The 144,179-nt window shown below is 40.5% G+C and overlaps 6 protein-coding genes and 3 long non-coding RNA genes across 12 annotated transcripts; 4 read left to right on the top strand and 5 right to left on the bottom strand.

The window, feature by feature from the left end:
• Nucleotides 1-34,773: 34,773 nt before the first annotated feature.
• Nucleotides 34,774-63,938, bottom strand: LOC109635768 (uncharacterized). Its single transcript, XR_011238659.1, has 3 exons — nucleotides 63,815-63,938; nucleotides 35,842-35,918; nucleotides 34,774-34,912 (listed from the first exon to the last, which is right to left on the bottom strand). It is a non-coding gene; the product is annotated as an uncharacterized lncRNA (long non-coding RNA).
• Nucleotides 41,169-50,641, bottom strand: drd1b (dopamine receptor D1b). Its single transcript, XM_069510033.1, has one exon. The coding sequence runs from the start codon at nucleotides 48,818-48,820 to the stop codon at nucleotides 47,429-47,431; it is 1,392 nt and encodes a 463-aa protein (XP_069366134.1). The 5' UTR covers nucleotides 48,821-50,641; the 3' UTR covers nucleotides 41,169-47,428.
• On the top strand, nucleotides 63,937-81,167 carry rad50 (RAD50 homolog, double strand break repair protein). Of its 2 annotated transcripts, none has more exons than XM_069510469.1 (28): nucleotides 63,937-64,060; nucleotides 65,206-65,339; nucleotides 65,546-65,629; nucleotides 65,892-66,043; nucleotides 66,159-66,344; nucleotides 66,478-66,682; nucleotides 67,069-67,197; nucleotides 67,798-67,963; nucleotides 68,094-68,152; nucleotides 68,353-68,487; nucleotides 68,760-68,966; nucleotides 69,280-69,462; nucleotides 69,728-69,885; nucleotides 69,980-70,155; nucleotides 70,677-70,914; nucleotides 71,939-72,128; nucleotides 72,375-72,501; nucleotides 72,874-73,067; nucleotides 73,276-73,386; nucleotides 73,675-73,767; nucleotides 73,954-74,067; nucleotides 74,185-74,312; nucleotides 74,559-74,660; nucleotides 75,359-75,481; nucleotides 79,043-79,128; nucleotides 79,218-79,360; nucleotides 79,472-79,605; nucleotides 80,294-81,167. In XM_069510469.1, exons 2-28 carry the CDS (start codon nucleotides 65,211-65,213, stop codon nucleotides 80,478-80,480), a joined length of 3,939 nt encoding a protein of 1,312 aa, XP_069366570.1. In that variant the 5' UTR covers nucleotides 63,937-64,060; nucleotides 65,206-65,210; the 3' UTR covers nucleotides 80,481-81,167. The 2 variants fall into 2 exon arrangements, with proteins under 2 accessions (XP_069366570.1, XP_069366571.1); XM_069510470.1 differs by having other exon boundaries at nucleotides 63,996-64,060; nucleotides 65,185-65,339.
• A 2,691-nt stretch (nucleotides 81,168-83,858) lies between these two features.
• LOC138404916 (uncharacterized) lies at nucleotides 83,859-84,521 on the top strand. The gene is made up of 3 exons (XR_011238656.1): nucleotides 83,859-83,995; nucleotides 84,136-84,215; nucleotides 84,381-84,521. It is a non-coding gene; the product is annotated as an uncharacterized lncRNA (long non-coding RNA).
• A 7,814-nt stretch (nucleotides 84,522-92,335) lies between these two features.
• Nucleotides 92,336-93,850, bottom strand: pou4f3 (POU class 4 homeobox 3). The gene is made up of 2 exons (XM_020097130.2): nucleotides 93,715-93,850; nucleotides 92,336-93,384 (listed from the first exon to the last, which is right to left on the bottom strand). Exons 1-2 carry the CDS (start codon nucleotides 93,832-93,834, stop codon nucleotides 92,473-92,475), a joined length of 1,032 nt encoding a protein of 343 aa, XP_019952689.1. The 5' UTR covers nucleotides 93,835-93,850; the 3' UTR covers nucleotides 92,336-92,472.
• A 3,238-nt stretch (nucleotides 93,851-97,088) lies between these two features.
• rbm27 (RNA binding motif protein 27) lies at nucleotides 97,089-113,676 on the bottom strand. 2 transcript variants are annotated; one of them, XM_020097183.2, is made up of 21 exons: nucleotides 113,438-113,676; nucleotides 112,153-112,271; nucleotides 110,722-110,849; nucleotides 110,447-110,523; nucleotides 109,479-109,678; nucleotides 108,697-109,011; nucleotides 107,905-108,153; nucleotides 106,900-107,082; nucleotides 106,231-106,377; nucleotides 105,954-106,107; nucleotides 105,049-105,202; nucleotides 104,561-104,794; nucleotides 104,310-104,441; nucleotides 103,978-104,103; nucleotides 103,713-103,787; nucleotides 103,367-103,543; nucleotides 103,032-103,136; nucleotides 101,150-101,377; nucleotides 100,940-101,023; nucleotides 100,701-100,820; nucleotides 97,089-99,710 (listed from the first exon to the last, which is right to left on the bottom strand). In XM_020097183.2, the coding sequence occupies exons 1-21, from the start codon at nucleotides 113,494-113,496 to the stop codon at nucleotides 99,615-99,617; spliced, it is 3,162 nt and encodes a 1,053-aa protein (XP_019952742.1). In that variant the 5' UTR covers nucleotides 113,497-113,676; the 3' UTR covers nucleotides 97,089-99,614. The 2 variants fall into 2 exon arrangements, with proteins under 2 accessions (XP_019952742.1, XP_019952743.1); XM_020097184.2 differs by lacking the exon at nucleotides 106,900-107,082.
• Nucleotides 113,677-113,746: 70 nt separating this feature from the next.
• lars1b (leucyl-tRNA synthetase 1b) lies at nucleotides 113,747-134,088 on the top strand. The gene is made up of 32 exons (XM_020097182.2): nucleotides 113,747-113,997; nucleotides 114,371-114,492; nucleotides 115,062-115,149; nucleotides 115,284-115,364; nucleotides 115,579-115,716; nucleotides 116,028-116,189; nucleotides 116,518-116,630; nucleotides 117,003-117,066; nucleotides 117,221-117,309; nucleotides 117,466-117,691; nucleotides 117,798-117,885; nucleotides 118,466-118,542; nucleotides 118,761-118,814; nucleotides 118,914-119,054; nucleotides 119,682-119,759; nucleotides 119,922-120,007; nucleotides 120,262-120,327; nucleotides 120,522-120,604; nucleotides 122,020-122,158; nucleotides 122,650-122,862; nucleotides 123,572-123,629; nucleotides 124,015-124,078; nucleotides 125,315-125,498; nucleotides 125,951-126,041; nucleotides 126,313-126,453; nucleotides 127,592-127,732; nucleotides 129,478-129,588; nucleotides 129,793-129,903; nucleotides 131,352-131,456; nucleotides 132,269-132,364; nucleotides 132,691-132,823; nucleotides 133,165-134,088. The coding sequence occupies exons 1-32, from the start codon at nucleotides 113,992-113,994 to the stop codon at nucleotides 133,368-133,370; spliced, it is 3,555 nt and encodes a 1,184-aa protein (XP_019952741.1). The 5' UTR covers nucleotides 113,747-113,991; the 3' UTR covers nucleotides 133,371-134,088.
• Nucleotides 134,089-135,511: 1,423 nt separating this feature from the next.
• On the bottom strand, nucleotides 135,512-140,550 carry LOC138404917 (uncharacterized). 2 transcript variants are annotated; one of them, XR_011238658.1, is made up of 3 exons: nucleotides 140,233-140,550; nucleotides 136,549-136,732; nucleotides 135,512-136,064 (listed from the first exon to the last, which is right to left on the bottom strand). It is a non-coding gene; the product is annotated as an uncharacterized lncRNA (long non-coding RNA). The 2 variants fall into 2 exon arrangements; XR_011238657.1 differs by lacking the exon at nucleotides 140,233-140,550 and having other exon boundaries at nucleotides 136,549-136,832.
• Nucleotides 135,887-138,967, top strand: plac8l1 (PLAC8 like 1). The gene is made up of 4 exons (XM_020097127.2): nucleotides 135,887-136,098; nucleotides 136,520-136,752; nucleotides 137,898-138,034; nucleotides 138,382-138,967. Exons 1-4 carry the CDS (start codon nucleotides 136,052-136,054, stop codon nucleotides 138,511-138,513), a joined length of 549 nt encoding a protein of 182 aa, XP_019952686.1. The 5' UTR covers nucleotides 135,887-136,051; the 3' UTR covers nucleotides 138,514-138,967.
• Nucleotides 140,551-144,179: the final 3,629 nt, after the last annotated feature.

Here is a 144,179-nt window from a genome sequence, read left to right as displayed (position 1 = left end):
GTGTGTGTGTGTGTGTGTGTGTGTGTGTGTGTGTGTGTTTGTGCACCTATAAATGTAGATATGCGTGTAAGAGTTTGAGAGATTCTATGACTTATGTGTGTATTTCTATTTCTGCATGGAAGAGGTGTTCATATCAGTTTGTGTGCAAACCTAATGTGTGTGTGTGTCACCATGTGTGTTACAGTGAGATAGAGTGAAAACATTGAAGAGAATAGCGTATGTGCCTACATTTTTTTTTTTACATGACTGTCTCTTGTTTTCTTGCCCCCTCTGCACGCACTGGTGTACCAGGGCCGACTGTGTGACCAGCGACAGTGAGCTTTAACATGTGCTGACAGCTAATCAATAGCAGATAGTGTTTTTTAGCTTTTAGGGAGAACTATTTATAACTGGGCAGCACCATCACTCTCCAAACCAAATCAGATATTTCCATGGGACGGACTGAGTGATGCACAGTCATGCTTCACAACAGTGTGTGTTTGTGTGCATGTGTGGACTGCATGTGTGTGTCTACAACTGGGCAGCACTGCATTAACCAGGTGTACATTATCGCTAACAAGACATGAAAACATTTAATTTCTGATAAAGTAATGGATCGCAAACAATCTTTCAGGTAAACAGCTAAGGCAAACTTTAGGGTCACTAAAATGGCAAATGCAGGCACTGTTGCTAAGCTGTCTTAGCCAAAACATCAATGCTAACTCTAATGAAATCTAATGAAATGTTTTTTTTTTATTTCATTTTTATTTTATTAACCAGAAAGGTCCCATTGAAATACAATATGTTCTGCCAGGGACACACACACAAAAACATGCTAATACACAGCAAAGAGATTCAAAACAAAGGACACAAATACAAACATATAGTAATTGGTGGCTAGAATTCATCATGAAGAATAAAAAGCACATTGCTTTCAAGCACATGTTGAAAGCAATGTCTTTGTTCTGTTATTTCGACATTTATGCAGTTGGGCATTGTTCAAGCACACTCACGGCTGTCAGGAGAGGAAAGTAAATTGCTCTTGTCCAGCTAAAATATAGAGATAATAAAAGAGGGCTGGTAAAAAAAACAACTGGTGAATTTATCGTCCCACACAGGCTTTGTTTCCTCACTTCAGGGATGCTGAACTTTAACTGGGCTGTGATGGAATTGGACTGGAAAAACACAGCAGGGCTACGGGTCAGTTTTGATTGGTGTAAAGGTGAATACTATACTTGAGAGTAATAATACAACTTTATTTTTATTGCACTTTTCAAACAGAAATCTAGGTAAAAGCCAAATTACAAGAATGGGTCTGAAAAGAGATTTGGAAGAGGACAAGCTTGTCTGATCCCCAGTGGAAAATTGCCCTGGAAACCAAAATGTATTTCTTATATTTATTTAAATCTGAATTATATCTACATTGTTCATGCTTGATTGGTTCATCTAGGATTTGCACGCATCATTAAAAAGTCGCTGCAGTGCAAATGTTGAATTGTTGCAGTGTTTGAATGTGTAGACCTGCGTGCGTGCATTTTTGTGTGTGTGTGTTTGTGTGTGTTTGTGTGTGTGTGTGTTTGTATGTGTGTGTGTGTGGACATGTCAAGAAAGCAGTTGTCAGGAGCAGTATAATGATGCTATTTTGATGCAGTGAGACAATCTGTTGATGCATTTGGTGAAAGGAAGTGAGAGAGAGAGAACTTGGTGGCTCATCATGAACATCTCTCTCTCTCTCTATTCTCTTTTCTCTCCCTCTCTGTCACACACACACAAACACTCATACACACACACACACACACACACACACACACACACACACACACACACACACACACACACACACACACACACTCTCATACCCTGGCTCGCTCTGTCACCCTCCTCCCCTCCTCACGGCTCCAGCCTTCCCTTCCTCTCGTCCTCTCAGCTCTGCTTTACTCCCTTTAAGTCCTTTCCACTCTGTTGATTTCCCACGCACAGTCCGTCCCCTCGCTCCGTCTCCGTGTCCACCAACCAGTGTTGTGGCAGCTGTCATGTCACCTCGTTTCACCAAACAAGCGTCTCTCCATTATTACCAGGTGGACTAAGTCATAAATCTTAAATTTGTTGACACCGCTGCTAATGGGGAGTGACGTTCGTTTGTGGCGGGAAGCCTGCAAATCGGCCAGCCAGACAATACAGCCATCCAATGAAGCAATCAACTTGTCGATCATTAGGCCACCTAGTGTTCTTGATACAAGACAAAAGATGAAAATCCATCTTAGTCTGTCTTAAGTAGGCCAGGCACGTTAAAAATAAGACATTTGCCAATTTTAAACTCCCATTGAACCTGCAAGAGCTTTGGTCAGTGAGTCAGTGAGTCATGCAGCCAATTAGCCACTAAGCAGCTAATCCCATTCACAAATCATGCAGGGAAAATAGTGCATCAGACAACACAGTGTGCCAGCCATGTGTGTATTCAGTCCTGAAGTAGCACAGAGATTTTTCTTTATCAGTCAATACAAGCTGCTACTGTAGTCAGACAGAAAAATCATTACACTCACAGTGAGATTACTTTTTCCTCCATGCTTCTATTGAAGTCTACATATCTCCTTTCATGCTAAAATATTTTATTTTTCATTGTACTTGAATTTGTATTAGTATTAGCACACCTTATAGCAGAAATATTATTTCCACAGTAGAGGACGACCCGCCACAAACATAAAGTAAAATAATACAAAACAATGATGATGTAGAACCATTAATGAACACAAATACACTTTATGTTAGGCTCCGTTTGACATGAAGCCAGAAGTCTTCCCATGTCTCAATTGCATTTCCCCCATTGTGATTTCTGCCCCATGTGATGTAATCTTGAACATTTCATTCACAATTTTTTTTTTGGGGACATCTAGGATTCTTCCAGATTTGCAATGAGTCTTCCAGTCATTATTGAGACCACGAGTTAAAACAATAACTTTGCTATTTGTTGTATTAGGAATAATTTATTATCAATATATTCATATTATCATTATTATGAGGAAGCATGATGTTTGAGGTGTATGACAGCAACATAATGTAATAAGTGATTTCTATATTTTCAGCTTGTTTTTAACCAGAAATCGATTGAAAGCGAAACATCATTAAAATACAAATTCTTTACACATTCAGCCAGTCCACCAGTCACTACTCAGACATTCAGCCATTAAGCAGCAGCCAGTCAGCCAGCAAACCAGGCAGACATCATCCGGCCATCATCCCTGTCGCCTGCCCATTAAACTGGGTCAGTATTAACAAGACCATGCTGCTGCTGTGGGAGCCCGAGCCCCTGAAGCTGACTCCCTGTGACAGGACCTACGTTACATAAGGAAGAAGAGGAGACGGAGGAGCCAGCGAGGCATCTCTGATGGATTTGTTTGTTTTCAGAATGTCTAGGGTTTAAGATGCCGCTGCAGTTTAGGCCGTGCACCAGTATGTAAAAGAGGGCGTGAGGACGGACCCTGTGTATAAATTCAGCTGCAGAAACCACGTTGTTCTTTGTGGCACATCTAGACCAGTTTCGGCCCTTATCACCAAAAACTCTTGAAGCTTCTTGTCTTTCCAAGTTGACACATCTTCTATGTGTATTGCACCTCTTTTTCATTCTGCGATATTTGTATATTTCCCTGTCACGGGTTAGAAACACCATCATTACGGCCACTTACTCACTTTGAAATTTCTGTATTCTCATATGAGCTGGACATTTTACTCCAGGGTTCACAGGAGTTCTGGAAAATGCATAAAGCCATGAAAATAAGTGAAGTGAAATATTTTCACTCAGTGTTGCACATTGAAGCCTTCACCCTCTTAGATTTCTGCTAGAATCTTTAGGTTTCTTGGTGTTGACACCCAGACTGGCCTCAGGAAGCATTGGATGCATTACCATGAAACAGATATCCAATGTGCCCCAGAGGGTGAACCCAACTTTCTTTGTCCAACACCTAAAACAACACAAACAACTGCAGCTGAGGGTCCACGCTGAACACAGTTGTGATTACCCTTTACACTGTACAACATGATCTTAAAATAGATCCTTTTAGAGACCAAGTGCCACCAGTGCATCAATGTGGGGCCAAACTGCCACCTCAGTATTTACTGCCGTGCTAGAGGGATTTTCTCATGTAAAATTCATGGCAAGCTGACAAAATGTGTGAGTTTTGAAATCTCCTGAGTGTGTGATACTCAACATCTTTGTTAAAAATTTAAATTCTATAAGAAATCCTTCAGAGAATGGCTGTGCATGAGAAAATCATCCATGATGCACGTTGTCAGTTTTGTTTTGAAACTGTCTATTTAGCTGTTTTTATTTTCTCCAGATATAAAAGATCTGAAAAGTCTTTGAGGTATTTTGAATTGATCTAAAAATAATGTTCTTTCACCTCAGTCATCACTGTAACTGCATCTGGTTGTACCTTCACACAGCTCTGAACTTGCAGCCTAACCAGCTCATGAAAAGCGTCCCCATCACCACTGTCTGTCGGCAGCACATGTAAAAGCCTCTGCATTATAAAAGCACACGATCACATCAGTATTCCCAGATGACACTCAGTAGAGCTCACACCTCCACCAAGCTCCAACAGTGCATTTAAAATTCAATTAAAACACCAAATTGCCCACACATAGATTTTAATTACCTGGGCATGCCTGATTTGTTCAACAAGATCCATTATTTATTCTCTGAAAGAATAGAAAAAAATGGCTTGTGTCATGTGGAAATATGTTCTGTAGTTTTTGCTTAATCCTGCTGACAATCACACAAACAAACCAATGGATAGGGCTGAAAACATAACCTCCTTGGTGCAGGTAATATTGTCACTATTCTGTACATCTTGACAGTATCTTGAAAGGGTAATATCAGTAGTTATGCTTCACAGAGTTGAGGTTGTCACAGAATGGGTTGTGTTGCTGCTGCTGTTGTTTAGACAACAATGACAGCTTCTCCACAACAGGTTGTGAGATAAATAAGTTCTGACAATGAAAAGTGAGAAAAACAGACACAAACGAGGAAAAAACTGAAAAGCTGTTATCTAAAAACAATGGGGAAGAGTCTCCAGAAAGGGGGGAAGGAGGTTGTTTTTCTCTGGTCTATTATTTAAAATCAGACTGCGAAGAGGCAGAGACCTGTGAGGAGAAAATCAAACTCGCCCTAAATATAGCTCCTCTGATCTGTGATGATGATGCCTGTGCCACTGTGGCAGAGCCTAAGGCCTCTCTGCCTCCCTGAACTCTCTCACTGGTCCTGCAACCTCCTCCCTCCGCTTCATAAACTCCCCAAAACACACACACAAACACACACACACACACACACACACACACACACACACACACACACACACACACACACACACACACACACACACACACACACACACACACACACACACAGACTCAGGAGATGCTTTCAGACATGCACTGACCTCCACAGATACTCCATATTTTCTACGGAAGAGGTTCAATTGTAAACGCAGATGATTTTCTTCTGACTCTCTCCTTCAAACCTATAGTATAACATCCATAGAAAGTCAGGAGACTTTGATGTTTGAACACAGCAGGGGATCCTGCGCTGGATTCCGCGTGAGCGAGTGGGGGGTTCTAACACGTTACTGATGCAAAATGAAGAAAACAAATATCTCCAGGTGAAAAAGTGGTGACACACACAGAAGACACTGATGAAGATGTCAAGAGAGTTTGTGGTGATAACAGCGGATGCCGGTGTCGCTTCCCACCTCCGTCTGCACCACCTCGTTTCTGTGCAGAGAACCCCCCGCTGGGTTGTGCATGTGATGTGCATCCTTGACCAACTCTCCGGACTTTGCCTGCAGGTCAGGTCTGAAAACAGTTAGACATTTGTGAAAATATGTGCCCTCATATATTCAAACTCAAGCTCACACATACAGCTGCACAGTGTCCTGAGTTAAGCTACATATTGAGGCTTCACTGCCTGTAAAGAGGTGTTTACGTATACGTGTTTACCAAAACAAGTTTCAATGAGTGTCACTGAGAATCCAATGGGATGTTTAAGAAGCATTTAATTTGACAATTGACGATCTATTAGTAGCCGAGTATGAATTCCTGGAGATGAATCATTTCGTTTTCATGGGGGTCCTTTACACAGACGACACAATACATTTGACAAATGACAGGAATACACTTATACATATTTAAAAAAGCTCTGCCATGCCTAGCTGCATCAACAGCCTCTAATGATTACATATGTGTGATGTATAGATAGATAGATAGATAGATATATAGACTTTTCCCATCCAATAACATGGGGGATGCAGGATAAGTGACATATGCTACAGCCAGCTGCAATGGTGCAGGAGTATTAATGAGATCCATCTTTATAAAATGTCTATGGCACACACACACACACACACACATTTATGAATGTCACAATTGCTACGTTTGTATGTAGTTCATTGTTCTGTACACAGCTGCCTGTGACTAAAAATAAAGAGACCCAGACTAGAATTTGACGTGACGTGCTGGTGAACTCATGTTTTATCAGAGGAATTGTTCAGCTGGGGTTAGTTTCTGCATCAGAGGGAACAGTAGTACTGGCAGTTATGTACTCATAGTTTATTCTATAAAATGTATCAGGGGAAATCACTTTGCATCTCTTACAGATGAATGTTGGCAGCACACTCCCCGGCAAGGACGAATATGTACAAATATGGACCAGAGACAGCTCACCAAATAACCAGCAGGTAACTTCACACATAAATTCCTAAATTGTGTAAAGAACCCCATGCTGCAGGTTTAAGTCTGGGCAAAAATATCTCTGCTCAGAATTTCATTGCACATGCTTGGCTATGCCCTGCAAGACAAATACCACAGGGTTCATATTAGTTTGGAGCATCTGCGTTATTGTACCATAAAACGAATCATAGTAATAGCTTATTCTCTCTTCTCTCTCTTAATCGCTTGTTCTCCTGCGTCTATAAATATTTGCCAGTTTAAATGAATTTCTCTCCTCTATCTGTGTCTTGCATTGGTTGTGGCATCCTACATTCAGCATTTTGGAACTGCGATCTGCAGCATGTATTGAAACATAAGAGTCACGGTTACTTAAAATAAAATCATTTTTAATTTGATCCTGTTGTCATAGAATAAATAACTAATTAAAACCAACCTTAGCAGAAGACTGAACACTAACAAACATCAGTGTGATAAGAACTATACCAAAATGACAGATACCACCTTTGAGAATATTGATTTGACAGCACTCCACCTCCATCCTTAGAGATACTGTACAAGCCAGTACGTCCATTGTTCTGTCTCACTACAACACACAGAAACAATTTTAAACATGGAAAGAGTTTTTCATCCAACAACTAAAGCTCCTGCTGAGATTATAACCTGCTTCTGTTTTTCGCCGATGTGATGAAGAGGAGAAATGCTGCACAGTCCCACAGGATCTAGTTGCAGGGATAAAAGTTATGATTGCCAGTTATGTGCACAGTTATGTGATACATTCCTTTAAAACATCTGTAAACATTGGAGATCATCATTAAGTTTTCCACCACAGAGAGAGAGGGACCATGGGTATGCAAGCTTCTCTCTGCTCTGATCAGATGAGCAAGTTTTCCATTTGACTCCTTATATTGACTTTATGTATAAAATTAAACTTCCTGTGAGTACACAATGTTCTCGTTAAGATGTGGAATCACTACAAGTTATTATTATCCTGTAAAATAAACTAATAAAAAAGCAATTAATCAGTGAAGTCTAATTCTAAATATGAAATTCACATCTCTCTGGTGTGGTGTTGTCACTGCTGCTGTTGCTTAGACAACAAAGACAATTTCTCCCACAGGTTGTGTAAATAAGTGGTGACACTTTGAATTAAGATCATGGATGATATAAAAAGTAGAAGGGTGAGTATCCAGAAAGGGGGATTTGTTTTTCTCTGGTCTGTATATTAAAATCAGACTGTGAAGAGGCAGAGACCTGTGAGGAGAAAATCAAACTCATCCTAAATATAGCTCCTCTGATCTGTGATGATGTCATCATCAGCTTTTTGTTTCTATTAAATCAAATGTAAAGTTGATCGATGTCTCTAAAAAGAAGCCAGGGGTCTCCCAACAAAATCTAAGGAGAATTTTTAGGAGATTAAAATAGTCTAAAATCTGTCAGTTGGACGTCAGTGGTGTAAAGCCAGTGGGCTGTTTCCCTCAGATGGTTCTGATAGGTGTCAGCAGATGACTTCCAGGGTGAGAGATAACCGCCGTGGAACCAAACAAGCTCCTGCTCATGTGTGACATGTGAGGCCGAGTGGAAACAAACACATCAAGTGCAAACCTCTGACACAACAATGACTCACTTGGACTTATCCTTTCTACTCCACCATCTTAAAAAGCAAAGTCTGCCACATGACGAGGGACTTAAATCCACTCCTATTGAAGCAGGATTTAAAAGTCTTTATTCAGATAAAACTATCACAGCTGTGTAGAAAAGGTTCCAGAGATTACTGGCAAAGCTTTGAGAGAAGGTGACACACCGTGAAATTGTTCTTAACCTCGAGGAGGCCCCTTCTGTAAACACTTTTGTGGGTAACACAAAAACGTCTGTGCACCCCTCTCCACAATCACCCTTTCACTTGGCTCTTAAATCCTGGAGTGTGCATTGTGTTCCCAGCAGCTCCCTCCCGTCCCGGCGAATAATTGTCAAGACAAATCTTTGTCAGAATAGAAAAATCTAGATGCAAAGCAACGCCGCTCTCTGCTGTTATGGATAGCAGGGAGACTGTGACGGCCAATCACTTTAGGTTAGGGGGGGGGCAATCAGCCAATCAGATTATAACCTGAGTGATCCTGTTAGGGTGTGTGCATCTGTTTGCGTGCATGTAACCCTGTGTGCACTGCACGTTGACCTTGGAGTCTCCTTATGCTGGCACTCAGGATGTGACTCTCCAATAGTGCCAAGCATTGATTAGTGCTAGCGCGCAGTGCAGAGCAGAAAAGGGACAGGGACAGAGATATTGGCTGCACAGTTAACAATTATTTCCCCATCTCTCCCTCTCTCTCTCTCTCTCTCCCTCTCTCCCTCTCTCCCTCTCTCTCCCTGGCCATGTGCTTTGTTGCACTTTCCATTACTGGCAGGCATAGCAAATACAATATCGGTTTGTTAGTCAGTCGTACACTGTCAGGCTGTTTCAACGACTCTGTCAAAGCCACACTTGGGCCAGTGAATTTGAACAGAAGTTGTTCGTAAGCTTTTTTTTTTTTTTTTTGTAGTTTGTCACCCTTCTCCAATGATGGTGCCTCATTGAGTAAAGATGAGGATTAACAGTATCCTGTGTGTTCAGATATGGACATGAAGCCTTCACAGTTCACTCACTCTAATTAGTCCATGGGATGTGACCTAAATGACACTTTGTGGCCATGTGAGGTTGGAGGGATAAATAGGAAACAACCGACCAAACAAAAGGTGTCTTTTTACATTATTTATAGTTTCCTCTTCAATCTGCAACCATTAGATTTATATTACAACTCCTGCTGGCAGTCATTCCAAGGTCCCCTACAATGTTTACAGACGCATCCTCTCTCATTTTAGGACAGCGAGCGTGGTGGTAATGGAAAGCGACACTATCTAGCCAGCACTCTTCTTCGCTGGAGGGCGTTTCAGAGCTGTGGCCTTATAGCGGTGGCCACCCAGATGAGAGTAATGCAACTGCAATGTCTGATTATTTCCACATGTACACATTAAGCAGCATGATAACCAGCACACTCAAGTCTTCTTTTTGATTGCCTCGAGCAGGAGCACAGGGTCCAGTGGCTGTAGGCAGTGTTAGCGCTTAAGGGGGGTGCGGGCTTGTTGTCGTGTTAACACTGCGAGTGTCACAGGGTCTGGAAGGACTCTGAGGTCACAGCTCTGAGGTCACTGAGGTCTGCAGGGATTTCCACACATCAATCTGAGAGCAGGAAGACCCAGTGTTAGAGATATGTATGTAATTCAATGAAGATCTGCAGATACTCCACTCACACCTCCCCACATGTGCTTTATGTGTTGATCTGACTCACATTTTACATTTCCTACCAAAAGAATCCAAACTTCTTTTGTCAGATCCGACGATACAAACATTTGCAAAATTTCTTTACATTAATGTCTGGAAAAAGGTGCAAACACAGTTAACTGTAACACCTGCATCACTGTAATGTCGGCACTTAAACCAGTTGTCACCAAACTTCTTTTTGAAAAATCAGCACGACATATTGATCTCCGTGACACTACAAAGGGAATGCGCAGCTTAGCAGGACATCCCAGACATTGCTCTACAGCTAAACTATCCGTCTCCTCCTAGGGGATCCCTATTTGTTCCTGGGGCAGATGGGATATGTAATCCCTCCAGCGAGGTCTGGTTCTCCTCCCATTTGGCCGTACCCTGTAATCCTCCAATGGTGCCCAAGAGGCGTCCTGATACGATACACAAACTACCTTAACTGGCCTTTGCTCAGTCAGAGCTCACTGTGGATGAACACCTCATCCTCGAAAACTCATTTCAGTGTCTTGTAATCACAATCTTGTTCTTACAGTTGTTACCCAGAGCTCATGAGCATTTGTGAGGGTTGGAGAGCAGAGACCCACTTGTCTGGTACAACGCCTGCATTAATGCTGATGCCGCACTACATGTTTGTGATGTTTAGTTTTTCACCTTGTTCCCTGACCTCAACATTTGAGTTAAAACTTTATTAAAGTGTCTCCCTAAATCTCCTCAAATCAGTTTTAATGGAAATGAATTGAAAAATATTTTGGCAGACGCAGCCACTGCCTGAACAGCTGCCTCATTATCCTGATGCAGCAGCTCTGGCAAAGGAATGAGGGGAAATAAAGGTGCATGGAACTTTTATCGTGGCACCACTGGCCTGTGAAAGCACGTAATTCTTGTGACTTGTAACTTGAACTTCAGAAATGGAGGATGGATGATTGACACTGTGCTTCTTTTCCCTGAGGCCAGTAAAACATTGTGCCGTGTTATCTGGCATCGGAAAGAGCCTAAAGACTCATGGGTGATTCATTCAAAGCGGAATAATGCAGGTCTGTGCATTCTGACCACATGCTGCTGTGTTTTTGTCTGAGCTCCTGCTTATTCAGAGAACATGTACTAAACCCTCACTCCAATTAATTTGTCACACCTGGTTATTTCAGGGTCACAGTGGAGGCTGGAGCCGTCCAATACCCTCAACACAGCCCTGACTCATATTGTGTTTCTACACAACTCAAATTAATTTTGTTGGTAGAGTAAGTGCCTGCTGGATTGTGGTTAGAGACTTTTTTTTGATTTGTAAATGAAAAGGAGTCGCAGGAGGAGATGGTCGGGGCGAATGGCAATCGTTCAGTCCGTCCTCTGCACTTCCATCACTGTCTACCACCAAACAGGACAGGAACAGACTACAACGGACTGTCAGGCCTTCAGAGAAAATCACTGAAGCCAACCTGCCCTCCATCCAGGACTTATACACGTCCAGAGTCAGGAAACGAGCGGAAAACAAACTTTTATTTCCATTGACTTTCCTTTTATTTTAGTAAGGGAACAGAACATAGGAAGCCTGGTTGCAAGAAGGGTTGACCCTTGTAGACACAAACCAAAAACTGATGATCATACATTTGGGAAGTTTAACTGCTTTGAATCATTGGAGGAAAACGACCAATTCTCCATCTCACCCTGATTTTCATGACATCCACACACAGGCTATATTCTAAGATAACTAAACACTGATCAGCCACAAGTACTGTGACAAAGAGAGCTCAATGCAATACAACTTACAAGTCCATGTTATAGAAAAAACAAAAGCAAACTAATAAAATCTTCATTGATTCGACAACTCATATCACAAAAACTCTGCATACACATACTATAAATACTGTATACACAGTGTACTCTTAGTGTGGTTGAACCAAAAATCAATCAGGCAAGGGTCAGAAAGAAAACTGATTCCCTCAGTGAAGGCAGAAGAAAAGCTTCACTAGATAGATCATTCAAAAGATGGGGTGAGGGAGCGTCAGCACAGCGAGGACAGAGGCACAGGAAAAACTTCATGTTGAATTATTACAATTTTTCACAGTAGGAGACGTTTTCACCGTGAGATATGTTGTTAGGATGGGATTCTCAGCAGAGGCAGGATGGAGAGACAGATTGTCGGCTACTGCATCCTGGAAGGCCCTCGAGATAAAAGACAGAATCTCTCACACACACACACACACACACACACACACACACAATTTAAGTTGTGTGGCATTTTACCCCATCTATCTTGCCCAGTCTTCATGCTCAACTTAACTGCTACCCTGGGGTCAACTCCACCAAATGACACACAATTTTTTTTTTTTAAATACTTCTAAATATAGATTTCCTACTAAAATGTTCAACTTGATTGTTGCTACTATCTATTCTGGTAGCTGCTTAATATTTTTTCTGCCTGTGGTAGCATTAAAATAATAATAAATAAATCTCTTATCTGCATCTAGATATTTAATCTCTCCATGCTCTTGGTTTACCCACAGCCCTCAAGTAAGTTAAGGCTTGGAGAAAACCTGCCTTACAATGACCTACAGAGAGAGGTATGGATATACAGTAGTTTGATATGTTAATTCCTGCGAATTTATGTGATGAATGATGAAACTTTCTGTGTCCTATGCTACACCAACTTCACTTTTCACTCGGCTAAGCGCCTCAGAACCTGTTAACTTTATCCCCCTGAATTTAATAAAAAGGCCCTCAGGGACAAGAAGAATGAGGCAAACGACACAGGCACCGGAGAACCTATGACAGATGATAAAGAGACCAATCTGATTGGGAAAGACTCCTTGCAGGCTTTTATCATGTATGAAAGATGATCACAAGTCACTCTGCGCCGGCGAGCACCATCGCTCTGATTCGCTAAGCGCGTTTCTCCTTCTAAGATCTTAGAGGACAAACCTGTGGAGGCAACAGAAATGAGGGAGTGTGGTGAGAGAATCAAGAGGTGATTAGCAGATAAGTGGAAAAAGGTCAAAATGAATAAAAATGAATGTAGAAAACAAGCACGCACAATGAGAGGAAAAGTAGATGGCAACTAGAAGGGCACTCAGAGACATGATGAAGAAAGTGATAATTAATTCCAGCAGCCGCACATTTATACAGATCCTCTGTATTATGGGTTCTTCTATGGGTCACTTTAGTTTATATTTCAAGGCTGTAAAGAAATACAGAACATATGTAAATCCATATGACAAATTCATTTTCTAAACGTAGATATAGACCTCTAAAATCTGGCTGAAGCAAAAGGTAGGCTGGCTGCCATTTTTATCAGATACAAGGACTTTATTTTGTACTTCACATTGGCTGTGACAAGCTCTGAAGTATAGCTCTGCAACTGTGTTCATAATGTGGCACAGTATGTGGCTGTGGATATTGTTTTGTGGAAATCTGTTGAGTGGTTATCACATAATCAGACAAATGCACTAAGAAACAGACGAGCTAGTTGGTTTGTCTCGCTATGTTAATGAAGATAATGTCATCTACCCATTTATCTAGATCTGCTCCGAAAGTTAATGGATTCTACATTGAGTCATGCGCCACCCATCCGCAAAACAACCTCCTTGGTAAAGGTAGGAAATGGACTTAAGTTCCCACCGTCCTGAACTGTGAGACGTACAATGTAATTTCATCCAAACAGTCTGTAGTAGCAGAGCGCCTACTAATCAGTGTGCAAAGCAATGAAACACACAGTCGCACTGACACATTCACAGTTTTACATTTTAACAACACTCCCTCTCCATATAGCTATAAATAAATAAACCTTATGATCCTGCACTATAATCATGTGACCAGTTTTAGATGATGTTGTCATGGAAATCGACATTAATATTCTTCAGACAGTCCACGCTCTAAAACATACCGTCCATCCATCCATACTTCTTTTTCCTTGCATGCCGGGTGAATCTTTGAGTTTGAATTCAATGACTCTGTAATAAACGTTCACCCCCAAAAATACAACTGCAAGTTATGTCTGCTCCCCCCCACTTATATTATGATTTATAATTCTGCTCACTACCTTACATCCCTATTCTATAGTTTGAAGATAAATCTATATGAGTATGTGTATACATCATTGGCTTGAGGAGCTTGTAAAACGTATGCGAAGTGCGGCACGTCTAACGCCTCCATGTTGAATGGTAATCCTGTCAGAAAGGAAAAAAGTCCATTAAGAGCATAACCAAGAGGAGAATAGAAAAAAGTAGAGAACAGAATATCATAGTGGTTCTCTGTGCAATTGTGACCATGGTTTCTTGAACATAACGTCCCTCTCTCTCTCCTCCTTTCAGATCTCATATGTTGTTGAGGTGACCCTGCTTCATTTGCAGTCATGGATTTTATCCGCAGACCCTGGCTGGTGTGTAACACGACAGAGCCTATACAGTGATAGATTATCTGTCGCCTCTGCTGGTTGTGATCTCACTCTCCTGCACACACTTTTTTCTGGAGTCTGACAGCGTCTAGGGGAGAGATAGTCCTGGAAACTCGTACGTGCATCTTCCTTCATACTTTACACTAATTGGTCATGTGTTCAGGTACCGCATGGGGTGACTGCTTGAAGAAAAAGGAAGCCAGCGGTCTCATTATCTAGATAAAGTGTGTCTCAGCTGCACCCAAACGAACCCTTGTAATCAAATTTATCTTGCACAGGTTTGTTTGCAGCAGGGGTGCATGGGAACATCTGGATGTGTATTTGGCAGACCAGAATAATCCAGCCTACGAGGCAATTCATAAATACACAACAGCAACTCAGAAATATGAAACAATGACTGCAGCGATTTTATTCTGGGACTGATAATAGTCTACCCTTGTCTTTAAGGTCAGTCCCTGCCGATTAAATTGTCGTCAGGTCAAGGTCACGATGAAGGAAACACACAAAGCTGTGATGTGTCATTGCTGACAATCATTGTGGTGACTGTGAAGAAAATAAAAGTGGATGTGCAATGTCAAACTTTTTAATAAAAATGGACAAACAGTTGTTGGATGAAATAAAAGAGAAGTCAGTGTGTGAAGTTTGTAGGTATGTGTTGCAGTAATGGAAAATCTCTCTCTCTCTCTCTCTGTCTATATATATATATATATATATATATTAAGTGTCATTATAGATGGAAACATGCTGCTGAAATAAATGTTAAAAACAAACGCGCTAGGTGAAAGCTCTGGTTGTGTGTGTGCACTCATTTCTTACAGGGACAAACTTACACAGGCAAGTTTTGTGGTGAGCAAACAGCTTTGAAGCTCAAACCTCATTCAGAAAGTGAAGTTGTGATGGAAACTCTTTGGGGCTGCGGAGCTGGAGGAACCAGATAAACTGAAATTGTTCCAAAGTTTCCTTTTTTCTGGTTGAAGATACAGTAAAAACACAATTTCTACAGTTTTCCTCAAGCTGAACATGTACTTGTTAGAGTTTGGCCTTTTTTGTTGTTAATTTTGGAATTGCCTGAACCACAGTCAGTCCCCAGCTTGTGTTTTTCCTGTGCTTACAGGTTCCCTCCTCTCTCGCCAACTCCTCACCTACATCTCATCCAGCAATCAACTCCCAAACAATACACTGCCAGATCATCGTGGTAAAAGCTTTGTTAAAATCTTTCGCTTGTGATTTTGGAAACTGTCTTTGCTCTCTTCTCACTACCTCCTTCTACATTTACACTCAGCCAGCCCTCCGTCCCTGAACCCTTGACTCTTTGCTTGCATTTGGACACTGGACTCATTGGATTCCCTCCTCAACACTAAACTCTGTTCGAGTCAGCATTGTCAGCACATTTTTTGTTTTGTACGCCTTTGAACACTGTCATGTCATAAATCTGCTTGTGAACTGTGAATTGTGGCCGCTCCTCTGACTCTATCTGAGTCCAATGCCGTACTAAATCACGCCTCGCATGTTACCTGCAAGGTGACAATTTGTTTGAGCAAGTTTCTTTGGGTAAAAGTGGCCTCATCATCATCACTACCATTGTAGCATTTCCAGCTATTGCATTAGAGAGGTTGATGTGATATATGTGTTCAATAATTTTGTTTCGCGTGTCCGTGAAGGATGTTATAAAAACATAATTGGCTCCACACCCCTGGTTTATAATTTAGGATGTTGCTTTGCTATCAGTCTGTAGCCTACTTAAGCTCAGACAAACGTAAAGTCACAATGAAATGAAAAATGACTTGCTAGTGATGATTTTTGACCCTTTGTTTCTGCTGACTGAGGAAAATGTCGTTATGTTCACTTCCTGTTAAAGCCAATACCTTTTCTGATTTTACTGTGTTGTACCAATAGAGATAAGGATATTAATCTAACACATACATGTTTAGTGACATGTTACTGCTTGAAAGTCTTTTACAGTTTGACTATATATTTTTTTCCACAGTGTCAATTTTTACCTCAAAAGAGCTCAAGGATGAAGCTTATGTTAAGTAGACCTCCTACGTATTATGACTCACTTTCTATGATTATATGAGAAAACATTAATCTGACAGACTCACAAGTCACTGACTACATTTGTATAGACAGCAATATTCAAGCTACTGACCTTATACTGAATAAGACATTACAAAAGTTGCTGATAAGATATTCCGTTCATCTTCACGTTTACATGTTACAGAGCATATAGTCTGATCATGAGTCATGTCAACATTATATCTTACTTCTTTTTTACTCTTGAACCCACCAAAGCAATTATATATATCTAATGCGACTAAAATCAAATGCTCAATGTCTTACTTTGCTAATTACTCATTCTGAGTATGGCCCCATTCAGGTTAAGATAATCACAAAATGCTATAAAAAGACAGTGTTTTACTGAGACTTGTCTAAATCTGGTATAAATTGAAATATTGTTATCAATGTCAACGTGTCTACTGACTTGGTGGAAGCTACATTAAGTGCTCACAGAGTCTGTGCTCACTGAACAGTATTGGTTTTTGCTTTATCATGAGTCATGTTTTCAAAATAATTAAACAGATTAAACTATTTAAAAATAAATAGATTTTTTAAATTTTTAATAGTGGCTATTGCAGGACCTCTTTCTAAATTAATTCTAATTAGCCTTTATATATTATTTGTGTTTTCTACATATAGACCATCAGTCCAAATGGGCCACTGTTGATCTGACAGCTGTTCAGTGACTGCATTTGAAGCATTTGACAGTATATCTCACACACACACACACACACACACACACACACACACACACAAACCAATCATAAATCAGACTGACAGCCTATAAGTCTTTTTACACCGTGCCGTAGCCCACAGACATATAACATCACTGACATGAATGATTATGTGCACCATATAGTGAGGCTGCAACAGATTCAATATGTACACCCACATACATGCAACATGCTTCACTGGATTTAAACGCCTGCAAACAAACACAGACACACATAAAATGGTTATCGACCTTTGAAGACCATTTATTAGCATTACTTAAATTAATGCTTAATTAAGCTCGAATCAGTGATGAAAGTAGGCGTGGCATTCTGGTACTAACTACTCCTACTAAAAGCATCCACAGTAAAACTTAGGGTGCAGCAGTTCGATCCCCAGTTACAGTAAGATATCCAAGGTGCACTGCGATTTAAGATGATACAGGTATACAAAACATGTCACATTTACAAATAGAATGGCATTCTTCTGCCAAGGCCCAACAGTCCCCTTACGAAACCATATTTAAATCAACCAAAATTGCCAGACTCATAAATATAAGTTCCCAAAATCCATGAATAATTCTCTTATTGTAAAAGAGGGTGAAAAAACAATTGGTGGATCCGCACCAAAATGTAAAGGGTTCTTTTGTCTCCCCTTCCACATCCATCCACCAAGTTATGTGATGATCTGTCCTGAAGATTTTGAATAGTCTTGTTTCTAACAGACAAGCAAACAAACAAACGCAGACAAAAACTGCCCTTTGGCAGATTTAAAAATAAAAATAGAGTTTTTAATACACAGGAGAAAACATTTGATAACATTGACACTAGAGGTAACGTCTGAGCTTTGTTGGTCAACAACATATAAATGCCTAGTTACCAGTAACTAAAGTCTAATTACAGTGAGATATTCCATGTCCACCTTTATTCACCTGCAAACAAGACCAGATTGGGAAAAAGGTGTCCTTACTTGCTTTTGCCTATGTGGCAAGTTTAATTATATTCCCAGCACCTGCATGTATTGCTCTCCAAGCTCTCTTTATCTTCTTGACTGTGTCTGTCCCGTGTGTGTGTGTGTATGTGTTTGCCTGTTTCTGTGTGTGTGTGTGTGTGTGTCTGTATGTGTATAGCAGAGCAAATGCAGTCCATTCATCATTCCTGTTTCCTCTTCAGCTAATGAATCTAACCCTGGCTACACCTCAGGGACAAGAGAATGGGTCAGAGGTTGCACCTCCATGATACATAAAGCCTCAGCAGTCCACCGTCTCACAGTGGATTGCTACTAACTGATCTAAGGCATAAAGTTCCTCTAGCTGTGCTCGGCAGTGCCATATTTTGACCGTGTTTTTTAAGTTTTAGCAAATTGACAGATTTTAACCATGTTTGTCTTCTCACTAACATGACACTGACATTTTGATACTGCATGTCTTCATATGAACAGTAAGTTTTTTGGTCCAGCGATACAACTGTGCCTAGACTTTATTTTGCACTCCTTCCTCAAACCCATCGTCTTTCCTCTCTTCAACTTCCCCCCTTTCTCCATTATACCTCTCACTCATCTTGCAAGCACAAAATTGCTATACCGAGACCTGCAAGACCAAAAATCACTTAAAGTCTTGCTCATCCACCCCCTGCTGTTGGCCTGATTCAGTCTCTCAGTGCACTTTAGTAAAAAAATATGGGTAAAATTGTTGGGGCATTAAACTCAACTCATTCAAATATATACACACATACCTCTCCTCAGCTGGTTTAATTTTGAAATGCAAATCATCACATGAAGATTCTTCATATCCCACTTATATCCTATAAGACGCAGGGATAAAGCAACTATATAAAACCATGCAAGCCTCTATGAGAGATACCTCCTAGATGTAACCTGTAGAAGGCTATTTTGGTAGATGACCTTGTGATAAAGCCATCTAGGTTGCATGTATCACATTCCGCCGCAACACACAGGCACTTGTTAACCTGCCATTTGAGAACTACATGTTGAGGGTTTCCTGTTTCCAGAGGTCGGTCCTAGATCATTCGGGGCCACCGCAGGTCTCGCCAGCACATAATTGCTTTTCTGTGACAACAATCACAGGCCATGGAATACAGTTTTCCAACGGAATAGCCTCATGGGAGATGCTGATCAATGAGGAGGAATTTTCATTTTATCTTGGTCTTTTAAGAAGAAATAATTAACGAAATCTCACCATTGAGAGCATCAGCCAAAACTTCTAGATGTGCAGACGTGCCACTGCAGCGATTGCAGTTATGATCTCTCTTTTTTTTTTATTTCCACAAAACTCCTCGAGCTGGATAATAAATATTAAGTCTTATATATTGAGAATGTGGAAAACATTGGTTGTGTTAATCATAACAAGAAAGTCCAACAGACCATTTTGTCCCTATTCTTAACTTGACCTACTTCTATCTTCTGAGCACCATCTCCCAACAAGGACCTCACCATTATAATGAGAGAGGTTATACAGTAGGTAATTGAAGGTGACACATGACAAATTGAGCACATGTACTTTTGCTTGAAATAGGTTCGAATGGAATAGTAATGTGCTTGTGGGATTCAGTCCGCTGGGACTCGCTGGACCTCGTGTTTCCCCCAACATCTGTTCTTTATGATAAACACCAGTAACATGCTGGGTCGCTCGCCATATAGCCAACCAGTCTCCTGCATATAAATTAGGCCTGGGTAACCGGGCAACAGCCTGGTGTGGATGATGATGATAATGCAGAAGATGAGCAAGTGAAGGGAAAAATGTCACTGTTGTGATTCTGACAGGAAATATGGAGAGTTACTGTTTACAACACATTATTAGCGAGTGGTTTCATGAGAAAGTAGCTTGCATGGATGACTGCATTTTATAGTTATCGTGTACTGAGTTAATTACCTGCAAAGATCAACAGTATTAATGTTTGTGTAGCTTCTAAAACACAGAGGAGATGAGGATATCTGTCCATGGTGGTTAGTCACCATTCACTTCATTATGTATCGTCAGGTTATTTTGAAGAGAACCCTCATCTTTGATCTCTGCAGGCTTACAGGTCTAGTAACTACATAAACAAATGTTCACATTGGAATTGAAAAGAAATGAAATACCTGCCTGTTGGTATGAAGGGAATCTTCATCACCTTGAAGTTACCTTGGCCATTTATCATTTTAAAAGTGGTCAGTAGTATGTGTGTGTACATTTTCGGGGAAGAGCTAATACATGAAACCGTAATCTTAACTGGAGCAGAGGCAGCCATTACCTATATGATAGAGCAGATTGGGCATTGGGGACTGCATGAGAGGGTCCCACAGTTAGTAAAGTGTTGATGGGGGAGGGTATAAACTGGAATGTATCAAACAGGCCACACACGAAACATTTTGGTAATGATCATCTAGCGTGATGACTTTAATCAGATGAAGCACAGGAAAGTGAGGAAAGTCATTTTGATTTGTCTTTGATGCACCAAAGAGATAAAGGGCAGGAGCAGCTGTCCAAGCCACAGGAATGATAAGGATTCCAATACTTCCTTTAAAAGAATGATAGTATAATCCCTACATTTAAAAATGGCACCGCTCTGTTGCCCTCAATACCTCTGGGTTGAAATTCTACCAGACCAGAAAGCGATGAAATGATGATTATAAACTTTCCTTTAAAAGATGACTGTACAGAGAAACTCATGTTTTCCAATGGTAAGACCTTCAATTTTGCAAAAATGCAAAAAATCTCTGGCCTGTAATTTGACATTGTCTTCCCATTAGCTGATTTGGAATGTTACCGTAGATTCACTGCCTTCAGGATCTATTCAAAACCCCTTATCAAATGAAACCAGCACTCTTATTTGCAACCAAACACACTTGGCTGCCAAATACAATTTCCCTGGAAATGCCTCTCATCTTGGCACATGTTGTGGTCCCTATTTTCCTTTGCAGATTTGTGAAGCTCAGTCAAACTGGATGGGTAATTTTTGTTATTTGAACAATTCTGACAATTTTCAATCCAAACAATTTTCACTGAAGTCTGAGCAGGTCAGATCAGCCGGTCAAGGACATAACAAGGACTTTTATACAATAAAAAAATACCTGCATACTGCTGTTACCACCCGGCTCCTCAGAGGAAACTTAAAGGTACAGTGTGTAGAATTTTGTGATATCTAGTGTTGTAATTGCATGTTGCAGCTGAACACCCCTCACCTCACCCTCTCCTTCCAAACATGAAAAAGAACCTGTGGTAGCCTTTAATTGTCATAAAAACTCAAAAGGTGTTTAGTTTGTCCAGTCTGGACTAATGTAAAAAACATGGCGGCCTCCGTAGAGAGGGTCCCCTTGAAATCTTACACACTGGACCTTTAAATTGAACAGGGCTATTGTTAATATTATTGATCACGCCTGGTTTTCCTGCTGTCCTTCTATATCTATCTCCCGCTTGGTTCAAGGTTGGACCGTGGTGGCAGCAGGCTAATCAGGGTGTTCTAGACGTTCCTCTCCCCATGCTTTCCGGCTCTTCCAGGGGGATCCCAAGGCATTCCAAGGCCAGATGGGATATGTAGTACCTCCAGCCACTTCTGGGTCTACCCCTGGGTCTTGTCTCATTTAGGCGTGCCTGGAAAACCACTGATGGAAGGCATCTAGGAGGCAAATAATTTAGATATCAGAAACACCTTGCTCCTTTTGACACAAAGTAACAACTCACTTCCAATGTTCAGTCTCTTCATGCCATCTCTAACGCCCGGGCCACACTGGCTGCTCTTCTAGAGAATTGAGGTCCTGCTTGTTTTCTATCAGGCATGGTTCACAGCAGAATAGATGGAGAAAGTGACCTTTCACCACAGTTTCCTATACCCATTTCAAAGAAATACCACTGTTGTGTTTATTTTGACGTCCTTTAATTTGTTATAAATAGGATCTTATTGTTATTACAGGGCTGGAAGATGAACGGCCTTATACAGTAGAGTCTTGGCATTTAGTTGTGTGTATAGCCATTCTTTTATTCAAGGACATACAGTCATCGTACCAGATACCTCACATTGCAGCTCCGCAGCACACAGACAACCACGACATGCAGCAGATCAGCAGCATGGCTACGAACCCAGCGACCCTCGAGATAAATCTCATTTCTGTCGCTTGTATCTGCAATCTCGGTTAGGTAACGGTCAATACCCAAAGCTCATGACCTCAGGGTCAGAATGTAGATTGAATGGTAAACAGCTATAGTAAAGCTTTGCCTCCCAGCACACTCCACTAGAACATCTGTAATACTGCTGATGTGGCACCAATTTATGTCCTCCTGTCCATTTATACATTTTCACTCATGGACAAGCCCTTACTTAAGATACTTAAAGTCCTCCACCTTCCTTCTTCACTTCCTCCTGTTCCTTCCTTCTCCTGCTTTTCCTGCTATGGCCAGTCAAAATATGCTGGTTGAAAAATGGTGTAATGTATGATTAATTATAATAAAGTTCACTCAGTCCACTATTTTGGTCTAAAGTCCTGAGTGTAGAAAAGGGATTGCCATGAAATATGAAGCAGACATTAATGGTCTTTGAGAACTTTGGTGACCACCTGACCTTTAGCATAGTTGCAGACTAGTCGTGTTTGTTTCTTTGATTAAGTGAGCATGCATTTTCTGGTGTGATAATAGTTAATGAACTTATTTATAAGTGTAGTAATACAATTATTTAATAAATAACCTGAATAATCACTATCTTCACAAAAGTAAGGTGTCAGGGTTATATATTCACAAGTTATATTTGTGTATCAAGTGTATATATACAATACAATATAGGCTGTATTAGAAAAAGGCTTTTTATTTCAGGGATAAAAAAAAAAGGAATAAAACCTGGTTCTGTAAAATGGGGAGAAAAATCCTTTCACTGGAACAGAAGTACTGTACACTTCACTGTACCTCAGTCCAGGGGAAAGTAAGCAAGACTCAGTAGGGAGAGAAAGTCAGTGAGATAGACTTGGGGTCTGGGAGAGAAAGACTCGAGAAAGACAGGGATAGAGTTGGCCTGAGAACATCTAAACTGAGCTTTAATTTCCCATGGGGGCCCTGCTGTGATCTTGTGGTTCCCAGCACACAGTTCTGGGCTGAGGAGAACTCAGTCTGACCAGATGAAACCAAATGGAAATCCCATAGTAACAGACAGGCCAATTAAAGCTCGACCAATACACACAGTCCCAGATGGCCTTCGACAGGTCAGACTGTGTGTGAGGAGGGAGGGGAAACACGTTAGAGGATGTAGAATACCCATGTGAGGATGTGAGATTTCTGTGCGTAATGGAACTTTTACTTAGTATCTTGAATAGTTCATATCTTGCATTCTCCTCTTCAGCCTCACGTCGTTTTCAGTAACACCCTTTGTTAAAGGTGTGTAATATTTAGGTGAAATGGATCTATTGGTAGAAACTGAATATAAAATAATCCTAGTGATGTTTTCACGAATGTGTTTCATCATTGAACGAATTGTTGTTTCCTTTACCCCAGAATGAGCCCTTTACATTTGAAAACTAAATATCTACATGGGAGAGGGCCCTCTCTATGGATGCCGCCTTGTTTTTTAGAGTAGCCCTGACTGGACAAATTAAACCTTTTGAGTTTTTATGACAACTAAAGGCTACCACAGGTTCTCTTTCATGTTTGGACAGGGAGGGGGAGGTGAGGGGTATTCAGCTGTAACATGTAACATCACCCCTAGATGTCACTAAATTCTACACACTGTAGCTTTAGGAGTCAGAAGCGATATTTTTTCAGTAAACCCTCAAGCTAATAGTAATTCAGCTTGTGAAATACTGTAAGGAAAGTATACAGATCAGTATATACGCTTGTCTTAATTAACATAGACTGCACTCTGCATGCATTACCAATTTATCTCTCTTCATAAAATATAACTGGTAGTCCACAAGGAGACAGTCTCAGAGTCCAGACCAACAATTAGTTTTTCTGCAGTGCCTCAATAAACCTGATGGATTGCCCTGAGAGGAAAAACACAGAACATATAAATTGCACCCCAAAATAGGACTATAGTGCACACGGTGATCCAACTTCATTCTTTATGCGTGGTCTGCAGGATTAATGAGAATGTTGTGAACAGATGCTGTTGTCTTGTTTAAAAGAAGAATAACATCAGAATTAACTGCTTACTTACAAGGAATAATTACATTTTTAAAAAGCAGGGCTCACCATATGTGTGTCAGAGCAGCATTTCCTTTCCACAGAGGAGAGCAGTTTAATTTCTGTGCCTTTAGACAGTGTCAAAAAGCTAATTGAATTCAATACTATGTGAAATATGAGAGTGATTGAAAACTTGGCAAAAGTGTGGAGCTTTCAACAAAATGATTCTGATGATGATTAGGTTCTCAGAGAGGTCACACTACTCTATTTTTAGTTGTGCTATTTAGTCATCTTGATCCGCCATGTCTGATTTTTTCACCTTCATCTCAACAGACGTCTCAAGAATATCACAAACCACTGCAGTTGAACATTATGTAGTTCAATATCTATTTGTTGTAACATATACAGCATTATCAAATTATTTCTGTAACCTCAACCAAAGCCTTTTTGTTGCCAGAACCTAAGCACAGACTGAACTCTGGATGTATCTCTGCTGAGACAGTTGTAGGTGTTGTTTATTCACCACCTCCCAACCACTGATCCAGGATCAGCTTTTTAAAGTCTAAAAAGGAGCCCTGCAACATGGCAAGCTATTTAAGTCAAGCCTTGTTCCATGACATGTTTGCCGTTACATTCTTAATTATAACTCCTAACACAATTCCATGTTCCCCATGGCAGGATTAAAAGTATTATAAAAACAATTGAATTAATCATGGTAGATTTATCAACAAATCCATGCAAATTAAAATTGTGAACAAGGTAAATATTTGACCTGCTTATCAGCATGCACGCATTGTCATTGAGGGTATGTTGGCATACTGACATGAGCTTTTAGTGCATCCCTCTGATCAGGGTCACTTTACAGTCAAGAAGCTTTTGTGCAGTGAGGAGACTAAAGATAAGATAACGCAGCTGGGTGTCGATTGCAAAGCATCTGCAAATGAAGATATGATCATATAACCTTGACCTCTCCATTCACTTGACAATTGGTTAGTTGAACATGAGAGCAATTCCCATTACTTAATTTTAGATTAGCACCTCTCATCTAGTTAAAGACAAGGTCTGCCCTCACACTAAGCAATGTTGAGGCATCTTGGAGGCAATATCATCAGCAGATCCACTGGGAAACCGATGAGTTACAGCATGTTTGTGATCCAAGACATCCTTGGCCTCATTCCACAAACTGTAGCATCTCTACTAAACACATTTGATTCATGTTCAATATCTGTATACAGGGAATATGACACATGGCTTACAGGGTCCACAGAGACGATGCCAAGCTAACAGCTAATGTGAATTCAGCATTTCTCATCTTGTGCCAAAACAGCTGTTGATGATCAATATTAATCACAAGTTTTTGAACATAATCAGTTGCTGTGTGCATGATGATATTTATTAACATGATCAATTATATATCTCCCGACTCTGGCCAAGTTTGTGCTGATGCTGGCTTGTTTCCAAGCCACAGGGGAAATATGAACATTAAGCCTCTGAAGTAACATTAGTGGCAGCATGAATTAAAATGAAAATCAGTGAGTGAAGCCAAGAAGAATTTTAAGACTGTTGACATGCAAATGAATGCAGACTGCAAGTTAATCTTTTGTTGTATTCTTGAGAGAAAACTTCACATCAAAAACATATGAAATTGGAAAATGATCAAAGTCTAGATTTATGTCAAAAGACAAAAAAGAACGTAAGCAAAGTCTAATGTCTCTGTGTATGTCACACTCTGGTGTAAGACTTGCCAGAAGCTGTCTGACCCTGCCACATGGAAACCTCTGAAGCATTTTGAAGGCTGTTTTGTGTCTTTATCGCATTTCAAAATGGTTTTCAACTCTCCATCAATTGTTCTTTTATAGCTTCTCTACATTTAACAAGGTCAACCTTAATATCTGACTTAACTCTCACTATGACTATAACCCAGACTTTGTCACTGTCACTGCACTTCTGTTATTTTCTCAATGTAGCCACACACCAATAGAAGCCATTGGATTATGATGTACTGTATATACTGGTGCTGCTGAAACTGACCTAGTCTTCTATTAATAACTTTGTATTCGAGGCATATTTATACCTAAAAAGACGTTCAATGACAAACAGATCTGTATTGAGTATATTTCAAATTCTTTGTCTAAATCAGATGACTGAGCAGCACTGCACATAATTGGAAGACACACATATTTTACCAGTTTTTCTTTCTTAAACGTCCAAGACTTTGATATATCTTAATTGATATCTGCAATTAATTGAGTAGTTTTTTGTATCCACAAATGTATACATATACTTCGAAAAACAAAAATCATCTTATTGTACATTACTTTTCAATTTAATACAATATATTTCAGGAATATATATTACAGATAGATATAAATATTATCAGTAACATTTCAAATTTTGAATTTACTAATTAGTATTGTATGTATTGAAGATGCTGCATGGTAAGATCTGGTTCACCCAGTCCAACTTAAGTTGTTAATTTGTGTCACTGAGTGTTGACTCTTTTGTGAAAGCTTGACTGGATTTAACACTCTGGCCAAGTAGGTTAAGTAAGCATGGAATTTGATAACACACAAATTAACACATGAAAAATACATGCATTGAAATACATTTGCATTAAAGTAAATGATCTATAAAAAATGTATGTTTTATAAATTCATATTTTCAATTGGTCCGCAGAAGGGATTCTCTGTGAGTGTGTTTTCTGCAGTTGTGTGTATTTTCAAGTCTATTACTACAGGTATATTTTAATATTTCAAAACACTACCATTAGAGGAAGATTAATTGGAAACAGAGGGTGGTGAAAGGTTGTAATAGTTTGTGTGCATCTGTGTTTGTGTGTGAAATGAGAAACAGAAAATGAAGGACAGCATGGAAGGTGGAGAAGTGAGAAGTGAAACGCCTGAGGCTTCATACAGCGCGCACAGATGCTAGTTGACATTAGAAATAAACTTCTGAGCCACCACTGTCTTCCTTGTAGAACAGCACTCACTTTGCTCACTGATTTGCATTCCTGTACACGAGAGGGAAAAACTAAGGAATTAACTGACCTGAATAAAGAATTCATCATTTTTTCCATGGTAATTTGAGTTAGAAAAGGGCGAGGTGTTGTACCAGACATCTATTAGACTCACATTGAACTGAATAATTCTTGTGTTGCAGAGTGGGAAGGCAAATTTACAGAGCTCTTCTGTATAAAGGCTGCTGCACACTAGAGAATTTTCAACTCTTGACCTATTTTGAAGAAGTGGGAGATCACAGACATAATGACCGATTTAACAGATTTTTAAAACTTCAGAACACAATGGACGATTTGGCCAGAAAATAAGACCACACACATGTCAGTTGTAGGAAACGATTTCACTGTGGCAATACTAGTCTGTTATGGTGGTTGGCAAATAACTTTTAGGCTTATTAGCGCCATCTCCTGAACTGGAGTGTGGAACACTCGTGATTTAAGCACGATTTAAGAAGAAAAAACAAACATGGAGGATCACGACATTGTGTGTTCTGATTTAAAGTGAAAAACAAATAACAACCATACAATCTAAAAGATATTTCCCAATTTGGGCACTCTCTATGGAGGCCGCTGGAAAATAGTTTCATAATAAGGAAACTTGACTCTGACAAGTCACACAATCAAGATAATTAACACAAACTGGGACAACGATAAATATGGAAGGAGTATCTTTTTAATGTTTAGCACTGCAAAACAAAAAAGATGGTTTGACGGTGCCAAGCAAAGAAAAAAATGAATTTCACACTGTATTACTAAGAAAAGCATTTCTCAGAGCCTACACATGAAGCCCTTATCATCTTAGTCATCTCATAAGATGTTTATATGGCTCGCTTTGAACTCTCCAACCTTGGGATACCAAGACCACCCCCCTGCCGGCCTCAGGGATCTCCCACGTCAGTGTCAATAAGACTATTTGAGCTCTTTTGAAAAACACTGGAATGAGATGTAATTCAGTTGAATAACTGCTGGATAATCTCCTTGCAGCTCATGCGCTGTGGGAATTGAATCTAGCGCAGTGTGAGCACCGCTGGCCTAACTGTGCCTCCCATGTCTTTTCCTCCCCCAGACCCGTCAGTCTCATCCATCAGGCTTAATCACCTCCACTTAAACAAGGCTCTTCTTTCTTCCAATGGCTTGTTGCTCTTTAAAGGAGTAAAGAAAATTACATTGATGTGAGATACTTAGTGACCCCCCCCCCCTCCTACTTATTGTAAGGTCAATCCATTACCCACAGACTGGGATTAGTTAGTGCAGAAAATCCATACAGTGTTTGAAGGTGGATTTGTGGTTTCCTCAGGCGTGAAACTATGAGATAAATACCTTGTCTGATGGGATATTGTGACATTCCTTCATAATTGAGGAGTACAGTAAAGTAAACGTTATAACACTTATACAAAGTAAGGCAGGACAGCCCACTATTAGAATTGTCTCATGCACAGGTTACAGGATTAGTAGCAAACATGACAATAAATCGTCATCATCTCTATTACCTGTTGTGTTAATATAAAATGTTCCTTTCCCAGTATCAGCCAGATTGACATCAAACCAATTATAATTCTTACAATCCAGGATTATATAAAGTTATGGTCATGGGTCATTAGAGGTCATAAAGTTCCCACAGTTAAGAAACCTCAACCCAAATACTAAGGATTGTAATATTCCCCTTTTGCCAGTTTACTTATTTATATATATTCATCAACCAATTAAGGATGAGAATAGGGACAGAGAAAAGTATGGGAAGTTTCAGACAAAACTGACATACAGACCATGAAATGAAATGAAACCTTATTTTCTCCAAACTTGTTTATTTGCTATATTTACATATAAACAGAGATAAGGCACTTCATGACCTAATCATCAAAATCATTTAGTAACAGAACCAACCTTTAAATGACAAACTAATTATGATGGAATGCTGGAAGCCTAGTGCAAACTATTTGTATGGTAATAAGGAAGAGAATTATGGCAGTGACTGTTTCTATTGGAAGAAATTCCTGCAAGCTTTTCCAGTAGCATAATATGATGGATAGATGTACCCTGGTGACAAACTGTCAGTATGCAGCCACTTGAAGTGCTGTAGGTGTAACAAAGATGGTGGAGGCAGTGATTTGTGGCAGAGCTACACCACACAGTATCGTGTATGATTCATTTAAGCAACAAAATCTTATCATGGAAGCTAAAACCTGATCTAAGGGATTGTTATAGATTGAGTTTTCAAGGGGTGAGATGGATGTGATAGAAAAAGCGCTGCAGGACTACCCTGGAGAAGTCCTGGCATTATGTCAGGTTTCAGAAAAAAAGGTTTGAAACCACTGGGCCCACTCCATCCACTTCAACCTGTTGTGCCACTGTACCTCATGTCACATTTGTCAAACTGACATGTTTACATCAATCTCCCGAACTTGGCCCCAGTTTATATTCTGGGCGTCTCTTTCATAGCTTGTATCAGTCTGTATGGGAAAATTACATTTTAGGTCTCTTTTACCCTCTTAACTAGAATTACCACACTGTGCTTGTATGCATCTGCCAACCAGTGCAGTTTTAGTCTACTTTTATTTCGAGAGGGACATATGACTTTTGACCTTTGACCAGTCAAATCTAATCAACTCATCTTTGAATCCAAATGCTAACTGGACAAAGTTAGAAGAATTTACCCAAAGGTAAACTTGAGATATAATTTACAAGATGCCCAGAACATGTTTTGAGAGACCACCATGATGTTGGCCTTTGACTTTTTTTCCACTCAACTCTTATCGATTAATCTGTGAACATTTGTGCCAAATTTTTGAAGGAATTCCTTCGAAATGTTAGATAAAACATTCAAAAGCAAAAAAAAAGGGTATTGTGAGGTCACTTTGACCTTTGACAACCTAAATTGTAAAACAAATTCCTTAATCTTTGTGTCTAAGCGAACATTTAAACCAAATTTCAAGAGAGTTCCTTAAGTTATTCCTGAGACCTTGTGTTCTCAACACCAAATGTGTGTATTATAAGGCCACAGTGACCTTGATCTTTGACCACCTAAATCGAATCACTTCATCTTTGAGTCAAACTGAACCCTTGTACCAAATTTGAAGAAACTCCCTCAAGACATTCTTGAGAAAGTCTTCTAATCACTTGTAACCATGGGCAACAGTATATCTTTAGAAATGAACACAGTCAATGTAATTAATTCATGATGGAGGAGTTGCAAAGCTTTTAAAGGAGTAAATCTGCTTTGTTTTTGGGGCAGTGTAATTGTCTGGAGTCTAGAGGCTGTGGAGATAAGACATTTATACAAGGAGGAAATTCTTGTTCGACCTGACCTGATTGGCCAAACTAGTATATGCAGATTCAAGTGAAATGCTCTGCAGAGGTTAGTGGGCCATTAAATTACCCAGTCTGCACCCGTAGAACAAAATTCACGAAAGAACATCTTTAATTTCTTTCCTTCAAAATGGATGTGACTGTCATTTCGCTGTGACCTGGAACAACCTCAGGGAAAAGCAGGAATTGTTTTCCACAGAGGTTTTTCAAACCCATTTCTACATACCTCCATCCACCATGTCTCTTTTTCACTTAGAGCCTTTTGTACTGCTCTATTCATAGCTTGTTATTAGGATTAGAGAGCTATACATTTGAAATCAAAGGAATATGAGGCACAAGAGAGGATTAAGCTTGATAAAGATCTGCTGCAGAAAAGAACACTGAGCAGTTTGCAAAGTATGAAAAACACATTATCATAGAACGAGGTATGTATGACATTCGTCTCCATCTTTGCCTCTGAAATGTGATTATTAAAGCAATACCCGGCTGCAATGGGTTTTTATGGAAAGGCAAATGCAATAACCTCTTTGACAACACCATACACCTTTGCAAGGCTTATGTTGTTTGATCACTGAACCTAGAAATAACTTGGCATATTGAAAATCTCCTTCACTGCAGCACATGAGGTAATGTTTGTTTGTCATTCACTCTATTCACTGCGAAATGACACATTGTGTAGATGTGTTTTCACAGTCTTTGTCCAGACATCTACAACCGTCAGTGTGCAATAAGCACCAATAAGTGCGTCTTCTTTTGAAGTAATGTTCCACAGAGTGAACCTATGACTCGAGCACCAGGGTGAGCCGAGTAAAGCAAACGCAGGAGAGATCTCGGCACCAATTGCAATGCTGGGAGTCTGTGCATGCATGTGATTGAAGGAGAGACAGTCGACATCGTAGCACGCAAAGTAAGCAGGTCAGTAAATAAAAAGGCCCTAAATTGACATTGGATTAATTTGTCATTAATTCCACTGTCGTTCTCTCGTCTGTCATTTGTTTCCTCTTCCTCTCTTGTATCCTTTCGACCATGTTTCTCTTCCTTTAATCGGCTTAATTGTCAGCCCACCTATTATTCTATTAGTCATTACAATCTCCTCCCTTTAATTCTGTCACTTTATTCCCTTTCTGCTAGTGCACATCTCCTCTCTCTTCTTTCCAGCCTCTGCAGTGGTCAGCTGCTGAGTGACTCATGTTTCCCCGATGTCTGTGGCCACTCTTCAACCTCATCCGCGGTAAATCAGTCTCCCATAAACACATGGATGCGATGATACAGGAAGGAGCAGGACAGATGACCGATAGACAAACAGGGCATTAGTCATTCTCATAAGCCCTTGTGGGCTTTCTTGCCCTTTTAAAGAGTTGTGTCTTGTTCTGATTAAAATTCCAAACCAGCTCTGTATTTATTTATTTATTTGCCTCTATAGGAAATAGGTATTGAGGTGGATATGAGGTTTGGAGTGAGTCCTGGCTGGATTATTGGCCAGCACATCTTTGTCACGTGTCACTTTTTCCCTGACAAGTTTCCTGTTTTTTTTATTTACACTGATTAGTGTTTCATCTTGCTGATACATTCATTTTAATTCAATATTATTTATCTATTATTACATATGTACACTATTTATCCCTATTATTAAAGACACCACTTATGTGTCTAAGCATTGATAAAGATACAGACAGTCTACTGCTGCTTTATAACGATTGACATTCTTTGAGTGTATTGTTTTCCATTAAATCGTCTTTCTGCTCTGTCAATACAGTATCTGTACAACTGGCATGTGAGCTAGAGTGGAAATCCCATGACAGTATTAATGTATGAGCTCACATGATTGACCAAGGCTTCAAATCATCAGATGCTTGGGCAACTCCCTTGTATCTTGGGATTCAAAGGTCCACTGCACAGTCGAAGCAACTGTGAGTGGGTTATATAGCTAGAAGGGAAAACCATAACATCCATCCATTATCTATGCTGTGTATCCTTTGAGGGTCGCAGAGGGGCCGGAGTCAATCCAAGCCGACATTGGACAAGAGGCTGGGTGCACGTTGGACAGGTCGCCAGTCACAGAGCCGACATACGGAGATAATCATTCACACTCATAGTCACACCCACAGCTTTCCCCAAAGTGCTTTCTATTTGCTGTGTGAATGATACTAAAGAGATAAATCAAACACAACTAACTCATTTTTTTTGTACCTGACTTCACCAAAACTAAAAAGGGCAATCAGAGCCAAGTAGTCTCATAAAGATGATTCAGCCCACTCATCCATCAATCCATTCATTTTAAAGCTTACCCATCAAGGATTGCAGAGGGGGTGAGCTGAAGCCAACCCCAGCTGGGCGAGAGGACAGGTTGCCATTGTACTGCATGTCTTCAGACTGTGGGAGGAAGCTGGAGTACCTGGAGAAATCCCACGCGGACACAGGGATAACATAGAAATGCTAAACAGAATGACCCCAGCCAAGGGATTCGAGCTGGGAACCTTTAAGGCAACAGTGCTAACCATTGCTCCATCATGCTGCGCAACACATTCAGTCAAGTGAATATTTATATTTATCATATTGCAATGGGACAGATATTACAGGTTATGACAGGTTATTACCACATCATTAAATTGGACTTGGTACTGATTCTTGTTCAATAAGATAATGACAGCTTATAACCACCAAAAGAGGGAATTGGGAAATGAAGTACCTGCTATGCAAATGCAGGGCAAATGTCTCACATAGTGCAAGCACAGCTTTGGGAAATCACATTAGCGACATAAAGCTTGTGATGCTTGCAAAGGTAGGTCATCCACTGCTGAGAATATATGTCTCTGAGATAATAAATCATCAGGCAAAGAGACAGTGCTCTGACAGCAATGTGCAGACCGCTCTTGTCTGTGCATCCAAGTACAAAGTACAGTCTTCAAATTAAGTGTGGCCACAGTTTGTTCAGAAAAAATGAAGGTGAGATTCTTTAAGGCTTTTGTGACATTTAGTTAGACATGGAAAGTTTCCCGTCTCTGGAGACCAGGCATAAAAATAGTGCAAATGGTTTACACAAGCCAATGAGAATTTTGCAATGGGAAAATAAACATAATCTAAATATAAGTCTGTGAATAAAACAGTTTCTTAGAATGAAAAATACAACAGAAGGTATTAATGAAGAGATGATCTGATTTTGGCAATGTCTAACATAACAGGTTATGGTCTGTGATTATTAAACATTTCATTTCTTTGAATTACTCTCAGGAAACTGTAAAATTACTGCAGCTCAGGTACACAGTCATTTCCTCTGATAAGAAATTTGGCTGCAGTAAATCAACATCATCTCTGCCACATGCTTTGATCTGAGCAACCGGACCTGCAGCTCTCACTGTGGCAAAAGGAACTTCAAGTTCATTCTCACACACACACACACACGTCCATGCATGAAAAAGGGCAAAGGACTACTCTCTCTTATAAATTTTACACTCTAGTGTTCTGCACGAGATTTAGTCAGTTTGTCAGCCTTGTATTTAAATGTGATAAATCACCTATGGATTTTTAACAGATGTCTAAAGAGTCACAACTGATGGGAAATGGGATCTTAACCGTAATCATAACATAAACAAATTTAAAAAACACATTGAATGCATGAGCATTGATTTATTTTCTCTCAGCTGAGCCCTCTGACTTGAGGGTTTTGGTGACTTAATACGAGCTCAGCGAGATTTACTTCCAGACAGAAAACTGTCCTGTCACAGCAATTAAGTTAAGAGTCTTAGCCTTGATTTTTAAAAGATGGGAACCTTTGCATTTCCAGTGACCAGTTTATGAAACCAATTAAACTGTAGAACACTTTGTTCACATCTTTCAGCACAGCAATGATATTGGGCATTATACTAAGCTGTATTACTTTGTTATTGGAAAATATTTTCTTTTGCTCAGTTTTCTTTCAGGGCTTTTTCACACTTGAAAGTCCAAAACCAAGGTCTTAACCAAGGTTCATGTCTTTGTCACAATTAAATCCTGATAGTTTTGCCATTGCATTGTAGTTAAAGTAGCAAACTAAAGTGACCTACATTTAATGTTTTAATTACTTTTTTAAAGCAGTTAATTTGTTTCTTTAAAGCAGTTACAATGTGCTCAATTTATCACTGGCTGTCACTCATGCACAGTATTTCTCAGGACAGCAGTTTTCATAAATTTAATACACACCTTATACATATGCCTTACCAATTATTCTGGATTACATTTCTTAATTGATGAATTAGAAAGATGATAAGTCATGACTCGCCAACGCAATTACCCCAGCAGCAGGTCTGGCCATCTGGGAGAGTAGGAGTTTTCCCTGTTGGCCGGTTGACCCTGTGTGGCAACAGTTACACAAGCAACATCAATTTGATAAGACTATAAACAAGTTTTCATTCATCTTGATTGAGATTTAGATTACTGGTCCAGATTAGACCAGCCTTTTGGCTTCTTGTGTGGCACGAGGTTACATTAATAAATTCATCTGAGTCGAATCATGATTTTTACTGTTATGCATTTCTGCCTTTTCTTCTTCTCACTATGTTGGCCGGATGCTATGCTGCCTTTGCAAAGGGTGCCAGCTGTAAATACCAGAAGTGGGATTTTAAGTTCATTTTCAGAACCAAAAGCAATTTTCTTGGTTTCACCAATAAAAAACTAGACTTAGAATATGTTTAAAAATTCAAGGCAGACAGATGAGCTGAGGATGCTCGGTGACCTTGCCTGAAGGCATCAACAGCAACAAGCTGAGTGGAACACGAGGAAAAGCTTAATCCATTTCCCTGTGTGATGTTCACATCGGTCAAGGAATTAAAAGTGTTGTAAATTCCTCTGCTGACATTTTCCAGCTTCACATTGTTTCCCATACCTCAACAAGAAACTAAACAAACATTTCTTTAACATGACACAACCATTGCTTTACTTGTCCTCTTTAATGGTTTAATGAGCCAAGAATCCAGGCCTCTGTGGTACATTTTGACCTGGAGGCAAAAATGTACTGAATATATTAATATGCACCATGCTAACTATGATTTCAAAAGAGGGCGATGCCAGATACTCAGGTCAGTGTGCAGATGCATTAAAAAGATTAATGTTACATCTAAAATGTTTGATATTAAGTAAGAGGAAAAATCCTGTTGAAAGAAATGAATTTTTGATAATGCGAACGACGTGGGTTCAGTAGATTCTGTCGTTTGGTTTTATTTAGTTCTCTGATGCTATAAGAGTGGTGTAAGACATCAAGATTAACAGCTGAGGTTACTCACATTTCAGCAGGTCTATGGTCAGGACCTCAATACGATGACTTGACGTCCTGATCACTAGTCTACAGATGCCAGCGCCCCTGTAAAAGAAGCTTTAGCTTAATTTTTCTGCAATAGAAAGAGCTGTGAACACCTTTATATGTCTTAGTTCTCTCCCCTCCCAAACGACCCATGGGAGTGTCTCTGGAAGTGTCCAACGGTGAAAGGCCCTGGACCTTCATCGCCATGATATAAGAATATGGAATGGTGATAGTTTGATTAGTTTGATCTAACAAAACATACCAGCTTTCCATTATCACCTTAGCTGAACAGTACATGTTTGCATATGTAACAGTGGATTACAGTGGGTGGTAGAGCAGTTCCTTCACAGTCTTAAAACGGGTAGCACTGCCTTTGGGATTCCAAATCAATAGAGTATTTTGAATCAATAATATTGGTTTCTTATAGGCGGTAACATCAAGTCTCCAAAGATTTTGAATTGATTTATGTTCAAAACAGCCTTCCATGTGCCTCTGCCCTGACAATTTTAGATTCTAGACATGTAGAGCTGGTAGAATCCATATGGATTTTTTGATGGTCCACCGAACCACCGATGCGGAGCCTCACCATGACTAGTCCCTGTATTCCCAAAGTCTGGTATACCATTGATTTAGCAAGAAACTATCCTCATTTTGAATTCACCAGAAGATGCTTCACCAGCTTTTAATGTGAGATCATGATATCCAGACAGAAAGCCCTGCAACAGGTCCAGAGCCCTCTGACAGAACATTGAGTTGGGTTGGTGGTGAAAGCTCAGGAATCATCTCTTCACTGGAAATGCTGCAGCCAAGTTAGTTGATTTGCCAAGAGTCAAAAAGATGATAATGACAGTGGCAGTAGAAACGGGCTTGGAACACAACATGTACTCATTGGCACATTTCTTGTTTACTTATCCTGGAGATTTAGCAAAATTAGCATATTTTTGTCCACCTGATGAATTTAACTTCAATATTCATTTCCTCTTTTTACCATGACCATTTACATAATTCTGTTTACCTCTATACAGGTCTCCAACAACTCCTTAGGGAAATATCTGAAAACAGCTGCCTGTTGAAGCCAAACACAATAGACTACACTAGAGCTGCTTTAAGATATGCACTGAAGTCCTAATCAGGGACTGCAGAGACTGGGTCAGTATTTACTGTATATGTCTTGTCCTGACTCCTGCATGCTTTACTGTAGTGTGCCTCCCCCCGTCTGAATGTTCTGGACATTTTCCTGTTGTTGTGAACACATGTGACCCAGACAATCTCCTTAAAGGCAAACTCCGGTAAATGTCCCAGCACAATTGTGTAAACATTTTCCACAGTTCATGTCTGAAAATGGCTTACAAGAGCCAAACTCAAATTCTGTCTGAGAAAAGTGAAATATGAGTTGAAACTCACATCAAATACTCGATAGGGTCGAGTGGGTAGATTTCTACAAGCAACCGCTTTTTACAGACAAGGACCCATGTGTTTTACTCTTTGTATAACAAGGAGCTAAACCAAGCCTGGATATGTCAATACTCTGAGTTTCCATCAGGTTCAGGCGAAGTTGTGTAACTTCAGTACACAAATATCTCTTGCTGTTCGCTGTTCTTTTTTCAAAGTCAACTAAATTTTCCCTTATTCTTTGAGTTGCTGAAGGTTGATGTGTTGACTCACTGTCTCTTTTTATTCTTCAAATGCACAGCTGGAGCCACCAGTTTGTGCTGACGGCAGAGAGATACATAATTGAAACTGATATCAGCAGAATGACTGTGCAGAGACAGAACCATTGAAAAAAGCAATCATGTCTGTGAATTATGTTTATTCAATGTGTAGCCTACTCTCTGCTTTCCAGAGTCTACTTTTAAATAAAATTAAGATTTTAGGTGATTTAATTAGTTACCTAATTTATTATTTCAAATGTCTTTTTAATTTGTTTGTGAAATTACCTTGATTTCTTTTTGCAAGCTGCGGCTTTTATACCTGTAACACACTGGGTTTATCAGTGATGTGTAAATGTTTTGCAAGTGAAATGTTACACTAAAAACTATGAATGCAACTTTGTGCAACGAAGCTTTTGTGAAATGGGAGGGGAAAAAATGCACCCTCACTCTGACACACATTGCAACGTCTGAGGTCAAATATTGTTTTTCAGTGACGATGCAAAACAATACTCGGCTAGAGCAAAGCTAAGTATGGACTAAGGGAAAGCGGCGAGCTGATGTGACTTGAGAGACCATGCATTAGCATTACGACAGGACGATGATGAGAAATGGAAGAGGAACCTGGGGTTTTCCATGCAAACCAGGCTCAGAGCGCAGATACAGCCGAGACATAGCAGACGAGAGGCACAGCAGAGTGTGCTCATGAATAAAACATAGTATCATAACAAGAGAGTAAAACTTTACTCCTTGAAACCTGAGTTTACAGATGGAGAATGCTTCCCTCCGCCCTGAGACTCCCAGGACCTGGAACATTTTAGTTTTGTCCTTGTCACTCGAAACAGATTTCTAAGTTGTACGACTATGATAATAAAGTAAAAGCTTCTGGGCAGTTGCCATTAAATAAGGTTTTTTAAAATTTCTCCTTTGGGCAAATGCAGACTGATTTACCTGCTTTAAGTTCTTCATGTTGTAGGACTCCATCAGTAATCATCATGTGCTGGAGCTCATCCAAAATGCAGCAGGAGGGCCACTCAACCAGAAATTACCTTTAATTATGACAACATGTATTATTCAGTCAACCTTAATAACATTAATGGCCTTTTAATTAGAAAGGGTTATTTTTATTAACTTTCTCTACAAGACATAGACTTCCTAATGGTTGACTATTTTACTGCCAGAGTGAAACAGCCTTCTTGCCGTAATGAAAATGCCTGAGTTGATTCATTCCGTGATGAGATGAAGCACTTCACACCAGAGGGAGCGTGAGTCACTCCACTGCTTGGGGGAAGGAGAAGAAGAAGAAAAGATAGGAGGAGACTTGGAGGAGAAGGATCAAGAGTAAAGGGAAGGAAGTCAAGGGTGTGCTTGGAAGGAGAGAGGAGAAAGAGGAGACCAGAGAGGAGGAGATGAGAGGACGGGTTTTGTTTTGGCTCAGAGGGAAGTCATAAAATGTAATTTCGTCTATAAATGCGATGGCACAGACACTTTTTGTTTTTAAAGTTGGTGTCTGTAAAAGTTGGAACGAGTCTACAGACATTTTTCTGCGGGCTCTTTGCAGACAGACCTGAGAACTTGTTTGGTTAACTAGACAGTTTGCTATGTTGGCAAAACAAGTTTAGTGAGAGATTTTGCCAGTTTTACAAATACTGCGAATCAGACGCCACCGAAAAGACAAAACAACTCAACTATGCCAAACAGTTTGTCATGTCAGAATCACATTAAACCTTATGATCAAGAGGTTATGTTATGTCTGTTTGTTTGTTTGCTGGTTAGTTGGTTTGTTGTCAGTCAGATAACGTAAAAACTACTGAGAACATTTCCATGAAATTTAAGATCCAGATCTAGTGGATTTTAATTTGGTTTGATAGGGGAAGTTTGGGCCTCGGTGGATTTATGTGCTCGGTTAAGTGTCATTCCAGTTTAATGTGTTATCAACTAAAACTTGAATTATGTCAACGTATAAAAGTCTCAAATCATATTATATTAAAAATAAAAAGCAGCAACAACTTATAACTTAAGTTCTACATACAATCAAACTTAAATAATCACTTACATCATTTATTAAGTAATAGTTAATTATTCACTTGATGGTAGTGATAATGAATTTATGTAATGCAAACATGCTATCAGATATTCAAATCTTTCTTATCTGCTGGGATTTGTGTAGGAAATCCCTCAAAACAATAAAGGTTTTAATACAAATTCAACAGCGACTGTGCAGGGCTCCAGTTTTCAGAGACGAGGCTGCCTGCCGCTCCTGTTAACTTAGGACTGAGCAAATGAGCTGAATGAGAGCTGGTGTGGTTACATAAGCACATTACAGCCCATGCATGCATGCAAGCACACACACACACACACACTCCACACACACACACACACACACACACACACACACACACACACACACACACACACACACACACACACACACACACACACACACACACACACACACAAACAGGAACAACTTGGTGTTGCATTTTGCTGCCTGCAGTCTATCATTAACCTTGAATGTATTTCCACTGTGACCCCCCCACACTCTCTCTCTCACTTTCAGGCTGGATCAGGAGAGGTTAACTATCAATACGCAGGGCTGATGTGGAATGTGCCAGTGTGTCACAAGTGCTAGTCTTTGTTGTTTTCACAGATCGTATCACTGCGTTCTTTCCCATAATTTAGATGCATGAAGCTGCAGTTCTCCGTCGCGTAGCTTCATGCTGGGCACTCACGGGATTGTCAGCCATGTCACCATATGCTGCACCAATTAAAATGATTACAAACCTACATTTAGATCTCAGGCTTTGCTGAATTTATTTCTTTTTTGACATCTCCACTAGAGCTTATGCCAAATAAAACCCATTAAACCTGATGGAAAATATGCTTGCCATCCACTTTATTAAAAATAGTGTCTTGTCTTAGACAGTTTGTTGCTAATCGGTTAATGTGAAGGTTTGTGTTAAAGCCTTGACACAGTATAATAACTCTTTTCTTTAAATATCTGTCTTCAATTAAGGTTGACTATTTGAAACCTTTCCAGAGTTTGCATGTTTTTTCCAAGGCTCCCACCCACAGTCATGCAGACTCGGGTTAGACTCTACATTGACCTGAGGTGTAAATGGGAGCCTGAATGGTTATGTATCTCTGTGCGTTGGCCCTGTGATACACCACCTAACCTGCCTCTCTCCCAATGTCAGCAGAGATTGACTCCAGCAGTAAACCCTCTATATGAACCTCCGAGGATAAGTGGTGTAGATAATGGATGGATGTTTTCAAACCTTGTCAGGGTCATCCTTTCATACTGTATTTAAACATGTCTTCACCACTGTGATTAACAGGGCCGTGATAAAAGTTCCACCTCACCAAGACATGTAAAGTATAAAATACACCCACCATTGAATCTAGTTCACCAGAGTTCACGAAACATGTGGAAGGTGTGACACAGCTTGAGAGGCTGTGTAAATCACACTCTCAGTTTTGGCTGCCATTTTTTTCGTGTAAACAAATCAGATGCCTTCTGTACTTCCAGCTGTCATTACCATCGGAATTTACTTTGCATAGCGACAAAGAGAAAGTGCTCCGAACTGGCGTGTGAGTGTAATTCATACATCGGTGTGGGAAACAAAATGATCAATGCGTAAAAAACACTCCACAAATAATGTAGATCTACATCTCGTATTTATTTAATGTTGTAAAAGAGACAGACAGCAGGAGGAGGAGATTATTTTTTCCCATTTCAACAAACTAACAGCACTAATTGAGTTGTTTGAAATGATTCGGCGTGTGTGCGTGTGTGAGAGAGAGGCAGCGGAAATCAAACAGATGTTAGTTAAAGCTGCATTGGCAGTCACAGAGTGACAGAGTCATCCAGGGCTCAATGTTTTACCTCAGTATGATTTATCCTGACTTTTCCTTTTCCTGTTGGTGATACTAATCTTGAAATAACCCCCCATTTTCTATAAATTATATCTCACTTAGTTCTAAACCTGCCTGTTTGAAATGGGCTGTTTGCTCGACCTGTGGTGATGCTGGCTGCAGCTTTCTTTCTGAAACTGTTAACGTGACCTGCAGTAATTGAGCCGCAGCAAGTAAAGACCCGCAGCGGGGCTCGGTCCACAGAAACACTGTTGCTGCTCAAAGTTCGGTGAGGCTGGACTCAGTATGCAGAACCAGAATCAGTTGTTGACACTGCTGTCATGAAAGTGCCTGTGAGCACGATGTTGTCGTGATTTACAAAGTCAATAACATTAAGGAGTCCCAGCCATCGCTGCTACACAGCGCCAGTTGCCTGTTTATTAAAGTTTATTTATCTTGTGTCCAAATCGCACTAAATTTGACATCACACTTTCTTGGGCCCTTAATAATACTAGTGCCAAGTGTGAAGCTGATAGGGTTAGATGATGTCCTTAAATTATGCCAGACAGAGATTTCTGGAATTTCAAAGCAGACGTTCTTTCGTTAAGTTTCATGATGCCTATATGAGCATGATTAAATTTTCTAATCCTGTTTAATGATTGCCCAAAGATATCCTAATATTATTGTTTTTCATCATTTCAGACTTCACAAAACACATGAAATAGGTCTATTCTGAGACATGTATTGGTTTCTGCCTGGGAAAATGAAAAAAGTAATAATCAGTTAAAATAATATTTATCTCTGAGCCATCTCTTTAACCAAATCACACACATTTAGGCTTTCTAAGGTGATCATATTTTGACGAACTAATGTAGTAATTACTATAACATACAGTTTTACTTCCATTTACTTAGCCTCCCATGAAAGTGTTTGCACCCGCTGCAGGGGAGACCTGCCTCCTCCCACTTTAAAAAGCTCTGATATAGAGCAAATGTGCATATGTGTGAAATGGGATTAAGCTAATTTGATCATATCTGCTCTGGGTTGATTCTTTCTGTGCTTGGTTCAACAGGGATATGTAAAGCAGCACTTTGAAGTATAACCTATAATGAACACATGGTTTTGCTGGAAGGTGTCTTTTTGAGGTGTCCTACTGAATTAGATTTTTTTTTTTGTTTTACCTTCAGGTTAAAACCTGATGAAAGAAGCTCCGACCAAGTGAGCGGAATAAAGATTATTGATCATTATTGCAGTTTCTAACAAAATAAAATGGCAGGGAACTTGTAAAGCTGTGGGCTAAATCCAATTCAGACACATAACATACATTACACATTACAAGTCTGAAGTTGTTCAGGCTGATGACATGTCTTCAGCCCTTAAACATCTTAGTCCTCAAAGAAAATACAACAAAAGGTACTTTTTCCTTTTATCGTCTTTAAAATGTTACTGTGTATATTTCAGTGTGAATTTGTGCCCGTGTTTAAGCTAACAAACGAGGCAGGGGAGGGAGTGGGGGAAGAGGACATGTCAGCTGTCAAGTGCCTGTCAGGTTATGTAAATGCAGGGCGAAGGCAGGAACACAGCGAGGACACCATGCTCAGGGAGCTGGAAAAATTTTTTGCGTCACCGTGCATGATCAATCACCCATTGATCCCCTGCAGTGACATGATCTTCCAATACCCACTCAGTGTCAGAGGTACAGCGCCAGTCGCATCCAGACCCCCCCACCCCTCAAATAAACAAGCAGGGATGGAAAAAAAAATACATACATTTATTTTACAAGAAAGGGCACATTATTTTTTTTTGTACAAACTGTAAACTAAATACTGTAATAATTCTGAGGGTTATAAGCTTTGACATCACTTTCATGAATGAAACACCCAAAAACATGTAAATAAATAAATATATACTGTATATACTGCAAATAGACAGTGAATGTTGCATCTCACTGTAAATTATAATCCCACACCGGAGAAAACATACAGCATGTAAATTTGCTACACAGATTAAGGATTCTCGAAGATAAAAAGCACTTGTGTTCATCACGACTACATTTTGAACATCATTGTACAATACTCCCTGCTCTTCCATCCCTAAATACTGCCATACCTATTTTCTCTTTTTTTCTTTTTTTACATTAAACTTTGAATTGATGTCGAGGTAGGGACTCCGTCGTTATCCTAGACAGTTGAAGTGAGCTGAAACATCATCATTAAAATACTTCCACATTCCCAGGGCCTGACAGTGTTGCTTGGGCCTTCCGTCTTATCCCGTGCCCACCCCACCGCCCAAGGAAGAGGAGCAGGAGGGACTCTGCACTGTCAGATGTACTTAAATTGTCATTATTCATGCAACTACACTGACTGGGAGACCATGTGCTGTCATTAGAACTCCCCCAAAGCAACTTGTAGGGCAGCCTAGGAGAGACGCTCCAGATCAAACAAAGCATTTTGCTTGTGGGACGGTTTCCTGCATCGCCCTGCTCTGAAATCACAGCAGTGGCAGCTGGAAAGATGAGTCACTGAGTTGACAAGGTGAAAGCTCAGAGGGGGGGCAGACGCTTTTACATGGAGCCAAAATACTGCAGAGATCATTTCAACTCTCAGCTGGAGGTACACTTCTATAAAAAACATCTGGTAAACCTGTAAATGCCAATGATGTCAGGACAGATGACAGATTAATCTCTATTATCATTAAAAAAAGTATACCCCTACACTGCCCGCAGACTTCAGCTTATAAAACACTGGTTAACTCACAGTATAAGCTACAGTACAGCCACATTCAGCCAAAAAGAAAGATTTTGGCAACAGCAATAATATAAGAACAATAATGAAAAAACAGCCAGGTGGGGCTTTGATTCGGTGCTTTGAATCGGAACTACAGCAGAGGAGCGGTAGGCTCTGTCTGTTTAATAATAAATTCAATCTGTGTTAACATTGGGAACGCTCATCAAGTCGACAGAGGCAGCCAAGAGAAAGAGAAAGGAATAGGAGGATAGAGTGCGGAGGCGGAGGGAGAAGGGGAGGACCAAAATCTTCCTCAAGGCAGTTCTCTCCCATGTCCGATCCTGACAGATTATGTGCAGTCCACAATTTATTGCATGTTTGAGATGGCTTGTGTTTTGGAATAATTACAGAGGAGCTGGTGAAGAGTGAAAATGGAGCTGTTGAGCTGATATGGTCGAGAATTTCTAAAAGGCATAGGGCAGCACGTGTGATGGGGTATAATGTGGAAGTGGTAATAGAATTTGAGCACTTTGTAAATTAACTTAATTCATAATAAAAAAAAACATATACAACTTATTCCAGTTCATAAATATTGGCTTTTGAAGTGATAGAGCAGCAAATGGCAGAAGCTGAGGACATGGAGGCAGAGAGGACAATGAGTTGCTTTTGTGTCATTGGCCGAGCCATGTATTGAGCTAAAAGCTTTCCCCCGCTTTGTTGCCATCTAGATAGCATTGGATTTTCCACAGCAGGAAAATCAAATGCTTCGTTCAAGACCAATTGCTTTCTATCGGATCAGTTCTTCCCTTCCCTGACGAGCAATAGTTTCACGCCTTCATGGACAAACACAGCACAGGGTGGAGGCCTGACAAACAATGGCGGCAAAAATGCAGAGACTTAAACCAGAGCACCAATGGTGTCAAGCTCTGACATTTACGTTCAACGTGCATTGACTTTGCATTTACTTAAGCTCTGAAAAATATGCACTTTAATTTCATTCAAGATATATATTAAAAAAATCGTCATCTTGTTTATCTTTGAATATATAAATACTGGTTCAAATTATTTATTAAGAGATAGAAAAGTCTTGAAATTGTTTATTACAATGGCCACAAACACATAAAACTTTACTAACAACTGAAAAGAAGAAACAACTGAATTGTCTTAAAATTGAATAAATAACCGTTAAAATGCACCATTGCAAACTTTGATTCATTTTTTTCTACAGTTGTTCTCAGTCTGTTATAACCAGTAACTTATGGTGGCTAATGTTAGCTAATGTTAGGAAATTGAATATCAAATATTTCCGCCAGTTTAATTTGTGCTGCTTGGCAATTTGATTTGTAACAATAATAATAATTAGACAATTATTATGTAATTTTCAGTTGTGCCCATAGAGACCATTGTTCAGCAAATGCTAAGTTGTCTCACTCAAATTTAACTTTGAATATTTGAAATATCAATGTCATCAGTGCCCAGAGTGGAAGTAAGTAAAAGCAATGTAAATTTAGTTTTGAAAACTATATAATTAAAATGTATCAGGCAGCAGTAGTTTTACAGCAAATCTGTGGCAGGCACATTCATTCAAAATAAGAACTACCTTACTCAAAACTGCCTTTTCTTAACAATTTTATTCTAACATCAACACTTTCTGTACATTCTAATCATATTTTAGTGCTGCGTCCTTATTTTTAAAATGCAACTGTGCAAAGACAAATCTCTGGGAAAGGAGAATCAATAAAAACATGTCCAGTATCTTCAAGGTAATCCTCATCATGATGAGGTTTTATCCTGGACTCCCTGCAAACAGAACCACTGTCACACTGCATGCTCTACATCCCCACTACAGCACAGCATGGATTCCAGCATGAGCAATTTACAAAATCAGATATCTGCAAGTTAGCAAAAGGTCACTAAGTGTCACTTGGATTCCAGCTGAGCAAACTCTGCTGCTGCTGCTCTGCCTCCTCGGTCCAAGTGCAGAAGTTTAGATGTGTACAGATTTACATTCTTTTTTAATTACGTACTGACGGCCTTTGCCAAAAATAGAATCATTAGTGCCGCTTTAAGTGGGCAGAGAAGGGACTTAAAATGGAGGGCTGCCAGGGGAGCGAGAGAGGAGGGAGCAGGCCCGAAAGAGAGAAAGCAAACATTAAGAAAACGTGGCACAGGTGTACAGGCCTGTGCTGACTGAGGAAATGGTGAGGAGGAGGAAGAGGAGAGAAGAGTTTGAGAATGGTGAACAAAAAAGGGTAGCACGAGGGAGATGGGACTTTGCTGACTGAGCAATGGAGCGAGAGGGCTCAAGAGATAGTTTGCCAAAGAGAAGCAGATGTGGGAGACAAAGCTAATGAAGTGAGGGAGCGAGGAAGAGAAATGGACCAAACTTCAGTTGAGCCTGTCATCTCGGTCCCAGGTGGAGATGACCGAGGACTGCTCAGAATATAGACTACAGGGGAAGGAGAGTTGACCTTATAGGAGCACCTTTTTCTATGCCACATTCTTTGTTTCTGTCCCTCACACACATCTGTCAGACCCTGGACCTTTCAAGCTTTATAAAGATTTGGATCTGGAAAAACTTAAGGGAAAGCGGGGGGTGTAAAAATTAAATATCTTGGCTTAAGGTATGGAACTCCATCAAGTGCATCCCACCTGTTTTAGTTTGGATCAGAACATTGTTACTTTGGTGTATGAAGTCATTTTAGAAAAATAAATAACAACTGCAATACAGGTGATTCGGTTTTGCAACAAAATCATCCATAGAAATGTACTGAAGAGAAATAACTGCAAAAAACAACTAATTATACCGAACCAAAACCAATTCACCAACATTGTTCTCGCTTCCATGAAACACATATAAAGCACCTATACCTACAAGACATTTTTTCTAATGGTTACTACATCTTGCTCCACTGTATATACTGTGTTGAAGTTTTTCCAGGACAGTGTCAGTACTGTACAGTATACATGTGCAGATGTACACATCTTTCTCTGAATACTGTTCAAAAATGTATACATGTGCACATAGCTAGTGTTCTGCATTAATATTCACATTATCAACATTTATCATCAAATGTGGCAATTTCATCAATAAATGCTGAGAGTATTTTGCAGATAGTTATATCCAGGATAAAGTGCCTTTACTTTAAAACATTCTGTAGGTTTTTCCATGTGGATTTATGTAGACAGTCTTGACGTCCTGTCCCCCTTACTGTTTCAGTCATATTCTTAGAGATGTCTGTCTCTTTTGTTTCTTTTTGCTGTCCTTCTGTGTAAGCTTTTTTCGTCCCCTTGTGTGTACATACATGCCTCGGTGTACTCCAATCTATCTTTGCTTTTCTCAACATGACAGAGCTTTATGCTGTCCGTTCTGCGTTATGGGATTGATCTTTTCCAGCGTGACCTCAGTGTCGCTGTCTAAATTCCCAGAGACGGCTGGGGACAGTTTCTCCAGGGCGTTGTTGACCATCCCTACCTCGATCTCTCCTCCACATCCGTCCTTCTTCTGTAACTCCTCCTCCTGACACAGGATGCTGTGTGGAATCACGTAGCTGGCTGAATGGTTGCCCTCCTTTGGGATGTGACTCTTGGGCTGATACTGGCAGTTTGGGTTTGAGGTAGGGGCACCCATGTTGTTGTTAATACTGACGATCTCAATGGCGTTGCTCCCTGGGCAGAGCCGGTGGCAACCCAGGAGGATGGAGAAGGCCTTGCGGAAGTCAGCGTTGAAGGCATAAATGATGGGGTTGAGCGAGGAGTTAGCCCAGCCAAACCACACAAACACGTCAAAGGTGGTGGAGCTGATACAGGGGAAGTCCGTGGCACCATCTGGCAAGTTTGGCTCACAGAATGGAACCATGCAGTTAAGGATGAAGAAGGGCAACCAGCAGCACACAAACACCCCCATGATGACTGAGAGTGTCTTTAAGACTTTGGTTTCTCGTTTGAACGACATTTTGAAAGAGCTCTCACTTTCTATGTTCGAACTATTCCCCATGCTGCTGTGACGGTTTTTGGCACTCTCTGCTGCCCGCTCCAGGGCAGATATTCTCCGTATCTGTTTCTGGGCAATGCGGTAGATCCGGGTATAGGTGACGATCATAATAGCCACAGGGATGTAGAAGCTGATAAGGGAGGAGGAGATGGCGTAGGTCCTGTTAAGGCTGGAGTCACAGTTGTCAGGTGGAAGATCACCAGGGTAAGTTCCATTAAGCTCTGCGTAACTAGTGGTCTGAGCTTTGTGCCAGTTAAGCTGGACAGGAATGAAGGAGATGAGAACAGACAGGGTCCATGCCACACTGATCATCAGACACGCTACTTTAGGGGTCATCTTGCGTTCATAGCGGAATGGGCTCGAGATGGCCCAGTAACGGTCGACACTAATCACACACAGGTTCAATATAGAGGCAGTGGAGCACATGATGTCAAATGCCACCCAGACATTGCAGAAGGCGCCAAATGGCCAAAACCCCACGATCTCTGTCGCCGCCTTCCATGGCATCACCAAGATAGCCACCAGAAGGTCAGAAATGGCAAGAGAGATGACGAAAAAGTTGGTAACCTTCGATCTGAGGTGTCGAAACTTGGTGACAGCAGCGCACACAAGCGTGTTGCCTAGCAGCGTTGTGAAGATGAGGAGGGAGAGGAAACATCCTGTCAGCACACGTTTGGACGAGTCTCTCTCTGGAAGCAGCTGCTTGCCGTCTCGAACCGTTGAGAAATTCTGATCCATTGTTTATGTTACACTGCTAATAAAGTGAGAGAGGGGGTGGGTGAGGGGGGTGTCAACAGTCACCCCATCACATCCCCAGCCCGCAGCAGCTGCGCCTCTCTGGGGTAGAGTTTTAGACGGACAGCGTAGCTGGCGGAGAGGTCAACTGTCTCGGCACCAGCTCTCCCACAGACTGGGTCATCCATAGGCTCCTTGTCACCACCACCATCCTTGCAGAAGAGCTGCTATAAATATTTCTGAAATATATTTTCTGAAATTTGCCCCACAAAAATTCCTGGTTGATAGAATCCTGCAGCAGCTGTACAGGCAGCAGACATTCTACTGTGGAAATAAGGAAGAATATTCCAGCAGTTGTCTCCAATTACTTTTGTTGCCAAAAAAGCAGCTTTGTAGTGAAAAAAGCAGCAGTAAAAATGATATTTAATGAAAAGTCATTGTTTGCTCCTCTCACTGTTTGCCCCAGCTGTCAAGCCCTCAGCCAAAGTTTCACAGCATATTGTTGCCGAGCTGTTGAGTAAACAGAAGCTTGGCCAATCATTAGACTTATATACCACCTCATCAATAACTTGTATTGATGGTTTTCGCGCTGCGTTTATCTGATTTGTTTAATGATCCTCGAGGCGTGTCTGTGTGATTATACTGGTGCCTGCATCGACACTGGTCCACCCCCGGCTGCTATAGGTGCTGTGTTCTATTTTATTTTAATTTCTGAGCTTCCTGTCAGTACATGGCACCATCTCCTGCAGAACATTTCCACCTGAGTGTTAAAAAGAAATGAGGCTGAAAACAGCATTGAAAAGTCTCAACAGTTCATTTTGAAAGCAGAGGCATGCTTGTTAAATGTCTTAGAAGCACATCAAAATCTCAGGTCCTTTTTTTTTTAAATGCTTTTCCATGTCGCTGTAATCCAGGTGCGAGTCCATGCGTGTGCACACAGCAAAAAAAAGACTGGTCAGCTTTTAAAACACATTCAAGAGTTGTTATGGCCACCCACCTAAATGATCTATGGCTGTGAAATCCCCGTGTCTTACTACAGAAGCGTAGTTTATGTTCTTAATTTTGCGCCAGCCTGCGGTCCGCTCCGTGGATGAGGACAGCTCAGGACCAGCGGCAAAGTCTTGTGCTGGTTGAAGTGAATCCAAAATCAACTCTGCTAATTAAGCGGGTAAACGTAAATATCCAGTCCTCCAAAGATCCACATCCCCTCGGCTTGCATCCAACTTGTATCTTGGTAAGGAGTGAAAGGGAAGGAGCTCACCCTCCTTGCGCTCCCCTCCATGGACAGTCAGCCATGTCACCCCTGCTCTCAGGGGTCCCCAGGTGATTTATCGCTCCTTATGCGTTTCTTTTTGGGCTCATCCTTTACGCAGTTACCCTGCGATGTGTCTGCGGTCCGACTTGCCGGCGGAGAGTGATGGGAATGACCCTGGTCTTTCCAAGACCGTTTTCCTGCGCGCCCCTCTCTCTCTGCTCAGCAGCTTCCCGCTGCTGTGCGCCACGGTCTCTGCTACAACTGCTCCATCTATCCAGGGGGAGTTGTGAGGACCAAAGCCACCCAAATGTATGCTCCTATGAGCCCCCCTTTGTCGCTTAGGTGTTTGGCCACACGATTTATGATGGCATGTACTCCTGCAATCAAAATGTATAACTGTGTTGCATTGATTTAAATTATAATTTTGGGAGAAACTGCAAAACTGTCCCTCACAGTTTATGTGATGTCAATTTCTAAAACCTGACATCCTGAGATTTTTCTTATACATTTCTAGGTTACCAAAACGATAAACTGTCTAACCCAACCTCCTTCTGAACCTCACTGTTATATTATTTTACAACAACAGCTATAATGGTATTCCCTTTATTTGCACAAGCTTTGTTTTATACTTCACCTACAATGAGAAAAGCTAAAACAATTGTAAAGTCACAAAAAGAAAAGAGGAGCTAAAAATTAAGGTGCCGTCCTGAGGTGAACCTGCAGCGAGCAGCCATGCACACGGAGGTACAATGAGGCCATCTACTGGGTGCATTGTGGGAGAGTGTGTGAGAGTGATGGGATCTGAGAGAGGAGGACACACCGCACACACAGCCTCGCGTGTCCTGCTCTGCTGCGCTCTCTCATGCGCGCCTCTGAGCCTCGCCGATGCGGCGCGTCATCAGCCTCTCGTCCTTTTACGCATGACGCGCGCGGTTCAGAGGAACGATGACCGATACCGGCACAATTCCATATCACTGCCACCTTTCACTATAGTTTCAAAATCCAGGCTAGATTCCGAATATGATTCAATTTTGGCCTGTTGTGTGGAGACGTGGAGAACACGTGTAATATACGGTTGTAGCAGAAACCCAGGCTATAATTATATTATGTCAATAATTTAACAAGTGGAGAGGAGAGTCACTCTCTCTCTCTTTTTCTCTTTTCATTGAGGCAGGCAGCGGCGCCGCTGCAGACACGCAGGCGGCGTGGACACGCGCACAGACGCGTGCGAGCCGCAGCAGTTGTTGCATAAACGTCACTTCGATAAACATTACAAAACAACTCGGAAATAGATTAGAGTCCCAAGAGCCAGGCTGCACCAGGAAGAGCCCTGAATAAAGGGAGACACTGTGTGTGTGTGTGTGTGTGTGTGTGTGTGTGTGTGTGTGTGTGTGCGTGTGTGTGTGTGTGTTACATCTTAAAGAACTTCCCAATGTTAATACTGACCTTGTCAGGACCACGAGGACCATAGATCGGTGTTAATGAAGCTAAAAATAATTTGCGAGGTTCTGGTTAAGGTTAGAGGTGAAGTCCTACAAGGGATGTGCAAACGTGTGTGGGGGGGGGGGGGAGAGAGAGAGAGAGAGAGAGAGAGAGAGAGAGAGAGAGAGAGAGAGAGAGATGTGGATTACAGAGGCTAATACTATCATGCTGGCTGCCTGGCCAGTTTGCATTTGAACTATTTAGCAAGATTAAATCCTCAATGGGCCCTGTGTGTGTGTGTGTGTGTGTGTCACTCTTGTTAGGTGTGTCTGACTTATATGTGCGCATCCATGACTCTGCATGCTTGTGTGTGTCTTTGTGGAAAAAAAGAAAAGAAAAAGGAAGCATGTGTGTTTGCATACTGTGTGTTTGCATACTGTGTGTGTGCGCGTGCGTGCGTGTGTGAGTAATACATGTAGACAAGCCAAGTGTAAGAGGCCTGGCAGACACAACGCCCACATTTCCCTGTAGCACAGAGCCAGGGTGTGCGTGCAGCCCACAAAGTTCAAACCAAGACCACGTCACACACAGACACACACATAGACTCACTCACTCACACATGCACACACAACCAGCCATGCAGGGTAATTTATGTATGCTCCAAAAAGCAAATAGAATAGAATAGAATAAAACTGATTTGGTGACCAGAAATCTCTTTTTGGGATGAATTTCTTTTCCTGTACTTATAGCCCCACCAAATCTAAAAAAAACACACACAAGAGTTCTGGGTTTTTTCAATCAAATTTAAAACTGGCATCAATCTTTGTAATGAGGCGAGTGTAAATTGATTCTATTTGATGATGAACTGGTGCCACAAAACTTTGCATAACTTCTCATCATGCCGAGTGAACGGCATTTCACTCCTGGCCACCGGTTATTCCAACAGGCAATGACATGAAGGAGATAACCAAAACTCTCACTGTGCCTGTGGGGAACATGCCGATCTCTGAGTGTGTGTATGTGTGTGTGTGTGTGTGTGTGTGTGTGTGTGTGTGTGTGTGTGTGTGTGTGTGTGTGTGCGGGGGGGGGGGGGGGGGGGGTCCTTTAATTTTCTAGGATTAATCCTGAATCCAGTTCAATTTCAAAGATTTAATGCTGCACAGGCGGCCAAAATCTGCAGGGGACAGCTCAGAGATTAATTTTTGGCACTCAACACAAAGTTGATAATGCAATTGAATATTGAGGAAAAAGATTCAAAAAGCAATGATCTACACACATTTACATTTGTATTAGTGTTATCATAAATGGAACTGCCAGAAGGGGAGTGTGTAGGCAAAATAACAAGATTTTTTTTCTTTTGTGATGAACGCTTTATTGGCATTTTGACACATTTGAAGCACGTGACAAGTATTTAATGGTCGGACAGCTATCAATATTAAAGTCTGTGCTTGTACATGGAAAGTAAAGAAGTGCTGAGAACAAATGGATGAAAGAGACAAATAAAAAAATAAGGAGACACAAAACAATGCAGAGCGACAGCGTACGTCGACACTCGGCAATATCAAACACAGCAACAATTCAAGCCACTACCCATAAAAGCATCGGAAATGTATCCAGGACCTGAACCCTTGAGCCTCTACCAGGTCAACATGCTAATCTGGCCCTCTGATGGAGAGATAACTCTCCCATATAAAATAACAATATATTTTAGTGCATGTACAAAATGTTCAATTGAATCTCTAATTTAGTGCAGTACATTTACAGAAGTTAATGTTGCTGAAGAACTCTGCCGAAGTGATAGCCTGTATTTATTACGTCTCATTGAAGCCTTGTTGTTTTTCTCCAATAATAATTGGAGCTCTTATCTGAATACAACAATGAATACTCAGCATGCGTAGAAATTATTTGTCGTTCTGTCCACTCCATTAAATCTTTCACATAAAGTTTCATCTGTAAGTGGTATTATGAATGATACAGTATACAGCGACCATAATCGACAACCTTCTGTATCAATGATATAGTTATTTATAAAAGTAAGTGTTTGAATGAGGTGGAATCCCATCGATGGTCAAAAGGATGACTGGCATATGCAAACAAAGTCAAGAGAGCAAAACAATCAATAACACAGTCAGAGGCTCTTTGGCCGACAGCATCTATCAACAGCATATTAAAGAGAAGCCAATAGTGTAAAGTGCAGTCTTTAGAGTAGATGTTTACTTTCAGGAGAGATTGCTTTTGAAAGGCTTATTGGTTTTTCTCTGTAACAAAAGAAATCTCATTTAAACTGTGATAATAAAACATGAGTGGAAATCAATGAGACGCGTATCAAGGTGATCGCCATGATGACAACGTTTTCCAAGACAGCATGAGGTTATTCTCTGTGAAATGAAAAGCCAAGAACTGTCAGATGTTACTGACTCGTTTTATATGTGTTACAGGGCGGGGAGAAGACTCTGTGTGTTTGTGGAGGGACGTCCAAGGAAGAATAAGAGACTACTCTGCCACAAAGATGTCCCACTAAGACAAAAAATAAAGAGACCAGTTTAAGGACTGCGTCTATATATCTATTTCACTCTTTTCGCTCTCTCTCTTTCACACACACTATCTGTCTCTCATCCTTCTTCCAAATCCTCTTTGTCAGTGTGACATCCATCAGGTCGCAGGTTGTTGTCGAGGCTCTAACCACCAGACACCCAGCATGAAGGAAATGTGCTGCACTAATCCCACTACCGAGATTCACCAGCAGACAAATTCCCACCCACCCACACTCACACACACACACACACACAGCTACCCTTGACATTCAACAATACTGCTGAGATTCGCTCGCTGACACACACAGCAACTTTAATGACATTCAACAATAACAACATAAGCCTCCACACTGTTAATCTTAGGCAGCGCAATCAAAACCTGTGCTCTATGTGCATGTGTGTGTGTGTCATTACATGCATTTGTGGCTCATTGCAGTGTACGGCAGCTTTTTTGTGCGACAGAAGATTATTGCTGTTTCCAGAAGGACCTCTGGCTGATCTCATTGAGCCATTTGTGACTTGTGTTTAATCCCTGCACTGCACATATTCCAGAGATTTCTTTTCCACTATGTGCTCACACACTGGCAAGTACTAGTGGTTCTTATGTTCCTTTCTTGTTCTCGTTCTCCCTCATCTCTTCCTTTATAGCTGAGGATAAAAGATTCAGAGCGGTCACATTTGGACCATCTGCTGGCAGCAGTTTCATTTGATAAAGTAGGTTTATAATGATGTGAAAGCATCAGTCACGCACAACCCACACCCAACGTCACTCCATATCTATCTATTTATCTATCTAAATGAATAAACAAGATTACTTGCCAGAATATATTCATTTGACGCCAAAATAAAATTGCTCTATTATCCAACCAAATTTCAAAGGAATTTTAAAGTAACAGGTCAGTATAAAATGACCTGTAAAAGAATGTGTCATTTCAAAAGAATGGCAAATTTATTCATCTGTTCCTCCTCACAGCCTCCTCAGTATAAACACGCATCAAAGACAGAAAATCTCATCTCACTTAACTCCAGGTAGTGGTGTGTGTGTGTGTGTGTGTGTGTGTGTGTGTGTGTGTGTGTGTTTGTGTGTGTGTGTGAGATTCGTTATAGCAGCAGTAATGAAGGTGACAAGCCTACAGTGGCATGAAACAAGGGACACACAGTAAATGATGATGAGCGCAGCATCTTAACGCCCTCATCTGCTGAAACCTTTCCCTGAAACAAGGATCTCACCGATTTGCCTCCGGGTTGTGCGATCTAAAATTTATGAAATCTGTGCTTCTCAGCCAGGGTCGCTGGGGAGACTCAGCAACGGGGTATAATTTGCAACGAGCAATGAACGCAGAGACGGCAATCATCTTGTGACGTGGCACACATTGAGAATAACTTTCTCAAAAATGAAATTGACATGACTCTGGAGCTGGAACTGTACAGGAGAGAGAGAGTGAGAAAGAGAGTGAGAGTGAGAAAGAGAGTGAGAGTGAGAAAGAGAGAGAGGTACTGAGCTGGTCCTGTAGGTGAATGAAAGCTTCAGAATGAGAGTGTTGCAGGAGCAGAGCACACATCGGTTTGCTGTAAGTGCACAATCACACACACAGGCAGACACACATGGAGATAGAAACACCACAGTGACATTGATACCAACAGATATGTTTGACTAGAAAGAGAGAAGATATAAGATTAATTACTTCAAAAGAAGAACAGATTTCCAGAAGATGACAGGACCAGAGCTTTGCCTTCCAACTCAGTGTTCATTAACATGAGGATTAAAGTTTATTACATCCACCAAGTAGGTTATGTTTTCATTGTAGCCTTTCTGTCTGTCTGCAGGATTACACGAAAACTGCTGAACCAATTTTATTGAAATCTGGTGGATGGGACATGGATCAAGTAAGAAACCATTGACCTTTGGGACAGATTCGGACAAAAGAGCAGATCAATACCAATATTGAGAGAATGGAGGTTTTGTGACATTTGCAGAAATTGCAGGGATAGAACATGACATTGAAGGGGTAAAAAAATCAGGGAACTGATACCTATGAGTGTGTGTGCAATTTGGTGCAGCTTGATTGAACTGTTGGGCTTTGGTGGGTGAATCTTCTGAGTGCCATTTTGATGTTTTTCTTGCCGTCATACCTTCTCTCTTTTTATCTGCATACATCAGCTGCATTACTAAAAAACTACAGGAACGATTTCCATCTATTTTTGTGAAGGTGTGTGGCATGACCCAAGGAAGAACCCATTAACTTCTAGTGTGGTTCCAGATTAAGGGGCAGATCCCAGAATTATTTCCTTTCACTTTCTTTAACATGGCAAGATGCACTCTCCGAACACGCTACTAGTTGATTAATTCAGAAAGCACCAAATCAGTTTTAATTTGATTTTATATTTATCAATACATTTCTGTATATTGTATTATATTATATTAAGCCTGTCATTGTTATGCATTCATCCATTAAAGTCTCAATGATTATCCAGTCAGAACTGACTCCAGGGAGGGGAGTGAACCTGCTCGGGCTGTTTCATTCACTGCTGTGAGAGACAGACTCTCATCATTGCTATTGTCAATCTGATGGCGGCCGTCACAGTGTGTCCTGGAGTCCTGTCTGTAATAAAGCTTTAGCGGAACTGTCAGCAGCGGTGAGGAACTGTCAACTTTTGCTCTGTGCTCTCAGTACAATCGATACGGAAAGGAAACGAATATGTTGGCAAGAATCATTGGGAAAGATGTCAACTAAAGGGAGAGTATGTGACGTTGTGGACAAAGAGTGACATGATGTCAACCATGTTACATGTTAGCTGTCTGACATCATGGTTTCACATATCACCGTCATGACTTGCAGAGATGCTTTTTTTCCTTCTTTCGAACTCAATTCCTGGTAAAGGGAAACATTACTCTTATTATTTTAACACAGCAGTGAAAAGTGTGTGTGTACCTACACAATAAGTGAGTAAATACAATGTCTTTAACACACAAGGGGGTTAAGTCATGTGTTGAGCCTCATATGAATTATTAACATCAGCAAAGTGCACACCAATCTATTGGATTCTGCACCTATAACACGCAAACATAAACATGTCATAATGGTAACGTGTACTGATAAAGAATCAATGAGTAACAAATAAACATGTGATTTTATGTACAAAAATATATGAAAATACTCCAAACAGACGAGTGACTTAGCTCAGCAAGAAAAAGAGCCTGCAGGCGTCACGGCTCATGTTCATGATCAGTACTCGTTTTCCTGCTCGCTGATTTTACACATGCTCAATATGTTCAGATTTCTCTTCATGCACACACGCACACAGTTACTAGATTCATGGCATCTCCACAAATACACAAGTTGCCAGTATCGTAAAGTGTCATGTCTTATCATTTGTCACACGTATGATTTAGGAAAACCATAGATTCATAGCCCAGATGAAAATTAGGTTAGTCCATATGGTGAAGAGAGAGAGAGAAAAAAAACATCTGTCAGTATTGTCACAATGCATTGAAGTAACTGTAGGCGGGCTGCTGGAGATAGGGCTATCCTTCAAATACAAATACTCATTTAAGTTACGCAAATGAAAAAAAAAAAAAATCTATAACCCATCATATGATGTAAAATGCATTAATATTTCAGAGCACATTCAGATTTCTCCCTCTTTCTCCCCTTCTCTCTCCTTTTTCCTGTTGCTCATCGCTGTGCCATTGATGCTGTGTATCTCTGACACCACTACGCCTCTGCAGTGGAAGGCTAATTTATCTCCCGTAACCAGGTTCAGCACATGTACTCCCCCACACCACCATCACCCACGACCCACGCACAGCTCTGCAGTGGTCTCTCCCTGGGTATTTACTGCTATAGAGCGACAACGACCTTTATGTTTGGGGCACTTTGCCACATGTAAATATTCTGGCAAAAAAAAAATTGGGGCTGAATCATAATTCAGTCATTGTCCCTGTAATAGGCTTTTTTTAAACTCAGGTTACATTGATAATGGCAAATGGACGACATTTATACAGTCTATGCAGGTTTTCTAGACTTAACAACCACTTAGAGTTCAAGTCACATTCACCCATTCACCCCTCGCTTATTTATATCATCGCTTATATATTAGACATCATCATCATACAGACTATAAATCCCTTCTCTGTCATAAATCAAAAGTCTAAGTCAGATTGTAAACTCAGCTTCCTTTTGGATTTCATTTCACATCCCATAACCCCATTGGCTTTGCTCCATTGGCTCCATGTTCGGATAAAAATTGATTTTGAGATCTTATTGATCACCTTTAACGCTCGCCATATAAGTCAGCCTGCCTGCTATTGCCATCAGGATGCTTTGGAACGACCTGACGTAGGAGATAAGGCTTGCAGATTCAGTTATTTCTTCTAAATCACTTTTTTTTACTGACTTGCCTTTGTGTGATCATCTTCTTATCTTTTCATGTTTTATTGCTTTTATTTTCTTTATTTGTAATTACTGCTTTTATGGATTGCTGTTGTCTTTTATTGTTCCTATTCTTTTTAGTTGTAATTACAGCTTCTATGTGATGCTGTCTTGTTTTGATAATGTCAAAGCACTCAGTAAACCCTGTTTTTAAAAGTGCTGTATGAGAAAAGTTATTATTATTCACACATTGACGCACCCAGGCAATGTGGGATTCAGTGTCTTTCCAAAAATTGGCTCACCAAATAAATATATGTTATTAAGTTCCCATTACACAGTTTATGTATATTTCACATTACACAGATATTAATGTTATGTAGAACATGTGCATGGTTTAAGCAGAGAATGAAATAAAGACAGGCAGGCCAAATGGACATACAGAGACACACAAATGGAAAGGAGACCTCAATGAGCTCATTACTGCCATTCACAACCACAACCTGTGTAATCATTAATTCCCTGCACCTTTTTACCCGTCGCACTTGTTTGAAATTGCCAGTGTCCGTCGAGCTCTGTCTCTCCGCCTTCTCATAATTACCTCGTTCTAAATCAATAGCATCCATTTGTTTTCCTGATTAGAAAGTCACCTGAGTGGAAACACTTCCAAGGGCACAAAGACAATCGAGCTGGGTTTTCTTACTGATAAGCCATTGTTTAGTAAGAAGTGCTTAATTGCGACAATGCTCCAACAAGCCTTACTCATTGTTGAATTATGGATTTCACGTTATTGGTTGCAAAGGACGTCCTTGAAGTTCACAAGATGAAATAATAGGACTTGGGTGTGTTAAATGCGTAGGCTTTGTCATGTGTGATATAATTTGGCATCTTTACAGTTACGTGCTTTCAAAAATATGCTACAAGCAATGTGTTTGTTCTCTGTACCTATTTATTTTCTCCAAACAGCTTTTAATAGATCCTTTATATTTCTTTCTGCACGTCTTCACCTAAACTATTGAGATGTTATTGAATAATAATGTATTATTTAAAGAATACTTAACTAAAATGATCCCTCTCACATAAACTAAAGAAACAAAGGAGTAAAATTCATCTTTTAACACATCAAATTATGATAATTAGCCAGCACATTGCACTGTTTTTATTGGCAAAGCTGTAAGGAGAGTCCAGATGCATCCATCTTAATTTTACATAATACTTAATGCTGTCAGTAGTCATGTCCTTAGCTGCCTTTTTGACCCAAATTGAGTGAATAAATGTGCAGCTATGCGTGAAGACAAAGAGCAGGGTCTTAAATAAAAAAAAACAAAATAAAGTGGCTAAATTAAAATCTGCAGTGTTGGTCAAAGGAATATTTCTGCCCATATTGGCTTAAGAGGTTAAGGTGAAGTAAAAGAAAGTGTAAAAAATAAACCTCTTAGAAACAGAGAAAATACAATTTTTATCATGTGTTTCATGACTTATATAAGGTGATATTAATTAAAAAGTGATTTGATCATCAATACTAAGATTGTATTAGTGTCAAGAACAAAAATAGAACCATTTGTTCCTATTTTCATTTCATATCCCCCTGAACTGAAATCTATCAAGAGCTTTTTGGAAGAGTCAGCCTCCACAGCTCAAGCTCAAACTCCTTTTGACAAATCCTGACTGTGTGGGAGGCGCTATGATAGATATGCACAAGCAGCAGGACTTTCAAATCAAACAGAAAGGGAAACATCTTTTAAGACATCCCAGTGCTTATACCTTCAAGCTTTGAGGACATCATAAATGTGAAGTCAGACTGAAAAAAAGTCCCTCTGACTGACCAAAATCACAAAGCCACATGAAAGCACTAGAATGAACTGCAGATATATCACTGGAAGATGATTCATACACTGATGCTTACTTGTTAGAAACATTGCACCACAGCGATTTAGTTAAAATGTTGTGGTCCTCCTTTTTTTTTTTTCTTGTTTATGGTAGGAGTTAAAAGGATTTGAGCTTTTTGTCCCACATTGAGAAACCAAGGAAATGGATGGGAAAAGAAAGAGGAGATAAAGGAGGGGTGAGGCGGAGGACAAGTCACTATTCATTGGATGCAAGGGAGATGAGGGGGAAATGCTGCTTTTCAGAAGTCAATCTGTCTCTATTTTCAGCTCTAAACCATCTTAAGGCTCCCGGACGAAATGGACCCTCCTCAGAGAACTCAGTGGGGTATGAACTGAGTCCAGCAATTTTGTTGATGAAAAAGAAAACTTTGTCCTGAAAAGCATTTGTTTCATACCCTGCCCCCCCCCCCCCCCCCCCCCCAAAAAAAGAAGGAAAGAAAAAACTAAAGAAAAGATAATCGCTTTGAAGGATTACTGTTGGTTTTGCCATAAAATGTTTAATTTCAATCCATCACACAGCAGTCGGACCTGGCGGAGAGCACTCTGACACACCATCAAATCAATGAGCTTTTTCGTCTTCTTTCATATCAACTCTCCCCCTCGCTCTCCCTCAAGATGCAAGAGCAGGTGGCACTGGGGCCGATTTGCCATCCAAACAGTCCCTTCAGGATTTAATAAAATATTGGCACTGCAATTTTTGTGAGAGGAGTTTTCTTTGAAATGTCTGAAAAAACTGGCAGTTCAGAGAAAGGTAAGTCTGTCAGCTTGGCTTATGTGTCTGCGACTGATGGCTGCCATTGACTGCCAGTCCAGAGAATCTCAATTATTTATTTATAAAGAACAAATTTATTTTCTTACTGCTGTAAGTTTACGTCACTATTGTTTCCAACTCCTCTCTATATATTTAAAAAAAAAATCTTACTAGCTCTGCTGACATATTTTGAGGATAAACAGCTGCTTCCATGTTCGCCCCATGTGATTATCACACACGGCCAAGTAAAACAATTCCATTAGCTGTTTAGACAGTGACGGTGACCATGGGCATGTGGGATTAGGTCTTCACACTTAAACACATAAACATAACAACACACGTGTACACATACAGCACTAGTGGTCCAACACAAGGCACAAGGTCATGGCATTTTCATGTCAGGACAGGATGAAAATAGAAAGAGGGCCATGAGCTGGACAGACCGAGGCACAATGAGTCAGTGGGCTGATAACACAGACAGACTGACTCAGTGGGCTGGAAGCAGAAGGCGGTTTGTGGGAATGTGCGTGCATGTGTGTGTGCATGTTCTTTCAAGGGGGAGAAAATAGAGAGAGGAAGTCAGTGAGATGGTGTTCTCAGGTTTTCAGGGGCTTAGCTGCAGGTGGTGAACACCAGCCCTGCAGGTCCCTGTGGATGTCCGCAAACTATTGTTCATCCTCAAACACAAACTCGAATTAACTCGTAACCCTTTATACCAATTTGATGTATTCTCTCCTGCCCATTCTTACACAGCCACAGCTCCTCTGCTATTTTGCATGTATTTGGTTCTTACTCATCCCATCTGTTTCCATTCATAGATTGGATATAAAGTTGGACAACTCATCTCTACCTTTTCCCACTATCCAGAAATGAAGCTGAAATATCCCAATCTCGCAGATTTGGAGCCAGAATCTGCACACCAATCGTGAGTCAGTATCAGCTGTCAATCAAAGTTTCACCCTGTTTTTATCACATCAAATAACAAATTGAAACCAAACTTACTAGAAAAAATATCAGTGTGATAAGAACTAGCTGAAAAGACAGAAACAAACTTTGAGAAAGTATATTTGACGTGTACTTTGACTTTTTAGTTTGGCTCATATCCCATCTAATACCATGGAGGATGACCTATGACCTACACTGCAGCCAGCCACCAGGTAGCAATCAAGATGCTTTGGCTTCAGTCTTTCATAGCTGTCATTTCATATTTATATACAGACTATGTTTCCATTCATTTAAGTTTTAGTACTGCAAAGTAGAGGAAGAGATGTTTACAGAAAGTGGACTTTTTTCTACCAAATGATATCAGTAGGTACTGCACCGTTTTTACATTTGGGCTCAAATTTATTCTAAAAAAAATGTGTACAATCATATTCAGTTTGCTACAGAAATAAACAGAGTGGGCATCTCATCTGCATCTAACCAGCTTCTAATCGCTGAGATGCTGCACAGCCAAGGAGAGGAGGAGGAGTTGGCAGCGTTTGGTTTTCCTCAGGGAAACACTGTCCTCTTGTGGTAAACGTTTTGATATGGGTGATTGTATAGACCATAGGCCCTGTTGAATGTCAAGAGATTGATTTGTATGGAACAGTGAATCACTGGTAAACTATAAAAAAATATATGATTTATGTATCAGTCAACGATGACAACCAAGATGTAAGGCTGTCTTGATGCACCAGCTCCTTTCATCAAATAGCAGAAGAAAAAAAGAATTGAAAGACAAGTCAAGAAAAGATAAGGATGTGAGGATATTGTGCATTTTTCATTCTGGCAGTAAATCAAATTAAATCACCAAAACTAGCAATAAATGTATCATGAACAAATACTGTATGTGCAGCCAAAGCATGAACTACCATATTCCTTCAAACTACATCTGAGTTGTACCAATACACATCTGTCATTTCTCCTGTTTTAGTAATATCTACAAACCTGCAGCGCACATCTGCCAAAGGAAATCACTTGACTTTCTCACTGTTGTATTCTAAATTGTTTGAGATTAATTTTCATAGCTTTGCATTTTCAGTATAGAAACCATAGGACTTGGGACTGAGTGCCACACACAGCGTATGGCGGACTGTAACAAATCTCTAACTTTTTAAATATTATTCATCAATGCTTTGAGTACGGCAACTATACTGTGTTCACTCAAAATGTTCTGTGATGGAGGTAGAAATCTAAGAGCTGATTGGCTAATGGCTATCATATAATACCAAATCTATTTGGAAGGCTACAAACCACCAGGGGTGTGTGGGAAGATGTGATTTGTGGTTTTGGGTGAGCAGATCATTTAAAGACAAACACAAGCAGAACATGTATCTACTGACCTCAAGTGGTTGAAGCTCCAGCTCTGCAGCTGTGTTATTGTGTGTGTATTTTGTAGTATATTTTGTATGTAGTTTTCAAATTTCAATTGAATCAACACAAAATTATCCTATAATATAAGGCTGCATGTGATTTAATAACAGTGGAGTTTATGACCATATATACCATATTATACTTTCATAGTTACTATATAATGTTGAAACAATATTAAAATAATTGACAGTAAGAAACACAATTCAATTTTCACATGCATCATCACATGCTTAAAAGAAAAGCACATGCTTCAATTGTAACTCACTCATTTCTAAAAACAGTAAATTATATTAAAATCACTTTAACTTGTGATTAGATGTTCATTATAATATTTATCATGTATTTGTATGAATAATATGTTGATATCTAATATATAAAGGGGGTAAAAAAGCACAGTGTGTCAACAGTGGGTGAAATGTACCTCAGCAAGATGTCTTCTTCTTCTTCTTCTTCTGTCCATCAGGATAACAACACGAGCCACTTCCATTCGGTACATTTATTTCCACTCCACGTGTGGAAAACTCACTTAACTCAAACGAATGGTGAATACCGATCTATACGTTTGCGTTCTATGTCCCGGAAGTCCGCATTCGTCACTGTCCACTTCACGTTCCCCACAGCGGGAAAACTAGTTTCACTTCAGAGCTGACAACACGCAGGACGTGAGGTGAGTGAAATCCACACACACAAACACACACACGCGGAGACTGTTGTTACTGAACACACTCACTGTGTCACGCATTGTGTGTTTAACGCTGCAGGGTAGCATGGGGGCTAAACGCGTGTTAGCTAGGAAGCTGCTAGCATGAGTGTGTATCATTAGATTCAGGCTAACTACGCGGTCTTTAAATACTGATTTAGCTTAGCTTAGCTTGAAACACAGCAGGACCAACACAAACACTGAGCTCTATCACGCAGGTAGGTGTGTTATCACATCGAGAGTTTAGCTAATGTCCATTATTTATATTCACTAACTTCATGTGTCTGGTTGGAAGGACTGTCGTAAACAGCCAATCAAGACCAGGCTAATATCAGCCCAACAGCCAATCAAGACCAGGCTAATATCAGCCCAACAGCCAATCAAAACCAGGCTAATATCAGCCCAACAGCCAATCAAGACCAGGCTAATATCAGCCCAACAGCCAATCAAGACCAGGCTAATATCAGCCCAACAGCCAATCAAGACCAGGCTAATATCAGCCCAACAGCCAATCAAGACCAGGCTAATATTAGCCCAACAGCCAATCAAGACCAGGCTAATATCAGCCCAACAGCCAATCAAGACCAGGCTAATATCAGCCCAACAGCCAATCAAGACCAGGCTAATATCAGCCCAACAGCCAATCAAGACCAGGCTAATATTAGCCCAATACCAAAAGTGCTTCACCAAATTCATGGCAATAAAAACCTATGAATACATTTATAGGTAATATAATATAATATTTATAATCAAATATGATTAGCAAATAGTGGTGACCAATTCACTGATGCACAAACTAAAATCTTTTTGCGTCCTCTTTCCTCCTCCTAGTTAATGAAGTAGTTCATTTTAACTAAAACACCTTTTCATGTTGCTCATATAGTTAACTGTGTTATGATAAACCAAAATTATCTGAAAACAGTGTCCAAAGTTGAATAGTCCATGATTTTAAATACAGTATCTTTTCAATGACCACACAGGTGAAAGTATGTATTCTTTCTTTTGTATTGTTCTTTTCACAATGTTCTTGCACTGTTGCAGTATGGTAGTCTGTCCTGTTTTTGTCAATGCTGTTCATCAACTTCTTTCAGTCCCTTTCTCCTCTCAAAAAGTAAAAATGTCAAAGATAGACAAGATGAGCATCCTGGGGGTGAGGAGCTTTGGGATCGAGGATAAAGACAAACAAGTAATATCTTTCTTCACTCCTCTGACTGTGCTGGTTGGACCCAATGGAGCGGGGAAAACGGTACGAGAACATGTATTAAGAACTGTGAAGCTTGACCTGTGGTGAATGAACAAGAAAGTTGACAGTCTGCCTCTGAGATAACTCATGTGGGATTAAGCTGCCTGGACTGATTGTTTTATTTCCTACTTTTTCTGCAATAGCCTCAGACAAAAGTTGGAAAAATATATTTTAGGTCCTTGTATAATGTCACCCTCTTTTGTTTTCAGACTATAATTGAGTGCCTTAAGTATGCAACATGTGGGGAACTTCCCCCTGGATCTAAAGGAGGGGCTTTTGTTCATGATCCAAAGGTGAGTACACTCTCCTACTTAATTAAGTCATTTTATTTTTTTTAGAGAAATGTTTAAATATTCAGTTTGTCTAAATACTAATGTACATCCATACCTTATCCCTTTATTTTCATAAATGTCTCATTCACCTGTTCTTTAATGGTTTAAGAACTGCCTGGAACTATTTAATCTACCAGAGCTTTATATTTAGGTCTCTGTCACATGAGAACTACACAGGCTATCCTCGTTTAAGTTACTGTCTACTGTCTATACGGATCCCCAGGATGCCCATGAGACAGATGTGCGAGCACAGATTCGCCTTTTATTCTCGGATGTAAATGGAGAGAAAGTGACCATCCATCGCTCCATGTCGTGCACTCAGAAGGCAAAGAACTACTCCTTTAAAAGCTTAGAGCAAGTTATCACTAGAATAAAGTAGGTCACACTCTCAAGTTTCTGTTTTTGATCAATATTGAAAAACATACAAATGATTTTGAAGAGAAATTAAGATTATATCACTGGCATGTCCCCCTTATTATCATTCATCCAGAGACGGTGAGAAGGTGAGCTTGTCGTCTAAGTGCGGTGAACTGGACCGGGAGATGATTTCTGCCTTGGGTGTGTCAAAGCCTGTACTGAATAATGTCATCTTCTGTCACCAAGAAGAGTCTAACTGGCCGCTTTGCGAGGGCAAGGCACTTAAAGACAAGTTTGACTCCATCTTTGCTGCGACAAAGTAAAGTCAACTCATTCTTACATTTTTTTTATTTTTCCATAATAGCTAAAGTGAATCTAAAGCAAACATACCAAAGTGAAAGTATGCAAACACCATGCAGATATGCATTAATATCTTTTCCTCTTGTTCCCAGGTATATCAAAGCTCTGGAGACGATGCGCCAGCTGCGTCTAGCACAGAACCACACGGTCAAGGAGTGTCAGGTTGAGCTGCGTTATCTGAAGCAGAACAAGGAGAAAGCCCAGCAGATTAGAGAGACCGTGGACACCAAGGAGGCTCAGCTGACGGCCTCTAAAGACAAAGTAGAGAAGATAGAGAGCCAGATCGATCCACTTGAGGTGGGTTGCATGTTTGAGTGTGTGTGTTGAACTTTATGCAGTGGTGTGCAAAACCTTTAGGCACTATACAGCAACAACTCTCGTACCTCAAAATGTCAGGCAGGAGAATTTCTCAGTGTCCTCTGTTCCTCCATGTGATCATCTTTTGCACAATTCTGAACATAATTCTTTAGGACTCTGGCTGTATGTACGCCATCATGCTGTATGAATATATATTTATGAAAATTGGACAAAACTAAAACAAAGATTCTAATATGTAGGATTTTTGTCCATTAAATGAATACGTTTTTGCATCACTACATCTTAGTAGGCATGAGATTATGCTGTGCGGTACACTGGGTGGTGGGCATGACTAAAGTATCAGTAAGTTTTGTAATCATTTTCAGAATCGAATGATGGACATTGACACAAAATTTGGGAAAGTGATGAAGCTGGACAACGACATCAAGGCTTTAGAGAGCAGGAAGAAACAAATGGAGGCGGACAACCAGGAGCTGGAGGATACAATGGAACAGGTAACAGAATAATATGTAATATATATGTGTATATGTTTGTACATCTAAACAAGCATTGTGTTTATTTGTATCAGTTGATGGAAAGAAATAAGAAATTAGCTGGTTCGGCCAGCAGAATCACTGCTCACCTCTCCACTGACTGTAGAGAAACCTGACAAGTATGTATGAAGGATGTGTGATGATGAGGTTGGAATGAGGAAAACTCAAGTTCACTCAAATCAAGTCTCTCTGCCTGAGGGTTTAGTGAACCAAACACCTGCTAAACAGTGCTCCAGACTCCGATCAGTTTGAAGTGTTATGACCATAAATGTGAAACTAAGAGAAAACCTGCAGATGGTGAATGAGGTTGTTTTGATTCACCCAGTTCATCATTGGCCTGTAATATCACAAAATGTGTTTTTAGATCTGATGGATGTTTCTGCCCCTCATCCTACCAAGCATGATGATTTTAACCAGACCATATTTAAATATGTGTTTGTGCATATAATTTAATAATGGAAAGCCCCCTGGTGAAGTGCGACCTCTGGCCCTTACAATTCTCTCAGCTGTGCTCGATGTTCTTCAGAGCCTCTCTAAGCCAGTGAACTGTGTATGCGGCAGGTGTTTCAGGGCTCAGACGAGCAGCTGCAGGAAATGTATCAGAACCACCAGAGGACGGTGAAGGAGAAGGAACGGCGGCTCACAGACTGCCAGAAGGAGCTGGAGAGAGCTGGCCGAGAGTGCCTGCGACTAAACCGAGTCAAGGCTGATCTCCTGGTAGAACAAGGTACACACATATATGCACACGTTTAACAGTCTGTGCAACAGGGGCAACTCATGTATATTTTAATTTAAAAAATGTTTGTGATAGACAGCAGGATGAATTCGCTGCTGAAATCCTTCTTCTTCTTTGCCAGGTCGTCTTCAGCTGGAGGCTGACCGGCACACTCAAAACATCAGGAACCGTGACACTCAGGTGAGAGAGAAAAAAATACTTCCACACACCTGTACTGCAGCACCGCACACACTCTTTGTTGTTTGCTTCCATTTTGGCAACATCAGGCTTATGTTCCCGTTGAAGTTAGATGCAGTTCTTAGAAGTCACCTTTGACAGAATTGTCTCCATTGATAAAGAGTATATTTTGGATTTTAATGACACTACTATCTCTGCCTCAGGTTCGCTCTTTGTCATCCTATCTGGAAATGGAGGGATACGACCGACCGCCCTTCACCACTCTTCAGCTTGAGAGTTTTCACCGTCACACCACTCAGAGATTGGAGCAGGAAAAAGAGACAGCCAGTCAGGTTTTGGTAAGAAATTCTTCGTTTGATGTGACAACATGCTGTTCATAATATTTTATACCACAAACATGATTTACAGCAAATATAATGTTATGATGAAATTATAATAATTGTGGATAAGATAAAGTCACAATAGGTGATAGTGTGCTTTTATTTTTCCAAGTGTATAATTTAATGCTTCCAAACAGCAGTGTTATTTTACAGTCAAGTCATTCAGACAATGACTTCAAGTGTTTCTCCAGATTGTATTGCCCTAATTTCTACTCACTTTTGCCACTCAGACGGACCTGCAAGAAAAAGAGCAGCAGAAGCAACAGTCCATTGATGAAATGAGGGACAAGAAGACTGGCCTGGACAGAACTGTGGAGCTGAAGAGAGACCTGCAGGCAAAGAAGCAGCAGGAACTGAGGAACATCCGAGCAGAGCTGCAGAGGCTGGAGGATTCGTCCACTCGCCTGCAAGAACTGGAGAATGAATTGGCTAAAGCAGTGAGTATACAAACAATGGATGTGACAAGTTAGTCTACATTAAGTAACTTCCCACCCCCGCCTCTTTTCGACAAATCAGTCTGTAAAATCCTTTAATAATGATCTGTTGTTATATGTACATAAGTGTAAGCTTTTTATATGCATTTCTCATTGTATCATCGATGGATTATTAATATTTTTTTCCTCATATTAGGTTTTTTACAATATTACTCTCATGAAATGTTTTGACATATTTGATTTGTGATATACAAGTCATTTCTAACATATGGTATCTATCCATCATTAAAGTGTGGGTGTGTGTTTTCCTCCTCAGGAGCGCGAGCTGCAGAGTGCAGTGCAGAGTTCCAATGTCGAGGAGCTCAAGGTCGAGGTTGTGGAGCTCCAGAGAGAAAAGGCTGAGCTTGATCGTGCACAGAGAAGGCTCGACCAAGAAATGGAGACACTCAACACCCACACCTCAACACGCACGCAAATGGAGATGCTGAAAAAAGACAAGGTATGGTGCAGAAGATTCATCTCCTGCCTGTTCTTAGATCAGCAAGTGATACAGAACATCAGAAACACAAACCGCTCTTTTATACCTGTCACTTGCTATTCCCTCAAGTAAATATTGAGTGACCCTCTGTGGTAATTTATCCTTGTTTGTTCATCTACTCTCTCTGTACGTCTTTTCCCCTTCATCTTTCTCCTTCTTTCCTATTGGCTTCTGTCATCATTCCTTTTTCCACTGACTCTCCTTGTTGTTCTCCTCGTTCTTTCAGACAGAAAAGGAGGACCAGGTGCGTAAGATCAAGTCTCGTCACAGCGAGGATCTGGTGTCGTTGCTGGGTCACTTTCCCAACAAGAAGGAACTGGAAGACTGGATCTATGCCAAGTCAAAGGAAATCAACAGCACAAGGGACAGACTCGCCAGACTGAAGTGAGATTTATCTGCACAACAAAGAGAAAGTCCTTCAAAAATGATCTCTCTGCAACACTGACAAATGTGGTCTTTTGATTTTGATTTTTCTCAGTAAGGACCTGGCATCAAGTGAGCAGAATAAAAGCCACATTGCTTCTGAGCTGCGTAAGAAGGAGCAGCAGTTGTCCAGCGATGAAGAGAAGTTCTTCAACGTGTGTGGCAGTCAGGATCTGGAGCAGGACCTGGGCAAACTGCAGGATGATCTGGAGAAGATATCCAAACAGAGAGGTGAATGTTTCAACAATAAAATTCAAGGTTTCTGAGCTGATGACATTTTGTCATCCCAGACAATTCCAGATTTTGTTAATGCTTCCCTGCAGTAAACATTTAGTTAAATTCCCAGTGCCAATCACTATATTTCATGATGAGAAAATATAGTGACTACAACATCTAGTGACTCAGACAAAACTTTGTATTTAAGGTTCAGAGTCAGTTGCTTTTCTAAGATTGTCACAGATTGACATTTGAGAATGTGTGAATTACATGTATGTGACACTACATCTGACAGTGTAACATTACAGACACAACCAGAATCCTGTTTTAACCTTGTATTGGCATGCTATTGTACCTCGTGTCAGTATTTGTTCAGTCAATCTTAGTATTTGCAGTAAAACAACCAGGGGGCGGATTTCTGGCCTAACATGTTGCCACCTGGTTCAGCTTGAATTCTAGTGGTCGCCATATACATAGAATTGGTACAAAATATGTGTTATATATTTTTTTCTGTTTCCCCTCTTGTCTTTGTATAGCCATGCTAGCTGGAGCCACAGCGGTGTACACACAGTTCATCAGCCAGCTGACAGAGGAGAGGGAGCCCTGCTGTCCTGTGTGCCAGCGGACTTTCCCATCAGAGCCCGATCTGCAGGAGGTTATCAGTGACATGCAGTCCAAACTACGCCTGGTGCCAGACAAGCTGAAAAACACTGAGCAGGACCTGAAGAGGAAGGAGAGGAAGAAAGATGAGATGATGTCTCTCAGGCCTGTCAGGTAGTGTAACAAGTGCACAAGGACAGCAGGACAAATGCTGCAATTTGTGCTGTCATCATTATCTCTATGATGGCAAGATTTTCAATATGTCTTCAAGTTTGGCCATTCATTGCAATTAATTTATTTACTAATATGTTAAATGTAAGAAAATAGTTAAATATAAAAAAAAACAATACACATTTCCAATAGCCCTACCAAAGCAAAAGCATCCTATGGGTGGGATAGTGTATTTGAAAAGTTAAAAAGATCAATTCAACCAAAAAAACTCTGGAGAGTCAAGAGCCTGTTTTATGACATTTACTCCACAAGATGGAGCTAAATTCTCATATAACTGATGGTTTTATCCTTGGAGCTCTACTTACATTTCATGACATGGACAGAACCAAGCAGCCATTCTTAGTCTCTCTCACTTGTATTTTAAATGTGAAAGTTTTATATCCCAACTTTCAGCATGACAGAAATATTCAGGAGAATTTCTTGTATTGACAAGCTAGTTCAGTTGACAAACCTTCTTGAAAATGCCAGACACCAAATAAAACCTTTAGTATATGGCCTGCTCAAGTGCACAACTTATTTTATCTTTGGCATAATACAAAGCAAAATGCCATATAAACCCGTCAGAAAAGAAAACGTGAGGACTAAAGTGTTCAGGAATACCCCTCATAAATCTGCTACTTGACTAGCTGTATTTATAAGGAGTAAGGCTGTATGCATTGTAGTTACATACGAAGGTGCAGTAAGTGTGTTGCAGGACAACAGTGAATTTTTACATGTCACAACATATCGGATGTACGACAGAACTGTGATTGTTGAGCATGGAGAGGTCTCTGATGCTGGTAGAGATTATTTCGAGTGGATTTAACATGAAATATGTCAAATAAAGGCTCATGTTACAATGATCTTACTCTTATCTTTCATAGTCATTCATGAAACAAAATAGAGACTTCACACAACTGCTTTTATCAGAGTGACTACTTTACTCTCAATGCTCAAAGTATGTCTTTTGTCTCTTTCCTTAACCCAGGCAGTCCATCGTACAGTTTCGGGAGAAGGAGTTGCCTGAGTTGAGAAACCGTCTGCAGACTGTGAACAGAGAAATCGAGAGGCTGAAGGGAGACTTGGAGGAGCAGGAGACGCTACTTGGTACCCTGATGTCTGAGGAGGAAACTGCCAAGGCATGCCTTCAGGACATATCGCTCATGGACAGATACCTGGTACCATACTTCCGTTGCAGTCTTTATTCACCCCCTCTGTACAACTTGTTTACTAGGATCTATGTTTGTCAATTTTGTAAATTGGAAATAACAGCATCAAAAAAGAAAAAATTTAATTGGCACTTGAGATGTGACACATCACTTCTAAGATATTATAAAGTCCTGGAAATGTATGTACATCTCTCTCTTATACATGTTCCCATTCTGTCTGTCTCCACCTTATATTTACTTATTTTTCCTTTCCAGATTGACCTTAAAGAGGTGGAGAGGAAAATAGCTCAACATGGTGCCAAACTCCAGGGTGTAGACCTGACCAGGACCATCCAGCAAGTTAGTCAGGAGAAACAAGAAACTCAGCACAGGCTAGACACCAGTAAGATGATATTACACAGTTTTGGCATCACTAATGGTTGTTTATTCTTGAATAGAGACACAGGCCTCTCACATGTGACAAACCATGAAGTCAATTTAAACTTATCATGTTACCATCGCCTCTGAAGTAGTAAGAAGGACAAGACTCACTCAAAAACTTCAGAGTAGAACATTTGCACTGTTGTTTGACTGTTCAATAAGTCCAGGTCACAGAAGCCTTTGACTACACTTAGCATATGTTTCTTTTAAAGTTGCTTTAAATACAAGTCTCAACAACTATTAACCTCTCATTCATCCTGCAACATCATTTGCTGCCTTCACATCAGGAGCATTGAACAAATGTCTTTGTCTTGGACCATTTGTTTCCCTGCAGCCTCCAGCAAGATGGAGCTGAAACGTAAACTGATCCAGGACCAGCAGGATCAGATTCAGATGCTGAAAAGTTCTGTGAATGAAACAAGAGCAGTGAAGCTCCAGCTGAGCAGCGATATGCAGAAACAGCAGCAGCTGGAGGAGCAGAGTGTCGAGTTCACCACCGAGATAAAGGACTTGACCAGGGACATCAGGGTACTTCTTTGTTTCTTCGACTAAGAAATTGATGTAAAACTATAGGTGCTTTTGGATTCCTGCATTTTACACAGAAATGTACATGACTTTTGGCTAGTAGTGATACGGACATTTAGATATACACAAAAACTAATGCTGTGGTGCTGTTGGAGAAGAAAGTCTGCTATCTATTTATAAGCCACCCTGTCCCGATTTTCTTTCCCACCAGGAAGCAAAGGAACAGCTCTCCCCTCTGTCTGCTGCTCTAGAGAAGCTGCAGCAGGAAAAGCAGGAACTGATGGAGCGCAAGAAACAGAGACAGGAAGAAGGGCAGGAGAAGGTGGACATATTCTCACTATCGCTCTTATTTTGTCCTGTATTGGAAACTGCTGAAAGTCGACAAGACTAGCTCAAGTAGCTGCTTCACTCACATAGGCCTGGGAAAGATGGATTGTATTGTCCTTTGCTTGTTATCTCTTTCCTCATGATCAGTTAATGTTCAGCCTTTTTCTGTCTGAGAGAGTCTTTGCTCAGTTTAAAAAACAGGTCACATTGTCTGTAATGATGTAATTCAAGGGTAAGGTTGGATTAAAAGAAATTTGATTTTCTAACCCTTTGTCATTGATAGATCAATGCCATTAAAGACAGAGTGAAGGTGATCACCACCTTGGAAAGAGACATCACCAAATACGTTGATGAAGGCAAAAATGAATACAAAGAGGTAATATTCATATTGTTGCTTTTCCGTATCATTTTGTGAGGACATTGAATAAATACATTCACCATAAAAGATAAATGTTTGCCATCTTCATTTACCTTGAACCCCCCAGTCTTCACTTTCTTTCAAATAACTTTGTCATTGTTACCTTTGATATTAGTTGTAAAGGCTTTTGTTTTCTTGTCTCAGCAAAAAGAGTCTGAACTTCAAGAAACCAACTCTCAGCTGCATGATGCTGAGAAGCAAAAAGAGAAGATCAGTAAGGAGATGGGAAACATCCGTCAGGACATAGACACTCAAAAGGTACAGCCTCCTGAGTTGTTTTTCTCCCTGTGACTCTTCCTCTACTTTTCAAATAAAGTTGTAAATTCAGTCCATGATTGTAACTCAGTAGATTTTTAAAGTTTTAATATTTCTTAGGTTAAGGAGCGCTGGCTGCAGGACAACCTGACCTTGAGGAAGCGTGTGGAGGAATTGAAAGACGTTGTGGCCAAACATGAGGCTCTTACGAAAGACATGGGCAACATGCAAGTCATGCAGCTCCGCCAGTAAGCACAACACTACTATAAATCATCTTTTAGTTTAAGGAAAATGAAAGAGTGATTAAAGGGAACCAAACTATACAGAATACCTGTTCAAAACAACGTCGACCTCTTTTACATCAGCACACTGTCGCTTAATTGTATAACTTTTGGGTTTTGATCTTTGGAGACAATCAAATAAAATCATGGTTAAGTGTTGTGGTAGAATTTATTCAGAATGTTTTCACCTTGTCTCTCTCTGTGGTTGTCCAGAGAACGACATGAAGCAGAACGCAAACTGGAAGACCTGAAGAAAAACCGAAGTATTGCACTGGGACGCCAGAAAGGCTTTGAGGAGGAGATACTGCATTACAAGTGAGAAATACAGATATGGTTCTTCCAGGAGGTATTCAGAGCCCTTCACTTCTTTCATTTTTTCATTGGAGAACTCAAAACTGACGTTAATGTTCTTGCTATGACATTTTCACTCAGGTGCCTCTTCAGTCTCTTTCTTATTATGATCATCTCGGAAACATTTATACATCTTGATTGGAGTCCACCTGAGGTGAATGCAGTTGACTTGATATCATATTTAAGGCACACACATCGGTCTGTGGTCTTACATCATACAATGCAAAACTTTGAGGTAGAAGATCTCTGGTTGATCTGTCAGGCCTCAACTGTAGGCGCTGAGACAGTGAAGTGGCTTTGGGACAACTCTGTACTGTTAAGAGTCTGAATCATTTTTCAGTTTATAATTTTAATACATTTGTACAACATTTTTTTGATTCTGGTCTTGCTTTTACATTTAAGGGTATTGAGTGGTGGGGATTTTAGCATGAGGCTGAAAAGAAGTGATTGTGTCTGAATACTTTCTGAATGCTTATGTTGTTTGTTCAATTCGGTATCAAAGGCAAATTTAATGTGTCATTGCACCTCTAGTGTTGAGAAGTTAAAATATTTACCCAGCGAGTTGCCTTGATTAATTAGAGAAGAACAAAAACTCATACAATTGTTGTTTCACTGCTTTTTTATTTTGACTTTAACTTGCTCTTTGAATTGATCGCTTGCAGAAAAGAGCTGCGGGAGGATCAGTACGACAAAGCTGATGAGCGCTACAAAAACAAGATGATCATAATGAGGACCACAGAGCTGGTCATTAAAGACCTGGATATCTACTACAAGGCCCTCGATCAGTGAGTGTAACACTAACTTGAACTTATATGTGTCTTCTGAGGTTACAAACACTAATCAGTTACTAAGAAAGAGCTTTAGGTCTCCAGAGGAAGACGTCAGAAACAATTGCTTATCTATCGTGTGGGAATGTATATGACACACACTGATATATGGTGAATCTGATCTGAATGAATGTGAAACACATTTGCTATACATGGGGATTTTTTGCAAATATTGTTTATTAATATCATAAAAGCAGAGAAAAGAGTATATTAATTATACTTAAACCTAAATATGCCCTTTTTTTTATCAAGATCCATGAATGATTTCCTGGGAAATTGGTGAAAATGTCCCAAAATACACCTGATTCTTGCAGTGTGAAAGAAAATGGGTCCCAGTCTTAAATTTTGATGAGTCCTTTCTTGGCCCATGTCCCATCCCTCCACCAAGTTGTTAATGTAAATGAAAAACAAGATAAAAGAACATTATTCTTATATAAAAGTGACAGAGCAGAGCGCTCATTAAAAAGCAACTTTCATTAGGTAGGTTTGAAGTGTTTTCCAAAAGTGTGTCTGGTGCTCACAATGGTGGGATTGTTAAGATATACTGTAGTTCCAACCTCAGTGCAAGTCATCTTTTTCTTCCCCTGGACATAAGATCATTAAATCTACCACAAACTTTCAGATTGTTAGCTGCAAAGTCCTGAGTTTCAAGAGTGATGTCGATTCCTTTGTTACTACGTGGCCTCGGGGGTGTTTGGAGGCCTTTAACCTCGCATGGACCTCCTTAAGTGTGCAAACCTTTCTTGTGGTGAACAAATCTCAAGCACATTCGCCCACTGAAGGCAAAACAAAGCATTTACAAGATATGTTTCGTCAGTAGTTGGGTTTCCTGTGTGTTAATGTCTTCTCTGTCAGACACGTATACATTCATCATGACTTTTAACTAAGATTAATCTTTGCTAACATTATTATGTATAGAGTATAAAATGTTATTGGCGTGTCATTTTTGTAGCTGTAGAAAATAATACAATACAAGATGCTAAGTTACAATGAAAAGAAGAAAACAGTAGGAAACAGTTAAGAAGCAAACAAGAAATAATTTAAAAGCAACTTGAAGATCACACAGTAAAAGTAAATAAATAAATAAATAAAATAAACCATTTTGAAATGTACGGTAAGGTCAGAACTAGGCGACTTGTAAGAATGTCTTTAAGAGAGATTTGAAAGAGAATAAGGAGTTTGTCAGGTGGATCTCCTCAAAATAAAATGCCTGTATACCTCTGGTCCTCAGCCGGGGCTGGAATGGAGAGTAGGGCCTTTGCTGAGGGCTTCCGGTAACATATCAAAAGATCCACATGTCAACAATAAAATCTTGAAACAGATGTTTAAGACAGTAATGTTGAGAGGGACTTTGTTGAGGATTATTTGCCCCTGCACCAAATTAAACACACTCACACAGCAGATATGATTGATTTTTTTCAATCATATCATTTCCATCAAGACCCAAGCCTTTGCAAAATTTCATGGAAATCTGTTCCATTATCGCATAATCCTGCTGACAAACAAACTAACAGATAACAATTTGCTTTTGGATACGAGGATACATGTGACAGCATGAAGTGAGGATGAAGAGCTTTAGTGAGGAAGTGTGAGCTCAGATATCATCTGAGGAGAGAGAGAATCATCATTTACCCATATATGTGGGTTATTTAAGGCATCCGTGTCAGCAGCGTTATCAAGATTAAAAGCAGACCTACGCAGCTTTCCAGCAAACCAGATATCCAGGCCACAGTTTCTGTGTGAATAATACAGAAGATGGTTTCATGGCGACACATTGTAGTTTCATTAATATAAAAAATACCTTTGTTACTCATTCCTAAACAAGTTGCTGTGTTCCTAATAGATAAAAACCCTCACGATGTTATTGTCACGTACCTTTTGAGCGTGCTGAATAATAGCTATAACTGATTGTGTGTTTTCTTATTCTTTTTTTTATATTCTTTTATAGTGACTTTCAATGGTATTTTAAAAATAGTCATATTTATTGTCAAATAAATGGCTGTAGGCAAAAATTTGATTTTTAAATACAATTAAAATAAAAACCAAGCTCAATATACATGGTCATGTAATGCATTTATATTTTGAAGTAACTATAGTGACTTTCCAAAAATGTTAACAAAAAGGGAGATACACATATTTGATGTAAAAATGAAAACACTTTCAAGTTCAAGCTCAAGTGTTTGAATTAAAAGTATTTTAAACATGCTACTTGGTTACTGGGTCGGAGAAGACCCTGTAGGTTTGTAAACTAAATCTTGTCTCACTGTATCAGTCTGATGATCAGTAGTAACAACTAAATGTACTCTGTCACAGGTCGTTTGTTTTTGTAGATCATATCAGTTGAAGTAGTTTTTATGCAGCATCACTTACACTCCATGATATGCTTTTCTTTATATATTTTATGCATTCATGCATATTTCCATACAATTCTCTTTATTGTTAAGCCACCCTTAATAAAAATGGGTTCCACTTGACCCTCATCACCTTCTAAGCTCAGCAGAAGTATTCTTTTACAAATGTGGTACATTAACAGATGGCACAGGCACACAGCACTATGTACCAAAAGGCTGAATTGGTTCACATTGGAAGTTGTCAGTACATCTCTCCTTCAGCCTGTATGTTAACTGTTTTGAGAGCACGACATCAAAATGGACCATTCTGTAACCCTGCTGTTACCTCACACCCTCATATTATGTTTTCATTTTTTACTATAACACTGAACTGACAGAGCATCAAAAGAAAAAACACTATAAAGTCACATAATATAGTTTAAGGCCTTATCAGTTATGCAATGTCATTCAGATATAACCAGGTCATATCTTTTCCTGATACCTTGAAATCCAATGACCTTGTAATAAGTCCTTAGCCATTACTTGGTTTTGATGCATCAGCATCATGCATGTCAATTAGAACAGATGCATGGATAAGGACTGTTCTGCTCCCTCTTTCTTTACTTCCTCTGTACATGATTCATTTGGTATTTACAAAAACCACATAATGGTTTTCTTGTTAGTTTGATAGATAATACAAAAAAAATTGCTTCTTGGTATGCAGGAAAGCAGCATCCAGTAACATTGATGTATCGATATGTTATCATTGTCAAGCTTCCGTTTAAGTTGGATTTTGCTTGTTACAAAGAGAAAATGCTATCACTTTTATTTTGTAACCAAATGATCGGAGAAGATATGTTTGCACACTGTTGTATATTGTGCATATGTTCACTTTTAAACCAACTGCAAGTTTATACCAAATACCGAAATGCAACAAAGATCATGTCAACATTTATTGCACCAGGACTCATAATCAACTGACACTGATATTTTATATTTATTCTAAGCTGATATGGTCTAAAGTATATAAACAAGCACAAAAAAATTCATTTTGTGCCCATTGTGATGACTTGACTTTTTCTATCATTAAAACGTTTTACTCTGTTTGATTTCCAATTTGATATTTACAACACACAATCATATGCTTTTTGTCTAGTTCACTTTTGGATTTATGTATTTGTTTCCTTAGAACGATCATGAAATTCCACAGCATGAAGATGGACGAGATCAACAAGATTATCAGAGACCTATGGCGCAGCACCTACAGGGGTCAAGGTGCATCCTATTTATTTAAATGATTTGTATAAATGTTGTCCACCCTCATCCCCTCTGTCAGAGTGTCACCTCTCCCTCTTGCCCTCCAGATATCGAATACGTGGAGATCAGGTCTGATGTGGATGAGAACTCATCTGCTGGAGTGAAGCGGAGGGTTTACAACTACAGAGTAGTGATGGTGAAAGGAGACACAGCTTTGGACATGAGAGGACGCTGCAGTGCTGGTCAAAAGGTGCCACATTAATGTTGTGTAGTAAAATTGCAGTGTCTCCCAGTAAACTATGATGTAATCAAGTACAGTAAAAACCAGATTCATTTTTTTTTCCCATGGGTGCCTGTTCAGGTGTTGGCGTCCCTGATCATCCGTTTAGCCTTAGCAGAGACCTTTTGTCTAAACTGTGGGATCCTGGCTCTGGATGAACCCACCACCAACCTGGACCGGGAGAACATCGAGTCACTGGCACACGCCCTCGTAGAGTCAGTACACACACACACATGCACACACACACACACATGCACATGCACACACACACACACACACACACACACATGCACACAGTTTGTACCTCCTATTTCACATGATGCATTACCAATTATTAACTTTGACATATCCACATGCCATAGCCCGAAGTCTTACTTAAAACCAACAACAATCCCTTTAAAGGGATAGTTCACAGAAAAATGAAGATTCACTCATTATCTACCCACCAGTACACCGATGGAGCGGTGGATGAAGTGTTTGAGTCCTCAATACACTTTTGGAGTCTCAGGGGTAAACAGACAAACATTCACGCCATGGTTTCAGCCTAAAAGTCCTCTGATATCCTCCTCAGGTTCTGTTGTCTTATTACCTGAAGAAGGGCTCCCTTTGGCGTGTTTTGTGGACTCAAACACTTCACCCACCTCTCCATGGTGGTTACAAAATAGGTGTGATGTGAAAGCCAGCAAGTACAAATTAAACACACGCAGAGATTATTTAATAAACCTCAGAGAGATCTGTTTCCAGTCATGGCTTCATGTACGGATCAATAAATTAGACATGAACAAGGAGCGCTGACAGAGTGCTGTCTTCATTCTGAACATGGCCTTGTTGCTTTGAGGTGGTGATGTAATGAAAACAGCATGAAATGTCATCTCTTCATCTTCTCTCGGTCACTCTCCCCAGAATCATTAAGAGTCGCTCTCGCCAGCGTAACTTCCAGTTGCTGATCATAACCCACGACGAGGACTTTGTGGAGCTGCTGGGACGGTCCAGCTACATTGAACACTTCTACCGCATCCGTAAGAACCAGGACCAGAACTCGGAAATCACAAAGTGCAGCATCACGTCCCTCTCATCGTATCTCCACTGAGCAGAAACCTGACTCTTTCAACGTAGTTGGAAACAGTAATCCTGCATCTTCTGTGTTGGACAAGGTCATATTCATTTCATTGAGTTCATTTCAGAAGGGTTTTTGAAGCATGAAGAAAGTTTTAAGTCACTCCATCCTAAATTAACTTGAAAGTTAATTGGTCTTCAAATTATTTAACCTCCACAAACTAAAGACACTAGCGAAACATCCATAGTCCAACGTGTGAGACTTATAATCTGCATCACAACTTTGTTTAATTACTCTCCTTCACATAAAGGCCATTCTCTGTCCTGTTGTTTTCTCTATTCAGCTGGAAGGACATTTAAAGAATCGTACAATGTTAATAATGTTCCTTTTTAATGAAAAAGTAAAAGGTGAAATTCTTACAAAAATCTGTTGATTCTAGTTCCTTCTGAACGTACCCTGTGATCCGTCTCTTGCTTCGTGCCCCTTCAGTTGATGCAAATCAAAAACATTTAACAAACTCACACTAAAAGTTAAAATCTTCTGATGTAATTACACTAAAATAACCTGAGTCAAAAAGCTAGTGTGTGTAAATCTGTTCATAAATCAAGTGTAAAAACTTGATGTTGAAGTTTCCATTTATATTTCACTTTCACTTGTTTGTCACTTTGTGAGCTTCATAATGTTCTGTCATTAAATTCCTTGTGAAGGACATAAGCTGTTCTATACGTTGCTGTTATTTTTTTTGACACTTCAGAGAAAAGTAGCTCAGTTTAGATGAAGTTGCTCATTAACCACCAAATCTTATCTCAGCGCAACTATCTGAGGGAAAGCACACGTAGCAAAGGCGTGGGCAAAGCAAGTATAAATCTTAGTTTGGAGTCGAGATGTCAGAATGAGCTGCAAGTCTGACAATAGATCCATCACTTCGAGAGCATCTTCGATCAGTTTCCTCTGGAAGTCGACAGCTAACGAGCATCATGAAGATGACAATGGTTCTGCTGGTGTCCAGTCTGGCTCTGCTGGTCAGCCCTGCTCACATTGACATACGCAATAAGATTATTGATTTGATTTCAAAGATTCCAGAGAAAAAGCCTGAGGTAAGAGCCTAACAGTTTTCTCGTAATTAATGCATTATTTAAGAAACACATCAGAAAAAGTTGAAAACCTGAAACTTTTTTCTATTTTAAGCTGCAGGATCTGTTTGTGGACAATGTGAAGGAACTGGATAGTGACTGTGGGGTGAGAACTGTTTTGTCTTCTGTAGTTTAAATGTGACTAATTTAGCTGTTGAAGTCATGTCAGAAATTAACGAGCACAATTGCAGCGTCGATTTTGCATATTGGACGTTCGCTGTTCTGGGGGTTGTTTACTAATATGTATTTTTTTTCTTCCGTACAGAACGTTTTCTTCTGCAAAGTGAAGAATGTCGTGACACACCACAACAACACTGAACTGAAGGATCTTGGTGACCAATTGAAACATTATATGAAACATGTAAGAATTCCCTCTGATGTCACATTTTCCAAATCGGATGTTAACGTCTGCTGTTCAGAGGTTTAAAGTGCCACACTCGACCTTTTCAGACAAAGCGAATGCAGTGACAGTTGAGAAATATTGATGAAAAGTGGTTCACTTACTAACCCTGTTGATTTCTTGTCTTTTCAGGTGAAGTGTGAAAAGGAACTTGAGGGCATAAAAACAACTGGAATCCAAATCCGATTAAAGGACTTGATGACGGATGTCGTGAACTGTATGAAGAAGCTAAATCTGAATGTAGGAAAGAGTAAAACTGGCCAGAATTGAAGCACCTGAAAGAAAAAATCAAGGCATTCAGGCGTGTGTCTTCTTTCCTCGAAAAGTCATAATTTATTTTCATATTTAAAAATGTGTTAGGGGATATTAGTAATAGATTTTGTTGTTTGTTTGTTTTCTCAAATTGTATCTAGGAATAAGTTATCTTCAGGGTAATGGTTATTGATAAATAGTATTTAGTATAATTATAAAGCCGTTTCACATATTTGAATGATATATATATTGTAACCCTGTCATTCTTGATTGAAATAAATGTTTACAGAAAAAAAAGTTCTTGTTGCTTACTGTTCTTAATTTCTCTGTTTGTTTATTTGCAGGGTTATGCAAAAAAAAAAAAATCAATTTTAGAACTGTTTTATGACAAATCATTCTGGGCTATGTACTCTCCTGAGAGCCATATACTTTTTTTATATATTTATTATTTTTATTTGATATTTTGCATTGACCATTTGATATGTTACTAGTGTTTGCAGCACATCTGACTGAGAGAATATCTTTCACCCCAACCAAAACAATATCAGGGCAGAAAACTGAAACTTTCTCCCCGCTCAGACATTAACTGCTATGATTGTATCCAACTTGTAGTTCACAACCTTGATGCTGCACAGGCATGGTGCATATTTCTAAATAAATGATTCATAATGATCATAATAGTTGTTTATTTTAATGAATACAAAATAGTTAAACACGGGACAACCTGTATGAGAGAGTAGACTGCACAAGCAGAGTGTGAGAAGTGGAGGGTTGGAGGGCCTCCTAGTGGTTTCATCCAGCCATTTAGAGTTGACTTTTTGTCAATATTTTTGTCAATATTTAACTGACAAAAAAATCGTATTATTCTTATTTATCTATTTTAACTTTATTTCTTAACTGTCGTCTGCATTTTCAATTTCAAATTGCCAATGGTGTGTATTTTAAGATGATTTAAGTGAGCTTTAAATAGATCATAAAACCAGGCATTGATAATTGCAGACTAACGTTTTTAACACGTATTTAACACACATTGGGAAAAACAACACCTTTGAATATTTACTCAAACCAACAATGAGTTTTACAGGATTTAACTTTTTTTTTTGATGTCACGTTCGTGTGAACTGGATTTCTTGTGTCCCCTAAATACTGTGCTCTCCTGAGTAAGTTGTTTATGTTCAGTGATACAACCATTGGATGAAGCCAGATCTCCCCCCCCCCCATTTTATATCTAGAGTTTGTGAAGAGTAACACTGTCAGAATATGATGATGTGAAGCGTGTCTCACTGTTATTAACCTTTTACATAATGAACTGTCATATTTCAAAGCTTAGGTTTCTCATTCTTGACAGCCTTGTTTGTGTCTTGGTTTAGATTAAATTGCCAAAAGCTGGAAGGCATTATCACTTTAGACAAATTCACTTTTATTACAGTTTATATCATGTTTATTCATTTTATATTCATGTTTATGTTGATTGTTTATATTTAATACTTAATTCCGTAAAAATTAGCCAACATTTTTGCCATCAGTGGAAAACATGACATGATCAGAGTTTCACTACCTCAAACATTTTCACTACCTTAACAAACTTTATGCCACTTTTCTACAGACTTGTGGTTTAAATATTCATGCCTTTTACCATTCTGTATAATTCACATGTTTTTGAGAAGCTGTCTCTATTTGTTTATCAAATTTTTTTTAGCTTCAGGGTGACTCGCTCAACGATTCCAGAGGCGTTTGTCTCCGAAGATCATCGTTCACCAGAAGTAAGTCATTCATTAACGAGTTGTAAGAACATGATTCCATAATCTGCATTTCAGAGGATAATTATTTCAGATGTATGTTGTAAACTTTTGCCTTTGTGTTTGGAAGATTACACATTCATGATTATTTTTTTTCCACACAGGACAAAGTGCAAGATATCCATCAAAACTTCTGTGGAGGCGCCATCGAGGAGATGAGACCCTGAAAAATAGAGGCAGAAAAGTAAGAATTGGGAACATTGTGTTGTTCTGACAAGACAGAAGTCATACCAAGTTTCAGCTTTGAGCCAATTGTACTGTTATATTAGGTAGATGCAAATGAAACGGGAAGGTAGAATGCCAGTGGAAGAACATTTCTGAAGGGCTGACTAGCTTCCTTGTCTTTCAGGTTAACTCTACAGCGACATCTAAGTACAGTGGATAAAACTGTGTCATCCAAACAGAGATGCAGTCCATGAATACAACCCTCAGCAAATAAAAATGAGATGAATCGACCGAAAGGAACAGGAGCATCAAGAAATACAGCATGGACCTGGTGAAGGTGCTGCTGATTTATTACCTTTGTTACTGAATGTGACACAAAGACGTTTTTGGTTGTGTTGAATATTTGCATCAATTTGACAATATCATTTGTCAAATTGATGTTTTTTTTATTTTGTGTACTTGTGTTTTTGCAGAGTGCTTAAATTCACACCAGGGTTAAACAAAGAGTGTGCAGCATAATATATGTCCTGAGTACAAAACTAAGAACAACAAAACTTCAAATTATGTGTACTTGCTCTTGACCAGGTGATCAGTCCTTTACTACTCCTGGGGGGGAGTAAGTTGATATTCATGTTCTTGCAGACTCACTGAAGGCTCTTGAAATAGCGACGCAGAAACGTTTAGAAGTTCAAATGATTGCTCAAATATTGATGATTGTGTAAATCATTCAGCCCACAAAGAACGCCTGCTGCAGAACCCTGTTTTCGTAGAGTGCACTCAACCAATCGGGGCGCCCTGGAAATACATTTGTGTCGATGCTGTCCGCCTGGCTGTGGTGAGCTGGTTCCCCCGGCTGACTGAGGAGCTCTCTGAGAGAAACATGTTTCACCACTCTTTTCCCTCTTGCCATGGACAATGTACCCGTCACTCTGTGACTTGATGCAATGTGAGAGCTTTGGGGAGGCTTGCTCCTGGTGGTGGTTGGGTCTCTGTGTGGCCTTCAGCTCGTGTGTATGTGCACTGCTGAACCGTAGCTCCCTCATTACTAAATAAAGAGAATCACTCTCCTTTTTAACAGCGCTTTATATAGAACAGTTGGAATATTCCCAATACTTATAACCTTCCCTCCCGTGCTTCTCTTGAAGGACTTTAAAAGGACAAATAAACTCTGAGGTCAGTTTAACATTGTGCATAAGAGACACTAAACCTCAGGAAGCTCATCGCAAAAACCCTCCATTCACCATTTTACTGAAGTACAAAGACATTTTTAGCAAAATACTATTTTACATTATTACACAACATTTCCCATGTTAATGTTATATATTATACTGCTTACATTATATATATTATTATATCCTATGCTATGGTTTTAGGTGATTTTATAAATCAATGTTCATTATATTTTCTAAAATAATTATACACTTTAAAATATAAAGCAAAAATACCTCAGAACTGCAATTCAGTGCTGAAATTAATTTATAGTGTGATAAAATCATATGATAAAAAGTCCCTCATTCTTCATCATAGTTCTTATCAAACAAGTGACACCAAAAATACTAAATAAATTAAATACGTCATAATCATTTAATTTTACAGATATTACAACAATTAATTTCTGCTTCTATTATTATTTGATGTTATGGAAAGCCCCGGCCTACATCCTCTGTCTCAGCAGCATCATTAATATTCATAAAATATTCATCACTCTTCTTTGCTTCATATTAATTTAAAGTAAACTCTCTCAGGTAGAGTCAGGGTCATGTGACTCTTAGTCGGTTTCCTTGTACATCAAACTATGACCAGCTGCGCAGATCAGAAGCTCAACGCTATTTTCTTAATGAAATAACAGGGTTTCAAGTGGCCTTAGTTTCTTTTGGTCCCGTTCATGGATTTTACATAAATGTGGCCGACATCACCACTCCCCCAAAGTGAAGCCAAAACATTTTGATGCCCCCCTGGTGGCTGGCTGCTGTATGGGCCATTAACCTTGTCTCCACCAGGTTAACAGATGGGTCATGGACAAAACTAAAAAGTTCATCTGTCGTTTGTTGTTTGTCATTTTTCCGTTCATTTTGATGCTATAAAAGCAGCATGATGCTTGTATCGATGGTAACTCGATACTGCGGCTCCACACCACAATCACTACTGTGCACACCCTGACTCCAATGGACCTTAAAAGAACAAGATGGCGGCACCGACAGTTCATACAGGATATTTAGGCTCCACTTTTGAACAACGGGAGGAAGTAGAGACACGTCGTCCATCTTTAAATGCCGCCTATGGTCCCATTGTACAGCTTTTGAGTTATAGAGAATATTATCACGGCTACCAGTTCAAAGAAGAATCCCCTCAAAGCAATCAAACCTGACCTTCTATTCACCCACTCGCTGATGGGATCCAGCAGGTATCATTTCAGAATTGAACTGTGTCAAACATCTCATGACACGCGTTCGAATCTTCCCTCATTGACCAGCATCATGTAAACATACATCTCTTTAGATGAGTAAAAAAGGCTGTGCCCGTCCTGGAGCCTACTGGTGTTTAGAGAAGCTTGATAAATATCTTTTTATGTTCCTCCCCCTTGATCTGTACACACACAGACACGCTCGCTCAGCACTGGCTGCCCCCGCTGCTCCTCCATTGTGTTCCTGGTCGATTAGCCTCGGGGCTGTCTTCGGGGCCTGGGGCCAGTGGGAGCAGGAGAGGGGTAGGGCGGGTGGCTGCGTCTGCTAGGGGACCTGCTTCTGGGGCCCCACTGTGGCCCGGCTTAGTTTTCATGTCTGTCTTCAAAGCACAGCCCTGTGGAGGGAGGGAGGGAGGGAGGGAGGGAGAGTGGGGCAGACAGTTCATCGACGGTGATGCTGCCGCTATTATTTCCCAGTGTGCCCTCAGTCAGTGCAGAGTATCTGGGGTGACGGAGCATGTCAACACCAAGCTGCTTGTCACGGCCCTGGTGATACGTACACAGCAGTCAGTAGAAAATGATGATATATTTCATTGGCAGCATGATTATTATTCATAAAGTGTAAATTATTCATCTTTTGGTTTAATGTTAACAAAAAGAAAACATGGTGAGGTAGATTTAAGGGGTTGTGTGTCCACAGTTAATGTTGCGGCCACATCAGTCAGCAAAATGATACTCTATGTTACATTTCTGTGGTTGACTTTATTTTGAATTGCTCTGAAGAATTGTTCCAACCTTTTCTAAATCCATAGGTTAATCACATGTTACATCTTATTTCCACCTACTGGAATATTTATTTCCCTGCCCACATATTGACTTTAACATATATAAAGTGAGCGTTGGCTAAGATGTGTTAATGAACATGAATGTGGATTGGATGATGCAGCGTCCCTCCCGTGCAGGACGGTGCAGCCTCCTCTTGTAGCTCCTCTCCTCTTCTCTCCTCTCGGGGTCCTCTGGGTGCTCCTGCCGTCACAGGAGTTTAACGTCAGACTGTTGCAGGGCCGTCAGAGACCCACTCACCTTGACAAGTTCAACTTGGAAATGAAAATAACCAAATCCACACAGTCAGGATGACAGACATGTCGTCCACCTGGGATTTATTCTGTCTCTTTCTCTTTCCTTTATTTCTTTTCATCCTTTCCTTTCACATTTTCCACGGATTCCCTCTCTTTTACCCATCTCCCATTAAACTTTCCTCTCTCGCTTTTTCTAGTCTTCAACTCTCTGTAACAATCCTATCCTTCCCTTTTTTCTTACACTACATCTACATTTTCTTGGAGAGGATTATGATGTTCAGCAGACTGCATGGTGATTATATGCTCATATACTCTGATCTGAGTATGTGTGCAGACCTGCACCTGACCAGCTAAGTGCTTTGTGGAATGAAAAAAAAAAAATCACGCCACAGTGAGTTATTTCTGGCTGGGCTAATCTTATTTCTCTGGGCACTTTGATAATGGAGAGGACTTGAATAATGAATGGGGTGTATAATACTTCTTCTTCCTCAGGCCGGCTGAATGAATTAAGCAAGTGGTTGTGTTAGAGTCTCTAACATTATGCACGGTGCCCCCTCCCTCCTGTCCGTTCACTTCCTCACTCTTGTTTTGGTCTTTTTTGGATTTAGAGCATATTTACACACTCGAGCAGAATTTAGTGGAGAAAAAAAAGGAGGAGTAAAGTGCTTGAATGCTGTTAAAGCTGAAATACAGACAACACAATTACTCCTCTCATCCCTCACCATGGCTAGAGGAGGATCTCCCTCCCTGCTCACATCTCTGTGTGTGTGTCTCTACATAATGCATGGTGTGTTGGTTAGCAGACGGTTCGGCCTCACACACAGACTTTGAGACTCTAAATGTTTCTCTGACGCAGGAGTTCTCTCTGCACTCGCTGCGATATCAGATTAATAATCTTGTGTGAATGGGGTCCGTTGATATTTCATAATGTATGAGAACATTTTTAAATCCATAATTAATTTATTTGGATGTTTGCTGACAACTACAATTTGCTTTGAATTGATTTAGTAACATCGATCAGCACATGCGATTATTTGTGACACTGAGATTAGATCTAATCTAATTTGTCTATTAAATGATTGATCATTTAGCATTTGCAAATGAAAAGTATCGTTAAAAATACACCTCACAAAGTGATGCTCTCATGACCAACAGCTACAAATTCAACTTTGGGAACACTTGGGAAATGAAAAATTGCTCAAATTAATCAACTGTCAGAATTATTAGGGATACATTTTCTGTTATTCTATTTATTTAATAATTATGTCCCCATAATGCACCACTGTACCGGTATTCAGGTCCTTGAATAGAAGTAATCCCACTCTGTAAATCTGTGAAGTATAATCAGCCTTATACTGCCTCCCTGAAGTAGAAATATATTTTTCTTAAGATTAAAATACTTCAAAATAGAGAACAGGCTATAACTAACTGTCACTCGCATCACATAATTATTATCTACATTATTATTATTACTACATCCACTTAAAATTCTTATTTTTCCTCCATCTGAGTAAAGACAAATATTGTGGATTTAAACACTGAGGTGTTGAGTACAGAGACGTCAACAGGAGACACAGGTGGACAGCATCTCCTGCTTAAAGACATCCATCACCCTGGCCTCAAGTTTCCAGAGAGTAACACAATCTGTGTGTGTGTGTGTGTGTGTGCGCGTGTGTGTGTGTGTGTGTGTGTGTGTGTGTGTGTGTCCACAGGTATGTGTGGGTAGAGCTCCTGAGCTTCTGATGATAATAGAAGGTGACTAACAGAGAGCTGTCTTCCTTCGCTCTGGTCACATTCTCATTTGTTGCTACTGGCATCTGATGAATTATTGAGTTTGGGATGTCTTGTCTTGGAGGTGGACCGTGTGTGTGTGTGTGTGTGTGTGTGTGTGTGCGTGTGTGTGTATTCTTCAACAATTAAACAGATCTTTCATCCTCATTCTGTCAAAAAAGCTCTTTCCTACATGGAGACATCTCAAGCAAACACACTTGTCTCTCCCCTTCTCTTTTCCCACATCTGGATCTCTCAAACATCAGTCTCAGCCCCTGATCCTCTTCATCCAGACTTTATTTTAACCATTAATCAGTGTGCTCGGGGTTTTCATATTTACAGACGGTGCATAAATTGGCCTGTGGAGCCAACACGTCTCCATTATTGCATGAGAAACTGCAATATAGCTTGAGCTGCTGCTGAATAATTGAGGTGCCCTCAGTTCGCCACATGCTGCTCACAAGCCTTCAGCTCAACTTACCACACAGCCAGTGCGTTATGATATCCATACAAAGATCAATTATTCACACGCTCCTGTTTGTTCTAACCTCACGTTCAAAGGATAATAAGGATAATACGTTTTAATTATTATTCTCACATTTGTCATTTAAATCATGACCATGAAGGTTTTCTGTGTTTATTCGCCCTCCCCTCACAGAGTCATAAATAACAACTATCACCTATAGGCTGGAATTAGATCAAAGAGAATATTAATAAGTGCCACGAACGTTTCCTGCGCAATTTGCGTAAGGATCGAACCCCCGGCTGAAACAACCCACCGACACTCTCACTGGGAAAACCACACAGCCCGCGGTCATGCTGACTGTGGGAGGAACCGAGTGGAAGCTTTTCATTATTTTGTGTTCATCTATTTTAGTTATTTCATTTATATATTTATACATATTTATTCACGCAGCTCTGCTGTCCACTGCAAAAAAAACCCACTGCAAGATTATCCGTCTCTATGGTTTTACTATTTACAGGTTAAAATAAAATGAAGATTGTTTTTTCTGTTTTTTAAACAACATTTCTCCTAAATTACAGATTAAACAGACACAGGATTTAAATGGCTGTCACACATGTAGATGTGCAGATTTAATAGAACTTCAGTGGTGTCTGGCCTAATTCTACTCCAAGAATATTTAAAAGCATTGTTATTAAAATAGTTTTACTGAAGTACGAAACAAAGATATAAATAACTAAATAAATAATAATGATAACATAGTAATAATAATAATATAATCACCTTGGAGGTCTATGTTATATAAAATTATCCTCTCCTGTCCGCTGAAAGTATAAATATAACAAGAAATCAAATCAGAACAAACACACCAAATGAAAAAATACATACTTACTCAGTCAAACAAAAATAAAAACTTAGTCCTATGATTAAAAAAAAAAGTAAAGTTCATGAGGCCACGTGCTGCTGTGACTTCTCCCCTCTCTCCTCAACCTGTTGTCCTGAATCCAGCGGCTCGTCCCCAGAGTCTCCACATACTCCTGCCCTGCTCTGCTCCCAGCTCCTGCACATTACTGCGCTTTATACCCAATATGTACAATTAATATTGCATCGTCATGACTTAATCATCTCAGGGCCCCGTGCATGCGCGACATAACCCGGTGACACGAGGGCATCCATAATTCAAGCGGCGCTAATTAGAGAGGAAGGGGCCATTAGCGGCGGCGCGGAGGACGCACACGCGGCGTCAACTCTGCTGCGAGGACGGAGGGGCTTTATTTTCCGCGGCGCTTATATCATAAATACGACAATACATATTTAATCCCAGCAGAGGTTTGGGGATTCATAAATAAAACAGATGCAACACTTTCGATAAAAGAGTTTAAAATGATATTTCTTCTTTTTTTTCTTGTTAAGTTTGTTTCTTTCCTAACATTTAAAATACAAACCACACATTTACAGGCCTCATCCCACAACATCAACATTTATGCCACAAAAATAACAAAGTCGCTGTTTCAGAGGATTTCTTTTTTTTTAGAAAATAACCAATCATTTATTAAGTTTAAACTTCACACATGTTTTTTTTTTCAAGTGAAATAAGGAGTGAGGAAACAAAGTAAATACTTAAATCAGGTGATGTATAGGCCTTTATATACTGTATATATATTTGGGCTATATAATAAATATATAGCTCACCTGTAATGCTCCAAAACATGTCCACGTCAAAATATTAAAATATAGCAGCAGCCAAAAGCCACACGGATGTGTCTCATACAGCCTATAACAGTGTCATTGTATTATTATTATTCAATAATTAAAGATGAGGAGAGTCAGTGTGTTAAATACCTTGTGAAAGAGTTACTGTAAATACTCTTTTTTTGTGCGTAAAAGACGACCATAGAGTTCAGGAAAAAGAGCAGATTCGATTGCAAAAAATTGTGGTGTTGGTTTTATAAAAGTGATATTTTTTTTTCAAACTCATCTTCATCGTTGAATTCCACTAAAGTCTTGACTTGTTGATTTAAAATAAAAAAAATCAGGTGAAAATACATTTGAAGATATGATGGTGAACTTCTGCATAGTGAGCCAGTGATGTGAAGGACCAACCTCAGCCAACAAGACAAAAAAAAAAACAATCATCTTTCAACGAAAAACATAATTTCCTCGTCTTTGTTCACAAAGCATCAGTTTTACAACAAACAGCATCTAAACTCCACGTGTGTGGGTTTCTTTTAAAAATGATCCCTGAATGTGACGAGTTGTCAGGGGTGAAATCTGAAATCTGAAAAGTGTGCGCGAAGATACACGAGAGCAACAACACTGAAATCACCCTGATCACAGATCTAGAACACAATCGATTAGTCCCGTATCCAAAAAAAAAACTACATTTGAAAAAAAGTGCAACGACGAAGAGTGAGTGACACGAAATGAAAAATCAGATCAGAAGTTATTGGAGATAATCCCAGATGAGAGCTGCTGATAAATCCTGTTAGTGAGGCTACTTAGGCTATTATTAATCACTCGATCAAAAATGTAGTAGGCTATTTTATTCATGATGTGAAAGTCAGTGCACCGCAGAGTATTTCATTCGTTTCTGTTTCTGCCGCTGGTTGCAAAACCACACTCGAACCACGTTCTTTTTCAGGTCCAGCTTCTCCGCGATGGCCGCAATTTTTTCCGAGGAGGGCCGAGGCTGGATGGCAAAGTACGCCTCCAAAGAGCGCTTCTCCGGCGCGGCGATGGAGGTGCGCTTTCTTTTCCTCTCGTTCCCGTTGAAAAGGTCCGGCTTGCTGCTTTTCTCCCGGTACGCAGCCTCGGCTTCCTCCAGCCAGGCCTGAAGAACCGGCTTGAGCGCGATCATGTTGTTGTGGGACAAAGTGAGGGACTCGAACCTGCAGATGGTGCTCTGGCTCAAGGACCCCACCCCGGGGATCTTGAGGTTGGCCAGCGCTGACCCGACGTCCGCCTGGGTCACCCCGAGTTTGATCCTCCTCTGCTTGAACCGCTCCGCGAAGGCTTCCAGCTCCCTGGGATCCGACTCCACGTCGTTGACGCACGCCATGCCGCCGTGCACTGACAGGGAGTGGGGGTGGGCCATGTTGGCCATCGCCTGGTGCAGCTGTCCCATGGTCTGCAGGTGGTGGTGAGGGTGCTGGTGGTGGTGCGCCGCCGTCATCCCTGGAGGCTCCTGAGCACCCATCCCGGTCACGGCCAGGCTGGTGGAGAGGTGCTCCAGGAGGTCCCCGGCCTCCAGGGTCTGCCCGAGGTGGTGGTGGTGGTGGTGGTGGGAGATGGGCACGGTGGTGGAGGAAGAAGAGGAGGCTGAGGTGCAGGGGACACTGCTCATGGTATGGTAAGTCACGTCTGGTTTGAACGGGTGACTCTTGCCGTGAGAGACAATGCTGTCAGCAGCCGCCAGAGCCTCTGCCCGTGCCAGCAGGCTCTCATCAAAGCCTCCGAATATATTGCCCTGCAGCTGCAAGCAAGAGTGCGCATACTGGAGTCAGTGGGGAATTCTGTCAGGCAACTCTCAGGATCTAAAAAACATTTTCCACAGGCAAGCAGCAGCGCCGAGGAGAGGAGAGAACCCCCTCCTCAAAGCGCAGGTCATAAAAATTAATATGAAAGCAAGAGCACTGCTGGAGCAGACGTGGATGGGATGGGGAGGAGGGGGGAGGGGGGAGGAGAGGGGCACAGACAGAGGAGAGAGATGGAGGATAGAACAAAGTCCTGTCAAATCAACTTTAACATTTCCCAGTGTGATAGTTTCTGCCCCCACTCCTCTACTACCCCGACCTGAACGTACCTGCGGGGCGGGCAGACAGACTCTGCGCATGCCCTCCGAGCCTGCGTGCAGGCCGGGATACTTGGGCTCGTGCAGGGCCGGGTGCATGGAGAAATGCTGCTTGCCGTTCATGGTCATCATCCTCCTCCCTGCAAGCGCCGCGCCGGCAGCAGTATGGGCCCTGACATGAACGCCGGGGATCGGACACACCACAGAGCTCCCTCTCTGCTCTCACCGTCACCCGGACTGAGCTGTTAACACCGGCTGCGCCTCCCGGCATCCCACCACCACCTCCTCCTCTTTCAGCCTCCCTCCTCCCACCTGCTCCTCTGCTCAGCTTACAAGTTTCTAAGTGTTGGCCTCTGTGCGCAAGCGTCGAATGAATCCAACACAAGATGGATAGACAGACAGACAGAGATGGATGATGGATGGACAGGTGGACTTTATTGAGCCCATACTGGGACCATATACTGAAAAATCACTCTGATCGAATACAATATTTTTCATTTATAAATTTAATAAATAAATTTAATAAAATCTTTAAAAATTCTTACTTTCCTAAAGGTTTCCGATTTTTTAGTATCCTGCACAAACGTCATATGTAAGATCGCCCACTGTAGAAGAAAATATGAATACAAGTGTTTATTTTTCTCCCATTTCCCATAATTCATGTTGTGATTTGGTGCGAATAAAATTTAGTTGAAAGGAAAATGTCTTTACCTTTGTTAACAAGGAACATTTGTAATTTGAACTATGTTCAGGATAATACCCAACTCCCCTTCAACTCAGAGCGTTAAAGAAATCCACTAGAGTCTTGTTCAGTCAGAAACACATTTGTCAAGAGTGAGAAAAAAAACATGGATTCCTCCACTTGAGTTCCCAGTGTTTCAGCACCATGGACAGCACAGGTTGCTTGTGCTCTGTCCGTGGTGCTGAAACTCTGGGCCTCAGTGGCTCACACAGAAGCCTGAAGTGGCTGAACAATAGTTTTGACTCTGTATGATTCAGGTTGTATCTGTGTCCTGTCAGGTTTCCCTTCAGCCGTCCTCATCCCCGTCTCCTCCCTCGTTGAAGCCCATCCCTGTAGCTGCTTCACAGCCTTCTCATGTGGCTGCCTGCTTAAAGCCAGAGAAGCCGCGGTGGACGGGGCCGAAAGAGGAGCCAGGCGGCAGAGGTGGACTGATGACACCGCGGGTCCATTCGATCCCGCCGGCCTCCTCTCTGGTTCCCCAGACTCTGAATAATTTAGCAGCACGGTGGCAGGCATCCATTACCACACTGGCATTTTCTTATTCATTACACAGATTAAAACAGCCGAGGACTTTTTTCTCACCATGCAAACCTGTTGCAGGCCGGATACCTGCTTGGGGATAGTGGAGGAGAAACAGGTCCATGGATTTGATTGTCAAGTCAACACTTATCAATGAAGATAGGATACCTGTTGAAAATATTTTAAAAAATATGTTGTTATCTTGAACCACAGAGTGGAAGTTCTGCTTTACTATGATTTTCTAGCTGGCGAGTGTAAATGTGAGGTGAAAGACAGACATGTCAGTGTCCTATAGAAAACAGGACACGTGTGAGAAGCTCTCAGGAAGCTGCTTATGGATCCCACTGAATTTCTAAGATGTTAAAGTCTGAATAAAGCATGAAGTCCCTTTTCTCACTCTACCCCTTTTTTCTTAATAGCTGTTATATAGCTGGCATGATTCATAATTGAATGGTCATTGTTTACAACTCTGTCATCTCAGTGCATCTCATATCTTGAAGACCGCATCTGACATGTTTTATGAAGAGTGCCGACATGCTTGCGGCCAAATGTAACAGCAGCTCTTCTTTTTTTTTAATCCCAGTCTGGGCTGCATATATATATATATACATCTGCAGCTCCACTCCACCGCACGGCCTCACTTCTGTCACAACATCCATCCCTTCATGGTTCATTAGAAACTACCTCCATGTAGAGAACACATTCAATCTTTGCTTCTAATAATAGAAAATAAATATGTGCTTTGTTCAGGTTTGTGTGTTGCATTTCATTTCTGCCCACGCAGTTTTTTGAAGCATCATTTGGTTTTCATTGATTAGTTAGGAAAATATTTAAAATAACATCGATTTAAAAGCAAAACAAGAAAGTATAAAAATTGCACATTTCTTATTTCTTATATTTTGCACTCTACTTTATATCACGTCTTGTAATTGTGACTTGTCAGTTTTAAAATGTTATTTTACAATGATTTTGAAAACCATAAATTGTGGTTTTGGTGAAATGATTCCTACTAGAAATAGATTTATAAATTTTGGTTTATTTTATTTGTAATTATTAAAATGCTATTAATTTGGTAGGAATAGAGCCTCTTTCTACCAGAGCTGTTTCTTCACCTCAGTTACCGAGTTCTGCCAGGAGCGGGAGCTGCTCAGGCCCCAGTTTGAAATCCCTTCCCCCGGGGAAGAGCCAAAAGCTCTTGCATTAAACCAAACTGACTCTGAGTGTTTTCACTTGACTTCCTAAAGTAAGAAATGCTCATGTTTTATTCAGCGATATTTTAATATGTCATATTCACTGGGTGCTGTAATTAAAATGAGAGTCAGAGGTCAAATTCTGATGTGGTGGGATTAGTTCAGGGGCCATGGGTGTTTAACAGCATCCGTGAGTAACAGAGACAATGGGAGGTATTGATTAATATTGACTTTCCACTTAGATTTACCCAGACATCACTTGTGATCAAGCTCCAAACTTCTAATCTGATTGTAAAACCTGTACAATTTATATTTTAATCAGTTTAGTGTAAAAATGTTTAATCTGACTGGATTTAGAGAAACATTTAGTTATTGAATACAATATTAATTGAATTACCTTAATTTCATAATTGTTGGTAGCAGTTAATTATGGACATGTTTCTATTTGAAAACTAAGAGTTCTAAACCCTGTAGCAAAGAATTAAGCTTAAACAAAAACAGCTTCACTTTTGGCCATAAGAAGATATATTTTATTAAAAGTAATGAATTTATTGTATGATAACAAATGAGACAAGAGGCTCTTATGTTGCTAGGACAACTTGTCTCTAACTCTGCAGCTTCTGCTTAGTTGTTGGTCCTGTGTTTTACTACACATCAGGAAATTGATGAACTATTATTTGACATGAATTAGTGATTTCTACTCAACACATAATGAAAGTTCTAAATACATTTAAGTGCACCAGTGAGATCTTTAGCAAACTAAAGTAGGTGTTTGGGTTTAAAGATTTCAGTCATAATATCATTCTGTGACCATAGATTAGCTTATATGTGAGGAGACACTGGTGACTGACAGTGAAGTATTCCTTCCTCTCCGTCCGACATTCACGAACACGTTTTAAAAACGCGTGACATAAAGAAACGACACCACACAAGAGTTTAAGGTCATATTTTCAGGAATGCTTTTGCTCGATTTTTTTCTTTGCCAATGTTAACTTGTTTTTTTGGTCAGTTTTCTTTTTTGAACTAAAATTGTCTTTTTTTTCCTCCAAGATCCAATTGCAATTTTTTTTTTTCTCCACTTTTCTTCTCTTTTTTTTTTTCTCATCGTCTTCCAAGCACCCCATTCCTCCATCTTTATTGGCAAAAGCAAACATGCTTGTAGATTAGAAATCCATTTTTACAAACAAAATACATGAAGAAAATACATCCACACCCTGCAAATATAAACAGTTACAAATCCAAAACTATTATCCAATAAACATTTTACATTTGTTTTTACACTAGTGTGATAGTAGCATACAGGAGATAGTACAAAAAAAAGTGGGAGAGAGACCACCTCTGTATCGTCACACAAGCGAGAACCCTGCCAGTATCAGTCTGTCCTTTAAAACTGCCACGAGCAAATCAAGAATTCTGAAATGCGAAGGGAAAAGTTTCAGCTTTTCATCGCAAACCTAAACACCTCATTCCAACAGCGATGGTGAACTCACAGGTTTTACTGGGAGAGGGAAGTCAATGGCAAGAGGCTTCGGAGCTGTGCGACAACAGTGAGATATGAAATCCAAACAAGAGCACTACCATCACAGTAGGTGGGAGGAAATGAACTATGAACTATATTCACATGCAGGCAAAAATACTCACAGATTCCTGCCTGCACAACTGTAAAAGAGTGAGACGGCTACAGTAAATAATGTCTCGCTGTGGTTCAGTCTGACTGGTTACTTCACCGGATACAATCCGTCTACTTGAGTTATGATAAGAATACAACAAACGACACTTCATTAGGCTGCGTGTAAACGTTGTTAGTTGTTTGAGGGAAGCAGTAAAAGAAAAAGAAAAAGCGTCATCTTGCATTGAACACATGTACATTTGATTTTCATTCCTCCCACCCTGAGGAGTCTAGCGTACAGTTTGTGTAAAAGGCAAACTAATTCTGTTGACAGGTGCACATTGTGGTTGTGGGTTGAGAGTGTTGAGTGACCATAGTCAGCTGTAGACAAAGCTGCACTAATGAACAAATAAGTGGGACGTGCATGCTTGACACCACCTCCATTGTTTTCCTATGGTGGCTTTCTACAGAGTGATTTCCACAGATCAGAGCAGCTCTGAATGTTTCTTTAAAGAAATGTGCGATTTATATGACAAACTTAGAGAAACAACAGCGTGGATTTGTGGTCACGAATGCAGAAATCTTGCAGAGATGCTTATCCACTCTTGTTTGACCTTTTCTACCTGACAAAAACCTTGTCATTCATTTCAAATGACAGAGAGAAAAAACAAAACTCAAAACCAAAAAAAAAGTACAACAGTAATTTCTCTCACAAGCATTTACAAAATTTACAAAAGTAAATCACAAATCTTGTAAAAATTCAGCCTTCTGCTGATTGTGTAAGGCAAAGAAATTAAATATATATATATTTTGATATATATATTAAAATCAACTGTTCAGTATTACATTCAGACACCTGTCTATGGATCTCACATTTGATTAGATTTTTTTTAAATGGGTGATCTGATCCTTGTTCTGTCAGGGCCTCTTGTTGACCTGGTGACAGAATAGAACAAGTGGAAAATGTTGGACACTCTTAGAAAATGTAGAACACCCGTTGATGGTGTTTGGATTTACACAGAGTGGCACCGGACATTGAGTGAACAACAAAACACACAAGGGGGAAATCTGTATGCGACGTGCATGGACGTGGTAATTTGTAAACATTGTTTTGAGTTCTTTTCTATTGCACTGGAATCCAGCTGCACCTGGACTGGCTCGAATATTGTCATGGTACAGCATCAGCACTTTTGGGTGCTCGGAGGGAGTGGCTCCGTTTGTTTAGGAATACAACATGCACAAACTAGACTGTGTTCATGCCAGCGCACAGAGGCCGGTGTCAGAAAAACGTGAGGGGAAAAAAAAGAAATGAAAATGAGAACCATACCAAACTGTGCCAATATAGGTACGGCACAGTAGAAAAATAAATAAGTATCTCTCTGGCAGCGACAGAGAACGTTCTATTGGTGATGGAATGGCTGTCCCTGAACGGAGGACAAGGTTTTCAAAAAACTGGTGAGAAAAGAGCTTAAATACAGTATGTATAAAAATACCTATTCACAGTAGACACAAATGTTGTGCATTACTGATATTAATCATCTGGTAAGCACACTCCAACTTACATAGGTTTTTTTCTATCTATAAGAACAACTTAACATTTATCTTTCTCAGCAAAAGTGAGATGTTTTAAATAATTGTTTAGTCGAGGGATACAAAAAAACATCGACCTCCTAAACGTCTTTCGAGGAACAATAAAGTAAAGATGTTTTTACTTTGATCAGAGTTTAAAATTACTTAGTTTGAAAATACTGGAAAGGAAAAAAATGTGAGTTCCGTTGTATTGATTTAATCTTCATGTGAGGGGAGGTACTGATTTCGCTGAACAGCAGGTGACAGGAGAATCAGGTAGCCTTCACCGTCTCCATGATCGACTTTCGTACTCGTCGTCTTCGTCGTCGTCTTCCTCCTCCTCCTCTTCCTCACCAGGCAAATAAGAGCCAGCCTCCTTCTGTTTGGATTTAAAAAAAAACACATCATGGTGTTTACAGCTGTGCAGTTGTGTTACTCTGTGCAACCTGACAAACCCAGGCTAGTCTCTTAGAAACCACAGTCGTGTGTTCGTTTCTGTGTGACGTCTTGAGGTTGTATTATTAACGACGTTCTTGATTTCTGTTGGATCTAAGACTAGAAGGGCACCCAGAGAGCACATCCCTCCGCCAGGGCCGATTGGCCACTTCATCACCACATTTCACATACATGAATTGAGATTAGATACATAAAACATGTACAAAGACACCTTCTGCAAGCTGCTCACATTAAACTCATTTTCAAATCTGTAGTTTGTGTGTAATCCTGCTAATAAACAGACAAAGTGTTGCATTAGATTGAAAAGTCTATTAAAATGGGGAGCACAAAAACAAAGCAAAATTGGCAGCATCCTACTGAGGGTTTCTGGAAGATATTTAATTAATGATGAACCTCACACTCCCGAACAAGTTGGATTGAAATGAGATGGGCCTCGAGTGTCTCTGAGTGGATCAGCAGTCAGAGGGAATTTCTCACCTTGCATTAAAAACATGTGTTCAGTGATTTATCATAGGAATCGGAAAAGTTAGGAATTGCTAAGTGACGGGATAGAGGACATGAAACTTAACTTGCACACAAGGAAGACCCCCGACCTCATGAACGCAACTCAAAACATGAAAATACAGTATGAGGATTTCATCTGACAGTAATGCAGTTTTACTCAACGGGCTGAGATGCTCTTAGAGGCTCGTCCTGATTTTCCATTGGGAGCAGCAGTGAAAAATTTAGAAGCACTAGAATAAAATGTACAAGTAAAATCTGTGAATATAACTAAAACTTCCAAAAGTTTCCCTACTTACAATTTCAGGTTGGACTGTACACGGACTTGCTTGCTGGTTTCTCTGAGGCTACACGTTACTAAATCATCACAAATCAGGAGTTTGGTTTTGTATGTGATGCGTCAGCGTCGTACCTTATTGTCCTCATCTTTAGCTTCTTCCTCCTCTGGCTCCGTGTTTACAGAGGGTGTCTTGGGTTTGTACCAGGAAATCTGCAGCACTCGACCTTTGAACTTAGCTCCCTGGTTAGCTGCCTAGAAAACAAAACAGGAGGAAAATGGCAAGTTATACCAAAAATGTTTCTTAATTTTACCATATAAGTAATAATATATATATATATATATTAATATAACATACGAGCCATGTGACTTACATTCTCTGCTTCGCTTCGTGTTTTAAAGGTCATGACGACACTGTTAGCGTCTTGGTCACGGAGATCCTCAATTTCCCCAAATTTCTAAGATGAAAAGCAAAAAGAATCGGTGTGAACTTCAGGACTTGTTCAACATTCATCTCAAAACTGTGGACGCCAGTTTATCAGTTACTGATGTGACTCTTCAACTAAATACAGATGGTGACTCACCACAAAGTGCGGCATAAGCTCCTCCTTCTCCTGCTGAGTAACCCCCAAAATAGCCAGGGCTCTGGGTCTGTGGTCGACCACCATACGGTTCACGGCCCCGCCTCTAGCCATCATTTCCCGGCTTCGGCCCCTCCCCCGGCCCACGTGCATCGAGCCAGGCTCAAGTGCCATCTTCCCTCGACCCCGACCTCGACCTGTTGGAGGCCGTATCAGACCCAACCGTGTCGCCTAAAGGAAGACAAACAGGAAGGTTTAATTTTATACAGAAATCAACATAGACTGAACATAAAGATGGACGATAGTCTTCATTTCCTCCCATGAACTGGAGAACCAAAATATCTACAGTCTGCTTATTTTTCTAGTGTTTAACAAAAAATTTAAAATCCAGCATGAAAAAAAATCCTATCTTAATTTGTACAACTACAAATCACAATGAGCCCCCCACACAGCACAGGCAGAATATTGCACATTTATCTTCTGAGATGAAATATTTCCAACACGCTTGACTCTGGTCTCCTCCACTGTCACTCTCTGCCATTTACCATTAGTTGTAACTCCTCCATTTTTAAAGTGACATCTCCTCACTTCTGAACCACTACACAACCTCACAACCACTCTCTTACATTTGTCCCTCCCTCATTTCTCCCTACTAATTGTCATTCCGCGATTTTCTTACAAGGACCAGCGGCTAAAACATTAATGAGACGCGGCTCCATCAGTGTTGGACGTGTGTCTGATTTGGCTTCGTTAGCGCCTGCTCCTCTGGGCTTGCTTAAGTGGCTGCGGTTTAATGTGCAGAAGGAGGGGTTGCTGTGGATGGATTGGGGGATATGCATTTTTAACAACAAGCTAATTTAGGACCCGCGGGGGTAGAGGGGGAAAAAAACATGCTATGATGGGTGTTGCTAACAAAAGCTCTGCTCATGTAAGGCTGATCTTGTGACACAGACGACCGATCTCCTCTGTGTTTGTATGTGCTGCTTGTTTAGAGGCTGGAGGAGACGTGGGCCGAGCCTGACGTGAGTAACACACATGGATGCCACTTAGGACTAGGAAAAAATTACATTTGATTTCCTGACAAGCAAGCAAAACAGATTCATAAGGAACTGTAAATATAAACTTCCTAATTAGTTGCATATGTCATAATTAATGTGAAAAGAAAGCGTCTGGGGATTTCTCCCTCCCTTGATATAAATGACGCTGAACTTGAATTCAAGCTAATAAAAGCTGTGTGACTGCATAATGCTCAGTATAATTAATCAACTTGTAACATACATCAATACCTTTATGATTTAATGCAGCTTCCGGCATTTTCATATTTAACTCGAACAACGCTCAGGAGAGAGCACGTACCTCCTCCAAGGCCCAAAAATGCCCTTAAATTCAATCCAGCTGCACCAAATTTCACACAAATTTGTTTCTTAAACGTGCCTGATGGATCAAGATCCATCAATTATTCTCAAATTAATCTGCAACAAAATTGAATTACCCATATTGCATCCTTCCATCATGTTTCATGCAAATCTGTTGAGCGATTTTTGTGTAATATTGCTATTAAATTAACAAACCAACCAAAAAATAAAATCAGCATCAGCTAAATGTACAAACTCCATTCACATTGACTGCAAAGGTCATAGCATATGATATACTTAAATCGTTCAGTGACGCCCTATGGATGGGAGCATTGTCATTCAGTACTTTCCTACTTAACTTTTCAGGTTTTATTTATCATCTGTTTGCATCTCCTGACTTCCTCTGTGGCATTTCCTGGTATCACAACGTCAGCACTCGAGGCAATAGCTGACGATGCCCGCCTACGGTAATTGGAGCTATCTTTTCAGATCTTGTCTGTAGTTGTGTAGCACATGTGAATCTGTTTTACCTCCACCTGTAACAGCCCCAGTTTTCTCTTGAGGTCTGTCGTGTCCTCTCCAGAGCTCATTTTCTTGTGAAAGTCCAGCTCTGCATCCAGCAGTTCCTTCTGGGCCTGGTCACATGTCGTGAAAATGAAATACAGATATAAAGTGATGAAAACGTTTGAAGTACACCCACAGCAGCGGCAGCAAACAGAACATGGTTTGCACATAAAGTGGAAAATGATCAGATCAACTTTTGTGCCCTCGATATCTAACCAGAGGAATCTTTGTTTTAATCCGTTCGAGTCTCCGTTTGAAAAGATAGAGGATGCACTCCATCATGTTTCTGGGCTAAACTTACATCAGTCTTGGTCTTGGACTGATTGTGGTTGGACTTGGTGCTGGAGATCTGGGAGGCAGGATTCATCTCATTCTGCAGCTGTGTGATCTTGTCTGTCATCTCCTTCAAGGTCTTCATGATGTTGGCTCTTTCCTCAGGTTTCATCCCTCGGTTCTTCTCCAGTCTGTTTATCAGGGCCTGGAAGAGGAAGAATGAGCAGTAAGACAAAGGGAGGGGTAAAGGACAGGGAAAGGAAAGGGCGGGAGAAAATGTGGAGGATCAAGTTGAGAGACAAGCAAGGCATGAACACAGAAAGTAAAGGACGAGGAAAACGTAAGGAAGTGCTCAGATAAATGGGGTGTTGTACCTTCTGGCACTCGATCTGTGTCTGCAACATCTCCTGCTTCTTCTTTCTCATGTCCTGCTGGAGTTTGAATGCCTCCTAAATAAAAAATAAAAAAAACAGTAAATACACATTCACAGAGGTGGAATATACACAGCTATTGTTATCATTTTCTCTCTCAGTGGTAGCCCACTTCTCACTAAGTGCCCCTGAGAAAAACAAATGACTAATCCTGGCTGTTCTATTCTTGTAGCAGTCAAAATATGTAGTAAAAAATTAAGTGACATGCCTGTTTCTTCTTGAGGACTTCCTGTGCTTCGAGTGCTTTTCCCGTTTTCCCAAGGCTCTTTGAGGACAACTTAAGGGCTGTGGAAGTGTAGGGGTTCTTCTGGGGGTTTGTCAGTGCAGGCGCCACCTAAGTGGCCACGCGGAGAGAGAGCGACACTTTTAGGTCATCAGAATGAGATTAGAGACATTGGTATACATAGTAAAAAAACGAGAATACACTGTTTAACACGAACAACTAGTTTACACAACATCTCACCAGGGTCTGGCATCACCTGACACAATCACACACACACACACACACACACACGCTCATGCATAAGGACTATTACGTACATTGGCAGCATCTGTGTTTGGGTTCAGGCTGTCTGGCCTGGTTGCAGCTGTGGCCCCAGCCGCTGCTGCCAGGCGGTGCTTTGGTACAGTCTTGTTCAACACATAGGCGGCTGGACAGTGCTGTTTTATTCCCTGCAGATGAAAGAATTAAATAAAAAAAATTAAATTGGATGAAAGGCTTAAGAAATGTGGAAACTGGAGAATTGGCATAAGACCTCAGGCTTTAATGTGATTTAGCTCTTTTTACTGACCTTATGCACGTTGCTGTGCTGCGGCCCCTGGCTGGGGGTCGAACCAGGTACTTGGCTCCCTGAGCTCTGCTCCAGCTGCTGAAGCCCTGTTGGGTTGGTGCCGGGCTCGCGGTGCCAGTACACACGGATGAAGCGGTTGTTGAGGACCGCCTCGATGCTGGATATGGCCCGTCTGGCTTCTTCATTCTTTGTGTACTGAATCAGCGCTGCCTCTGGGTCTCCACCAAACACAACCTGCATTCAGAGCATCACATCCAGGTTAGGTGCTAGTAAATGACGAAATTATTACTGATTATTAGTCTCGGCTGAACTTTGTGTACTTAAATTTCCACTCTATGTGCAGCTAATAGTATGAATCCTTTTTGACTGTAATATATATTCAAATAGGCATATATTCCAATACTTATAACTTATCTTGCCTGCACTTCTTCATTACAGCAGCCCTTTGCAGATTTATTCATTGCAGAGGAGACAATGATGTATTTTACCTGTATATTGACAATGGTTCCAAACTTGCTGAAGTGCTCATTGAGCTTGGTGATATTGTTGAGCTCTCGAGGGATCTTGCGCACCTCCAGCTTGGTGTTCACGTAGTGATTTCTCTTAGGGAAACTGCTCTTATGTTGGTTGTTAAAGTTTGTCCTGAAACAGAGAGAAAATTTGTTTTTTGGGGGAAATTAATGGAAAAAGACGACAAGATAATCACTAACTAATGATGATAGTCAGTTAAATAGAACACACATTGATGAACTGGAGGTTCGAGACTTCATACTGAATTCCTACAAGCTCTATGACAGTTGAGTGTGTAAACCGCTTTTCACTCAAAATGCATCCTGGACATACAGGACGTCTGTGCACACCTGTTGCACATCTGAGTCAAAAGATCTGCTGCTGACCTGTGAGTCACTTGGCTCTCAGCGGTGATGGGAAATGGGGCAAGGCGTCAATTTGTTTGATCAAATTTCAAGTGGCCATCTAGTTCTCTTCAGATGACTTCACAAAACGAGAACGTGTTCAGTAAGGGTATCAAGTGTCAATGCCCACATTGAGGTATCCAGGTCATTAAGGTACTGCTAACGTATTCTATTTTTTAGTATTCTTTTAATCCATTGGAGATGACTCATCCATCAATAATTAACTAGGGGACAACCTCCCCTCACTCTATCCCTCCCATGCCTGCTCGTTCTGCTGTTGCACATGCTCTGCAGAGGAAGTGTTGCGCCAGAGAACACTGACACATTGGCAAAGATCAGGGCAAGCCAGGTTTCTGCAGTAGGGATTATATGGGATTATTTTTTTCTTCATGAACTTTTCCCCTTGTCAAATTTCAGATCTTATTCAGCAGGGAACTCTTCTTGTGTGTGCGTGTGTGTATATGCCACATAATCCTTACTTCTCCATCCAGGGTTTTTTAGCTGCTGGTCCTTCAGCTGCATTATGTCCCATGGTTCTCTTCCTGTTTTCCTGCTCGGCGTTGAAACTGGGCACGTTAGTTCTGGGAGCACTGGCTACAGGGACTGGCTCTGTCTGAATCACTATGTTTGCAGCTGAAAGATGTTCACACATGCACAGAAAAAATATATAAATCTTCAAATCAGCAAATGTGTGTTTTAATCACACAAGTATCCGTCCAACATTATAAAACTTTGTGTGCAGAGAATACTTGCTACCTCTGGATCCTTGTCCTTCGTTGGATGTGAGGCCGATGAGGTTGGAGCGCTGGGTCTGCACTCGGGGAATAAACTGACGGTACGGGTTACGACCTGCTGCCGTCAAGGCTGGGGATTCTGGGTTGTAGCCCTCTGGATCATAGTTGTCTAAGATGTTAAAATGAAAATACACACACTCAGACTGTTAGTTATGATATGAAACAAAGAGTCACAAAAATAACAAACACAAAAATCGATAAAAAAACATCAAATCAATTACACAATAATAACAAGCATTTTAAATAAACAGTGTCTGGTAATCAGTGACTTATTCTTGCATTCAACAAAGTACCTAGTCTCTTAGATAAATAAACAGTGCTACCCTCTGGTCAACAGCTGTTATTGCAGCACAAAAAAATCCTAGGAAATCACAAAGTGCCGAACACTACACACACGGACCATCTTAAAATGACAGAAAACACAAACACAGAAACTCAAAGCCAGAACTCAAAGTTCACAAAATGTCGCTCAGATCTGCCATGCCATTAGAACTCAATCTACTGTGATGACGATAAATATTACAGAAAGAAATAAAGGGATATAAAAGGTCAACTCAAAATGAAAAGCCACAGCAGTGTCCCCATCCAAGCACACAGCCCCAATCTGAATAGGAATAGCATTGCTGCTTACATTCAGACTGGACATATTGGGGATGAAGAGACACAGACGAGGATGAAGGAGGAGGAGGAGGTGGAGGAGGAGGAGGAAGAGTTGGTGGCCGTCCTACACCAGGCGGTCCAATAGGAGGAGAAGAAGCGATTGCCGATTGGTGGTTGGGGGTATCGATCCCACTAGTTGCTATCAGTGGGGGTCCTGAGGGAGACACAAGCCCAAGCTAATGTCTCAGGTATATCACAGGTATAACAGTGAGTCTTTGCTATGAACTATTACACTGGTTGCTTTAATGTGACAGGGAAGGTGGAAGGAATTTAAAACTCCTGTGACAACACTTGAACTTTTACAACAGGCTATATATTTTGCTTCTAATTTATAGCAAATCACTTCACAGACAAACTTCACTCCAAGAACCAGTATCATCACACCAATCAGCTTTGTTAAAGAAAAAAATGTTGGACTGAAATATCTGTTTTGTCTTCAACTTCTCTTCATCCAGCAAGAGTAAAACAAGATAGGAGGGTAACCAGTCTTTGGTTATTATATAAGAACATAACACATCACAATCAATTTGAAATGCAAAAAAGAAGACAGCTGTCTCTTCCCTTTCTTCCCTTGCATGCATGCAAACATCAACAGTCACAAAGTGCTCAGTATAATTATACACTTAGTATAACAACACTTAGAAGAATAAGAAACTGTTTTTTTCACCGGCTGCAATTTTTTGCAGAAACCACAAGTTGCTTTCATAACTGAGGGAGTTTTTCCTCTCCACAGTCGCCTGTGCTTGCTCATTGTGGGAACTGTTGGGTTTCTCTACGTTAATATTGTTTTAAGGTCTTGACCTTTAAATGTAAAGTGCCTTGAGATAATGTAAATTATGAATTGGCGCTATATAAATAAAATTGAATTGAATTGAACTGTATTTTACTTTGAAATCACTACCGCTCATCAAAATTCAGAGCATATGCAGTTTCTACAAGTTAACATTAAATGCAACACAGTGAAGTTAGCACTCACCATTTATTGGGAAGACGCCCGGAGGTGGTGGTTGGCCGTAAGGAGGCATCGGAGGTATCCTGAGGTTAGGGGGTGGCTCAGTGATCGGGGGCATAGGCAGGCCAGCGGGGGGCATAGGCAGGCCAGCGGGGGGCATAACAGGCGGGGGTGGAAACGGAATCATATTTGGTAGATTGACATCATCCACTATGAGAGGGTCGTTGCCGTGGTCGAATGGACAAAGGTCACCACGGACACAAAATCCCTTTTCTGTGGAGAAAAAAAATGTCATTGTTCTAATGGATCTGGGCTCCTGTGGTCTAGATTCACATTATAATGTTTATCTCAAAATAAGAACAAATAAGTAACAATGGAAGGAAATAAACGAGATGTATAATTGTCCGACTTCTGAGCAGCGAAGACAAGATGTGCATGTATTTACCCCACAGTCTCATTAAGGCACAGTCTCTAATGAATGTGTTTGAGCACTGTGACAGATAGCAGTATGCTTCAGGGACAGTGGGTAAGTTTAAACCCTGCTTACTTTCTTGCTTTTCACTGGGGACAGTAGAAGGAGTGCTAAACAGTGGTCATTAGTGAACTAAACAAAGCAATCAATAACCCTCATGGGAAGGAGACAGAGGTAGCCACAACATATCACACAATGTCCATGTCATATACAAGAACAGGTGTAACACTTTTTCTTTTGGATGTATGTTTCTCTGTGAAGCTAGTTTTCAATGCAGAGATAATGTAATAACAGATGAGGTAACTGATAAAAGAACAGAATAAACAAATTTACTCTATTCCTACCATCATAATCCCTGCAACGCTGTTTGAGTGAAACACCCTTGTTGCTGAATGGCTTCCCGACACCATCTGGCCTCTGGGTGCCATAGTAGCCAGACCAGCTGTCTGTAGTGCTATCAGGCAGGTGAGCCAGTGTTGCTACAGGAACGCCTCCCGCTCCTGAGACGCCAGCGGCCGATGAGGAAGAGGAGGAAAAGGGGTGCGGAGGTGTGGGCAGGGGCAGGAGAGGCGGCGGGTGCTGCTGCTGGGGGCCGGACGTGGTTGAAGAGTTGTAGCCGTCGGTATCCTTTCTTTCCACCTCAAACTTTGACTTAAAGTCTGTTAAAAGATGAGCAGAAACAGACACAGGTACTTTAACAAAACCCACACAGATATTCTACAAAAGCAGTGGACCACAGCATTTAAACCTACATTTAAATCGTGTATGTTTTAAAAAAAAATTCAAAAACAGCTCCTTTCTAATCATGCCAAATGCTTACCTGGCAGGTAACAGGGCCAGTTCCAGCCTGTGTTGTTGAAATCCCATTGATCAGATTGTAAAGCTATCCACATTGTTCTTATCGATAAAAACACCCAGCAACACTGACTGACAATCTGACACAACTACATCCAGATCTCCATTCAGTTCCTTCTCAAGCTCACACCCAGGATGTCTCCAGCACCCCTCTGCATCACTAACGCACTGTGACAACATGAGCATCAGGAACTTTCTACACTCCTGGGTCTGACCCCTGTGCTGTTGTTACTGGTTGTGGGTGTTGCAGGGGGTGGGGGAACTTTCTCACCTCTGCCTCCTCTGTGCTCCCGGTCCCTGCTCTTTCCTCGACTGCCACTCCTGCTCCTGCTGCGGCTGTAGCTCCTCCCCCGGGGGCTGCCCCTGCGGCGTTCATGCCGCTCCCGCTCACGGTGGGAGTCGCTGCTGCTTTTCCCGTGCCTATCGAAGTCGCGGCGCTTGCGCTCATCTCGCCTTCTGTCATCACGGTTCCTGTGTGGTTGGTGAGTTAGAATGCCCATTTTAAATGCAAGGGGATTTCAGCAGGATTGTGGGGGTTAATAATAATAATGGCTTGAATTTAAATAGCGCCTTTCACAGGACCCAAAGACGCTCTACATATGTTTGTGAGGACAAGACAGAAGAGAAAAGAAAAAAAGAATCTAGTGCACTGAGAATATTTGCTGCTACTTGCTGTGAATAAAACTCCATTAAAGCTATTAAAATATTTCTAGTAGCATAATCCCTTTATTTAGTATTTAAAACCTACAGGAAGTGCTGAGTTTCATCAGCAACAGCTTTAACACAGTGAATTTAACATTTAGAAGTTTCAAAAAAGAGACAGTCAAAGGAGTGTGTGGCAGGAACATGTTTAACTAACTACAGTCTGAAAAAGCTACTGTTTTGAATGACAGTATAATGCTTATTGTACTGTCCTCTCTGTTATGGACTAGATGTGTTATAGACAAGGGACAGGCTACTTGACACCAGGGTTTTCACCAAGGTACCAGGAGGACTCATGGGATTTGAAACTAACCATGTAAATACAGCCACGTGTTATTATCTCAACACAACTAGAGCATGCAAAATAATTAGGTTTAGTATTTCAGTAGTAAGAAAGTTTACTGGTCATTTTAGTATCAGGAAGGAATATCAGTGATATCAGTGAGAGTATATTTCCATGCCAGAATAATATCTGCTTGTGACTCGTGCCTGGTCATTAAGCCGAGCTGAAACAGATCCCTGAAGCCACAGCCATACCTGGACTCAAAGTCAGAGCGATTTCTCAGAGGACTTCTCCTCCACCTGTTTTCTCTCTCATCCTCTGGTGTTTCAGCCTTGAGGGAAAAAAAACAGTTGCAACTTAAAAACTCTCCTGTTTCATGCTTTGAAAATAGAAAGAGATTTAATACCATATTCAATATAGAGAGAATACTGGTTATAAAGTCAGAATATCTGAGTGAGTGCTAAATCTAATAACACATAATGCCATGTAGAATTTATCACATGTACTTAACACTTCCATCTTTTCTTACCTCCACAACATCCGGCTTGACTGCTGGTGGTTTGACCTCCTCTTTAGGAGCCTCCTTGGCAGCGGGACTTCCCAGGTAGTTCTTGGTCGTCAGGCATTCAAAAAGTTTATCGACAAATCCTGTTGTCTCTGCAATGACAATATGACTGTGTGTGAACAGATGTAATCTTCACTGCAATCGTGTGCAGTTTTTCCATCATTCTCCCTCAAAGAGAAAATGGGCCCTCAGGCATGAAATGAACTGAAATTCCTCCTGAATCATACTACACCACATATTTCTCCGCTTCTGGCTGCGTTAAATATATCCAAAGTCTAATTAACCACAAATGAATAACATACCCGGAAACAATACAGAGGGGCAGAATGGGGAAAAAACTACTTGTTAAAAACATTACATAATGAAAAGAAGGACATAAAGGAGTAATGAAATCCACAAATAACTGAAAGTATATTCAAGCAGTTATTTCAAACCATTTATTTGACTGCAATCTTTTAGTGTGTTATTCTTAAGACAAGGAGTTGTGATTGTTAAATTTTAAAAACCTTTACACTTCAAGATAAATGGTTTGAATGTCAATGAATAATAACAAAAATCCAGGCGCAAAGGCACAGACCCAAATTGACATGTGTATCCATCAACAACCTAATAAAAACCCAGTAAACACAATATTGTCCATCTGTGATTGTACGATTATACGATTAAAAAAAAGAAGTGAGATCACTTCATTATATAATCCATTTAAGGAAGGTTGATGCTTATTGCATTGAGAGTACTTTCAAATGATAAAACGTGCCCTCTAGTGGCCATATTGTGGAGCTACAAGAGGTAGAGACTGGTGAAGTCTAGCTTATGCCTCTCTGAATACATAACTTGAGTTTATGGTTAGGAATTAAATTTCAAATTACAGTGTTAGTTATACAGCACTTTGAACATTTCACCATTTAAAAATCGGATCCATTAACACGATGTTATGATTGCAAACAACGGTGTCATACTGGCTAAGTATGACGATGCTAAATGAGCAACATTTTGTATTTTGAGACTTCAATTTGTTTAGGTTATCTAAGAAAGCCAGTAATTACAAATATTTCTGAATGAACATTTTTCCCAAAAAGTATAAATGAATCTTGCAATTGACATGTCCTGTTAGAAGCTTTCTAACTTACACTGTATCCTTGTGAATTTTGCCACTGTTAGGAAATAATTTCTCTCAGGGTTTAACTCTGTGGGGCCACTGGCTGCACTTGCAAAAGGATTTGTGATCACTTTAAAATCTCTGCTGTCTATGTGATATATAGGATTAAGATGAAAGTGGACCTCTCTGCAGCAGGGAACATTTCTGCGGAACTCTGCTGACCAGCAAGAGTGAGGGTCTACACTCCAGGCTGCTTGTAATCACACAAGCAGAAGTGCTTTGTGTGGAGTTCATACCTTTTTGTAGGAAGACATCAAGCTGATCAGCACAAAGTGCTTTGAGCTCCTTCTCTGGTTTGTCCTTCTTCACCAGAGCCACCACGTAGTTGGCTAACGCAGAAGGGTCAGCATCACATCTGCAAAGAAAAGCGTCAGAATCAGCAAGCCAGCATCTTGATGTTATGATGAAATGCAAAAGGAGAAGAAAATAGGAGGAGTCAAAACTGGATGAGAAATATGTATACAATTGTATTATTAAACCAAATGTAATGTGTGCCACAGATGTGCCAGTTTCCAACTATTCCTGCTTGTTGAATTTTGTAAAAATATCCTGCAATTGGTGGGGCTATTACATATCACAAACATATAACTAACTACATAACAACTACCTCCTAATTTAGATACAGCTGCCCCCCCCCCCCCCCTCAAATCTACCTTCACATCCATTTAACCTTAACCAACAAGGGCTTGTTAGTCCCTAATAAGGCCAAAAACAGCGATCAGACAAAACCCTGCTCAGTCACAAATTAGCAACTGAAATGGGACACAAATGCAGGGGCTGCAAATAAGGCTTCCCTGAGGCTTTGCTACAAAGGGCAAGTTAATCATAATGGAGAAGTCACAACCTTAACGATGTCAAAGCATCAATATTCAACCAACTGCACCTCGTGAAGCACAAAGTGGCAGAAAGTGCAGCAGCCAGGCAGCACATCCAGAAGCATGAATCAATGTGTGGAACAGTGTTATCTGTCAGTGCATCAGCTGTTTACCACTGCACGAGGGTTACTGCACACATGCAAACATCTGTGCATCTGTGTGGGACAACTGCGTCCATCAGTCATTTAACATTTGCTGTGTTCATATTGGAAATCGAGTGAAAGTGGGAACAACTTCAAAGAGGGAACAACTCCTGCTTATTTATCCGTTTTAATCTTAGCACCACACATCTTAATTTAACACACAAGCTGTTAGCTGCTAGTTAGTGAATCTGTTTGCTGCAGAGATGTGATAAAGTGACATGATCGTGAGTCAACTACGTCCATAACTGAGCCAAACTGACAAACACGCTGCACGTTTCATTCCTTTGCTTGATAAAAAAAATGCCCCCCCCCCCCCCCATGTGAGAGTCCAGCTAGCTTCTAAAAGCTGCTCGCTAACTCGTGTAAAGAATCTGCCATCAGCTCCTCGCCACAGCCTCCATTGATACCAGGCTAGCTAGCTAGCTAAACCCCTCCACCACCACCCCCTCCCCCCGGTGGCTACGTAGCATGCGAGCTAAATGTCATTCGGCTTCAACACTCACATTGGCTCCAGGAGTTTTGCCAGCCACGACTTCAAGGCTTCCACATTCTCTATGATCATCGTGAGAAGGACTACAACACTGTCTATAACACGGAGGTGCGTTTGGACGAGTCTGCTCTCATCGTCTATGAATTTAAAAGCTTCCAGGCCTTCGGTCTCTTCACTGGCAGGTCGGGACAAAGCGCTTTACGGCAACGATGGCAACACAGGGCGAGCTGTCGTAACGCGGGCCTGACGACGCACGTTACATTCGCGTGTTTTCTTGTTCGCGCACGTTTCGTTCTAATCGCACGAGCTACTGCGTGGTCGCGAGTTCAACGAAACACCGCTCGTTCACGCATCATCGCGAGAATCGAGGTTGTTTAATTTGTCGAACGCCGAGTGACGCGACGCCCGTAAAGTCGAGCGGACTACAGTTCCCAGCAACCCCCCGCGAGAGTGTGCTCCTTGGTGTCGTCAGCCAGGCACCGGTGGCGTGTGTTCAGCCTGTCAGCCTGAAAACTAGTTGTGCTGTTCAAGCAGCTGAGGAATAACCCGCTGGTAACTTAGGTCAAAATGACGGTAGGTTCGATTCTCTATTTACAAACTGCAGAAAGTGGTACGCGCGCTTTTAGAGGAAGTAGACACGTTATGTCAGTGTAGTAAGTTGCTGTTAGCTAAGTTAGCTAACAAGCTAGTTGAGCTAGTCGAGCCAACTGCAGAAATAGACTGACTCAGTTGGACGGGAAATAAAACAGCTGTTATCAACTGTTTAATGTTTTTGTCTTCTGTCCTCTATTCATGTTAATTCTCGTGTCTTAACATGTCCATTAAAATGTGATTTATCTCTGCATTTGTTTCTGTCATGGCATGTGTGGTGAGTTCACTTGCAGGAATCCTCGCACTGCAGTTTTCCTCTAATGAACTCTCTCGTCTCTGGTTGTTTTTACTGCAGGAGCGGAAAGGAACAGCAAAGTTGGACTTCTTGAGGAAGATCGAGCTTGACATCCAGGAGAAGTGGGAGAGGGAGAGGACATTTGATCAGGATGCGCCCTCAACAGTTGGGGAAAGTACACAGTGAGTGAAATGTCATGTAGAAGAAACCTATGTTTGATTCCAGAGGTGGTTTTTTTTCTTTCACACACTTGAACCAGGTATTGTCATGTATTCAGCTGCAAGAGGATTTCTGAGGGAAGCATTTCATATTGATGGGAATATCTTACTTGAACTGATCTGATACAACTGCGACTGCAACAAATCGTTAAAAGCCTTTGTATAATTGTGGGTATCTAGTAGAGTCTGACTGATACAGATATTTGGGGGCCAATACCGCTAACGACTGATTAAATATTAAAACCAGAATGGCCCCCAGTAGCTAGCATACCTCCGCCTAGGTCCAACAGTCTCCTTACATTCAATTAAACCACACAAAATTACACACACTGATAGATCAAGATTCCCTGGGAAATTGGTGAAGATAAGTGCAACTGGCAATATCAATCTGGATCCCTGCCAAAAGATTTTCTTCCCTGTCCAATGCCCCATCCTTCCACCAAATTTCAAACGCAGATGAAAATCTTCTTGGCAGAAGTAAGTTCAGCATTGATTCCTAAGATGTCGTTCTCAAACATTGTTTTTCCTTGCAGCAAAAACAAGTACTTTGTCACCTTCCCCTACCCGTACATGAATGGCAGATTGCACCTTGGCCATACGTTCAGCTTGTCAAAGTGTGAGGTGAGTTTGCAAACAATAGCAGGAAGTGTTCAAATTTACTTTGTCCATCTGCACGTATGACAGATGCTTGAAATGCAGATATCAAACTACTATCACTGGTCTCTGAGTTGATGCTGTTCATTTTTTTCTTGCAGTTTGGTGTGGGTTATCAGTCTCTGAAAGGGAAAAAATGCCTTTTCCCATTTGGGCTGCACTGCACAGGGATGCCAATAAAAGTAAGTGTTCTTCTTTCTACGATCATTACACAAGTGTTGTGACATTTTAGGAATGCCAATTGTCAGCATTCCTTGAGACACACACTCACACACTCACACTCACTCACACACACACACACACACACACACACACACACACACACACACACACACACACACACACTCTGTCTTTTCCTTCCCTCTGCTATTCATACATTAATATTATTTCCACCAGGCCTGTGCAGACAAGCTGAAGAGAGAGATGGAGCTGTATGGAAACCCTCCAGAGTTTCCAGATGAGGAGGAAGAAGAGAAGGAGAAGCCAAAGACATCTGATGAAATCATCATCAAGGACAAAGCAAAGGGCAAGAAGGTCAGTGATCTGAGGGAAAATATTGATGGCATTTTAAACGATATGCAGTGGAGTAGATAATCTGTTCCTTAAAAATAATCTTTGTATTTTCATGTGAAAGTCAGAAGTGATTGAATTTATTAACAACTTATCCTGACTCTTTATAAGATTAGGTATAGTCCCATAAAGTCCCATAAACATGTAGGACTTAATGTTTTGAACATGTCTCTTGCTCATGTGTTATTTTATCTCTCTTATCCACATTATACTACTCATCCACATGCTTTACTTATTATTTATAATATTACCACCCTGTCTTCTTCCTCTTTTAGAGTAAAGCAGTTGCCAAAGCTGGATCCTCTACTTACCAGTGGGACATTATGAGGTCTTTGGGCCTGAGGGACCAGGAGATCACCAGGTTTGCCAATGCTGATCACTGGCTTGACTACTTCCCTCCTCTGGCTGTTAAAGACCTCAAACAGATGGGTGTCAAGGTAACTAAATATATTCTTCTAATGCAGGCATACAGCTTTCTTATTGTTTCTGTATCTACTTGTGTCTGACCATTTATACAACAGAATACATAAATCTATGCTTTGATTGACCTTGTTTTTTATTGTCGTCATTAAATATAATTGTGCTTAATTATTTTAACAAATGTATTAAGACAAACACTAGACAGCGGACTTGACGTGCACATAGTCATGTCTTTTGGTACCTAATATGCAAATTGAAAGGTTTATTAGTCTCGTTGATAATTAGATCAATAATAGAATTAAATAGATTGTACCTGAATGATGTTAATGTGTTATCATGTCACAGGTGGACTGGAGGCGTTCATTCATCACCACAGATGTGAACCCCTTCTACGACTCTTTCGTCAGGTGGCAGTTCATCACACTGAAGGAGAGAAAAAAGATCAAGTTTGGTAAAAGGTGAGATGGTTCGAGAGGTTTGTAATAAAATTAAGAGGTTTGATTTTTTTTTTTCTTGCTTTGTAGCACCATTCTTCCAGTGAAATAGTGAACACTGAGAAAATTAGGAGTAATTTATCTTAGTTGCTGTCACCATCATTGAATTGTATTGCCTGCAATAATGTGTCAATGGCTCTGCCAGTGTCATTTGTTTTAATTGGGTAAGGCATGGAAAATGTCTTTGAATGGTACTTGTCTTAATGTGGTAGATTGATAACTGACCTTAACATTCTCCTTTTGGTCTCCAGCAGTTTATTTTAATTTATTAATTTATTTTAGCAGAATTACATTTTCTTTTAGTTGTAAATATCACCTTCTCTAACCCCTCTGCAGGTACACCATCTTCTCCCCCAAGGATGGGCAGCCCTGCATGGATCACGACAGGCAGACAGGCGAGGTACACTCAACCACCACACCACACTAATTCTCACATCACATTCATGGGCATTGGATTTTATATGAAGTACCATTTTCTTTTTGCTTGGTCTGGCTGATTATTGTGGATGAAGAAAATTCCTCATGTAACAGTAACAATTTATCCTCCCCTGCAGGGAGTAGGACCTCAGGAGTACACTCTCGTCAAGATGAAGATAGTGGAGCCGTACACAGCAAAATTCAAGTCCAAAGTCTTTTACAGCAGGTGACAAATCACAGCACAGCACTAATTAACAATAATTCTGGTTGGGAAGAAAAAGTTTTACATGCACATAACTATGTTTCAGATATTGATATATACAATACCACTAAGTCTAGATGTGATGCTGGAGTTGAAGTGTCGATGCTCTCCTCCCCGCAGCGGCATGAAAGGGAAAAACATCTTCCTGGTGGCTGCCACTCTGAGACCAGAGACCATGTTCGGTCAGACCAACTGCTGGGTGAGACCCGACATGAAGTATGTCGCCTTTGAGACAACCAACGGAGACATTTTCATCTGCACCAGTAGATCTGCCAGGAACATGTCTTACCAGGGCTTCACCAAAGAGAATGGAGTGGTGCCCGTGGTCATGGAAATACTGGGACAGGTACTAATAATTGTGTCTGGTAGTTTCTGTGGCCAAAAACATAAACTTATTGCAGGTGCGTCTGTTCTGCCTATTTTCAATCACTCAATCTTTTTTGCCTCTTCAGGATATTCTTGGCTGTGCCCTGAGTGCACCTCTGACCTCCTATAAGATTATCTACGCTCTGCCCATGCTTACCATCAAGGAGGACAAAGGTATGAGGAATTGTGAATATAGAGAGGTTGTGTTTGTTAGATTTATTTGTAAAAAGTTTTGGGGGGCAGAATAATGTCACATTATGCCCTTGCTGTTGAATTGTCAGTTTTGCTGCTCAGAGCAGTCAGAAAACGCTCGAGTTGGGGGGCATGTTATGCTCTTTTGAACTTGTGCTGACAGTTGTCAAAAGGTTTAAGAAAATGCTCTTAAAAAGCATTAAAAAGATAATTTATTCTAGCTCCTGTTGCTGCAGGTAATATTTTAGGCACAGGACTTTATCCCTCGTTCTTCCTTGACTTTTTTGGCCCGGATTGTTGTTGGGGCGCATGAGGAAAAGTACTGACTAGTCTCAAAGAAGCAGACCAAGCAATGAGTCACAGTGAATTATCAGTTATTTGTTCTTTCCCTTTTCCCAGTTTGTTAGCTACTTTATTGCAGCAGCTTGGCAGTTGTGGAAATGTGGTGGCAATTAATAATTTATCAATTATAAATTTGTATATGGTAATTTTAAATTATCAGAGAGAAATTTAAGTTCCTGATTTGCATAAGTACATTTTATGCCCTGTCTGTCTTCCTCAGGTACTGGGATTGTTACCAGTGTCCCCTCAGACGCTCCTGATGACATCGCTGCTCTCAGAGACATCAAGAAGAAACAGGTGAGGTTACAGACATTTAACTAAAATCAATAAAAGAAAACAGAACATGCATGAAATTTACAAAGCATTTTGAAAACTATTATTAAACATTTGAAGAGATTGAGAAGTTCTGGTGGATTCAACCCCTGGTTAAATAAATTCCAGAGGAAATAACTATGTCCATTTAAAGGCACATGCTAGATTTTGAATTGTATTGATGCTGTTGTATTCCTAAAAAGGCTCTACGGGAGAAGTATGGAATCGAGGACAAGATGGTGTTGCCTTTTGAGCCGGTAAGCTGATTTCATTCAGGTTGTATAGTAAAAAGATATAAATGTGAATAGAAATTCAGAAACTTTAAACTGTATTTTTCATGTGTGCACACATATCAGGTCCCTATCATAGAGATTCCTGGCTATGGGAACCTTTCAGCTCCACTGGTGTGTGATGAGCTGAAGATCCAGAGTCAGAATGACAAAGAGAAGTTGGCTGAGGCGAAGGAGAAAGTCTACCTGAAAGGATTTTATGAAGGGGTGAGTCGACTTAGCAGTTAACAAGAAAAAAAAAAAATCTACACAGGTCAGCAAAAAGCCGGCCCCCCTTTAAACCCCATGTGGATTCAACTGAAGGTTTGAAGTTTGAAGATTTATCTCCCAGACACAAACCAAGTGATTCACACCTTGAGGCAAGAATCAATTATTTATTGGCCGGCTGATAGTCATGTGTTGCTCTCACACAGTTTGGTTCTGTCTAGTAGTGAGAAAGTTTGTTTGAGAGCAACCTTGAATTTGTACAACACACACACACACACAAACACACACACGCACACACACGAGGCCCAGCGATCTTACTTTTCATCTTTGCTAACCCCCCCTTTTTTTACTGTAACAATATTATGACATAGTTTATGTTAAAATTTACAAATTAATCTGCTTTCGATGTCAGAAGACTGTAAATTAGAAAGAGATGGGAACATAAATGCAGGCACAATCTACAGGGGGCGATACAGCAGCATATCAAGCAGAGCACCTACTGTTTTGCATATGGGACTTCCCACTGAGCCGTTTATGGTCATTTGTGATTGAACAAACTGCAGAGGTGCCATAATTGTGAATGAAAAGCATCAGTATGAATTATATGTTTCTGTGTTCCTGTCTTAGATAATGCTGGTTGATGGCTACAAGGGGCAGAAGGTCCAAGATGTCAAGAAACCCATTCAGAAAATGATGGTGGAGAAGGTAAGACATTTTCTGTTTCTAATGTTTGTAAAGTAACAAACAACATGTGGCAGGATGATGTTGAACCCTGGCTTTATCCTGGATTGTGCATGGAGCTTTCTTTTGTCCATGCTGATTTTACATCCATTCTAATGATGTTGGCTCTGTGTTAATATATCACAGGGTGAGGCCTTGATCTACATGGAGCCAGAAAAACAGGTGATGTCACGTTCAGCTGATGAGTGTGTCGTCGCTCTCTGTGACCAGTGGTAAGTATTCTGATCAGAAGAATCTCTGGGCTTTATAACATTGAGCGTGTGCATTAGTGATATAATATAATTTGACAGCTATGAAGCTGCATTTGTTATTTGTTCAAAGATTTTCCCTTTTCTTATGAGGCTGTATCTTTGTTAAATAAGTTCATGCAGCTCCTTAAAAAATAAATCAATAATGTCAAATAACTAAACTCAAAATATGGTGCAGAATGGCAGTGTGAGTCCATTCACTGTTATGTGTCTTTAAGGTATTTGGACTATGGAGATGCTGAGTGGAAGCAGCAGGCCGGCGAAGTACTCAAATCTTTGGAAACGTAAGTCATTGACCTGACAGACTGCATCTCCTTCCCTGTCATATTTTACTTTTTGCAGTGATCATGTCAAAGGCTAGAAACTATAATCTGTAGTGTGTGAAAAAATGATGTCTTGAGTACTGTCTGAAATACAAACAACTGCATCCTCCTGTGTTTACTTTACTTTAATACAAGTGTAATGTGTGCATGTTTAGATTTTGTGATGAGACCAGGAAAAACTTTGAGGCAACTCTGGCCTGGCTACAGGAGCACGCCTGCTCTCGTACCTACGGTCTTGGTAAGTGCTTTCATCCACCGTGTCAGGACTCTAGTGAATGTTAATGAGAGTGATCTATACAACATTATTTATTTGCGGTTTATTTGCTTTTTAATGTCATTAAAAAGCAATGTTATAGCTTGTGTTATTAAATTTACCCCTTTGCCAAAGATGATCCTGAGCTACAGTCTTCTTGAACTCGCATGTGTCTGATGTTTATGTGGGTATTTTATGGTCTATAGATGGAGACAGAGGACTGATGATAATGCACATAGCACCAGTCTGCCTTTCTGCTCCCACAGGAATAAATGTAGACTGAATGCCAGCTGGCGCACAGCACAGGACAGTGAAGTACAGTCTATGCTTGCTGTGAACTACTGTAGAAATTTCCCCTCACACCTTCAGAATGTGTGGCACAAACTTTACAACCAGCATCACAAATGAACAGGCTGATATGACGCTCAGAGATTTGATTGTAGTCCTCTCATTTCTTATTTGTAGAAGCAAAAAATACTTTTCAAAACACACATATTTCTTGGACGCAGAAAGCTTGACTGCAAAGATGCAGAAGCAAACGTTTTTTGATCAATGTGATCACAGAAGTTTTATAGTTTGTTTTTTTTCATGAGCCATAGACAGACTGGAGCCCAAACCAAACATCTCCTGTAATTTTTAAAATTTTTTTTTAACAAAATTGAGATAATAGATAAATTACTTTAATTATCTTTGTGTGATCTGTGCACTTTCCTTTGTAACTCAAGCAAAGAAAGTTACCTTTGTTTCATTTAAAATCTGTGAGTAGGTGCATTCATTTTATTTAGAAAAATTCACATTTAATCTTGGCTCATCCTGCTTGTTAATGTTAATGACTTACCAATGATGATGTTAAAGTGCTTTACAAAGCCTGACTTGACCTGTGGGTCTGAGAAATAATCAGCCTCAAGCATGCAGTAAGTTTGAATTTTTAACCATTGGAAGCAAGTAAAAGCTTTTAATGATAATCTCTGAACACGCACCAACACACTACAGTGGTGCTTTTGAGGTTGATGGCTTAAGTAACCTTCTCCTTCACTTTCTAAGCCTCAATGAAAACAACATTTTAAAGGAAAAACAACAATTTATTGAAAGAGAGAAACAAGCTGCCGTACTCTGTGAAAACAACAGGTTTGCCACATGTGCTTTGGTTTAGTTTATTTGACAATGAAGAATTTTCTCTCAGCTTGTTTGCCAAGGATTATCCAATAAATCCCAGGATTTATTCCATTGTGTGGCTGTTTTTCTTGGCACCAGCATGTAACCAGCTTTTACAGGGCGGTCAAAACAACAGAAGATTGTGTCAATACAGTGCAGGCAACAATTGCTTTTTATCATTATTTGACTCGCTTTTCTTATGATCATGTGTGTCTGTGCATGTGCACTTCTCCTGGTTACCATAGGAACGCGGCTTCCTTGGGACGAGCAGTGGCTTATTGAGTCACTATCAGACTCCACCATCTACATGGCTTACTACACTGTAGCCCACCTTCTTCAGGGCGGCGTGCTCAACGGACAGGGAGCCTCACCACTGGGCATCAAGTACGGACAAACACACACATCTACACACCAAAGTAAACATGCTTAATCCCTAAGCATTAATATTTTAAGCCTTTTCCTGCTCTTGTTCTGCTGTCAAACATCCACAGACGTGATTCACCTGGGGGAGAAATGACTCCGATTTAATAACGGAACTAAATCATTTCAACTGACGGATGCTGCCTCTTAGACATTTTAAGTTGATTTGCTTGTCGGTATTCATCCATTAAGTAAAAAATATAGAATATATAAATAAAACATACACTCAATGATGAATGCTGCATTTTTTTAAATCAGTGAACTTCATAGCTCAGCTTTCATTAAAGCATAGTCAGCACTGAGATAAAATTGAGAAGAGAAATGACACTGCATGACAAAAAAAGGCATAGGAATGCTTTTAATTACTTCTCACCTCACTGCAGCTCATCACACCCCCCCCATTTTAACCTTGATCGTTCTTTTTTCCTTTCATTTCTTTTTGTTATCTCTCACAGGCCAGAGCAAATGACCAGGGAGGTGTGGGACTTCATCTTCTTCAAGACGTCTCCTTTCCCCAAGACTGACATCCCTAAAGAGCATCTGCAGAGGCTGAGGAGGGAGTTTGAGTATTGGTACCCTGTGGACGTCCGTGTGTCTGGCAAAGACCTGGTTCCCAACCACCTGTCATATTACCTGTACAACCACGTGGCGATGTGGCCGAAAGACAGGTGAGTTTTCCAACTTCATAGAATAGCAAATGAATGAGAAGCTAGATTTATTGCTTGTAATAAAATTCACAACAACACACAACGGTGATTCCAAATAAAAAATAAAGTATCTTTTTATGTGGAAGGAAATGTAGATTATTTACATTAGTGATATTTTGTCATATTTCATGATTGATAAAGAAGTAATTTGAATGACAAATACACTTGTTTTCTTATCAAGATGTACACGGATAAGATACAACTTATGTTTGCGCAGTGAATGTGACGCTTGTGTGAGTAGCTGCTTACCTTAGCTGAGTTGGTTTAGACACTTTTGTCTATTTGTCATTGCATCAGGGCTGGAAATTAATTCAGTATATATGTTTATCAACTTGATTGTTCTTTTGCAAAATCCTGGTCTCCAAATTACCTTTTTGTTTCGCTTCTGTAGAGAGTTGTTTATAATGTCAAGCAGAACAATAGACCACAAGTTTGAAAGATTTATTAATTTAGCTTGACTGTTACTGAGATGCACATCACTTTTGGAAAATGTGTTGCTATCATAGTATTGATTTTGAACATATCTCCTTGCTCTAATGTGCATTCACTCTTCTGTGGAAAGGCTATTAGAAATACAAGGGTAATGATTGTAAAAAATGAGCAGCATCCTTGATGATGATGATGACGACGACGATGACACTGACGCTAATGAGAACTTTCACTTCTGCAGTGGGAAATGGCCACAAGCAGTGAGAGCCAATGGACATCTGCTCCTCAACTCTGAAAAGGTGAGTCAAACATCGATGGTTGTGAAGTATTAATCTGAATGTTTAGTTTTTTCTAACACATTTATATATTACTCTAATTAAATGTATAATCTGTGGAGAAATAAGCTTTTTACAGATTTTAAACATTAATAAGTAATAAAATGAACATAGTTATATTTGTTTAAACGACTCATGTGTGCGAGTAATTGATGAGTGTTTGAAGCTGTAAAAAATGTAATTACTGTGTGCTGCTCATTTGCATTTTTAGTTTTGCTTTGTTGTAGATTGAAACAAAGTCTGTGACTCAATGATTTTATTCCTCTGTGCTTCGTAATGAACTCGGTTATACTTGGGTGGGCGTACTTGAAAGACTGTGGCGTCTAACATCTGTTTTTCTATTCACCAGATGTCCAAATCAACTGGAAACTTCCTCACTCTCACCCAAGCCATTGAAAAGTTCTCAGCAGATGGTACGTTCAGATTTGTCTTGATATGTGTCTCCCGTGTTGACTTTCTTATTTTTTACTCACTCTTCCTCTCTCATCCTTTTTTTTTGTTTTTAAATGTCTATATTTCTGTCACATTTATCGAAAAATATGACAGCAAACACATCAGGTGTGCATTTAGAAGTGATTACAGTGAGTCTCCATAGTGCACGGGCCATTATGTTTGATTATACCATAAACGTCTTATATCCCACAGTGAAGATAATTAGAAAATGCCCCATCTTCGTAAGACGACGGAAGTGTTTATTGGATGCTACGAACCATTTTATATGTCAGATCCCTTATAGTGCGCCGCAAGCAGTGAGTTTCAATACAGTAATTGTGTGTACTTTAAATATAACGAGTAAGGCTGCATATATTCAATATGATCTCTTAACCAGAAGAAACAAGATAATGTCCAACAGCTTTATTGCAACACAAATGTTCCAGTCGGTGATGAATTTTCATGTATTTGCATAATCGTCATTCCTGAAAAGCAGTAGCTATCATCGGTCTCTCCGTGGGACGAGGAGTTCCAGAGGAAAAATGAAATATGTGAGGTCTGAAGTCAAATATTTATATGAACATGAGAGGAAGACAAGATTTCCACAGAGTTCTAAGACCAAGAATGACAATTGATGCACAGTAGTAGGATTGGTTTCTCAAGATCTAAGTTCAGAGTAAAGCCTTTTGTTTGAGGGGAGCTCATTTTATCTTATTTCATTTCTAATTAGATTAACCCTGATATCCATCCCTGCTGCCCTCAGTCCATCTGAGCACCAGTCGATCTACCGCCTCTATTCTTTAATGTTCTGAAAGAGCTGAATAATGGATAGATGTGTCTGTCAAGAAGCTGTTCCACCATGGGGGAAAAGAACCCTATGGCCTGACTGGAGATAGACTTATTAAATTGACTTCCTGTCTAAGACCTTGGAGTCATGTCTGCAAGATATTTTAAGTTTTTTCAGACCGTGGAGTTTTCCTCTAAGTCTGTGAACTTTGCCTAGTTGTTGAAGTATTTTGCAGAAGAGAAAAGAAAAGCTAATTTCAGTATTGTAGGATCAAGGACTGCTGGTTTTATATATAATGTCAGCCTATCACATATGCAATGGAGAGAAGGAAGCTGATTTGCATGGGAAATTTCTACCAACATGTAAACTGGCATCTACTCTTCCAACCTCCTTTAACTTTTATGCCACACGTCTTTATTTCCTCTCGCAGGAATGCGTCTGGCTTTAGCCGATGCCGGCGATACCGTGGAAGATGCCAACTTCGTAGAAACCATGGCAGATGCTGGCATCCTGCGTCTCTACACGTGGGTGGAGTGGGTGAAGGAGATGATTGCCAACCAGAACAACCTGAGGACAGGATCTGCTGACACCTTCAACGATCGGGTCTTTTCCAGGTAGATGCAGGCACCAATATTTATAGTTCACATAAATTACCCAGGTCAAATCTTCACATCACGTCTATAGAGTCAGAAAAATCTTCCAGTAGCTTTTTGTTGTCTATAAAACAATAATGATATATATATAGATATGAGAGATACAATACTTGAACTAAACTTTGTAATTTCTTGAAAATGATATATTTTCAACCAACTAGTAGATAGTTGGACAAATCACCGATACATTGGTTTATGTATTGTAAAGTGAATCTCTTTTCATGCTGCATTGCAACATTATTTTATAAACTCAGCTGAATTCATTGATGAATAAACCCAAGATACACAGTTGACACTCACAGGTTAGAGATGTAGTATGACTTTGATTCCCTCGGAAGATCCTGAACTTGTGGAACTTGAATGGAACATTGAGTTTTTGCAGAGTGATTGAAAGGACCTCATTTTCTATTTAGTGAGATGAACGCAGGGATCTTGAAGACGGAGCAGCACTACGACAGGATGATGTATAAGGAGGCTCTGAAGAGTGGCTTCTTTGAGTTCCAGGTAAATCAAATGTGCTTTTAAAGAAAAATGCTCTTGGAGTCATCCTCGCATGTTACAGACAATCAGGCTTTTCATCCCAATGTTATGAGATGATATTATGGATGATTGACCTGTTAAACAGTATTTGGAGAACAACATGACTGAGCGCCCCTTCCGTCCATATGGTGCATTCACTAGATTGAATTCAGTGTATTGGATAGGAAATATATTATAACCAGTGAGGATGACCTTTTTGATGTGTTTTCGTGTTTGTTTTTTTGTGTGTGTGCAGGCAGCCAAAGATAAGTACCGTGAGCTGGCTATTGAGGGAATGCACAGGGACCTTGTCTTCCAGTTCATAGAGAGACAAACTCTGCTGCTGGCCCCCATCTGCCCACACCTTTGTGAATACACCTGGGGTCTGTTGGGAAAGGTGAGATACATCAGGCTTGGGCATCATGCTGTTGTTTTCATGTTCTTACTGAGGCTTTCATCCTCTCCGCTCTCCGTTCTATTTGTTGAGTTAAAACAGAAACACTCAAAGGAGACGTTTTATCATCTTGTGTCGAGTAACATTTCATGATTACACCTGGGATCAACAATGTGAAATGGATACACGCTTCATGCAGTGATGCTGATCCCACTGCTGGTTACCTGTGTGAAATAGCTACTGACACATTTTCCCTGTTTGTGTACATGTCCACCAGGAGTCTGTCTTTACACTTTGAGCTCTTTTCTCTCTTTGCTATGGAAGGACAACACGCACCGTTTCACACTCCCCACAGCACAGAGAGCCAAGAGTATTTTTAACACTGAAATTTATGAATATGAAACAGTGTTGCTGCTCTGTATATGGGCTTTTCAGTTGTCGCTTAGCAACAACAAAAGCCCCACAACCAGTGTTTTTCATCAATCATGTGTTCAGCACTGTGAGCTAAAGAGCTACAAGGCACTCATTGGTCACAGTAGTGCACACAACAGATTGAGATTGGCACTAGTTTCTGCTTTGTTTTCACTGCTAACAGAGACCCCACACAGTGAGTAGCCTATGCAGACACTTTCTATTTTCTATTCCAACATCATTGGTTTTATTAAAAACATTCCACCTGGCCACGGGCGCAGGGTCCACGAACAGCTTGAGGGAGAGGGCACATAGCCCAGCCATAGCGCCACCACGTTCGGGGCAGACACTCAGGGAGCCGTCCACAGCTCTACCGAAATGTATCGTGTTGCAGCACGAAATTTGACAGAGGCGTGAATGTGTGGCACATGGAACACTATTTATCGCAGTTCAAGCAGTCTTTTGCGAAACGTATATATCGTGCATCTTGATATCACGATGACAGTAAATTTGAGATAAATCGTGCAGCCCTAATTGGCAAACGGGTCCACTTAATAAGCTGCGTTCCTCATTTTGTTATGAAGGTGCATGACACTCTGGCATTGCTGTTTAATTACCTCCAGTGAGCCTCAAACTTTTGTGTTTGTTTTCAACACTTACTTAAAATTAGAATGCTCCAACAGCAGTTTCCTCTCATCAATACCCTTCTACCATCCTCTCCCCCCGACAGACTGGCCCTCTGATGAAGGCATCGTGGCCTTTGGCTGGACCAGTCGATGAGATTCTGATTCGTTCCTCTCAGTACCTGATGGAGACTGCACACGACCTCCGACTGAGACTCAAAGCTTACATGCTTCCTCCAAAAAGCAAGGTAAAATATGTGTCTGTGTTGTTTCACAAGTTTAATACCACTCTACTTTACTGCTGCAATGGATTTTTTTTAAGAGACTATGTAAATGCTTTGGAATTTATGGCATTTGTTTTAACAGTTTTATGAAATCCAGTAGAAGTCTGGCTGTGTTAAGTGTAGTAATTAAATCACAGACTGTAGTATATTGGAGTCGTTTCTCTCTCAGGTATTGTTTAACAGTTTCATTGTTATTTGATGGGGAGCAAAAAAAAAAAAAAAAAACAACATTGTGAGAAGTTGGAAAATATCAGGAAGCAGCAGCCAAAAATAGAGCTGGGGTTCTGCAGCATTTTGTCATGTCTGAAACAGTATTCACTCTTCTAATCAAACATGAATATTTCAAATCCCTTAATGAATCTATTCCTGATTTAAAAATAGCTTGAGCTTCGTTGAATAACATAATTGCTGTTCAGATAAATAACTTCCTGAATATTTATCACTTTCCACACTGTGGATTTGACCTTGAAGTGGATTAAGAATGCAGCTATTTCAAGTATGAAACAATCACCTTCTTACAAAGTGAGGTGACTTTCCTCTTGAAAACACAACATAAAAACTAGTTCTATTAAAAATTCTATTCTAAAATTTGTTCTACATGACTTCTGCTCTCAGTGTAAACACATCCCCTCGCCAGTTTCTCTCACTTCGTGTTACGCATGCTTACATGTGTAGCAATCACTCCACACGTCCTCTTGTTTTTACCTGTGTCTGTTTGTCTGTCACTAGGATTATGCAAAAAGTATTAAACCAATTAGCACTGACCTTGGTGAAGAGATGAGGCATGTGCCAGGGAAAAAAACATTAAAACATGGGGCAGATCCAAATGATTTATGATTTGCAGTGAATTTAAATGTTTGTTTCTCCGAGGCGAAAGTCTTTCTAGTTGATATTATCACCTTCTGTCTCTACCATGAAATCCTGAATCCTTTTAGATACACTTAAAAGACTTCACTCCATTTTGTGTTCCCAGCAGGGAATGTGTTTTATTGTTTAACAGGTTGGAACTTCAAGTGACTGTAGGCGGCTGGGAAAAAAGCAAAACAAGTACTGAAGTATTTGTTGCAAATATTTTGGTGCCACAGAGGCAAAAATGAGGGATTATGGGAGAAGAGGAGAAAGTGTCTCTTTTCTTTTCTCCTCATTTTTATGATGAAAATATATAAAGAGGCAGATACATCCCCCGGCCAGCAGACCATAGTGTCATTTGACCATAATTATAGTAGACTTGATGTTATGATTGTCCAAAAGTCTATGTAGTCTACATAAAGCCTACATATCTAAAGAGAACTGTAATGAATGCCATATTAATGATTAATGGGCTTTATTTAAGGTGCAGATTTGCTACCTTTTCATTAGCAAAATGAAATGAAAATACCAAAACTGGAGACATTGATACATTTATATATAACTAATTTATATAACTGTCAGTTCTAAATGAAAAACGCAACAGCTTTCTCTAATTTTCCTAATGTTTAATTTATAGACATGACATTAATGTGAACACACAGTCACGCATACAGTTCAGGAATAGAGTAGACTTGACAGCTGTCATGTAATATAAGTTCACAGATGCCCATCTTCATCGTAGAAGATCGCACACGCAACACAGCTGGCTTCTTGATTCATCCAAATGCACCGTTTGCTTCTTTGCCTGATGATCAGGATAAGTGAGATGAATCTGAAATTCTCCTTTTTAATATGAACAGAAAGGAGACTCAAAGCCCCCAGCCAAGCCCTCTCACTGCAACATCTATGTAGCCAAGAGCTACCCTCCTTGGCAGCACAGTGCCTTATCCCTGCTCGGCAAGCACTACAAGGTAAGAAACCAACAAGCCATCAGTCATACGCAGCATATTTCATTTGTATGCAGAAGTACTGCGGCCCATAGCAAAGTGATTCACTGAAATACCTGATAATTGTGTCTTCGATGATCTTGTTTTTTATCAGTTACCCAGTTCACATCTTTCTCCCTGCTCCTGTTTATCTTCTCCTGTCTGTGTCTTTTCTTGGCTTCTGTCCAGAGCAACAATGGCGTCCTTCCTGACAACAAAGTGATAGCGAGCGAGTTGGGAGCCCTGCCTGAGCTGAAGAAATACATGAAGAGAGTCATGCCTTTCGTAGCCATGATCAAGGTACATCTGAAAGAGCTGGAGGGGACAGTATACAACTGTTTGTTTTTGTCTGTTTCTATGGTCTGGATGTGTAGTTTCAAGTCCTCAGTTCAATACAGTCTGATGTTCATTTTATAATGTATGCCCCATTTAAGAGTAGAATAGATGACCATGCTTTTGTCTAAATATGGTTACATCTGCTTTCATAAAACCAAGATGGTGCTGGATAAAATACTTAACTTGAGGCTTCAAAACAGCAACCCATAAACTAAATGGTGACTTCACCATGGGTAATCGTTTTGGTAAAGGCACGTCCTGTCCACCACCAAAGCGAGCATCATAATGATGCATGTTTTTCATATTATAAACATTGGATGTCAGTTGTCTACACACACGTGCCATAACGTTTTTTCTGCTCAATGCGAGTTTGTTTACCGCCTAAGAATCTGTTCACACAATGTGTCTGTGAGGTGGCTTATCTCTTGTGTTTGTGCACAGCCTTGCTTCTGATTAGTCGGAAGTCGGCTCTGGTAGTTCTGCTGAATTGTTTTCAGTCTGTGTTTTCAAAGACTGTTTTGCTTTGGGGGTTTTTTTTCCCCCTCTATGTGAGAAACAATGGAAAAACTGTTGCCAATATGTCAGAACAGTTTGAACATCATTACACTCTGCAGATCAAGTACTCCAGCAGTTTCTTCAGAATTTCAATGCAAAGTGTTTAGTAATTGAAAGTACAAAACTCACTTTTCTTACTAACTTAGTCTGTTCTTTTTTTTGGTTCATAGAAATTCAAAATGTGTTGTTATTTATGAAGCAACAACCTGGCCACAACTCAACACGTCTTTGTTCATTCTTATTCCCAGATTTCACAATTGAGCTGCTTTGCATTCTGAATATTTAAATTTCTTTGCAAACCTCCTCGCTGCTAGTGGAAGTGTTTGTTTAAAGTTTAAAGTCTCACAGTGGTTATTGTTTCCGTTATATATTTACTTAAGGTCAAGTTGCTAATAATTCACAGGGTCGATGCCCATTAAAATTTTAGATATCTAATCTCCCAGGTGCTCAGGGTTTTGTTCGGGTGTTTCTGTTTTGTCCACAGTGATCAAACAGAATGAAACTAATAAATAGTAATGAAGAGCTTTGTGTCGGACCATGGTTTGTTTCTCAAGCCTCTGAGCTCTTCTCCCCAAGCTTTCCTTTTGTGATGGTTTGTTTTGGCATCTTTTGTTCAGAGAGCATCTTTTTTTCCTAATCTTGTGGCAACATCAGAATAACAATGGACATTCTCCATAATACAGAATTATATCTGATGTTTTCAGTATGTGGATTAAATATCAATTTTCCTCTTATTGAAATTAAAACTCAATATGTTAACTTCTTGTTCAGTTCTCAGGAGAAGTCAGATTATTTTTTGTGAATAAATGTCTATTAGCGAAGTCAGCATCTCTTGTGATTCTATTTGTGTTCTGTAGGAGAACCTGGAGAAGAACGGGCCCAGGGTTTTGGATCTGGAGCTGGAGTTTGATGAGCGGGCAGTTCTGATGGAAAACCTGGTCTACTTAACTAATTCTCTGGAGGTGTGTTATCAACCAGTCCAAGAATTAGACAACATTTAAGCTACACCAGAAGGGGAGATCCCATCCCTTTCAAACCAAAATGATCAAAAATTAATTAACCTGCCATCCTCTGTCAGTCCCTAAATTTGTCAAGGTTAGACAATAACCACAAGAAACTGCTCATCCCAAATATATGCCAATAATTGAAGAGGTTTAATTGATAAAGTTCTGTTTGTCTTGTGTCTGTTTTCTTTAAAATTACCTCCATTTTACAGCTTTTCACCGCTTCTGCAAAAGAAACTTGAGACAATCCTGAGCTCAGCTGTTGGTCAGGAAAGCCCTTAAATCTTTTTTCTACACAGGAGCTTAGTCAAGTCAAAAACCGAAGCCCTGAGATAACTTTGTAAAACCAGCACAGATTTAACCACAGGAAAGGGAAAACAAAAAAACAAGTAATACCCTGCCTGACACCAATTCCCACGTGTCTGATCGATCATAGCAGAAGACGAATAGCCACAGAAACGACACCAAATCTGTCTTTTGTGAAACAAACACCACAGGCTTGAGAGGTGGCAGTTAATATGAATGATCAGCAGAGAAGTGGTTTTTATGGTTTTGGAAATTTAATGGAAGTTTTCGCTCTTTTTCTCTGCTGTGAAAACTTGACTGTGTTGAGTTCAAGCCAAACCTACTCAGACTGTTCAGTGTTTATTCAATAGAATGTGACTGAAGAGTTTTCTTCTTGTTTACAATCTTTTTATTCTGTGTACTCTCACGCTGACAAACATCACTGATCTTTTTTTGATTTTCTCCACATGGTATCGACTCTATAGTTGGAACAGATCGACATCCTGTTTGCATCTGAGGCTGACGACAAAGTGAAGGAGGACTGTTGCCCAGGGAAACCGTTCAGTGTTTTCAGATCGGAGGTAATTTCTTTCAGTGCATACCTATACGATACTTAGACTATACTTAGATTATTTATTCATTCACTTCTATAATTTTATAACTAATATTAAGGGAAAGCATTTGTAATTTCTTTATAAAATCTATTGTTGCATATTAAATTGAATCTTCAATCTTTTATATTCACATTTCAGCTTTAAGATCTAATGTTGCTGCACTTGAAAATTTGCTTTATGCTTCCAGTTGTGCTTATTCAACTGTGTGCATCATTTGTTATTATAACAGTGGTTGTCGCACACTCAAATTAAATATTTAAATGTGCACTTGTGTTGTTCCTTTGTCTACCCAGCCTGGAGTGTATTTGTCCCTGGTCAACCCTCAGCCCTGCAATGGCATGTTTTCTACAAAGGTTGAAGTCCGGCAGGGGGACAGCAGAGACAGCCTCATCCGTAGACTGTCCAAGGTCAACAGACTCCTCAAAGGTTTGTAAGATAAATGTGTTCACTGCACAGATTCATTTACTATAGTTGGCAACCCAAATTATTTTTTTATGTTAATATACAAAAACAAATGTTATAATCAGACAATTAAAATGTTAACGTGGATCAAAGTGTTTCACAACAGTTGGATTTAAGTTTATTAGGTTGGACAGAGATCAAGGTTGTTGGTGGTCAACATGGATCCCTGTCACTCTTCTCCTTTCTCATTTAAACTTATTTAAACACCTTCCCTCTGCACTTGATGTCTGCTATGGCCATCCATCCACTGTGTCTCAATATTCTCCCTCTCTCCCTCCTCACCCCTGATCCGTCTCTTACACCAGACCTGTCCAGAGTGAAGCTGATGAGGTACGAGGACCCCAAGCTGGGGCCTCGCCAGGTGCCCGTCCTGGGACAAGAGGAAAGGGGGAAGCTGCCCATCTCGAGTAAATCTGTGTTCAGCATCAATCTGGAGGAGAAGAGGGTCACTGTGGCTGACAACGGCCTCACCGTGGACATCGGTGACTCTCTGGTTTATCTGGTTCATTAGAGTAACTTGGACACACACACACACACACACATACAGACACACAGGTGCATGGTGGCACATTCAGCAGTGAAACATTTGGGAAAGTTTCAAATGCATCATGAAATATGATACAATGTTGACATTTTGACTAGTATACATCAAACACTGACTCAACTATCAATGTATTTATGTTTTTATAATTAATGGTTGTGCACTGCAGTCTTTGCTACAGCACTTGTTAGAATTGAAAGATCACAAACATAAAAACGCATTGAAAACCATCTCTAAGATGTTAAAATACAAAGAAATTAAGATGAACAAAATAAAATAAAAAATGTAATGATGCAATGTTTAAAACCCGAAACGTATCACTGATGCAACACTGAGCTCTCACTCGTCTTCGTCTCGTCACTGCTGAACGCTGCCTCAGGGAATATCGGAATCTAAATGGGACCTTCTCATCCAGTTGTACTCTCACATCTGGGTTTGATCTGAGCAAAACAGATGGTTCATGGTTTTAATAACCCTTCCCACTGATACAATTCTGTGACCATCAGGTCTTTATTGCTTAAATTAGGATCTTTAATGGTGTGAAAAAAGCCAAACATTAGCTAAATACCCCAGGCTGAAGAAAGGTTTTTAAAACCAGGATTTTGGTTCTGTTCTGTCTTTTCATTGTCTGTTGACGTTTTCCCGGTTTGATATGACTCAATAAATAAACAACTATTTGTATGAGGAAGCCTTCGGATGTTTTCAATGAACAAACATGCACCACCTTGCCGATTTCATCGCTGACCAACCACTTACTTTATGTTAATACATTGTCACTGCTCTTGCATCTACCTTGATGCCTTTTGTTTTCATATAGATGGTAATTTTTTCTGCTGATGTTTAAAACATTGAAGGTGCAGCACGTCGTTCCCTTGTGTTTTGTCAGCCCGTCAGACAGCTTTCCTGTTTTCTCAGCGTGGGTGGCACATGTCTGACTTGTGCTTTTCCAGAGAAATAATAACAATTGTGAAATATTCACCTCCTCTCTTTAGTCTCTCTCCTCTCTGTGCTGCTTTATTTCCTCTGAGTACAAGTCTTATCTAATCTCATCTGTGTCGTGGTTTCTGTGGAGGTCTCCGGAACGTTGCCTCTGTAGTGTCGATGGCGAGAACTCAGTCTGAGCAAACTGTAGCTGTGCGGGGTGAGTTTGTAAGATTTGAGCACCTAGTCTGAAGATAGAAACCTCAACTTACTGACTCAATGCGTCCAGCCATTTTTAGAGGGGAATGGGGGCTGGGGCCAATCAAAGTTGACGTGAGATGTACATCCAGAACCGAACACGTGTCTGGCAAACTCTAAAAAGGGTCCAGAAAGAAAACCTCACACAACCTGAGCCTGGGATGACTGTTCAGCTTTCAGCACAGCAGTGCAGTCAAGTCTGAGTGTCCCTGAGTGGCTCAGCCAGACTTCTCAAACTCCACAAGAACATCTGAGGAGAGGACTTGAAAGATGGCGGCTCACAGACTTCCTATCCAATCTCACGGAGCTTGAGAGGATCTTCAAGGAAGAATGGGATAAACTGCCCAAATCCTACAGTGTGCAAATCTTGTAGAGACTTGCCGAAGTCTCAAAGCTGCAACTGTTGCCAAAGGGGCTCCGGAAAAGGAACTGACCTAGAGATTTCAAACATTTCTAGAAATATTTTTCTTTGAGTTGACTGAAAATGGCAAATTTGACCTCCTGAAACAGAGATTTAAGAGGACGCAGCTGGTTTTCATAAACTACATTTTCGACATGCGTGTGTGTGAACTGTCTGAGCCTCTATACCTGTGGTCGTTACACTGTCCTACCTCCCCTCATTTCTCCCTCCCACCCTCTCTCTTTCTTACACACACACACATGCACGCTAATGCTGTACGAGTCTAAATCTAAAGGTCAACGTCAGACCGCAGGAAATGCATGAACGCAGTCAGTCCCCTCTAACGCGGACCTCAGGTGTTCCATTGGTTCTGAAGTGCGTCTCTCACTTCCTAGCTCTTCACTCGGCGAGGCTGCATTTCTGCCTTAAGGGTGAGTCTAACATTTACTGTACGTCTATTTCAATAAATCGTTTTAACAGAGACGGCGGTGAATGCTTTTGAATGTCATGGGTAAAGCAAACAAAGTGTTAGATTAGATTCCTTGTGTTAGAACTTTTATTTGATATACACCATTGGAATACATGAATTAATCTTTAATAAGAATGAATTCCTAATGAGATAAAGTCATAAAACTAAAAGTAATGTCTAATGTCTCACACTTTAGATATATGGTACATGTCTATTATATTCCAGAGACAATCTTGTAATTAAATAATCACTTTTCTCGACCTGTTGTGACGTGCTGGTGTGTTCTTGTGTGTGGTGCTTGCATTCATTTACATCTGATTATTTCGTACAGTGATGTTTGTGCCCATGCACCGTGATGTGTATCTGCCCTCTCTGCATTTGCTACAGCAGCAGGGGGGTGTATAGTGAAGACTCGAGACTTATCTCCGTCTCACAGCTCCTGGCCGGGCCATCCGACTGCTGGTTTATCTGCTCCGGCACACACCCTCTTGCTGGGGAAGTGTCACCCACCCTACCCCAGGCCTCCACCACCACTTCCTCATTTCTGCTGACTCTCTTCACCCTCTCCTCTCCTTCGTCTCCTCGCCTCACCCCTCTCTCTGGATGCCAGCAGCTTCTATAGTCATGGAGCAGATGACAGTCACACACCAGTAAGTGTTTCTTTGTCCTTACCAGTACACAGTGTTGCCATCACTGAGCACAATGGAGCAACAGCCAACAGCTCATTCACTCTTCTTTTTTTATGCTGCTGTGTTTCTTCTTTCTCCACCTCTGTGAATATCACTAACGGTCTAAATGAGATGAATGCTAGAATAAATGCTGCATTATCTACAGTAGTTTAGCAGTGGGAAGATACATTAGTGTAATTGTGATGCTGTGCTGCTAAACTTTCATAAAAGCGAGGTGAAAAGAAAACATGCTGTTCTGGGAAAATATCAGCGGAATGAGATAAATGAACTGAATTCGCACCCGTAGAAAACAAGAAGAGACTTCTTGGTTCATTTGAGTTTTGGTGACATGAATTTCTCGAACATCCGTCTAAAGATAGACTCATTAAGAATCTAATTTCAGACCCGGACTGTCAGTCACCAAACACTCACCATCAGCCTTTCGAGAGGAGGGCGCACGGGGCCTCGCCACAGGAAGTGAAGCCAACTGCAGGTCAAACGATGCCCCTGCAGTGACAGACCCAGTACTCACACAGCCTGGCCTCGGCGTCACCACGACAACCATCACCACCATCACCCAGACAGGGGGAAACTGGAGCTCCGGCTTGTTCGACATCTGTGGAGACAAGACCTCATGTAACGCACACATATACACACACACACACACACATACACACACACACACACACACACACACACACACACACACACACACATACACACACACACACACACACACATACACACACACACACACACACACACACACTGCAGCAGCTGCAACGATTCTTTATATGTTTGCTTTTTCAACTAAAAACTAACCCTCTCTCTATCTCACACACACACACACACACACCCACACACACACACACACACATTTCTACTTTATTTTAAAAATGTCAGAATCCGTCACCCCTGACTTTGCTCTGCCTGAGATCAAAGTTTCAAATATTGTTAAAGTCCCTTGATCCAGGGTTAAAAATCAGTGCCTGAGTTTAAGTAGTGGTTTGAAAACTCTGGCATTTGTATAGTTAGTATTTTTTATAGATTTGGTATTTAATTGTTTCACTGTTGTTATTTGATCTGTTTTCTTGCATTGTGTGAGTACGATCTGAGTTTCCTATGATTTTCTATCTTTGCACTCCACATTTTATCGTGAGAAGCACCTTGTAACTTTGGTTTTACAGCTGAAATACATATCATTGTATTATCAATGTAATGTCATGCTTTGGTTGCATGATTCTTGAGCTGATGAGATCTAATTGAAACTTTTACTTATCTCACTTTTTAATTTCTACTAAAGCATCAACTAAATCTACTACTTCTTATTCACAAGGTTGTGAAGCTGTTGTGTTCAGATTGTTTTGAATGTCTGAGCTTGTGTCTTCTGGAGCAGAACGCTGCGATAGAACAAAAGTTTATTTCATGAAACAAAACAAATCAAGTGGAAAATGTGGGGAACGATTTGTGAAACAAAACACAGCAAAACACAACTTGTTGTGTTGGCTCAATATGAATTATTTTCTTTTCATTATAACAAAGACTTAACAGAGTCTAACCAGATAGACATAATTTCCATGAAGCTAAAACCGAAGTTCCCATGAAGGCCTACTGGTATTGAACCAGATTATAGTCAGCAGTATTGATCATCAGGACAGGAAGTGAGTAAATTATGCACACACACACACACACACACAAACACACACACACACACACACACACACACACACACACACACACACACACACACACACTGTGTTGACCCCTGTCTGTGTTTGCAGGTCTTCTCGGGGCTCTGGTGCCGTGTTGTTTAGACCTGAGTTTGGCTCACCAGTACGGCGAGTGTCTGTGGACACCTTTCTTACCAGGATCCACGTTTGCCATGCGAGTCGGGATCAGAGAGCGGTACAAGATAAGGGTGAGTGTGTGTATACGTGTGCATGCAAAAACACATTTGTCACTGGGAAGAAAAGAACGACCCCAAAAACACAAACAGAGAGATTTCACAAAGTGGTTCCAGCTCATAAAAACATCACAATAAATCTTTTTAACAAAGAGACTGTAAAGGTGAGAGAAAAAGGCTACAAGTGAAAGAACAGCATTGTGTCTGTTTTATAAGTTGTAAGAGTGAATTTCTATGATTATGTTTTTATGTCTTCTCATGATCCATTAACCTCACGGCTCTGGACGTGTCCTTGCTGCGTTGTTTTGTCTGCTTCTTCTCTGCATGTGTTTTTGTGTGAGCCCGTGCATGTGTGTCCACAGGGAAGTGTGTGTGAGGACTGGACCACAGTGTACTGCTGTTACCCTCTGGCTCTGTGTCAGATGATGAGAGAGATGAAGTGGCGGATGAAGACTCAGACGTATCATGTGTCCACTGCCCTTGAGTGCTCCTGAGGAAACCCTAGACAGTAAATGAGGCTTTTCCTTCTTACAATGCAGCAGAGAGCATTGAGGACCTGCTGAGATTACTGGAACTAACAGCAAAAGAATCAATACTATAAGGTTTGAACTTACTCTCAAGTCCCCTCTGAGGACGCCTCGGACAATAAATCAAGCCTGCATGTTCACAGAGGACCTGAGAGGGTGAACTGTGATTTATGGGGTAAACAATCGCAACTTGAACCTTCTTTTAAACTGCTTGTGTTTCAAGACGACACCATGACTGTATTCTACTTTCCTTTCAGAGGCCATGGTTCGTTAACTAAATTCTAATTGAGTGAAAAAAAGCAGGTGGTAAGACACATGTTTATTTGGTTTTTATTGTGAGCAAATAGCACTAAACATCTGATGAAACTCTCAGTGAAATACCAGCAACTTAAAAAGAAACGATTTTATTTGATTTCCAAAACCGTGTCTGTTTGTTTCTTGGTTTAATTTTGCGACTGATCCAATTTCTACAGAACTTGGTGGAGGGAAGTTTGGTAAGAACCCATTTTCTTGCAGAAGCAGATTAAAGAACAGATCCAGTTCTTTAATCACCTTCTTTAAACTTTTTGTGAACAAACAACACCCAGTTTAGAGCACATACCTTAATTATTTTCATCATATGTAACCATATTTAATTAAGACTTTTATTTGGATCTGCACCTTATTATACACAATAAATATCAGTCTCCTAAAGTTTCTCTGAGAAATAAACTAAATGTTTGGCCACACCCTGATCCAGATCTGCACCAACATTTAATAGGCTCTTCCTGGGTCATTCCCCACTAACAAACAAACTTTAGGTTACTTGACCGCTTCCTGTTTCCTGTTATGTTTCTACTGTAACCAGACAAGCATGTGTTGGATGTTTCAGCCTTGGTGGATCCATATGGGCTCGTCTGAGTTCCAATGTATTTCTCAACATATTCACATCTTAACCAACACGAGGCGACACTTGAACAGCTGAAACTCAAGTAAGCAGCTTTATCTGCTCATCATTGTTACAATAAAGTCATAATTAAAGTCATTAAACTCAATTGTATTGAACATTTTCCGTATGTTCACAAACTTGACAGACCACAGTTCACCCAAACCTCAGAAGATTTCTGCTCTCCCTTAACGGTGTCTATGCAGGCTCACTTTCAGTTGTATTTTATGTCATTCAAAGAAGTAACATGTTTCATGCTTCTCAAAAAAGTGAAAGAATTTGAAAACTCAGTAGCAACACACCGTTCTAAAAACACTCTCCTTCACCCTCTCTATATTTCATAAAGGTCACTGCCGACAGTTCACAAGGACATTTTCTTAGATAGCAAGCGGTACAGATGAGGTGAGTGCAAAATCTCTGATTTGTGTGAAATGGCCCCTTTAATTCTGTCTCGCATGCCAAAGGTCACCAGACACATTAATGTGTTCCGTTGCCCTCAGATATGAAGGGAAGATGAAGTGAGGGAGCATAAAGCTTTCTTAGACCTTGGAAAGCTAACTGTGAGTCAGGAGAGTCCACATGAGGGATAATAACTACAGATTAGAATAAGAAATCGTATTCTTAAATTAGACATAAAGCCAGAGAAAGCTGCGTGTCACTTCAGTTTGATAGAAGTAGTCACTCGGCTTCTTAAGCGTTAATACAGATTTATTTGCGCAGGATGAGACAAGTGTGCAGGTTCTTTCCGTATGCAGACCCACCTGTCTTACCCGAGCTCGGATTACAGTCAGCAGTTCAAGTACAGTCTGAAGATAATAGAGCCGATTTCCATTTTCTGTTATTCTTTTTATCCTGCTGTTCCTCGGTTCACCCTCCGGCATCCAATCATGCTATTAATCCAGTTCTGATTGCTGTGATCCCCCCGAACCTGAAATGCCAACCAGCGAGAAATGCATATGAAAATGTTATTTATACACAAAGCAGATGGGTCCTCAAAGGGCAAATATGTAATTTGTTAACTTCTACAGATGTGGTCCCCTACCTGCCAGCTGCTTTAAATGGAACGAGGGGGGAGATTGGATCAATGTCAGAAAGAAGGGATCAGTGAAAAAACAGATGATATTCTACATGAACTCATCAAGTAGTTATTCTGCTGAATGGAAATAAATGGTTTCAAACCAGTTCTCTACCATAACTAATACTGCAGAATGATGCTTAATGCAAAGGTTAATTAACACTTCCATGCGAAGACAAACTAGAGGAACAGTCTGAACATCTCCAACAAGGCTGATCGCCACTTTATCATTGCGTTTACATGTATTGAAACCAGATCGTTACCTAGTTACGCACCAAATTGCACTTGTTTATTAACAATTTAAGAATGCCAGATTCTTTTCAGGAATCATCTCTGCAGTATTACCTCTGCAAAGGAGGTGTACGTTTTCATCTGTGGTTGTTTGTTAGTAGGATTATTCACCAACTACTGGTGGAAGGATGTAGTGTGCGTTTCGGATCAGGCTGAAAAGCTTTTTTTTGTACTTTAACAGTTCAAGACAAGTAGTTTTTCTTTGATTTCTATGATCTATATGTGAACCTCGATACAAGGTTCAAATATAGTTAGTGGGTTTGTATAGATGAGTCCTATTTCGTGCAGACCCAGTGGATTTAAATATGGTTTCATAAGGGTGTAGGCTTTTTCACCCACTGTAATGAATGGACTGTACACTGTAACGCCCACCAATATATAGCTGAAAAAGTAATTTGGCTTTAGCTATAAGCTATGTCCCCTGATTGCAACTCCTCCAAAAGTTAATTGATTCCTAACTGGCACAGCCTTCCACAGTTTTTAAAGTTTATCCGAATCCGACAACAGCAATGGAAGGTTGGTGGAGGTAAAAACAATTCCTGCACCATTTGAAGGCAGTGGTCTGCATATCATTTCTGCTGCTAGTTTTAGAGAGGAGACCACTTTGCTTTACCTCATGAGGTGTTTTCACCCACCATTTTATGTCCCTCTGTGGACATTTTTAATCAGACGATCAGCCGCAGCCCATTTCATACTCCTGTGTACTCGTGCAGATCAAAGAAACATCAGCAGACAAATAAACAGTTTGCAATTCCAAAATTCCCAGATGAAAATCATTCTTAAAATATGTTCTTATCTTTGTTGCCCAATTATGCAGATTCTAATCATACTGATTATACCCAGAATAAACTACAACACTCTTCTGTATGTTTCAAGATTATTACCAGGGTAATAAAGAATGATTTCATACTGATATGTGCGCCTCCAGTGTTTCCACATCAGTCCAGGATGGATAAACGCTCCTGCAGACCCTCTGTTCTCTGTCTACTGGGGGTTGTTAGCGAGCAGGATGTGCCTGGAGCAGAGCTGCCTTCAGGCATTGTGCAGCATCTTCCCCTCCCTGTGCAATAACCAGATTATATTACTTCAGCATCACTGCCTCTGAATTGGGTTGTGAAATTGGAAAACTATTTGCTTTGCAAGTCAAATCCACACACTCCTTCAAACAGTATATCTATATTTACACACCTTTTTGTTAAGTACATAAGGACTTATTACCCGCAGCTCTAAGCTCTTTCCAAATTAGTGACAGACATTAAAGCCCACATTTAACTGAGTGCCAATAACTTTTTCAGGTCACCATAAAAGTCTGTGGTCCCCTCAGCCAAACCGCAGGACAATCTACAGACCTTGTTGTTAACAGCTTCATTCGAACGTCTTACAAAAGAAATGGTCCCAAAGGAAACTGGACATCTGTAGCTTATCCAGAATGATGGGGGATGTTGTTTCTCTGGAATCAGATACTATTGTTGGACCTGCCAGCTTTTTGCTGTGAGCACCATGAACAAAATCCTTCACCTCCTCTGCTGTGGTAGAACCTCAGAGGCTAAAAAGTCTATATTATTACAAAACACATGCACGACTTCTGAGGCATTACATTGACTTGATTTCTTTAAATCTTATTCTAACCATAACCACATTTATTACATGCCTAACCCCCACCCTAACCTGAAACTTAACCTGAAATCAAGTCTTCACCTAAGCATTGAATGATTTATATTACGGAGACTTACTTTTTGTCCCCATATGTCCCCCTAGGTCCCCATATTATATAAACAGATTTAGGTCTGTGGTATAGATGTCTCCACAATATGAGGAATACCTGGATGTTTGTACTTCTATCTTAGTGAGGACACTCATTGGCATAATAGATTCTCTATTGCCCTTTTAACCTAACCATAACAATCCAAACTAAATGCCTAACCCTTACCCTTACCCTTATTCTAACCCTTACCCTAAAACCAAGTCTTAACCCTCCACAGCCCTTTCAGGAAGTGTCCTCACTCTGTAGGGTCTATGCTTAAAATGGTCCTCACAAAGGTATAAGTACAAGAACACTGAGCCTGGCCTTACGTCATCTCTTTCAGACACATGTCCACTTGTGAACCATTAGAGGGCAGCGTTGCCCCAGATCTGCACCCCTGCTTGCCCGTATTCTCCTCCAGCAGCTGCTCAGTGGGGTAAAATTAGTCTTTAGTGCTGATCTTGGGTCAGAGTCTGGATTTCCGTGGCAGTAGTGGAGGTCAAGATTTGGAAGAGCAAAGCCCATCCCAAGTCAGCAGTTGGACAGGGACCATAAAACTTCTCATGCCACGTAAGCAGAAAGACGACCATCCCTACAGAGGCATCAGGTGTAGAGTACAGGCTGTTATGGACAACAGCCCCTTGGGGGTGTTGTGTTTTTTGCGTGGGTGGGGAGGTCTGATGTATGCAGATGTATCCAGACAGGCTCTCCCCATGACTGTGTTCTTCAAGAACTCATCCAGAGTGTTTGTGAGGAAAATGCAAACCATCACACAGGCAGAAACACGTCACTCTCTCCCATGTTGAACGGAATTGTTATTCCGCGTTGGAATAACAATGTGGAGTGTCTGTGGTTTCCCAGATGACACACTGGAATTTGTGAAATGTATTTTAACATATTCCCCTCCTCTCTCTCTCTCTCTCTCTCTCTCTCTCTCTCTCTCTTACCTTCCCCTTTCTCCGATCGGCAAACTTGTATTTCCTCTCCTTAAGTCTTTTCATCCTTTTCCTCTTTCCTCCGATTCAGCCCATAATCTTTCCCTCCTTTCACTTTTCCTTTATTGCCTCTTTTCATTTGTTTCCTTTCTTCTTCTTTTTCAAACTCCTCCTTGAGAGAGAGAGGGAGGGAGAGAGAGAGGGAGGCCTGCTAAGCTGGAGCTGTCGTCCCCCTTGTGATACTTCTATCCAGGACAACAAGCACCACCTGGGGGTTTACATAACACGCACGCACACACACACACACACACACACACACACACACACACATACACACACACACACACACACACACACACACACACACACACACACACACACACACACACACACTCTCTCTCTCTGTCTCTCTCTCTCTCTCTCTCTCTCGTTCCTCATATCTTTTTCACTGTGATACTCTTTTGTTCCATCCTTGCCCTTCCACTGTCTTTCTCTGTTTTTCCTTCTGCTGCTGTTCAGCCCAAATCTAGAAGCGTTGGCAGTTTGTGCAGCGGTCCGTGTTTTGGATTGTGTGTGTGTTTGTGTGTGATAATGGAGGATTGGATTTTCGTCGCACCCCTCCGCTCCTCAGTCTAAGCGGGCTGTTTTAAAGATTTTTTCCTT

The sequence above is a fragment of the Paralichthys olivaceus genome, chromosome 15, assembly GCF_024713975.1.
Source record: "Paralichthys olivaceus isolate ysfri-2021 chromosome 15, ASM2471397v2, whole genome shotgun sequence".
NCBI lineage: Eukaryota > Metazoa > Chordata > Actinopteri > Pleuronectiformes > Paralichthyidae > Paralichthys > Paralichthys olivaceus.
The sequence above is the reverse complement of the archived record's forward strand: the minus strand, read 5'-3'. Positions and strand labels throughout refer to the sequence as shown.

Coding starts and splice junctions, on each gene's coding strand:
- drd1b (XM_069510033.1), bottom strand. CDS start 48,820: ATGGATCAGAATTTCTCAACGGTTCGAGACGGCAAGCAGCTGCTTCCA.
- rad50 (XM_069510469.1), top strand. CDS start 65,211: ATGTCAAAGATAGACAAGATGAGCATCCTGGGGGTGAGGAGCTTTGGG. Junction 68,488..68,759: donor AGACAGCCAGTCAGGTTTTG/GTAAGAAATTCT, acceptor TTTGCCACTCAG/ACGGACCTGCAAGAAAAAGA. Junction 73,068..73,275: donor ACTTGACCAGGGACATCAGG/GTACTTCTTTGT, acceptor CTTTCCCACCAG/GAAGCAAAGGAACAGCTCTC.
- pou4f3 (XM_020097130.2), bottom strand. CDS start 93,834: ATGATGACCATGAACGGCAAGCAGCATTTCTCCATGCACCCGGCCCTG. Junction 93,385..93,714: donor TCTGTCTGCCCGCCCCGCAG/GTACGTTCAGGT, acceptor TCTTGCTTGCAG/CTGCAGGGCAATATATTCGG.
- rbm27 (XM_020097183.2), bottom strand. CDS start 113,496: ATGATCATAGAGAATGTGGAAGCCTTGAAGTCGTGGCTGGCAAAACTC. Junction 108,154..108,696: donor GCGTTGCAGGGATTATGATG/GTAGGAATAGAG, acceptor TTTTCTCCACAG/AAAAGGGATTTTGTGTCCGT. Junction 99,711..100,700: donor CTAAAGATGAGGACAATAAG/GTACGACGCTGA, acceptor AAATCCAAACAG/AAGGAGGCTGGCTCTTATTT.
- lars1b (XM_020097182.2), top strand. Junction 116,631..117,002: donor AAGATCAAGTTTGGTAAAAG/GTGAGATGGTTC, acceptor ACCCCTCTGCAG/GTACACCATCTTCTCCCCCA. Junction 117,067..117,220: donor ACGACAGGCAGACAGGCGAG/GTACACTCAACC, acceptor CCTCCCCTGCAG/GGAGTAGGACCTCAGGAGTA.
- plac8l1 (XM_020097127.2), top strand. CDS start 136,052: ATGCCAGCAGCTTCTATAGTCATGGAGCAGATGACAGTCACACACCA. Junction 136,753..137,897: donor CTGTGGAGACAAGACCTCAT/GTAACGCACACA, acceptor CTGTGTTTGCAG/GTCTTCTCGGGGCTCTGGTG. Junction 138,035..138,381: donor GAGAGCGGTACAAGATAAGG/GTGAGTGTGTGT, acceptor GTGTGTCCACAG/GGAAGTGTGTGTGAGGACTG.